Genomic DNA, 119,493 nt, shown 5'->3' on the forward strand with positions numbered 1-119,493 from the left:
GTACATCTTTACTCAGAAACAGTAAGGAGAAAAGTGACATTCTCTCAATTTTAGGGAATAAAAAGACTCTCCAGAATAGTTAGGAAAAGTTTTCCTTCCTTTTTCCTCCCTCACCCCTATATGACCTGACAGGAACTCATCAGGGCAGGAAATTCCAACAGCCTTTCAAAGAAGATGCATTAGCAGCCACCTCTGCAATTTCCTCCCTCTGGGTAGGAAGTCAGCTTACAAGAAAATTGCTGTCACCAAATAAGAAATGTTTACCTTTTTTTAACTCAGAATAGTAAATTCTGAATGCATTTTTCTTGCATTGATGGTGTTTCATAATTCAACTAGTTAATCGGGCAAAAAACAAATAATCCATCCAGAATCTGAAATAAAGGTTGGTGACACGAGAAATACATGAGACTAAGACAGGCGAGGACCACTAAGGAGAAAGCAGACCTGTGAACCTCTTCACTTACTGTCCAACAGAAGCCTCAGCACAAAGTGAAGTCTCAGAGCTAGGAAAAAACATTCCTTTAACAGCCGTTAATTACCACTCCAGGTCCAGCTCCTCTCACCAGAATGCACTGAACTATTCCATATCAGGAGAGCTATCTCACTGTCTGTATTAGCTGCTAGACAGAAAAAACTCACTGATGTGATCACAACAGAAAAATAACTCTTTTCTTCCTTCCTTTTCAAGGCAAGTAAATGAAAGACATGGGGAAGCAGCCACATCCACAACCAGGCAACAGAAGAAACATTGATCAGCTGAAGGATGAAGTAGTTTATACCCTTGAAAATGTAATTGAATACGAAAACCGCATGTAAAATGGAAAATATGTTGATGTCCTTTACCTGCTGGAAGTTGTGTTGGCTGCATTTAAAAGTAAAAAAAAATCTGAGTTTCATGCAGCAAAACATACTCTCCATACTCGCAATGCTGTCATCAGGAGGCATACTCAATTTTTACAGCTTGTAGTTGCCTAATTTCAGAAGTAGAATCACAGAATTGTTTGAGTTGGAAGGGACCTTTAAAGGCCATCTAGTCCTACTCCCCTTAAGGCAGCAGACTGCCTTATGCACGTGGCTAGAAAATAGATTCTTTGTTTTGTTTCAGCAACAGAAGATTTGAAAATTATTCAATCATTTAACAAATTCCTAATTTCTATCAACATAAAACTATGGAAATCACTCACTGCCAGAGGAAATTTTAGCTATTTTGAGTTGAACTGTAACACACTATGGCTCAACATGAACCACACAATTATTTTTAACTTGGTTGTTATTTAACATAGATGTAAACTGGCTAAAACCAAGCAGTGCTAACTACTTGCAGGAGTGTAAAAAAAAGTTCTTATTAGAAAAGAACAATTATATTCCATTAATTGGAGAGTGGATGATGAACAGATATTTCTTTAAGTGCTTTTTTAATTGCAGCTTTACTGCTGTAGGCTATATATCTGAATTCAATGGCAGGAGCATTCTGCTTGTTGCTATAAACTATTTTGATATATGATCTAGCCCCTTGGAAACTAAATTATTGTTTGTTAAATTAAAATGACTTGGTCTTTCTTTTAACAAGTTTCAGTCTCTTTAATACTAATCTTTCAACATAAGTACATTTCACATGGTGATATAGAAGAGGAAAAGGAAAAAAAAGTGACCATTAAGTGGCACTGACATAACACCTGCCTCATTTTTAGGCCCTTAACCATCTGAAGGTGAGGTTCTTGTAACTGAACATGACAAATATTAAACAGTTGTTTAAAACCACCTGGCCATTCCTTGGGGTGCTTTTAGATTGGGCAAGTGCCACTTTCTGACCCTCTCTTCAGCCCTGCTCTACCCTGTAGCAGGAGGATGGTGGAAGAAAAGGAAATGCCCTTTGTGGAGGGTATCTGAAGTGTGCACAGAGCAGCTGCTGGCGCACACCAGTGCAGGGGGGACTTTCCCAGGTCCTTCATACAGCCTGGAGATATATGCCACACCTGGAGCTCTCTGGAGGCTTTCAGAAACCCTGCAATAATGGTGCAATAATGCAGTGTCCCAGACTTAAGTAATTTATCAGAAGCATAAAATGCAGTTCTTGTATTTTATCGCTTTATCACATACCATTAACATTTTAAAAGCACAGAAAAAAAAAAAATGAAGCATCACTTTTATCCAGAAACCTGTCAGTACAAAATCCCATTCTTACCTACTCAACTACTAACTGAATAAGTTCACTCAGCATTTAGACATAACAGCTCCAAAAATGCTTTGATAAATGCCATTAAGAAAATAGCTGGTTTTCAAGTGATATAATCTAAACATGATTCAATCTAAGTGTAGTACTGTTACTGAATTGCTAAGAAACTTGATAGCTAAAGTACTGTGTTTATAGTATTTTAGGATAAAGTATTACAAATTTTCTTATAAGTAGAACAACCAAATGATATAAAACTGAAAAGCCAAAGAAAAATGTTAATGTAATAGATTGGCAGTCAGGGGCCTACATCCATAGTACAGAGCAAGTAATCTGGACTTGTACTTTCAAATATTTATTTACGTAAGAGAGACAGATTGGCAGCCATCTGCATTTTTGACAACATCCAGATGAGTCCCATTGCAGGCAACAGGAGCTGGATGCTTCAGAAAAAAATCACATTAGGCACTTTACTCATTTAGGTGCCCAAATATTTCAGTACAGTGCCTCAGTCCTCTACTTGTCAAATGAGAATAATTGCATTTGTCTAATTCATAGGGGAACTGGAAAGAACCATTAATACCGAGCTGTTCGGATATTCCAGTAATGATACATAAGTATGATGAAAGATGGACTGAGGGCAAAAAGAGTAGATGTTGTATTACCAACAATACCTTTACATCACAACTGTGAAAGTACCAAAGATAGAAAAAGAAAAGTCCAGGAAGCAAATGCAGATATATTAAGCAAATTATTCAGAACAAAAGGTTGACTATTTATTCACAGGAAATCAGAATAGAGAAAAATCCACCCTGAATAAATCCTAGGTTACTGTTCCTAGGACGCATCCTGTCCCTTTCCATAAAAACACATAGAAAATACAGTTACTTCAGTACTCTTTGTGCTGTACCAAATTTGTTGTGAATCTTTTTCATGTTTCCCCTTATCTTCCCCATGGATTCAAGCTCCTTGTCATGTTTTTTAGCACCTACAGAACCATCTCAATCTACCAGGAACCTCTCCATTCTGCTAACGTTGATGGCTGTCAGACTTCCTCCTTACTCTCACAATACTCAAAGAGTACAAAAAGTGGTAATGGACTTGAATCTGAGTATCAGGAAAATCATCCCAACTAAAGACCAATTTTATTCCAAGGGAAGCAGATATAATTCAAATTAAATTTTGACCCAAGAGCTTGTAGTACAGTTATTGGAATCTTGTGGAAGTGGGAGGGAGAATCTATTGAGAGAAGAAAAAAATGCCATCCCTTGACAAACTTAGGACTTTTGTGGTAAGAGGAGAAAAGTAGTAATAACATAATAGAAAACGTCCCGTCCAGTCAGAAGAACTGAAGGAGTTAAGAGGCCTTTTCCATTCTAGATTCTGCAACTGTATGATGAATATGTCTAAAGCTTTATCTTGCCACAGCAGATCAAATAAAGCATCTGAGAGATCAAAGTAACTTATAGACTTAATTGCCCAATACTATCTTAAGCATAAAATCAATCCAATCAGTAATTCACCAAAAAAAAATCAATTCTGCATACTCTAGGCAAAGCAGATAGACATTATTCAATAATCATTAAATAGCTGCTATGTACAATAAAAAAAAATGACCTTGAACACTATCAGATATGTTCCCATACTTACAAAGCACATCTACTGTACAGCACCAAAGCTTTCCCTCACTATGATTTCTTTTTTTTTTTTTTTCTTAAGCTGAAGTTAACGTAACATGCATTTGGTCAGGCACTGGTACAGGCTGCCTGGGGAGGTGGTTGAATCACCATCCCTGGAGGCATTCAAGAAACATTTAGATATTGTACTAAGGGACATGGTTTGGTAGGGAAATATTGGTGGCAGGTGGACAGTTGGGCTGGATGATCTTGGCAGTCTTTTCCAACCTTGGCGATTCTATGATTCTCTAAAGGCTATAATACCATTTTAAGGTGCCCCTTAAGTAGTGTTTATCATGGCTGCCAACATGGGTCATTCACTGCTGATCCTCGAGCTGCCCAGCAAAATATATCCTGCTTCCTAGCTCAGATGAGTGCAGAGCCATCATATATGCTGCAACTCCAACCAGAGCTTCTGCACTATGCCCAGAATCACAGGTCACCAAGAAACATTTACAACACTTTAATGTGAATATGAACCTGTCTCTGTGCCCTTTCCCTTGGGGATGCCTTTGCTCTCCTACTTCATACCTTTGTGGTTTACAGCTGCTCAGACGGTGCCTACCTATGGCCGTATCTGCAGTGGTAATAACACTACAAAAAGGTAAAACATCACACAGGTCCATATGCCTTCCAGAAGTAAACCATGCTCACTCCACTACCATTCTAGCCTGAATTTTCAAGATGAATCAGCACTTTACTGTCAATCCAAAATGCCTGAATGGTCATATGGATTCTGGACTGCTGAACAGTCAAACTCAAGAGCAAGAACCCTCAGTCATTCAGAGAGTGGCCTAAGGGCCAAGACGTGTAGTTCACAGAACAGTTTCGCCCTCAATCTCCCTTTGTCCATCAGAATGGCCAAGGTGAAGCAGCACACACACAGGTCATGATAGGTAAGGAAGTGTATCCACACCACCAGCTTTACACTGGAATTTCAAATTTTCCACTGAATAGCTGAAATGATTACAGTTATAACCATGTTATGCCTATATGTTTGTCTTTAATGACTTTAAAGACCTTACTAGAAACTTAAGAAACCTGACTTTGCTCCTGAAGAAAATTCTCCACTATGATAAATCAGTGTGGGAATGCTTTAGCGAAATATATAACATCTTTCCCCAAAGGTGTTTTCTCTTTACTAGCTGAATCATTCTGTTTTTCCCCTCCATTTGGTTTATTTTGGTCCTTTGATTTCTTCTAGAAACAGACAAGCAGTTGTGTTCAGCTTCCCTCCGTTCCCCCTAGCAGCATTGTGTCAAAGGCAGGAAAGCACATCACAAGTGCTATTATTACTAGAAAATTCTAGTTCCAGTTCAATGACCAAAAAAGATGAAAAATTAATTTCAGGTCATCACCTCAAACTGAGCAAGGCCTCCTGGATCAGCAGGTTTATTTCTCTAAAGCTTCTTATTTTTGCATCTTCAGCAAACTGTGTAAGTACACATATAACATTTATGTCAAGGCCATTAATAAAGATATTAAACAAATCTGAAGCATAACCCATCTGAGTTTTTTTAGACAGTGTAGTTGCTGACTGGATTTTGTCCATCAAACTGCCTCCCAGCACAGATAGAGGAACTTGCTTGGTGAGGCTGGAGGAAGGTGAGGGCTTTGAATTGATGAGAGTATACATATTGCTGCAACTTGAGCTACATACCTGTTTTGATCATTTTTCCACTGAATGCAAGCTGGAGCTACCTGCTGACTGTTGTCTGGCACTACACATCACCTAGCGTGTTTCATGTCAGCCTCTGGCTGAAAGCAGCTGGAGTAGTAGAGGAAAAATATCTAAGTGACTTGAAAGTCATTCTTTGTCAACAAACGCATTTTACTTTCAGCTTGAATTTATTCAAGAGCAATTACTCTTTTTTTCCTTGTGCAACAGTATCATTTAGGTTGAGGCCTATTCTCAGATATTTACTGTCCTAGTTTAAAGATACAAATTAATATTTCTTTAGACAAAACATAATATGCCTTCTTGCCCATTTTACTTGGATACTTCTCCCTGTCACAAAGCATTAAACTTGCTATCTTTCTGAGTTTGATCTTGTAATCACTTGAGCGCAGCACTTCACATTACTTAGACTCTACCAGAATGCCTTACCTCACTACCTCTGGGTGGCTGTTGTCTTTCTCCCTCCAGCAGCATCATACCACAGATCTACAAGCAGATCTACACATTCCTTTTTTACTTTCTCCAGCTGCTAACCAGAGGAGGCCAGTAATTCCCAAGTCATGCAACTCTCTCTGTAAGGTCTCTCAGTCCTTATTGACAATGTTTCTTAGCTTTATGTCTTCTGCAAATTGTCTATTTGTGCCAAGTTCATAAATTAATGTATTAAACAGGACTGATCCCAGAACCAATCTCCAGGAAGCTCCACTCAAAAGTTGCTATTACCTGTTGATATGTCCCCATAAACAGCTGCCCTACCACTACAACCTACTGGCTCCTGAGGTCTCCAGCGCCGCACCACGATCTGGGATTTCCAGCTGCTTTAGCTTCCAATGGCTTAGCTCACTGATGGGGTTCACTGTACACTCATAATGTTATCAGTGCCAGCTGCAATATTATTCACGTTCAATATTATTCTTTGGTTCAGTCTTCCAGTAATTCCAAACTCTCTCCATATAGGTATGAGGACATCCAAGCAAGACAGCAAAATAAAAGCCACAGCCCTTGAAAGATAAGCATCTAAACTTTAGAGCTTTGAACTAAAGAGAAATATTTGAAGAAATATATGTTTACCAGATATTCTAGACTAGAAAAAGAATATTAAAAAAACCTCAGAAATTACCTCTCATTTTTAAAGTGGACATTAACTCAGAAGTCTCTACATCACTTACATACCATAAATATTTTAACAGAAGTCTTTACATTTAAGATTCACAGAATCATAGAAAAGCTTGGGTTGGAAGGGACCTCAAGGATAATCAAGCTCCAACACCCCTGCCGCAGGCAGGGCCACCAACCTCCATATCTAATACTAGACCAGGCTGCCCAGCGCCCCATCCAACCTGGCCTTGAGCACCTCCAGGGACAGGGCATCCACAACCTCTCTGGGCAGCCTCACCGTTCTCATAGGAAAGAACTTCCCCCTGATGTCCAACCTAGATCTTCCCTCCTTCAACTTAAGACCATTTCCCCTTGTCCTGCCATTATCTACCCTTTCAAAGAATTGATTCATCTCATTCTGAATTATCTTAGTTTAGAATAAAATTAACGTTATATCCATTATACTAAACAGTTTGAATTCAGTTGAGAACAAATACTGAAATGGAAACTTTCACCTTCAAACCTAAAGCAAAAGTGGGTTTTTTTGAGCAGAAAGTTTAAGATTTATAATTGTCTTTATTATCTTCCTAATCATAGGCCTCTAATAGGATATAATGGATAACTGATTTTTCTTATTGCATCTTAAATACGTCAATATCAGAGAAATAAATGAAGCTTAGCTACTAGAAGCTACATTTCCCTATCAAAACATTGTTGAAACAGCACCCAGCCTCCACAAGCTGCCTTCACAGAATGGTAGTATTATATGCAACTAAGCAAACCAACTTGGTGTATTTAAACTTGTTAGGTCTTAGTCTCTTTGCTGATAGAGTAACAAAAGACACGGAATACAAATCAAAGAAACCTAAAGTGCCATAATTACAGTCTCTTTCCTTCCCATTTTGCATTATATAATGCTTATATCTCCAGCAGGTACATGCTAAAGATTTCATCCAAGCAGCAAGAGAAGAAAACCTTACAAGGAACACTGGGAACCCTATGCTGCATTTCACAGATACCTTGCTTGAACACAACTGAAAAATAAACATAAGCTCTGCACCTTCAAAGCTATTCTATAAGTCAAAAAAAAACCATGCTACTAATCAAGTTTCTCCACTGTTTTCAGCTAAGTAACATCATAAAAGAATATAAAATAAAAAAGCAATTTTTGTTCTGTACCTTAGAAAATCGTGAATGTTTACCCACAAGCACGGGTAATGTGCTTTCCGTCAAAGCCAGCCAGTAGATCTCTGATAAAGTTTCTGATTCAGGGAACGTGATGATATAAGCTATCTTATGCATCAACGTGCGTACATTTTAGCCATAAAGCTGGAAGCAGTAAAGGCTTTGTTAGCAAATCTGTTACTAAGAGAAAGTCTGCCTTCAGTGGACAGGTCCAGTAAGGAGGGGCAAATTGCACCATGCACAGCCCCTATACCTTTAGTCAACCTTTTTCTGCCAGTATACACAGATGGAACATTAAAGTAAAATCTTAATAATGGGACAAATCTCAATGCAACACCACTGAATTTTCAGCCACTGGTTTTATTTTTATCACTGGAAAGTGAACAGATCTGAACCAAAATCTGTGGCCATCAAGACCCTTTAGTGACTTAAGTGAAATAATGTGTTCTCCATTGAAAATTAACCTGAGCAAAGTAAGCAAATTTAGCATGCTTGTTTTACCAGTCTTAGGCTAATAGCTTTGACCCTGATCTGTCATATTTTTCATAGTACAGCATAAAAGACCGATGTTATTTTTTCCACCTTTTAGAGTGCTTCTGTATAAGTTAATCAGGGCATCCCTCTAAATTTCCAGGTAGAAATTACTTACTAGCTCACAGAGCAATTCAGTGAAGATAAGTTATTCCATATTCAATTACTCAATACAATGAAAAAAAAGTTTTAAATTTGTATTTTGACTAAGTTCTTCAATAAAATTTCAGAACGATTATTTCTTTAAAACACTGCACAGTGATACATGTTACGAGGTAGTATTACATTATAATGTTTAGCAACTCTGAATCTCCTAGTACAATTTTGTCAATGTAAAAAAACATTCTTGTTAGAAAAAAATTACTTTTTTTTTCAACCTACGTAAGAGCAAATAAAGAACATTTGCCCTTGCTGCCACCATCACCAGAGTACTTTTCAAGCTAACAGAGAATGACTCTTTATGTTAAATAATGGTAAAACATGTCACAGAGTTCTCATAAGGAAGCATGGAAAGTGAATCACATAATAGTTCATTTTTTTCTCCACTCCCTCTGATTTAAAGCCCAGCCTTTCAGGATGATTCCTGACATCATTCCTATTCATTACAGAACCCTACTTTACTTTTACAAATAGCTCACTAAATCAAAATTTCCACACTGTGAGCTGGAAATGGTCATTTACCAACATAAGCTAAGTGGATGATCTAAGCATTAATTAATCAGATAATTTATGCTAAAATATCCACATATCATTTTGAAATAAATATTAGCTTGATCACAGCTAAGACTCTCACATTGTCTGTCCCAACCAGGGAATGGCAAGACAACACACTGACATGCCAGACTTTGGATATCAAATGTTTGTCATGAGTCTCCATGGCTGTAACCAGCTCAACAGAGCTGCCATGAAAAACTCGCATTTTTATAGGTAATCATAGAATCATGAAGGTTGGAAAGACCTCAAAGGTCATCTAGTCCAACTCTAACCCATTCCACCATTCCCACTGACCATGTCCCTCAGTGCCATATCTCCATGGCTCTTGAACACCTCCAGGGATGGTGACTCCACCACTTCCCTTGGCAACCTGTGCCAATACACCAGCGCTCTAATGAGGCAGCAGTTAGCATCAGAAACTTGTTTTCAAGGTCTTTTTGAGTATGGTCTTGCTGCTGTATGTAAGGAAATGGAAGTATCATGCTCTCCTTCACAGTTTAACCATCAAAAAATATTTCTTCCTCAGCATTATTTAATGAGGGCCAGGCTCACACTGACATTTTCTCTCTCTGGGGGCATTAGTAGCTTCTTTGTTTTCTACTTGGCCATGAGTTCTTAAATTCACAGGAGCTTGTAATCTCAAGACCCCTACTTTCTATCCAGTGGATTTAAAAATTCTGACAGAATGACTGTCTCCCAGGCTATGGAAAACAAAATTTCTGTTCCCCAGGAAAACCATTAAAAAGCACAAATTTTTAATTATGGAAGATCTATGAATGCCAGAGGTGGAATTCAAGGCCAAATATCCACAGAGGGGAAGATAAAATCCAGTGAGCCTCATTCACATCTGGTTAGCAGGTGAACTCTTTGTTGAGCTCAAGAGCTCTGATGTACACCAAGAGAAGTAGATGTTGTACCGTTTCCTCAGCTTTTTTTCCACCTGCTTGCTGGATGCTATTTCTGTTCTTAGGTATGACTAAACCAGTGTACTTAAGATGAGAAAAAATTAAAAAGTAGTATATGAGGAGTACTTCCCAAAATATTGGGTGAGTCGGTAAGGATGACCATGGTTCTTTACCTTGTTAGACCAATGCACAATTCCTACTTACCACATCTTTTAAAAGTTATGCATATTTAATATCTTTGCACCCAGCCTGGTGTTCAATTTTATAAGCACGGTGTGTAGTGCATTCGGAAAACCAAGTTCCAACTACAGAAAATTATGATTTATTACTGACCTGACTTCCTTTGCAAATGAAAATGTGTTTGCCTATAAGGGGACAGAGACTTCTCCACAATTTATCTTTCGTGGTCTGTAAACAACCCTGTATGCACTCATTTCTACTGCTTCTTTTCAGGAGGAGAATAAGCATTTTGTTCAATCAAGTGTAGAAAATACCACAGGTTGGCCTTCTAGATGTTTCTATTACAGAAGAGAAAAGCACATTTAACCCATGAGCAGAGGTTACCGGAAAACCTGGTGAAATGAAATTCTTGCAGGGTCATCTCTAAAAAATTACAGCATGCTGCTGAGTTAGCAATGTAAGAGACTGGCAAGGGGGTCTTTGGAGAAGGGAGAAGAGTTACTCTTTTTTCTTTTTTTTTTTTTTTCCCCCCCTCCAGAGTTTTTAGAAAGTCCATCTTCTTTTCTTGTTTTGTGGTAAGGCTTTAGGGTTCTGTATAATGAAAGTCAACAAACTCAAGTGCTTTCAGATATCATCTATGTACTGAACCATTCTTGTTGTAAGAGGTCTGAGCAAAGCTAAGGGAGATAATTTTTTCTCTCTTGAGCCAGGGAAGTGTCTTTTTTTGGAGTTAAATTTCCCCCTAAAAATACATATATATTATATATATTCAATACATATATACAGTGTTTTTATATATATATATATAAAATACATATGCATGTATGCAAAAGAGGTACTTCTTTCCAGATTTCTTTTTGTAAATGTTTTACTTTGACTTCAGTTTATTTTTAGAAATACGCTGATCATCAATTAAATTATCAGAGGATAATAATTATTTTTCACAAAACTATTAATGAAGTAAAACATTCACTATTCCCACAGTTTCAAAGCTTCTTTCTCATATTCACAAACAAGCCAACACATTGACAGCAGTGCACTCTCGTTTTTACAGATCAGTATGTTCCAGTTACGTAGTTATGTTACAAATATTTTCCCAGATTCACAGTAGAATCAAATTCCATAGACTCTAGTGGGAAATTCAGGCAGCTAAAAACAGGTCAAATTAAGTTATCAACTATTCCATTATATTCCTGGAATTACTTTGCCACTTAAGATAAAAGAGGGCTTCAATTAACATGCATATCTATCCACGTTTTACAACATTCTCTCCTGTGACCTTGGCCATATCAGTGAACATAAAAGCAGGCTGTGGCATCCTTGGATGCCCTAGCATCCTTGGAAGCGCACATCCTGGGGATTTTCAAGGGCACAACAGTACTTTAAACATATCTCATTGGTTTTCAAGAGAGCATAAATCATATTTTGAATTTCCAAAACTCCAAGCAAATAATTGTTTTGACAACAGTGTGTCTGCAGTATGGAAAAGTCAATTAAAAAAATATATATATACACTTAAATGAGAACTGTAGAATTTCACAACTGCTAGCAATAAACATTTATACCCAACTTACTCTCCCAGAAATTCATCCTCTTCGCTTCCTTTCTATTTAAAGTGACAGACACAAGAAACCTAGAAATATTCTAGGAATAAATAGCCTGATCCACTCCTTTTATCTTTTTTTAAGTAATAAAATAAATGTTAGTAGAAAGCAGGTGAAAAGGAGCGCAGGAAGTCATGAAGGCAGCTCAGCGACAGAGCACTGAATACACCCTCACACACTGGTAACACCAGAGCAAGGTGAGGGACTCCATACACGTGCCAAGAAATGCCGCCACAGATCTTGAACACCAACACAACAAATTGCAAGAAGGACCCTCTGGGATCACCTTTCATGGGGTGCTCAATTACCTTTCAAACCTGACTGCCAGATCCAGAGGAACATTCCATGGCCCCAGTGGATGTGGAGGGGAGTAAAGCTGCAGGTTTGTATTCACATTTTTCAGCCAAAATATTTGAAGTTACTTGGTAAGGAGGCTGAACTGAAAATGGCGGGAAGGCCTTTCAGGGCGCAGACTCCCACTCTTGCTCAGCTCATCCAAGCAAGAGGAAAGATCTGGGGCTGACAGCACAGCCCCCTTTGGAGGACCACCAAGATCTCTGCATGGCCCACGCTGAGCAGTGTCATACGGTGAACACTGGGGCTCAGGGATTTTGAAGCAAAACTATTTGCGAATAAAAATAATTGTCTCAGTCCTACCACAGTGCCTAGCGAAGATGGCGCAGCCCATTTAGGCATTAGTTTTCTGCACTTTCATTCTCCTAAGCCTCTCCCAGGTAGTATGTCTTTGATCTCCTCCTGTTTCTGAGATGACTATGTGCTGACAAGAGTGTTTAGGAATGATCCTAAAGTGCTTTTAATGGATGACATGTAGAAATAAATAATGCAGATTTTTCTTGAGTGTTTCTTTAGTACCTCAGCTCCCATCTAGAGAGTGTTTTTATGAGCGCCCACCTGCATAACAGGCTGTGCTCTCTGCTGATCATTGTGCCCAAATGCCATTTGCATGTTCTTCTTCCAGTGCAATGATCTTATGTGTTTATGCCTCCGGTGTCATCACATGCTCCCAGACAAAGGATCTGTATCCAGACCGCTGGGTACAATGACTGCCAATGTTTGTAGAAAAATCACACATGCTTTGTAATTTTATGTGTAATATTATCTGAGGTTTCAATAAACTGTGCAAAACCTGGAATGGTATGGATATGGCAATAAACTATTCTGGATAATTTTTAAAGCAATCAAACAAGACTGAGTAATAACAAAACAGGGTAACTGAACAGACATCAAAGACTGGAAATTACAGCTGCGACAGATAATGCCAACAAAGTGTGCGAACTTAGTCATATATGAAATAAATTATTTATAAAAGAATTACATACACTATGATACTGAGTGAATATATGATCTTTGCTGATTATCTCTCCTTGCCAACACATTTCACATCAAAATAAATGCACATTTCCTGCTGAAAATGCTTGATGTTCTGCTGTCAGTTTGGGGGGTAAAATATTCCTTTTTAACACTTGCACGTACACTAAGGATCATGCAGTATGAGAAAGGCACAGTTAGCACATTCTGTGATGTTTGTCTGACATTTTCTACATAAAAAAGTTTTCAGTAGCTACTGATACAGTTTATCATCCCTTGAAGCTCCATAGGAGAGCAGTCTTCTAGAAATATTTTAAACCTCTCTGTCTTCATCTAGTTTTCCTTACAACATGGTCTGGGAACTCAGCCCTTAGGAGAGGTCTGGCTGGGGGCATCACAATTAAAGATTGCATGATGCATTGATGTGTCTTGGAGGGCATGGATTACAATACAAATGAGATAAAATTAAACATTTTGGTTCAGGGATGTTGAACAGTTTCATTTTATTTGGAATAAAGCACAGACAATACTTTTTATCTCTTAGTTAACTGTTCTGAAATAGTCCTTTACCTCTGATTTTCATTACACACATCTGCCACTGACAAAGCAGGAAGAGAAACTGGACTTCGGATGGGTGAGGCATGTGGGCTGACTGATGCCAAGTCAGAGAAGCAAGGGGTGTAGAGGTCTCTGCATCGCTGTCAGCGCAGCCCAAAGTGGGTATTTACACTCTCAAGGACCTCTGTGCTGCAGCCTGACCAAACTAACCAAACGCAACCCAGACATTATTAAGCCAAACATGAAAGACTGCTGCCTACTGGAGATAGGACTGGATGAGCCTCCAAGCAGAAAGTACAGGATGCTACAACAAGACAATTCAGTATACGGTGAGTATGTGGTTTTGAAAAGGCGAATCAGAGAGATATCATAATGAAGGCTGCAGAGAATTCAAGTTAGGATGTTCTACCCATCCCTTCTTGGAATACAGAAACAGCTGCCACAGCAAGGCAGATCTGCCTCCCAGCACTGCCAGTGCTGATTCATCTCAGCCAGGAACAGAAGGGCTGCATGGAACAGGCCTTGTAAAGTACTGCAACCAGCCAACCTGCCGGGAAACCTGGCACTATTCCTGAAAAGGCTCTGGGTAACATTAGTTGACAATACTGAGGTTATCTTCCCCTCTTCTGTGTAAGCAGTAGTTGTTTATAAGCTGCGTCTTCTCCTCTCCAGTGCAGCAATGCCCTTGTCAACCCAAGACGCACTCCTCCTATTCAGCCTTCCTAAATCTCACTGAGATACGCAGCAAGTGCAACCTGCTGATAATATTTGCGGTTAGAGTCTATTAAATGTCTCACAAAAACAACTTTTCAGCTAGCTAATGAACTCCCAGTTCCACCTAGATTTACAGTTTACATATGCAAAAATCCTATTTAACCATATGTTGGAGCACAGAGATTTGTATTTCCTTTCCCAGCAGATTCTGCTGCACTATCAGAGCAAAGTTAAAGAGCAAAAATGGAAATATATATATTGTTCCATTCTGTTCCTCCATGGTAGCATGAAAACAATGAAAACACCAATTTCTGCTGAGAAAAAAAAAAGTATTACTTAATTGGAGACACTAAGGTAAGTTGTATATTACACTTTTGCCAGAAGCAGCTGAAAACTGTAGCTAACTTATATGCAGGAGCAATTTATAATACACGGTAGTGCCAGGCTGTCAGCTGACCCCTGCAGAAATCCCTTATCTACACCCAGCCAGTTTGCTTAGCTTCTAGTTTCAGAGAGTGTTGTATTAATCTCAATGCATCACTGATACACAGATGCAGGGAATAACCAAGCTGCAAATGGATAATCCAGGTTAGTTATCATTAAAAAGCAGGTTCTGGTGATGCACAGTTATGAAAGGATTCCCTGTATGTATTCCTATACATAATACGTGTCTTTGGGCTTCAGCTTTGGCCACCCTGGGAGTAGGCAGCAGGTAAGAAAATGGCTTGACTGGAGCAAACTGGGAGCTCAAAGAGTCAAACCAGATCATGGAGCAACATGGGGCTCAGCAGGGAGAAGGCTCCACTGCCTCTCACCACAGGGAGTGGCCACGGGGAACAATCATCACGTCATGAAGTACACCCAGCATGGTACATCATTTACAAAATAGGTTTTCAGCCCTGCTAAATGAAGTTGTAAGTGTTTCCTCCTCAACACTCATTTACAGAGGAAAAGCAATCTGCCTGGCCCTCATAAGAATCAAGACTCCAGGTGGGAACCAAATGGTTCCTCCCACAAGCTCCAAAGGGATGGCAGGAGTTCATGGAAAATCCCTTTTTACTAATATATTCCAAACACCTGCAGGTAGCCCCTCACTCCATGCATAATTTTGATTTCTCAGTCTTCTCAAGTACACTAGGAAGCTTAGATCTCCCTCCTGAAGAAAGACTTTTAAAGGAAAACACCCTTAGTAATTTGTACATCAATTTCTTGGCATTTTCCAGCAACCCCAACAATCTCCATTTCGCCTGGCAGGTGAAATAGGGGTGTTGAGCCACAACAAGATAAAGATTATCTCGGTATCTTCAGTTGTGTTGTTCTATAATTACTTCTATGCTGTGACACATTGTTTGTATTTCAAAGCTAAGCATCCATATTCTAAGCAAAATTAAACACGTGCTTTTAAGGGTTGCACCAAGGGTATTACTTTAAGCAATTTACAGACAGTTGCAGCTCTGACTCCAGATAAGCACTTCTTTCTTTCTTGAAATGCTTAACTAAGAGGATGAGTTATATTAGTCACTTAACTCACTGCTGCTCTTTATCTGGCCCCTGCTTTTGTGTTAGATCAATACTGAACGCCGCAAGACAAAAGGAAGGTAATCAGATTGTTATTTCGCATTAGTGAACCTACATGATGATACCATTTAACTGCATTTAGGAAAACCTTTTTGTTTATATGTGTTACAGTCCTGCACAAAAATTAGTGCTGTCTCCTAGCCAGACAGTTCCCGGTGAGCATCTACAAAGCTACCTTTGAAAGACACATTGCTCCTTAAACCTTCATGAGAACGACATGACTGTGTGACATCTGTTTTCTTGCAAACACCTCCTTCTGCAGGAAGAGAACATAGCATTTAAACACATGCAGGGTCATTTTGTACACTTTGAGGTCCCAAGGTTGGCCTCCAGCTGATGAGCCAACAGGACATGGGTCTTCCATAGGCACTGCATCATATGTGCCAACCAAAGGGATATTTCAGAAACCCCAAACTGGATGCCCACGTCCCATCCTTCTTGTCTTTGATGATGATCTCTTCAGGGTCAGGGACCATTTCTTCCCTGTTTTTATGTGCATTTATATACAACAAACATCAGTGCTGCTTACACTTGAGCAGAGGGACAGGCAGGCTCAGTGAAAGTTTTGGACTGGAAGAGATAGAAGAGAAAAAGTAGCGTGCACAGACTGGCAGTATTTTTGCCTCACCATCAATCCACTTACAATCTTCATAAATCATTTCTCTCTCTGCCTCTATTTTCTTCACTGTTTAGCATGTAGATACAGGCTGTCTATTTAGGAGGGCCGTTATAAGCAGAAGCAATTACTGACTTTGGCTAAAAAACAGCAGTAACCTGAAAAACATTTATATCCCGGGCTTTCCCTCCTCACATGAAATAAATTACTAACAGCAAACTCCTCCAAAACCTCAAATTTTCATCTGGTTTCCCATAAAGACATAAATTGCCTCGGTCCAAAATGAGCCCAAACCCACTGACAATTGCCAAATTCTGGAAGGTTCACAGTGAACTAGATTTCAGGCTTTGTTATGAAACTGTTTTAAAAAAAAATAAGGCTTGAATAAGAATCCATAGAGTCTTAAATTCATTTTGTATCAGATTGAATTAAAGCATCTCAGTAATTAAAGACATGAAAGTTGTAATCACTAATGACAGCCTTCTGCAGTGCAGCATGGGAGTGGCAAAGGCACAAGCCACATCTCTTCCACAGGAGCAGGCCAGCTTGGAACAAAAACTCAGTTTGGTGACAGGGATGCTAATTCCACCACAAATTCCTCATGGAGAGGTAATGTATTATTTGCAAGTATTCCACTGTTGGGAGGATTTTTGTGCTGCGGTTTCTGTCTGCCTGCAGCTCATCCTATTTGCCTGCCTGTGCTGCTCATGCATAAGCATGATATTCCAGATATTCCAGAGCACAGCCTTGCAGTAGCTGTGGAGGCTGCAAATGCAGGCATCTTTCTAATTGGAAGCTTATTAAAGATTATGTATATGTCGTTAATCGGCTTGAGAAATGCACCTTCAGTTTTTCCTCCCTGGACAGCTGCTCAGATCTGCCCAAAAATATGTCCCTTCCAGCCATGCCTGCATTATCTACTTCTGTACAAATCCTGTTGCTGTTGAAAAATTTTGCTACTTCTGATGAAATATTCCAACTATCTGAATTTTACTGCACGTACTAATACAGAGCTAGGCATTGTAGGCAATTCCTTCTTTTCCAAAACTAACCTTCATGACTTTTCCTATTACAGAAGAGTACGCTCAGTGCACAGGTGCTCATTTCTTTTGAACTTCATTTATTTCTCAAAGAAAGCAATTCATTTCCTGTACGCTCGCCAGACAGGGACGAGGCAGGGCTGCACGAGGGGCTGGATTGTCTGAAGTGGATACATCTGAAAGGAACATCAGCATCTGCTCCTGCCATAAACTACTCAGGCCATCTTGAGAAACCGGATGAAGGAGAAGAATAGACCCAATTAGTCTAATACTGACGTTAAATCCTCATTGGAAGCTGAAAAATTGCACCATTTTCATCAGAGAAATATAAAATACTGCTTTTAGCTTTTAAAGTCTCTAGCTTCCAATGAAAAACTAACTAAAAATATCCTCAGGGCTGTCATGGGAGTGAATCTAAAGAAAACATCATTTTTATCGCCAGGAAAAACCCTCGGAGAGGCTCCCATGAGGTGACTGTATTCGTGAGCAGTGCCATAATGGTAGTGACAAGATGTTTGCAAGGCAGATTCAGAAACTTCTGACCATCCTAGACAGTGTCAGACTTTTAACTCTTCATAAAGCACGATTTTATGGTGGTATGAATTTATTTTGATTCGTGTCAAAACTATCTGTTCTGCAGATCAGGGGGCACATTAGGTGTTTTGTCACCATTTTTTAGTAAAATAATCTTTAATAGGAGTGTCTTTTCTTTGGAAGATACCTGGCAATATTAAAGATTCAGAGTGGTTTTTGACAGCAACACCTTTCTGGTAAGCCTTGTAAGCCTTCTGCTGCTCGTCACTTTAATGCTACAAACGAATAAATGAGGGGAATGGAAAAAGAAAGAGTATTTATTTGTTTACTTTTAAGATGTCTCCACCTGTCCCATGGCATTAAGTTGGAGGAACAGACTATCATGTTTGAGTTACACAACCAGCTTTGAGATTTCTTGTTCATTGTAGAGTAAAAAAAATGAAATATTTACAGCCTTTTAATCTCTAAGTCTTAAGAAAATGTAAAGTGTACAGACAACTCTTACTTTGAACTGTTATTAGAATAATCCATGCTCAGAACAAATGCTGTTTTTATCCCCTGCAATTTTCTTTGCATATCTAAATTTACATCCCATTTTATACTGCCCTTAGGTCAACAGAGAAGCATGAGTTTTTGGAGTCATGTTACTCTGAATCCTAGCTGTGAGAAGTACATGTGGGATTGCTACTGAAGCAAATGCTAGTCATTCTTCCCTGGGTTTGTATCAGCTTGATGAGGATATCAAAGGAGGCAATATCAAACCTTTCAGCTGGATCATGTGAAGCATTTTAAATGCAAGACAAATTCTCTCTCATTTGATTTCCACATATATGAATTTATGTTAACAACTTCTGCTTAAAGACCCATTTACATTTTAGACAAAAATAGAAAAGTTGCAGTTCTAAAAGCAAGATTCAATGTAAAACATACAAGAACTCTGAAACTATTTTTCATAAAAATCTATGTTGAACTCTCCTCACCCCCTTAAATATCTTTAAATCTAGATAAATCTTCATGAGATATAGTGCATACTCTTTGGACTTTATGGCCTCTGAGATGAGCTAGCCCAGCATTTTTTTTTGAATTCTGTTCGCTGGAGCAACATGCATCCTAGAACCCAGTGGAATAGTACATCCTCATACACAGTGTAAAAGCTTGGATCATTTTTTAATTATTTTTTTTTAATATATTTTTTGACACGTGCCCTGTCAGAGAAGGAAAACGTAGCACAGATGGACTCTGACTCTTTACTTGCATTAGCTATGCTGCTTTATACCCCAGCCAACAACCCAGGAAGGAAGGAAGTGAAGGAGGGAAAAGGAAGGAAAAGCATCTATTATTGACACAACAGAAAGAATTCTCAAAGCAATTTCTACTGTATGAACTCTTGAGCTGAAGGACTTTTTATTTCTGAAAATTTTTTATATAGCAACAACAAAAAGCCCAAAACAGCAAGCCACAGCTCCATGCCAGCTTTGATATGACCTCAGTTTTTCAAGCTAATATAGTCGTCTTTAAGACTGTGTTCAAGAATTTGCATTGTAGAAAGTTTAAATAACCCAAAATACCAAGAAAATGCTTGCTGTGTCTCAAAAACAGATCTGACACAGAAACTTTATTTTGCCTATGAGCTGTCAGACCTATTAGGATGTTATAATGTTAGGTCGTTGTAACGCATATATATGAAACAATCTGGCTTCAAAGTACAACACAGAAGCTTCTATTTATAAATATCTAACTGAAATATTAATACAAAAAGTAGGAAGATCTCCTTCATTTTTCCCCTAATTAATTTCTTTGGAACAAAATAGCTCATCAAAATAGCAACTACTCACTTCTCACACACACAAGAAGAATTAACATAGACATCTATTTTAGAAAGGCTTTTACAAACTTCCAGTTTAACAATACATGATATGGCATTTGAATCCAGTGGTTCCTTCCCACAGTTTGTGGCTGCACCTCCAGCCCTGCCCCATCACTACCCCAGTCTCCATGCTAGTCTTTTCCTCCTCAGAAGCCAGGAGTCCTGCAGAAGGCCGTCAGCTCTACTGCTCCCTGCCTAGATAAATACCACTTTTGGTGCCATGGTTTAGCTGCAGAAGACCTTACTTCCAGCCCTGGGAAACCTCCAGAGCAGACCTTACCCAGAGGACATTAAGACTGGCCCAGTCATTGACAGGCTACCAGTCTTAAGTGTCCAAGAGCCACCTACTTAAACGTGATTAAGGAGGAAGAAATCAGTGGGAGTTGTCTATCATCACACAAAACCATGAATTCACCCATTGTTTTGTGTTACTTTAATGTGCTTAAACATCCATATTTTATCAGCATGCTACTACAGCACACATTACAGATGTTATATATTCCTCCAGCACGTTCAGTATTCTGTAGAGAAATGACGTATCCAATAAGCCCTAGAGTCAGTCTCCAGGAAGCCATATTATCAAGTTGCCTAATAAGATCATTTGACACATGTTGATTACACTCAACAACGCCTTTCATTTCATCATGCAACTTGGATCATATCTTGCCTTCAGGGAAAGAAGTGCAAAATCTTTTTAAGTCAACACTAAATATAAAACTACATTATTAATAAACATAATTCAAACTCTTTCAGCAGAGACTTTGCCAGACAGATTTTCCAACTCTGTGGCATTTATCACTGAAAGACAAGCAAATCAATCAAATGCGGTTGGACAGGGAAGATTTTCATTCGATTTCTTGCTTACTTTTTTAATCTCTCCTTTGCTCCCCCCCACTACTATACTTTATATATAGAACTTACTCCCTCCTTATTTTTGATATTAACTCTTCAGAAGAGGTGAATGCAAATAATGCAAAACCTGGCTGCAACACTAAAAAAGAAAAGATAATATTTTGCTCAAAAAACACTGAATATTATTCAGTGGGATACTGTTTTTGAAAAATTCATTAAAGTTACCTGGGGACATAACATGAAATAATCTGATTCACACAGTCATTTGGATTGCCAAAACCATTATTGATGCAGACCAAAAATAAATTCAGATAGGAAACTAGAGGAGAAGTGGTAGTTTTAAAGCAGAATGCTTATATGCAAGTTTCACATAGTAGTAATGAAAAGCATGTAACCCCAACCCCAAAAGACATTAGTTTCCCTTCTCCAATGCATAAACACTGACCACCCACCACTGCCTACCAGAGTTCTCACCAAGACACATGAGCCAGAGGAAACCCAGCCAGGAGCAACTCTTCCTTGCAGATGCCATACCTTTGCTGCACCAGCTGCAAAGGGACTCAGCTGGTGATATTTTGAGTAATGGGAATTGAGGGAAAACGCATGAGCAGCACTATTGTACACCTTGCCTGAGAACTTAAAGCTGACCCATAGCTCACCTGAAAATTTGGCAACAAAACCTAAATTCTAGGTGAAGTTTCAGAGGCCATTCAGGTTCAGGTTTTGAGGAGGAGGGTGACATATTTTTCCCACCAAAGGTCTGTCCAGTTCGGGTAGGATTTATCTTAGAGGCAGTTGCCTCACTTAAATAGCATAAATGTATTTTAATATGGGAATGCAGAACTCATCTGTCCAGTGACTCTATTCTCTTAAAAATCAACAAGACTTTTGACACTAGCCTTAAAAACAAACAAGACGGATGTTCAAGACTGATTATATAAAAATACACAATGCTTCTTCCCTTACCATGAGGGAAGAGCCTGTTAAGTCAGACATGCATCATAAGAGGACAAAATGATTATTTACTGGCTAACACACAAAGCAGATAATTATTCTGCTAAGGAATAAAATACTCTCCATGTGGATGAGACAGCTGATGAGCCTCTGCTGACCAGGGAGCTGTCACTCAGTGGGGAAAGATGGGCTGATATGGGGCTATTCTTCATTTTGCTGAGTTTCTATCTCCTGATAGCTTTTTTCCTTAGGGTTGAAACAAACTGTTGTCAGTACCTTACCTCCTAAATATTCCATCTCAGCTGTTGTATTTCTGTTTCATTGAAATGAAATAGAAATCCTCAGTCTTGTCATCTTAGCACTAGCTCCTGTGCAGCCTTCAGCAAGACATTTATTTCTTTGCCTTGATGCCCACTGTGAAAGAGAATTAATTGCTCCTAACTGTTCATCCTGTTGGCACATGGCAAGAACTTGACTGTTTCTTAAGATATTCTTTGGAAATGTAAATCGTCACCTAAGGAAAATTCTAAATATTGCAGACTTGAGTCAGGGAATCACATGCAAGGATACTTCTGAAGAGAATGAGATTTGATTAAATAATGATTTTGGGATTAGGTCTGTTATCAACAATATAAAGCCAGTCTTTTATCCTGCTTTCTTAGCCATCAGTCTTCTCCATAACTCATAAAAAGTTAATTCATTACGTTAAAAAGTAATGAATTTAGAAGAGTTAATAACGTGATTTTAGTACTTCTTACTATCTTCATTTTCTTGGAAATTTGCAGCATATTTTCAAACAACATTCTGAGAAAACACCAAGAAACCAAAATGTAATATTTTCAGGTGAGACCCCTCACTGAAAGTAGTTACACTATTTTTTCTTTTTTGCTACCCTTTTCTTTTGAAAGTTTCATCAGCTCAGCTCATTACCATTACCTTTTGATCTACATGAGAGTCCTCAGCTGGAAGTAGGATGAAAAATACAATAGAGAAAAGTTATCAGAAAGTAAGGCATGATCCCACAAGACACACGGATTGTTCCAGCTCCTCCAGGCTGCCTCTGGGTAGCTGGGAGTGGATCTTATTGACAACCCTGCTGCCTTTGCCAGTAATTTGAATTGTCACATTTCTCTACTCTGTGAAGTAAATAAGACTTTATGACATGGCTCTACTTTAGTCACACTTTGAAGGCTCCCAGCTGTTAATGATGGCATTTAACCACTAGCTGGCAGACAACAACTTCAATGCTTCCACAATCACCTTTAGGCTTAAGAACACATATTTGACAACTCGAGGCTCAGAGGTAGAGGACAATCAGCCCCAGTCTGGAAATTTTCTTGGAAACTCAAATATCGGGGACAATAATGAAGAAAAAAAAAAGCCGGTGTGGTATGCAGTGACTCAACACCTTGCAGGACTGGCCTCACTCATAAAACATCTAGGGACTCTATTTCTCACTCCATAATGCATTAAGAGTGCTTATAATTGATTAACATTGTACAAAGTCTCAACAGTTTACTGTTACCAAACATCATCAGAAACACTTCCGTTAGAAGACTTTGATGGCAGAAGTAGCTTGTATCCATCTTGTAACGACTGCCATATGCAACACATCTCTCCATGACAGAGGGGATACTCATTACTGTTCAGCAGCAACTTCATTAGACAGGTAGCCAAGAGAATCTACACACTACACCAAAGAAACAGCCAACCAGCCTTTCCTCTTTCTTTATTTACAATTTGCATTTATCTTTCAGTGTTCCAAAATGCAACTTTTCTGAGATATTTCCTCTAAGATATTTTATTGTTTGTTTACAGTAATTTAGCTACTATACCAACCACTTAGAAGACATATTTACTCAGCTACTTCATTTGGAACATGTTTTCTTCTACGCCTATTAATCTACATTGCACTTTTTACAGCAGGATTGTAGCTATTCAATAATTTAAGCTTTGACATTATGATACTGTAAAACATTCACAGCACTACTCTGGAGAACTCTCACATTATCACATACTACTATGCGCTATACTGATAGCTATTCTACATATCATTTTAAAACTTCAAAATATAAATGCAAGTTGTGTGAATGTGATCACACAGGTAGTCATTAAAAGTAGATGTTAAAAAGAAATCAAATATTGTGCTAAATTGTAATGCTACTACTTTCACTCCATTGCTCTAAATCTTGACATTATTAAGAACTGATCTGCCAGGTTGCAGATACAAACTGTTCGTTTTATCCACAGAAACAGCATAGAAGAAATAGTAGAAAACAATGAGCACATTGCACCGCTCTCCAAAAAATAATTGAGCTGAGCAAGACCAATGCTTGAGAATCATCAGTGTTTTTAAAACACTGCAGCGTAAAAATAAAATTCTATCCAAAACCCTCCCTATCAGTTGCTGGCAATTTTCCAAAGCCTTGCAATGCATTTTTTTCTGCAGTATGAGCAGCATTCATCAAATGGGAGCATACAGCACTTTCTTTGATTACAGTTTAAAAAAGAAACATAAAAATCTTGAGACTCAAATGATTTTCTCACTCAAACTTGTTCTTGTTTTTATTTCTACGGCACATAACCCATGCCAGCTTTATTTTGAACTCAGAGTACTTAGAGGGTGACATATATACAGAAAGAAATACATTTTTATAAATCTTACTCAACCTGAGAAGTCCGCTTTTGAAAATTCCTGCAGTGAGGATTTTTTTTCTGTATCAGAATTTGACGCTAAATCATTTTAAATCATTATTGCTTTGGAGATAAAAAAAAATATATGTTTCAGGGGAAAAGGTGATAGAGTACTTGAAACTTAAAAGCTTTTTTCAAATATTCCAAATAAAAAAGACAATATGCTCTATAAAAGCATTTTTAATTACAGGAATCTTCTTAGATAGGGTGACCCAAATTCTCGATTGGCCTAGCTCTCTTGCAGCATCAGCAGAGTTACTTCAGCAAACAGTCTGATGCAGAACACTCATCCTGAACACTTCACCTGCAACTAGAGACACATTTATTTGACACAACTCCAGTCTCGTACAACAATCTGAGGTGCTCCAGGTACACAAGGCCAGGTGGAGGACCACTTCCAAAGCCATCAAACAGTGCAGAGCAGGGCCCCACTGCTCCATGCTCCGATTTGGCAGCTCTGGGCCAAATTCTTGTCCTACAGTTCTAAGATTATTACAGAAATAGAGAAACCAGTGCAGTTTGGTTATAATTAATGAGATGCATACCTTCCTCAGTATGACCACCAACCTCTAGGTGTTGAAAATCACAGCAGCACACTAATAACCAAGGGGCCTAAAAAAATAGCCATCTAAAAATGATTTTCCTCGTTTCTTAAGAGTCTTGAACAGTGCTGAGTGTCATAACAGCACACTAGCAAGGTTTTCAGAATTATAAAATATTGCCAAAGAGTTTAATATCTTAAAAAGGCATTAGCTGTTGGATGAATTTCTTCAGTAAATGTGACCTCATTTTGGATGCAGAAGTTGGGAAATATTTAGAGAGGATCAAATACTATACAAACAGAAAAACACCAGTATTTCCTTAATTATTTTATGGATTTGTTTCCACTGAGCTTTTGTTCGCCCTCTGCAAATATTTGCATAATCGAGTTTCAGGGACATTAACATTCCCAGAAAACACATTACAGCTATTGAATTTTTAAGCCGAGATTTTTCAAACTCCATACTAAGCCTATACCAAAAGAAACAGTGCTTGTGAATTTAAGCTGAGATCTTACTGAAGACAAGCATGAAGAATTCACAGCTCAAAAATTATCACAGGGAAAGACAGTCATCGGTAGCATCTATTTGGGCTTTAAAAGACAAATCCTTGGTTATACCAACCTCCAGAAGTCAGATACTTTTGTCTAAAAAAATCAGTGAGAAATATTTACTATATGGACACAGTCCTGTCATCGCCAAGTTCAAAGCAAAGAGCAAATCAAGTCTAACACCTGCATGATGAAGACAGCTCAGGTAGGAGTCAGACATATACTATGTGCCATCAGCAAGCACACCTCCTTGATCACTGGAGTGGCTCCATTCACTTTTCCTCCTCTTCTTGTTACGACTGGCTCAGTATTTTTGTAACACCTGTCATCCTTTCTATTCTTCTTCCTTCCCCTCCACCCCCAGCTCAACAGAGCAGCACAGGGACAAAGCCACAGTCTGTCCGCTCCGGTCTGACCTACCTCACGCCACAGTCATTCACTTGGAATTGTTGGAGTTGGAAGAGACCCTTAGAGGCCATCTGTTCCAACTCCCCTGCAGTGAGCAGGGACACCTGCAGCTCGATCAGGTGCTCAGAGCCCCATTCAGCCTGACACTTGCTCGCATCTCTCTAACGCAAACAATCTATGAATATTTGCAGAAAGCTTCCTCCCACCTCTAGAAGGGAAACAGTTAAATGAGAATTGGCCTAAATTCCAAGGGAAAACTCAAATGAATAGGAGCAGATTCTCTTCCTGGCTGAACACTCCCTACCATCAAAGGTAACACAGCTCATGAGTCTGCCCCAAGCCCCAGTTTTCAGCTCCACCCATGAGACATTGAGTCCTGCACCAAAAAGGTCAACTAAGTGATTATTGATGTGTGCATAAATTGCAGCAGGAAAACTTTTAATCAATCGTTGCAGTGCTGCTAAGATGCTTTTACGAGTTCAGATTAGCAGGAGTGGGGAAAAAGGATCTTTGCAAGCAGCAGAAACCAATACGTCCCAAAAGGGGATTATGCACGGCCATGTCCTTCCGTCCTCGCAGAGGAGTGAGGTTGGTACAGAGATTTGATATGCAGCTTGTCCTGCTGCTCAGCAGCACATGCTGGGTGGGACTGAGTGCATCCCTTCCCTGGTGTTGCCCGGCCCCTGCCCCTTTAGCCACAGGGAAATAAAGGAAAGTTGGGGAAAAAAGAGGCAGGGCTTGGCTCTCCCTCTCGCACACAAGGAACTATAAAAGCAATTTTTTAAAGTAATGCTCACGTCTGCAGGTCACCTCCACAACAAATATGAAGAGAAATGTTTGTGGCATTAATTCTGCACTGACAGACAGATGTGGCCTTCAAGCTGAGTATGTGTTCAGTGCTCTTAAGGGAAGAAAAAAAAAGAAGAAAAAAAGATTTCTTTGAGATATATAGCTTGATCAGCAAGTCAGGGATTCTCCTGCCTAAGCAATTGATTTTACAAAAGAAAAACGTTTATTTCAGAATATAAACCTGCTGCTCATCTCTAATGTCCAGGGAAGAACAAGCTGGGGGATAGATACTTGCCTTATATTGCTGAAACCACATGTCTTAGAGCATAAATAAGGCTAATAAACAAACAGCATTTAAACAAAGCTTCTTCATGCCTTGAGTGTGCAGGGCCCACTGAGGGGTCGGGTCACTTGCCATCATTTCCCCCAGCACAGTGGGTGGGGATGGCAGCCCTCAGCAGTGACATTTGACAGTTTTAGAGACTGCTTTCCCCTAAGCTTAACAGGCTTTGGTTGTGGAATCGCACAGCACATGGTATCGAATTCTCAAGCTACAGGAAAATAAAGTAACATAAATGCCGTCCTTCAATATAATAGCATCAATTTGTCCACGCTTAGCAAGCCATTAAGCACCTCCATGTCTACAGCTGTAAATCACAGGAGCATGCATGTTTCTGTTAACCAAATAGCTTTCATTTTCATTTCTCCACAGTCGTGTTAACATAAAAATTTGTAGAAATCTGTGTGCAGAAATGTCACTGAATTACTATATCTGGCATCATTAGCACACAAAAGTAGCTCAGCTTTCGCAAGAAGTAATGCGTTACTGTTATTATTGGAGCATTCGTTTTTATAAGCTGCATCAATTAAAACGTTACAGAATAAGTTTAAAACAATTTAATATTTTGAAAACAAAAAGAATTTGACACCTACATACTGCCACTGTCTCTCACAGTGCTAAACCACTACTGCACAGGTAGCTACATTTAGACCAAGAGTACCAAGGTAACTTTTGTATGTGGAAAAAGCTGTATGACTATGGACATCCCTTTCCCAACAAACTTATTATTGTTACAGATTCTATTACTACAAAAATCAAGGGACCCAGTCATATCTAACCCTGTGTGTATGGGTTTGGGGGCTTCTTGCCCCTGTTGCTTTACTATTCCAAAACATCATCATCTGAGATTTAAAAACTTTATTCTCATCTGTAGGCTAAAAGTCATTCGCTTGACCAATAACAATTCTACCTAGTCTTGTGGCTGATGTGGGTAAGTAAAGATTTTTTAAACATAAATTTAAACTAAGTACAACAAGGCATAGAAAGCCAACTGAGTGTGGGCAGAGCTTTGGAGCTTTCCCCAGCAAGAAGTCCAAAGGCACAGTGCTACCCCACTTCTAGGTGGTCACCTCTGACACTTCGCAATAACAGTACCTTCTCATCTTTGGCTTCTCTGTAAGCCTATGGCTTTCTGTGGGAATTTCAGTGTGACTGGACAGATCTAGCAGCGTAATCTCATCTAAAAGCCAATATCTCTAGTGTGCCTTCTTAGCTGAAGCCAAAATGCAGTACTCCAGCCTAATCTCCTTTGACTGGCTGGCTGCTTTTCCAAGTGCGATGTTTAGCTGGAGGACAACATGCAAATCTTATTGTGCTCAATTTAAGAATGAAATACTGAACAAGATAAGTGCAAAATTATCTTTACATGTTTATAGGAGAACAGTTTTGAATTAAAGAATGAGAAAGTTGAAGTTCCCTGTGATTTGGGGCTGTGATAGACGACACTTTCCTGAAATGACACCATACCTTAAGTGGCTCCTGAGAGAATCAGACTTAATGCTGTTTTTTGTAAGGTAATGATTTGTGGTAGGAAAATTATTATATGATTACAATCCATGAAAGTGCTAACCTATTATTAAATACAATTTATCGTAGCGTTCATGTGCTTTTGTGTATATTACTTTTACACTGAGTGCCTTTTCTAAATTCCCAGCATTGTCATTAAATTAGAAGTTATAAATTGCATATGTATTAGAATACCTTGGCATGCACGTGTGTGGCTGTATAATATACGCATAAAATCTAGCACAGAATCAGTATATATTCTTCAGCATATGCAAGTATCAATCAGCTTTTCTCTAATTGCTTTTAAGTCTTTACAAAAAGAGCAGGAAACTAGAAGTGGAATGTTTTGAAAGTCTATTAACCATTGGTGCACGCAAGGAGCAGCCTACAAACATAACCTGTCTGCAGGACTGCAGCTGGAAAAATACAAATAGAACACACCAGCACCTCCTCTCAACCCAAACTCAATCAAAACCAGTTAAGTGGAACAGAAGAAAAGAAATTGCAGATGATACGGATGCAGAAGAGCCCAAGATGTTTTCAGGGAACAAGACACATAGAGGCGCCTTGAGCACCTCTATCAAATTCCACCATTGGTGTCTCTTAACTGCTTGCTACATGCTTCCAAGGAGAGTCTGGGGTACAAGATAACACAAGAGCATACACCTAACACTTACAGAAATAGAAATATCTACTTCCTTTTAAAGCTGAATTTTGAGATGGCTGCTCCCAGCAGCTGGGCACAAGCTGGTACCACCTGGCACAGCGATGTTCTCGTCCATTAGTTTTAAAAGTATCGCTTTTTTATTCTTATATATTATTAAGCTGCCATCGACTTCCATCCTAACAGTATCCCTTGTGTCCTTTGTTATATATTATCCTGGATAATTCACAATCGAATGTTCACTGAGATTATCTGTTAGTGACTTGGTTTTGATGGAATGGATTTCAGACTGTTCTCATTTTGGGGGATTTATTTCCCAAATAGCTGATAGATCTGAACCATTCCCACACACGCACAAAGCCTATTTCATGCGCACCCTGTGGTCATGCAGAGATAAAGTTACTTGATATCTCAACATGAAAAGCACTACTGAGATGTTACTCTCTTTTAAATAAGTGCTTGTCAACCCAACTATCAATAGGAAAACTGCCAGTACAGCACTATTCATCAGTTACTGAGTGTTAAAACACAACTACAATAGACCCAAAATGTAAATTTCCTGATAACGTCCCCAGATGCTGTTGAATGCTGCTGCAGAATTTTTGCTTAGGGCAGATCTGCGTTTGCCTTTTATAGTTTACAGTCTAAAAGCTAATGAATAAATAAAAGTGAAAGGAAGGCAAAGAAGGGAGAGTACGAAGGGAGAGTACAAGGGTATAACATACATATTATATTACACAGTAATTATGTGCTTCTGAGATGCCAATTAGTAACTCCTGCCATGATCCAGCTCACAGCCAGATCGATAAGAGGTGGATAAAGGCAGAGAGCCATGAGCTGGTAGGGAATCTTTTACTATTAGACAATGTGGAAAACCACAGAAATATTTGCTTAACTATTTTTTGTTAAGTGCAAATCATAATCCTGACTGCGTTAAAAAGCAAGGCATAAGTATTTCTCTTCTGCCATACCCATAATTTCTGTGCAAATGTTTGATTTGAAAGTCTTTCTAAAGGCAGTGCTAAGAATTCTATCTTATTTTTGGTTATTTTTTTTCCTTTTTCCCCCCACAACAAGGCAAACTATTCTTTAACAGAGCTTTCCTCTGTGGCAAACATAAATTAATCAGTCAGTCATTTGGCCATTTGTACAATATCAATGTGCTCAGCAGCAGCGTGATGCTCCTGGAAGATGTAAACTGCTCACAGCATTGACACAGGGAACTGAGAGCATACAGAATAAAGCCAGGGGGCTTTATTCATTGCCTGGGGGGCTGCTGGGCTTTAGGCTGCAGCCATACAGGAGTGAGGTGAGTGTTCAGTGCTTCCATCCAGACCTCAGAAGTTTTTGTTACAGCTCTCAGAGTGAAGGATCATTATTCACAGTAGGGCCAGCCAGCTGGTAAGAGATGCGATCCTTTCTGAAAAGCTGCAAAAAGGCTTAGAAGTAAAAGGTGGCTTTAGGAGATTTTGCATTTTACCCCAATGGCTGGCTATCTTTGGTCTGCTTTTTTTCCTGTGTGACATCAGATTCCCTGTCAGCTCATTGCTGTGTTTCTAGAACTACTCTGGATGCAGAATAACCCATCCCCAAGGCTCTGGGATGCAGACGCAGCTCCCCTCGCTCAGCACAGATGAGGGGATGCACCCATGTCCTGGGCAAGTGCCCCAGTGCTTTTGTGGGGTGGCTCAAAAGTTCCAGCAAACACTGAGAAGCAAAGTTACATTATTCTTAACACGCTGGAGCTGAGATGCCATCAGTTTCTGTTTGGAGAGAAACATAAATCATAATAAGAAGAGGAAAAAGGTGGGCTTCCATAGATCTCATTCCAGTAGGTATGAAGTTTTTCTGTAACCTTTTTTCTCTCATTTTTATAATTTCTGGAATTAGTGCTGTTTCTTGGCAAGACACGATTCACATGCAATTTCTGTCTGTCTGGTCACTAATGACACAGTTTAGAAATAATTTCCAATGCAATGCCCTCATTACCATAGGGCAGCTCGTATCCATCATACAGATTTTCTCCCGCAAGAGCCACCTGCTTAGCATGAAAGCACTTGAAACTATTTATCAAGCGCGTTTTACACCTGACACATTGAATTAAGAGCAGAAAAATGAGATGGTTTTCTAATGGCATCAGTATTACTGTGCTGCTTGTAAAATGGACTCGTGTCTCAGAGGCTCTGATTCACGTTCTCTTGTTTTGAAGACTATTGACTTGTCCAGGTTGGGTTTATTTGGTGTTGTTGTTGTTGTTAATGGTATATTGATATTTGCTGTTGCCGTTTGTTGTTGCTTTGCCTTAGAAGTCCTGTCAAATGAATTTAATAAACATTACTGCCAGTGAAAAATCAGCATTGGCTGCAGCAAACATAGGAGAGGAATGCTGCCCAGAGCATGGCCACTCCACGTGGGTCCCCGTACTTCCAGGGACAGATCCACAGAAGATGAAGTGATTTAACATATGCTGAGCCTTTGAAGTTCATCACTTCCAGTGACCTTGCACATTTCAGTATGAAATAACTGGCTGCTTATAGTATGATGGATATGATTATGCGTTACCAAGTGGTCATTAGAGCCACAGGTCAATCCCAGTCCCTCCATGAGCCTGCAGCATCCTTTATTACCAATCATACGCTGTGAACTGCCAAGCAGCCTATATGGAAATTACAGCGCCAACAGCAGATTTACACCTCTAATCCTCTCCTGCCCCATGATTTCTGCTCCTAACTGGATAACACCCTGCCGACAGCCTGCTCAATCCAAGAACACAACAGGACCAGCATCCCAGTCCCACGCAGCCCCACAGACCTCTGGGGGAACTTTTGAGCCTTTCACATCGTTTTAAGAAAACAAAATTAAAAGCACAATTTTCTCTACGTTACATTTTTACCGCTATGAATCAATCATCAAATGCAGGGTCGCTGTGTTATCGGGCTATTTCCAGAAAGAAAAAAAAAAAGTAACAAAGCACTTATTTCTACAGCAGTGCTTTTCAGTGAATACAAATCTGTTTAGGGATTTCATTTCACGTCACGAAGAGCGGCACGGCGGCTCGGAAGCACCTTCCGATCGATGCAAGGCAGGGGTGTAGGGCACGGGGTGGGAGGCAGAGAGGAGAGAGCATCCTGCCCACCATCCCGGTGACCTCTCGGCCCGTTCTGTCCGTGCACAGCCACACCACCCCTATCAGTCCATTAAGATCCTTAAACTCCAGCCTTTCCCCCGAGCACCGCCGCTAGGAAGGCAGCAGCCCCCGGCTCCTCCGGGCAAACTTCGGGCAAGGACCGGAGATAGAGACGGAGAGACGCTGCCCCGCAGCCGCCCGGGGAGAACTTTCTCCCCGCCCGGAGCTCCCTCCCCGCCCGGCCGGGCCTTACCTTGGCGGCCCTGGAGGAGTGGCACTGCACCTGGTGGTGGGACACCGTCGCCGTCTGGTTCATGGTGCCGGGCCGCGGCTCCGCGCCCCGGGGCTGCGTCGGGCTGAGCCGGGTTGGGAGCGCCGCGAGCCGCCGCCTCGCCCGGCAGGAGCGAGCAGCCCCTGGCAGAGCCCAGCCCAGCCGCGCAGCTGCCCGGAATCGGATCGCGGCCAAAAGTTCCCGCGGAGCGCTCCCTCCGGTGCCGCCGCTCTCCCCGGGCTGACTGCGGCTCCCGGCAGCGGGACGCGAGCGTCAGCGCGCAGCGAGGTGCGGGCAGCGGCGTGACTGCCATCGCCGGCGCACATGGGATTCCGGCAGCCTGCGGGCTTTGGGAGGCACCGCAGCAGCTCCACGCTCCCCCCCAAACCACAATTATTGCAGCTCCGGTTGCGTTTCTGCTCAGCTATTTGTGGGGTTGGTTGGGGTGCAGACTGAAAGCGTTCCCCGGCGACCACCAAATGCTTCTCCACAGGTGCAGCACAGAGCTGGAACCACAGCTGGAAGACGTGGGGATGGGGGCAGGTTGTGAAACCCCCGGCTGAGAGTGAACCAGCAAGGTGTGATATGGCACACAGCACCCTGCAGGGAGGTGGAAACAAAACCACAACACAAAACGTTTGTTCAGCATTTCCAGCTGTGCTTTGGGCAGCTCATTGAGAACCTATGTAGGCATTTGTCCCAGCCAAGCACCTGCCAAGATGGCTGTGGCCATCACACCTGGAATTCTGTCCCTGCAAAGACAGACAGATGGGCAAGCTGGGAGCTTGCTGCCACCAGGGCTACAAAACCTCCAAAGGTCTGAGGGGACCCTGAGCTGCACCTGTAACCCTCATCTGACTTCAGCTGTTGGCCTGAGCTCCTTCAGGTGGGGCTCGTTGTCAGAAGATTGGAATTTCCCAGAAAGAAATCTCCCTAAAATCATCTCAGATCCAATCTCTCCAAAGTAAAGCTTCACTTTGCACACCTCAACTCAGACTCAAAGTCATCTCCAATGGAAGCCAGCTACAGAGGGAAGGAGCTCTGTGAGGATCCCCACGTGCCCAGCTCCTAGGGCAGCCACGGTCACCTCCAGGCACTGCACTGGGGCTGGCTGCCTGCCTGCAGGCTCTGTTTGCATTAACCTCCTTCACCTTATCGGATTTATTGGATTTTGAGCAATAAAAAACATATTTAGCAAGCATAACAGGGGCTGAGCAGTGCTTTCTCACCCCCCCCCCCCCGCCTCATACATAGGCAGGAGCAAAGCTTTAATGGATATAGTCTAGAGGGAAGTGTCCCTGCCCAGAGCAGGGGGGTTGGATCTTGGTGGTCTTAAAGGTCCCTTCCAGCCCAAACCATTCTATAATTTTATGGATGGGAAAAAACTTCACTGAGAAATGAGAGTTATGATTGAACCCTAAAGTCCCCTGGGTTGGTACAGAGAGGCAGGCATGGAGCACGCTGCTGTGTCTCTAAATTTCTCCATAGGCTGCCTTGTACCCAAATGTTTGTTCCAAAAGGAAAACCATGACTGCATGTTAAAGCACCAGGAGCTGAAGCAAGGAGAGGCAATGTGGAGGTGTCGAGGGCACATTTTTCTCCTTCAGCTTGAAATATATTTGTATCCAACAGTCGTAGATGGGAGCTACTCTAAGGCAGAAGACTGAACTCACACCCTGTTCAGTTGGAGCTATGGATATTTATAAGCTCCTGTGTGAACTTTGCGTAAAGTTTTTTTGCTTGATGTTATGCTTCCCAGTGGCTGACCTGCTGTGTGAGCCACAAAAGCAGTTTTGAGCTAACACGGAAATCTTTTCCTTGCTAAGGCAACAAAATAAACAGTGTGGGTAGAAAGCTGCCACAGGGAGAGAGACGAGATCAATAATTTGCTGGCATTGTTTTTAAATGAAATTCTACACATTTTAATTTATCTATTCCTAGAGAGGACAAATGTTGCTGATTAACCTCCTGCTCCTACCAGGTGTAATCTAACGATGGCATGAACCCACCCAGGCTGCTCAGGAGTTGTAACAACTCAATAAACTATCTCAGAAACACCTTGGACCAGTAGGGTGGGCTTCCATGGGATGCCAGCTGCCATCCTCCCTTGGCTGCTGCTAATCCTCCTCTGTGAGTGATCCTCTTTGGGACCAACTGCGCAGTGCCATTTGTGCTGGCAGTTAGCTGCCAAAGCAAGTCTCCATGTCAGCCCTGCAAAGAGCTTTTTAAAAAATTTCAGTGCCTTTAGGGTGCAATTAAATAACTGAGTGATTACTAGAATATGTTGGAAGCAGATACCTCTCGTACGTACTGCAGTGGAGCAGGTGGTACCTGCTGGTGTCGGAGCTGCCCTTCAGTGCTTGGGATGGACTTCCTTCCTGAAATATTTTTAAAAAAAGAGTAAAGAAACCAACACTATCAGCCAGGAAAACTGAGGAAACTCTCCAGGAAGCTTAAATGAAGAGAAAATCCATGTTCCTGCCGGGAAGCCCTGCCTGCCCCATGGTCCTGCGGTGGGACATAGTGTTCCCCAGGGCCCTGATTGCTAACCCAGCCCTGCCCTCACCCGCTGTGAGGGCTCCTCAGACAATTCCCTGGCCATGTGCTCCCCTGCCTCCTCCTTGCCAAACCTTATTTTCTTTCAGAAATATGCCAAACGCTTTCTTCATTTTTTGAGCTCCATGTCTTGAATTACAGTGTATGATTGCTGTTCTCAGAAATGTTTTTCTGTAGCTCTTTGCTTTCTTTTCTTTTCCATGCAAGTCCATAAGATTCCCTTTTACTGTGGTTCCACACACCCAGGGCCTCATTCTGTGCTCTCAGGCATTGGCAGCTATCATCGGGAGCAAACCCACCACCTAAATCACACTGCTCATGATCAGATTGCAGACTTCTCTGTTCATGCACGACAACATGTTAATATCAGCAGGGATGCTGGCACTGGATCACTGTATTACTTCAAGGTGCTGTCTTTGTCACTGTATATTTCCATTCCTTTTATCACCCCCAGACTCCCTCACGGTTCACCATCATCGAGTTCTGAGGTGTTCTGAGCATCATTCATTGCTATTTTGAACAAACCCAAGGAGAATTTACGCTGTTGCTAAAGGGCATGCTTAAAACTTACAACATCCAGTCCAATACATGGATCTGATGAAGGAACCAAGACCTCCCAGTAGATGTTCCTGGTCTGTACAAGCCAACATCCACAGAAGTGTAAGGGCAGATCTGTTATGTTTACTTTCCGTTCTTATTCACTACATTCGCTTTAACAGAAAATATTTAGACGAAATATTTGTGCCCCTTCTTAGAAAGAGAAGATAGACTCAAATGCTCTGTACCTGCACATCAATTCCATCAATTAGTTTTCTGTACCAGTGCAGGTGCATAGTGTAAAATTACAGCCAAAACATTAAAAAGTCCTCCCTCTTACAACGATAACAAGTTATTCCAACTAGATTTTGCCTGCAGACATGGGTTGTCCTGAAAACAGGCTCATCAAATCTCCGTATCACCGACTTGTACAGAATGAAGTTCAGCAAAGAATCAATCTTCTTTGATCTCACATGAAGTCTGTAGCAAACCCCAGGAGGGGTAGGTTCCATCTTACTGTTTTTGTAAAGAGTTTTCCCAATCATTTAGTCTTGTATCTGCAAGAGCTACTGCATTATAAAAAGGTGAGCCTGACAGATTTGAGAAGTAGATCTAATTTCATGCATAACTATTACTCACATCGCTAACAGGATTCAATATTTCTACCACCAGAGAGCTCCAGGCTGAGTAATGGTTTTGCACGCCTGTAGATTTGCAGGAACACAGCTCACCATCTCCCTGCCTGCAAGCACTGCAGTGTTCCCATGTTTCTTGCACAGCACTCGGGAGCTGTCATGAAACACTGGAGACATGCCAGAAGTTGTGTTAAGTGCCTTTCTGTACCAGTTTATGCTTCTTTAAGCATTAAAATCTTGCTTGCTGTGGAAAACACTGAACTTCATGCAGAACAGTTGGTCTGCATGAACATGACAGCCCTGTCCAATTCTGGTCCTATGGGGGTGTTTGTGCTCGCTGAAGATGGGTTCGCATCCAAAATCCACAGTCCAGTGGGGTTTTAGTAGGGGCTCCAGACTGGGACACCTACGTGAATGAAATGTCAAACAAGACCAAGGGTTCTGGTCTTAGTAGGATCCTGTCCCTTATCTTCAACATATGGAAAGGACCAACCAAGAGGCAACCTCAATCCCCAGCCATAGCTAAACCTCTGAAACATCATACAAATTCCCACCCTCAGACCAAGTTCAGTCTTCCAGGTTTGTATATACCTTATAAATAGCCCTGCAAAACTGTCAAGGCATTGCCAAGCTTATTACAACACAACTTGTTCTGATCCAACCTTTAGTCCCCTCAACATGGAGATGTCATCCCATGAGCCCTTCTGCACCTGAGCTGAAAGACAAGATACCACAAAATTCATCCTGAGCCATTGTGTTGGGCTGAGAAATTTTACCCCAAGCTGTTTGCATGTGGAAGAAGCATCTTAGAATCAGCTGGCAATAAATCTGGAGTGAAAAAAAAAATGGAAAGAAAGAAAGATTGCATATTTAAAGGATTTTAATTTTAATTAATAGTTTGTAGCTATGAAGACTGAAGTGGAGAAAGAAGGGGTTTTTTTGCATTAGAACCCAGAGGCTGCAGGAAAGAAGTGATGCTTTCCATATTAAACAAAAACAGAAATGCTTAATGACAACAGCAAAAAAGGAAAAGAGAAAAAGAGAGAGAGAGAGAAGCAGCAGCAAATTGGCTGCTATTGACACTTTGCTTCAACTATCTGTGTTAACAGAAGCATAAGCAAAATTTTAGAGGCATGCTATCAGTTATGGATGTAAGAAAAAGAAAATCTTTAAAGGAGTAGTACTGAAACCACAATTATTCACAGCATTATACTTCAATGCTACTAAAAAACAGCAACACTCCCCCTTCCTTCACTCAACTGTAAAACTAGGAATGCAGAAATTGATGGATTTTCTATAGACGAAAGATAATCTACAGTCAATTAAGCATTTTCCCTATAACACTGCATAGGAAAGAAACAACAAGGATTGGTCACCATCAGAAATGAAAAGATGCTTTCTCTACCCAACTGAAAATCTCTTTCCCCCACAGGACGCACATTCCTGTCTCCCCACTTTAAAGATGCTCTCGCAAGACTCTTAGGATGCTATAGAAGACCCAAGCTCACTGCCACATGTAGGAAATAGCTGATGAGTGATAAATCTTCTGGCTTATTCTTTCCTCAGAGTATTAATGTCTTGGTTGGGCACAACTTGTGTAGACGTTTCTTTGTCACAGCTGAAGACATCATTTTAATCTAAAGGGGTGGGACAGCAGAAACCCTGATGAAGGGCCTGCAGGTCTGATTTCCTATTTCCACTTCACCTACCCACCTCCAGGGCAAGAGAGAGATACCTGGCAACAGCAGCAGCCTCAAGCAAGTGGCCAGCAGATAACCTTCACATTTTAGATACAATCCTTGTCACAGGACTATGAAGATGAGTGAGGAGTTGGGGTCCAGGATTTGGTTGCTTTTACTGCTGATGCTTGCAGGCACAAAAGGGTATTTCTCAAAGAGAATCCTCTTCTTCCCTGTGCATAACATTTCATCAGGTGTGATGTCTTTTCAATAAGGAAACACTTATATTCCTTCTCTCTCTTTTCAATCACAGTCTGTCAGTCACAAGCCTCCATTGCTCAGCCATCACGATTGCTGCCATGCTGCAGCTGACAGGCTGTGGAAGTTTTGGCTGCCCCAAATGACTGTGAACATTTTTATTTCTTTTTGTTAGAATTATGGGGTGTGGCATTTCCATCTCATTGCTGTGCACCAATGTACCTTCACGTATATACATCAGTGAGTTTTAGTGATATCAAATACTGCATCCAACTACTTAGGAAATGCTACCGTGTCAATGAGACACAGTGTTGCTGCCAGTTGCTCATTCAAATATCAATTAAACATGCACAGAAATCATTTCTTTATACTTCAGGGCTTTAGTGAATCCCAGAGAGGTACTGAAACCTGTGGGACTCAAAAGGTTGGAAGGAATTCGTCAAAGAAAACAAGCAATTTGTCAAAGACTAGTCATATGTGTGGTTATATATCCTCCAGCAATTGCTCAACTTTCCAATAACCAACCACAGCAACTGCATCATCCTGACCTCTGCTTAGGTGGAATGGTAACATTTATGCCTTTTCTGGTGCTGGAGGCCTCTAATGACAGCTCCAATACCTGTAGGCAAGTGCTGTGCATTACATTCACTTATAACTTCTAAGACAAATGCAACATGGCCCTCCTGCACGCACAATAAAATACACCATCTCTAAACACATAATCCAGCCATTATTTTGATTTCAGTATATTTTTCATATCATTCTGAAAATATGTTTTTATTACAGTGCGTGGTTTGTCAAAAACTGTTCTGGCAGGTGGAAGAAAAAGAGCAGAGAAATCAGAGCTGGCTTAACCAGGTTTATAAACCTGCTGTTTCGGTCTCAAAGATAAATTACACTGCAGGAGCACGTTCACTAAACATTCATGCTCTCCTTCTTGCCCTCCTACTTATGTTCAAAGAGTAGAATAGAAAAACATAAATCAAAGTCACAGAACATATTTCTTCTCCAATTCCGAAGCTGACATATCTCTATGCTGGAATCATAACTCCCTGCAATACAAATAAAAAGCATGGCTCAGCAATCACCACTTAAAAAAATAATTACAGGCAACACAATAATTTGCTCTTATCTAAAGCCTCTCACCCCAAGGATCCCAAAGCAATTTATACACAATACAGATGGGGCTGATATGAGAACAACAATGGCAGGGGGCTGTTTGGGAATTGAGGGATGCTCTATATTGTGCAGCTCTTTGCCATCTAGAAATTTACATTAACCAATTGTCCTACCAGCAGTTGGAACCAAGGTACAGACTTCTGTCCCAGATTTTGGAATGGCCTAGGTCCATACTGAAAGGCGAGTTCTGAGTTCAATTTCAATCATTCAAGTTTGAGAAATTAAGAAAGTAGTTGATCCAGCATTGCCTGTCAGATGTCATCCCCAGCTTCACAAGGCGCTCATCCAAAGAGCTACCAGGAATAACATGTTCTTTTCGCAGGAGTCCCAGCACTGTCAATAGCACAGGGCCATAGAGGTACAAACTGATGTTTAACCACAGGTGTGAAATTGCTGTTAGTTTCCTAATCCTCAAACTGTAACCCTGAGGTGCTGCATGAAAGGCACTTTCAGGAACTGCACTAATTTGTATTTCAGAAATTAACTGGTAATCCATTTACATTTTGAAGGCAGTTCTCACATGAAATAGATATATTGGCTCTCTATATATTGCAGAAGAGGAGGTTTGCGTTTCTTTTCCTCAGCCTTTGAAGTGTATGCACACAAAACAGCGTAAGTTATTTACTTTGTAGGATCCCCAAAAGGTAAGTTTCGGGAAAACAAGATCTCTTTTTTTTTAGTATGAGCTAGAGATGCCACCAATAGCATAGCTCCCTGGGACTATTTAGTTCCAAAAAGGTCACGTTGCAAAGCCCAACGTTTGAAGATGTGGCTGCGTATGTGGGAAATTAAATCAATTCACTCCCACGCCACGCACTTCAGTCCCAAAAGCAGGAAATACACTCATTTCCCTCGCTCAGCCCTCTGTTTCTCTTCTAAAACATGTATCTGTCAGAGAAACACGGGGTTTTTAATGATGGAATGAGAACAGCACGTGCAACAGGAGCTCAGCATCCAATCTGCATGGCTGATACATCTGCAGGCAGTCTGAGCAGCCAGAGGGACTGGCCTCACTGCTGGTCATCAGGAGCATTATGGGCTTCGGAAGGAGGTAAAGCTGACCATGCCTTTTGGAGTTTGGGGGTTTTGTATGTTTTTAATGCTTATTTTGTTTAAGTAGCATCAAGGAAAAATCTTACCGCATGAGCTGCCTGCACAGCAGATTCCAGTTTCAGCCCTGGGTGGCACCCACAGCACCTCTCAGCAGGGAGGCAAAGTTTGCTATGCAAGAACCCAGAAAGAAGTGGTTGGGTGGGGTTTTTTCCCCTTTCTCACAATCCCTGGGCTGCTAGCAGCTGATCCACTAACAACACACAAGACTCGTGAATTATTCAGGAATTATTCATAATGGGATGCTGGAGGGAGTGGATCACATTGCCTCATACTCGATTTCTTTTCCTTGTTTTTCTTCTTTTTTGAGGAGGGAGTGGCAACAAAATGGATGTATTTCTTTGATCAGGTTAAGGTCCTCAGAAATTGTAAGTATTCGGTGTTACCTATTAAGAGACAGATAGCAAAGAAAAAAAAACATTAATAAATAGCAGACCTCATAACAAGACTGGACTGAGCTCAATTCTGAAACTAAAACCCAAATAGATAAGGATCTTTTTTTTTTTTTTTTCAGTTCTAATACTGCTTCAGTCTGCAGCTCACATCTTCAAGAGGTGAAAAACCATTTCACTTAGCAGCTGCTCAGAGAAGCCATGCCTATGTATATCACCTAGGAGTCTCACCCACTGCTAGTTTGTTTCATCCATCCCAATTTCTTGACACAGAGCTGCCAAGGGACTGGCCTGGGTCTGGAAATGCATTACCCAAGTGTCACTGGGAGCAAACTCTTGTCTCTCTTCCTGTCCAAAGAATCCACAGCAGAAAAGACTTCAAAACTGGGTTAGGGAAAATGAAGAAAGGCAAGGGCAAAAAATATTGGACCAAACAAGTAAGATTCTGTAGTAAATTCTAGCTAAAGGAGGCTCTTTGGTCACCAGTACTACATACAGGAGTTAATTCCACAGTTCAGTCTTGTCTTGTGTTCATATATTTATGAAAATGATTTATTACATGGAGCTGTAGCTGTGAGCAAGTGCATTAGATATCCCCGGTGGTCCTACAAATCTTTATCCATGGTTTCTCTGCTCTCTTGGCAGGCAGATATTGCAAGAAGTTGGTCTGGAAATAGCAAGGATTTTGATTATCAGCGCAACAGGTCTTGCACTGAATTTGGAATTTAATACAGAATCACTACAGAGACCTGATAACATGAGTGTGAATTTGCCATTTGCTGTTTCTAATCATCATACATTGGTCTGCACAGACTTTCTGGGAGCACTGCTATAGCAGATGACCAAATAACAAAGTCCATTTCATAAATTGACAGATTGCTTTCTTCTGATGTTTTATTTCTAGTTACAGAAACTTTCAGTCAGTGGATGGAAATGCCAGACACACTTCTGATGTGTCTTTTACACTCTCAGGATATTAAAGCATTGAAAAGGAAGGAAAAAAAGAGAGAGGTCCAAATGGCATCCTGCAGCCGAGAGGGAACTCTATTGTATTGCTTTCCTCCAAGAGAGAACATTTTTTTAAAGAAGCTGAATTCTCCCGTGCTGAGTCCTGGCAGCCTCCAAAACACCAGGAGTTCTGGGAAGGAGCAAACATCACAATGCCAACAATACCCACTGAGGTACAATCAATAATGAATTTGGAGTACATATGACTGTATGGAAAATGGTCTTCCGCAACCAAAGTCATGTTGTCTTGCCAATAAAATACAAGCTTGGCTGTGCTGTTGGAATAAAAGTCTGTATCTCACTTGATTTGTTTCCAGAGATGCTCTAACTGTGCAGGGCAGTGTGAGACTACATAACAAATTTCACGCTAAATGGATTAAAATTATAGAACTGATAGATCTTGAGCATAAATCTAAATGTAAGTGTCTGTCCTACTGCAGTGCTACTGTACAGTTTGTATTTAGAAGAAGATAAAAGTGGTCATTAATAAAAATTATAGCAACATAAAAGCTATTGATGTAGTCAGTCACATTGGGAACTCTCCAATTATGTAAATCAATCGACAGAGTAACACAGATTTTAAAAAAGCAAGATATCAAATACTTAAGATCCTTAAAAGATGGGAAATAGGATGGTCAGAGACGCTGGCTACAAAAGGGTTTGTCACAGGAAATCCCTGGTGAAATATGACTGCCACCTTTGAGAAGATGCCACAAATAGGGAACACTCAAACAACCTGAGAGGGACTTCCTTCACATTTTTTAAAGAAGCTGTTGAAAAGACTGGGAAAAGGTAAGAGGAGAGCTGCAGGAAGGAGGAGGTAGTGGGAAATGCAGCTCCTAGTGAGGTGCTCAGAAAACTTGACCTCTATAACTTCAGTACCCAGGCAGCTGGACTAAATGATCTTAATGGTCTTTTCCAACCTTAATGATTCTATGATTCTAAACGTTCAAAAGCATTACATATATACAAATAACCGGCAAGAATTGGAAACGTAAACTAGAGAGTGAGAAGAAATAGTTTTAATTGTATAAAATAACTGTAACCAACCTTTGCCAATGGCCAGGACCAGCGATTGCAGAAGGAAGAGCAGGGCTCACCAGGACAAGCATAGGAGAGCCCAGAGGGACCCTCCCTCCCTGTGTTTTCAGAACCTTCCCTACTTTTTCGGGGCCTGTAAGAATGCAAATGTCTTACAGCTCCTGCACTGCTGAGTAAACAGCTTGCCAGTTTGTTGTAAAGCATGTCCCCAAGGTAATATGCGTTCATTCCCTGTTAACTGTGTACCCGGCTTTACACAATTAATTAGGGAAGCATTCAAAGACCTAGATTTTAAACCACTTAATTAATAAGGAATGAGCATTTAATGGCTATTCCTCTCAGACTGTTTAATTTAATGAGAGAACTTGCAAGAAAAAGAAGCAAGAAAAATCGATTTAGTGTATAACAAATTGCAGCAGAAAACAGAACTGCCTGACATGAACATACGTATCCATTTGCTGTTTGAGCATCTCATAACATCCCTGTCAGAGCTGGGGCTATAACCTGTTTTTGGTGGTTGTGACACCACTCGTTATTTCCAATAACTTCCAACAATTTCCATTACTCCCAGGGATGCCACTATTCCCTCCCCACCTCCTAATAACAAAGCCCCCAAACAGGAGGATGGACAAGCACCAGCACTTGCCTCAGACCCAGCAAGGAGAACCCAGACCCCATTGAGCACTGAGCACAGGTAAAAGCCATCAGCATCCATCTCGTGATGTCACGAGAGGAGAGTGACTCTACCCAGAAGGAGATGTGACAACTGCAGCACTTACCGCAGCAGCCAGCTGAGCAACATGAATTGGTGCAGGTCACTCTTATTTGAACCATATCTTTCTATTACAAGAAAAGAAAATTGTGGAACAGCAGCATTTCAGTCTGAAATTGTAAGAGCTGTCACGTTGACATCGTTGTAAAAGCAAAATTTCTTTTTGTGTCAAGGGAAGGTCTGAACGCCAAATGATGGGAACATGCCCTTCTAAGTTGCTAAACATCATGAGTTGTTTCCTTTCCTGAGGTATCTGCCACAAACAAGAAGAGCTGCAACTGAAGACAGGATGGCTTAGCAGAGAGCAGTGAAATATTTCCAATAGTATGAGCGAAACCTAAGAAAATACCAGAGATGCTGTTGTGATCAGTTTTGTAAAGATCATGAAAGAAACTGCCCCTCTACTGAGGCATTTCAAGCCTAAGCTCTGCTTTTGAATCCAAACATACAGCGCATACAAAACAGAATGCTTTGGGCTGGGGAGAGATGTTGATTTGTCTTTTTATTTTAAGAACTGGGAATACAGCAAGTTGTAAGTATAATCATTCAAAAAAAAACATTACATTTGAAAAAAGGCCTTGTTCATTGGTCCTGGCAAGATTGAATGATTTGTGTAGGGATCGAATGAGACTCCAACATACATAACATTTGAAAATAAATATTAGCACATTGCATTGCTGTGATTTTGCCAACTATTATCATGATTCATTCCCACAGTCTAGCCACCTATTTTTGCAAGGCATTTCTTTTGCTGATACAAAGAAATTGTGTATATATATACATCAATAAAATTAATAACAGTTTTATTCCCAAATACTAGCTAATCCTACTTCCATAAGTCAGTAAATCCAATTGAGCAAGAAACTGGATCTCCACAGCTGGGTTTCTTTTCTTCAGATCACAGATATAAGGTATTTCTGGTGAATATTGCTAAATTGGGGATTGCATTTTTATAAAACTAAGGGATAACCCTTAGCCAAAAAGAAGAGGGAAGCGGAAAATAATATTGAAAGCTTTTTGGCTTTCAGTGGGCAAATCTGTACCCAAAGCCTGGGAAACTCTAAGCAGCAAGGAATAATGGTCATATTGGTCCAAAACCAGACATCCTGGCAGATACTGTGAGCTTACTATGATGCAAAAGGAACAAAATGCAAATTCCTGAAGCTACCCCAGGAAATGCTCATCCATTCAGCTGCTGCCCTGTGCCAAAGAGGAAGGATTTAGCCCTAAATATGTCTAAAAATCACATTCAAACTTTAAAATTTATGTAATCACTTGTGACTAACTTCTCATTATAGCAGAAGTTATAGTATATGCAATTATCTCCTTAGTTCAGGTTTTAAATTAATATGAGTCATTCTCCTTCCATTTAAAAGCTCATTTTCCACATGTACTATGCTTCCAACCAGCTCTGGAAGAGAAATATCAAAGGGGCTAATTCCCCTGTTTTAATTTAACGGAAGAAAACAGAGTTACATAAAGGACAGATTTGAAACATTAAACTGCATTCGAGCCCACAAGGAGGAGAGAAAGAAAGGGCAAAACTACACGCGCATAAAAAATTCAGTTCCTGTTGCTGTGCTTTAATGGTATTTGTTTGTTTTTACTGAGGGGAGGGCAGGGAAAGAGGAACATGTTCCTGCAGTACTAAACTTGCCATGGAGTAGGGGTGGTCCTCTTATCTGACCCCTACTACGCTCCAGAAGTTGCTCACAAAGTAGAGCATGACCTCGACACGATTCTCAAATCCCCTTTCCCCAAGCCCCACAACTCCCCACACCTAAATACTGCAGGGACTTTGTCGAAAGAGAAGCAAGTACCTAGGAGATGGATCAATTAATCATTCAAAGATTTCAATTGATCCTTGCCTATGGATGGTTCATGAGCTTCCCATGATGGCAAGGTGGATTTGTCTTGTCTCTGAAGACCAGGCCATGCCTGACCACACTGCAGATGCCAATCCTCAGCAAGTAGTTGCTTTAAAGATATATTATTAGCCCTGATTTTGAGTGTCTGATGATATAGACCTGTTAAAAAATGAAGTTAGCAGTGGCGAACTTGAGGAAAAACAACTGTCTTGCCTTATGCACTGTTTACTTATGCATTTTACCAAATTCATATAAACATAGAACAGCTCAGGTTGAAGGGACTTTAAAGATCATCTTGTTCACTAAATTCACTTTATGTTCTAGACTAACTTCTGTGGTATGAATTCCCCTAGATAATAATAAATTCATAAATAGGTGTATTTTGGCCTCCTTTCTGTATTTCTGTTCCCAAATTAGAAAGGCCCAAGGATTATAATAAGAACATTTCCATGTACAAATATGAAAACTTTGAATGCTCTCATATGAGCCAGGAAAATGCTTAGAGTAAACTGTGAAAAAATATTTGAGAAATGTGAGAGCAAGTTTTCTCTCTATTGGTTTGTCTCCATCTTTCTGCAGGAATGATTTGAATAAGTTAACAGAACAATTAAAGTTCATCCCTCCTTTGCAGGAAAAATAGAAATTCTCTTGCAAACGACTTGATATGGAGCTCATCCCACGCAATAACTTTTTGTTATGAGAAAAGCCACATGCATAAATGCTTATGAGCTCTATGCACACAAGTACTTGAAGTTGTATGTAATTTAGAAGACTTCTCCCTCAAAATGGCATCACTGCTCTTCCTCCAGCTAGAAGACAACAGCTGAGCAGAGAGCCCAGCGTGTGCCTGGCAACTCTGGTCCAAACACCACCTTCACAGTGAATTGAGCTTCCATTTGCCCCATGCACAGCACATCCCACTTGATTGCCAGGAACGCCAGCATCAGCTCTGCACCAGGAATGGGCAGTGTGATGTACAACTGTGCTGCTCTGTTTGAAAATACATGGTGAGAGCACACTATGTGAATGGCACCAACACATTACAAAGATGACAGAAGTAAAAAATGGTAGGAAAAGCAAACATCTACAGATGTTCCCTTTAGATCCAGATATGATCTGTAGTGGCTCCACACACCTTTTCTGTGAAATTATTTTTGTCAGTCTTAAAGTATTACTGCTAAAACGTAAGAAGTACTCCTTATCAATTTTGATGGGAGTAGATTTGAATCTCACCCAAAGATGAGCTATCTCTTAGATTTGTCATCTCAGAGATTACTCCTCTCAGATTTTCCATGCCAGTGTTGATCTCTTTGCAGTCAGGCAAGTACACTCTCCTCACAGCTAAAATTTTACTGTATCTCAGAAGACTTCATATTGTCAAGGTTTCTATCCTGAGAAACATTTACAAATTTAATGTTTAGAAAGGTAGCTAAGTAACCTGTAAATGACACTTGTGCACACACACAGAGTCATTTGCAATCCATTAACTCAGAGTTTATTGCACTGCATGCAACTAACAGCTCCGCAATTAAGTTCTAGCACAATACTATATTTTAAAAGGCCATAGAAAAGGTGGGTATAAAATGAACTGGCAGAAACAAGTCCTTTATCATTGTGTTTGCCCCTATGGGGTTGCATCTGAAAGATGGGCTCCCAAGGTCTGGGGCTGAGCCAAGCCTGTATGGCACTCAGCAATGAGCACCTGGCCCATCTCACAGCCTGGGTCTCCCCTCATCTCTAGAGAACAGAACACTGTTGATTGGCACAGGCTGCCCAGGGAGGTGGTGGAGTCACCATCCCTGGAGTTGTTCAAGAACCATGGAGATGTGGCACTGAGGGACATGGTCAGTGGATATGGTGGGGATGAGTTGATGGTTGGACTGGATGATCTTAGAGGTCTTTTCCAACCTTAATGATTCTATGATCCTACAGTTGTTTATGACACTTCCTTCTGAGTTCCCTATGGGTAACAGGGGGAATTACTGCATCCAGTTCAGGCGTCACCACTGCCAGGCAAGCACGGAGGAAGGATTTTCAGGAACATAGGTCTGGATTTAACAGCACGCATAGCACACTTTGACTGTTACTACTTTGGATCTGATCTGAAAAATAGTCCTGATCCTTTACTCACTCACTTAATGTGAACTGAGAAGAGTGTGAACCAGATGTCAGGCTAAGTAGTGCTAGCTGTTTTCTTTTAATCTTAATTATAGGCCACCTTTTCTCAATTTACTTAATTGATTTGATGCACATAACGCATCAATATAGACAGACCCACATCATTAGCAGTGAAGCTACGCTGTTGCAAAAAACTATTAGAAATAAAAGTAAGTGTGACCGTGCAAAAAGCTCTTCACTCAGCAGACACAAAGCACGTGGAAGCTAATGTGTTACCTATCACTATGTCTGAAGTTGGCAGTAGCCTCCTAAATCAAGTCCTATTTTATTCATAAGCATTATAGAGCTCTTTCAGTAATTCTGCTTTTTAAAACTAAGCAAACCACTCTGGTTTATCAGCTACCACAGATTTTGTTAGCAGCGTCTGTAACATGAACAATTCAATTCACTGCATACTGGGATGGCGTGTGCTGCTTTCTCAAACTGCACTTCAGAAAAAGATTACTCAGAATTCTCAGATTTGCATGGTGGTTGATTATCTGCTTTATCACATAAATAATCCCAAAGAGCTCTTATCTGTTGTATTCCATCCTTACACAATAACCAGAAACCTATTTCTGAAAAGCACGCAAGGAGCCAGGGGCGATGCAGGGTTTGAAGGGAAACGCACAAAGCAGGAACACTGAGAAATGAATGTAGCAGTTAATCTTTCTTTTCTGCTTGTGGTGTTTAGCACAAACACTTGAAATGTGTTTTCTATTCAATTAGTGCTTCTTTCTGCCTTTGGTATCACCTGCAGTGAGGCTAATGAAAGATAATTGCTGATGGTTTTATATCACTTTGGCTATTTTGTCACTAAGCAGATATAGCATTGATTTCTAGCATGAGTTAGTTTATTCAAACAGTTTGTGTTTATATATAAATATGTATTTATATTACATGTAAATATTACGCACATCATTATCTGTGAATTGAGGGGGAAAGAGCCTATCTCCTGTATTCCAGTCTCAAGAAATCAATTTGAACTTGTACGCCTGCGTCTTTGCAGCACACGCTTCACAAATCTGTAAGCAAACACTGCATCTTACCCTGTGGTGAGCCTGAGCAAAGGGCAGGCAGCACTCTCCTGGTTCAAGGCACTTTTTGGAGCTTAAGAGCAGGCTCGAGGTGTCCAGCAGCTTTACCAGTGCTGTGCAGTGCCGCTGCTAATACACTAAAACGCTCTTCTCAGCTATATTTACAAGACCTCTCAGGATACTGAAGTGATTGATAACATCTTGGATAGCCCTTGAGACTATTTCTCCACTATATTAATACTCTAGTCTAAGGCTTCTTTAATGGTATATTAAGCATCTTTGCAAATAATTCGAGGTCTCAATCACCCAAAAGATATAAATGCTCCCAGGTAGCATAAAGTAGGCTAGTCCATAGCCAACACAAAACTACAATGTTTTTTGGAGGCACTAGCTCTCAGTTGAAGAAAAATGATATCTATTGCTTTGTCAGAATTTTCTATTGAAAACCAAGACTGAGTGCACACACCTTAAAAACTCCTTTTTGGAGATTAGCATTTGAGGAATTTTTGGAGCTGTAAGGACTTCCAAAAACCTGCCTAATCCCTGTGCTGTCTTTCTCTATGCTTTGAGCTGGAAGCTCTAGCAGTGAACTTACTGTGCAGATTATGATCAGAAAATACTGGTGTGCATGGGCTAAAAATATAAACTCAGAAGCTAAATTCTCCTTTTTCCTATTTGTTTTTGATCCAATCGATATAGACAGTATCTGAATTCTTCCTCGGAGCATAACTGAGCTTAACTGGAACAGAACTTTTATTGCTGAAAAGTTGTCATTGACTGTCATTAATCTTTCTACTGATCCAAATAGTTTTTGATCACATTTTCCTGCAATATCTTTGTGGACTCAGGATTTGCTTCATTTAGACACGATGCATAATGTATCACTTTGATAGTCACCTGCATTCTTCCTGTATCTGCAGAACTACTAAAACCAAACCGAGTTGTGTTACTTCCTGTGGCCTATAATGATGGAAAAATACGTTTTGAACAGCAACTATCAACCTATTAAACTTCAAAGAAAGAGAGTTAAAAAAGCCTTTCAGTATCTCCAGTTTGCAGAATATATGAATAGACCTAAAATATTAAAATGTAAGAAAATCAATTATTGAACCACATTATTTATTCACTGACACTTTTCGTCAGTTAAGTTGAGCTTCTGTTTTTCAGGCTTCTTATGGTGTATTTTATCATGGTGATTCTCCTTTTTGCACCTCTCCTTCAAGTTTCACTGTTTTCTTTTAACTCTTGTATCGCACAGATAAGCTGTAGTACTAGGCTCTGTAATGAAATGAAACTGTTTTTGAAAAACTGCAAGGAGTTTCATTCATCATCTTCCTCATGTATGGGATTTTCCTCAGATTGACATTCTTCTTTTTCCTTTCCCGAAATAAATTCACTCATGTATTCATTCATTTTTCCATGCTAGTGCCTGGGAGCCGTACCAGTGTCAATGGAAGAAGGATGGATATTCTCATGGTGCCACAACCTCAAATCATGCTCTCCAACCTGTCCAAAATTGTATTCTTCTATCAGGTTTACCTTAAACTGCAGTGCTCCGTGATCTTCTAGTTAAACCTTCTTTTCAGCACTGACCCAGCACTGCCAATTCTCTCTGACGTGCCACATAACTTGAGGACATTTTGCCCATTTCAGGATGAAAGGTTTCAAAAGCATTCCCTTGATTGACATGGCCATTAACACTTCGTGGGCCACCCATACAGCTAAAAAACAAGTGAGAGATACCCAAGCTAAGATGCTCCTGGGGACAATGCTGACTGCAGCTGTACTTAAAATTGTGGCTACCCCGCATGCCTTTGCTTTCAAGGAAACCAAATCAATACCCTCCTACTAAATGCTGTCTGCTCAGCACCATATAAACATCAGGTTGTCTGTGGTGGGTGCTAGCTACCAACTTGCTGTTCCAGGGGAGAAATGGAGAGCTAAAGAAGATTAATTCCAAGCTGCTAAGCAGGACCATTTCGCCTGTATGTTTGAGATTGATTTACAAATGGTGCAGTTCAGTGAAAGGATAACTTTCCCCATTACGTGCAAGATACAAGAAAGCAAAGCATGGATATATCTATTACTTCAGAGCACCTTTTGACACCCCTCCTGACTCCCTCTACTTTAGAAATGACATCCCTATGATAACATTTTGAATATGCTCAAAAATAAGTCTGCTATTAACTCAGAAAGAATTATCAGGCTCCTCTGATTATTGTCTGTAATTCATTTATAACACTCGAAATACCAAAGAGAGACACTTCAGTGTGTGATGAAACTGAAGCAGATGCTGCTCTTGGAGTGTACAGCTGCTTACCCAGCAAACACAAAGCACAGTGTTCAGCACGCAGTTGTGGGCAGCCTGATTGGTCTGTCTGAGCAGCTCTTCTCAGACCTGCATGGAGGAGAATGAAACAGCTAGCACATTTCACAATTTACCCAGAGGTGAGGATGCATACCCCTGGCTACTGACCCATGCCCCTGCACCTCCTAAAGAGAAATTTCTAAAGGTTAAGGTATTTTTTGTTTCTTAAACCCAGAAGAGTTTTAAATGCAGATTTGTCAGAGTGGAAAAGACTGCTAAAATCATTTAGTCCAACCATTGACCCCTCAGCACCATGCCTACTAACCACGTCCCTAGTGGTCACAGTGGACCTACGTTTCTTACTTATACTTAATGAAGTGTCAGCATCCTATAGCATCTTGAGGCATTAAGTTCCATCAAGCAATTATGTGCTCTGTGAAAAGTAATGTTTCCTTTCTGTTGACAAGAAGGTCCTTGCCATGCACAGGACAGGGTGACTCTCACCTTGCCAAGACCTATAGGTGTCACCTCAGGTATGCCACGGAGCAGTCACCGCTGGAGATCAGGAGGGCAGTTGCTGCTGAGAGGAGATAATAAACAAAACCAGCATCTGCCTCTATGTATGAGACGGAAGGGGCAACAGGCATAGACAAATACTGAGAAAAATGTTCACAACATAATAAACATTCACGTCGTGAAAATGGTCCTTGCCTTTCTATTCACAGAATCTGCAGCAGAAATGGATCTGTGTTTTCTTAGGTACAAACTTGGCTCGTTACACTGGAGAGCACACAAGCAAAACACACCATGCTCAGGTCATCTCTGTTAGCAACACACATGGCCTTGGCTAAAGTGATGGTCCTCAACACTAACCCAGCACCTAAATCCCACACTAACCACAGTTCCCAGCCTGGTCTTATATCAGATTATCTGGTTCCAAGTACCACTGCAATGATTTCGCCTATTAGCTTCTGTAATCTACGGGTTATTCATAACTCCTTGAATACGTTGTTTGCAGCCTGGTCACAGAGTTCTTAGAGAAAAAGTACTTCAAGAAATTATTTGTCTTCCTTTTTTTTACGTTTAAGTTGCATACTGGCACACAATTCAACAAGGAATTGAAAGCTCCCAGGTCATTCAATAAGTAAGAGCCAGGTAGCTGCCTGTACTCCAGGCTGAGTGATCACCCAGTACTGCAGTGCATTTCAGCAGCATACTCATTTTCTCTCTTATTCTGGTTCTTATATCTGTCTTTTCACCAGAGTCTGAACACTTTCCTGTAACACATTAAGCAATATGAATATTAGATATCACCTCTGCAGTTCTCATGTTCACGTAGGGAATAGAGAAAATTACTTTAATGTTAATGATCACTTTATACCTCTTCAATTCTTAACCTGCTTCCAGCTTTTCAGGGCGGGTCCCTTTACCAGCTAGACTATTGGGCTTAGTGCTCATTCAGGTTGTGAAATGTATGGCAGTGACAATCCTTACGTTTTAAGTAAAACATTTTGTGACCTCTCTAGAGCAGTGTAGTTCAGGATGCCCAGGTTCTGCAAGGCACTAATGGCTGTTTCAAGCCAGTCGGCACCCAGAAGACAAGCTGACAGCATGGGGCTGGGGCAGCACGGTGCTCACCCAGATACCCCAGCCCAGCAGACAGGAGGGCAGCAGCAGCCAGGGCCCACCAGCCCCATTACTCTCCCCACCAATGCAGCCTCTGCTCAACATTTCTCTCCCAGCTGCCCAAGGCCTGGAGACAGTCAATTCTCTGAGCTGTCATTCCTTCTTTAGAAACCATTTTTGAAAAGCCATATCATGATGTTAAAAAAAAAAAAATCCCCTATTAGTACTTATCTTTCCACTAACATGATTTCCAGTTGTTTGTAGGCTTTGTTTAATATCATCCTTTCAATTTAAATGTTCTTATTCTGAGATAAGAAAAACAATTCACCGCCTTGCATTTCTTTTATCCATCCTAATTAGTTTTCTAATTAATTCATAACTCCAAAAGCCTTCATTTATTTCATGTTTCGATTTGACTTCCGAGCTGCCATAATCAGATTAGCAATCAAACCCATTTTGAAAATATTTCTTCTCCCAGGAAGCTGGGAAAGCTCGCACAAAACTGCCTATGTGAATCTAATAAGCTTACTGCTTCTTCTTTGTTCTCCCCGATCTAATTTTCAAGTTTGCAGACATCCCACTCCATCTGATGTGAATTTACTTGCACAAGGAGGATTCTTTCCCCCAGCAACAGCCGTGTTATTATTAGTTATTTGCATTACGGCTCTTGGAAAGGAAATGGAGCTGTAGGAAACTTAGTGCACCAAGCGTGTGGGCACAGGGCACCCAGAGCCTTGGGCTGAACCATGCCACTGCTCTGCAAGGACACTGCATATGCACCTGGAAAGAAGGCGTTCCACGATAAGGGACACAGACAACTGCAGATCAAATGAACGTGGCAGAGCAGAAGCAGATATCCATATCCTTCCCCGAAATACTCACGCCCCAATTCAAGAAAGCATCTCTCTTTGGAATAGCACTTAAATGTGCGCTTGTCCTTGAGTATATGCTCAGTCTTGCTGAAGTCTCTGAAAGATAATCATCCTCAAGAGCGCCATGAGGAAAGACAGAATGGCTGCAGTTCAATCACATGCCAAATGTGGGATGTGGAAAATGTAGCCCAAGAAGTAAAAAGTCATTGTCACGGCAGATTTATGACACAGCACTATCACACAGCATAGGAAGCAGCAATACTATGATCTCTTGTGCAACTGATATGCTCATTTTTGCCATTTTTCCACTGTAAATGGAGAAACTGTACAACACTTCCTACAGCATCTCCTCTACTATTTCTGCTGTCAAACTTTGGAGTTGTTTGGACGTTATCCCATGGTAACACTGCAACAGTTTCTTAAAAATCCCAACAAGTACTGTCTCGTGTTTGCTCTCACCTTCTGGTATTAAATGACACCACAGAGAACCAATTCAAAACCACCCAAACACACCACATTCAGGCCACAGTCACAGTGTCTGTATCGTCAAAAGAGTTTAAAATGGCAGAGCATGCTACCTTCTTTTATATGCATGAAGAGAAAGAAAGTGTGAAGAAATGACAAATAACTTCTTAGTTCACACAAACATGCAACGACAAGCAGCTGAAAGAGTCACCCACCTTCAGCACAGGTTTTGCAAATGCAAGTTTTTAAACTCTTTAGACACATCGAAGTATCAAGGTTATAAAATCCAATTAAACATCCACCATCTCACCTCCAGAATGCCCTACAGCATCTGGCCAAGGTTAATGCCATAATAAAAACGTGGACATATACAGAAAGAGAGAAATTGAGTGGTGAGACCAGCTGTTTTACACTAAGGACAAGTTCTGCTGGATAAAAGCCATTACATGAGAGTTTTACCAAGGGTGAAAGGTTCATGCATACAGATGAAGAAAGCCTTGAAGAAGACAGCTACAAAAAAGAATTTATAATAAATATAAATAGCCATGCTTTTGTGTAACACAGAAGTCTCTTGCTTTTGGAATCTTTCAGAAGAAATCTAGGTAGCACGACATGACGATTCAGTTTAAATTAAGTTACTTGCACTAACCAACATTCATTTCTTTTTACCACAAGTAATATAGCAGTATTGTCATCGTTTCATTTTTTTTAAAGGGTGAACAACATTAGAAACCACCCTGGTTGTTTTTAATGAACACATTGAATGTGTTCATTCTCAATAAAGACCACACGCCTTGCTCGTGTCACTGCCATAGCAACTTTCAGAGAATTCACAGTATTTGCGTGTTTGTACATCAAACATTTGAATTCACACACTGTGGATTCAGGGCTGAAACTGCTACATGTGCAGCAGCGTAGGAGATTAAAAAAAACATAGACAGATTTTTCTTCTTCTAAAAACATTCTGCCATGCTCTCATGTAAAACATCACAGTAGCTGACAGTACCCAGATTACAATGTTTGTGTGGGCTTCAGGAAATAATCTCCCGTTAATTTTGAAATAACTTCTGGATGCTGCAATTGGCATAAATTTCAATGCAATTTTTTTTTTTTTTTTTTTTTTGGACAAATGAAACTCATTCAGACTTTCATCTGCTTGCAAAAGCAACCCAAGAGCATGCTCACAGCCTCCTCAGTGAGTGCAGGCGTGTTAGTGGAGCTCTGCTAAGGCACAGCACTCAGCTGCTTGCAGCAGAGCCTTACTGCTTCCCTAAGCATCTTCCATGAAGGATTTAATACTTGCCGCCATCTCCTTCTGCTGCGCATCCCTCTGCCTGACGTGTGAGATAGGATGAGTACACTTTCATTACTCTTCCTGTTTTGGCACCTCACTGACAGCCAGCTTCAGGGAAAGCACAGTCCCTCAGGATCTGACAGGAGTGAAAAAGAAAGCGGGATGTATTTGGCAAATGCAATCAGTTTCAAAGGCAATCCCGTAAACTATCTTAGGCTGGAGTATGACAGTACCTGCTGTCAGAGATGCTCGCCCCTTTACAGACACCCACAGCTCCAGCAGTACTTACCATAGCCCACTACATCCCACCTTTATCAGAAGGACAAGGAAGAACAGAACAGATCTGACAAGCACATGACTTGCCATACACCCCTGTTCTTTGTTCATAGAGGTGCCCCTTATGCTACAGGAGATAAGAACCCTTCACCAAGCACGTGGGGAATATCTATTGTTCATGCAACCAAAACATACTTGCAGGTTTCTGTTTATGTACTGCTCTGACAAAAGACTTTAAGTTACTCTTACAACCACCAAAGCCTTGTTTTCTGACACTGAGATTTTACAGCCCTCTTGCAGAGGTCAGAAATCAGCTGGTCTCACTTCAAAGTACTTAATCCCTTTCCCAGGTCCTTTCCACAGTCACCCGCATAACAAACTAAAAAGGCAAGCCTGATACTTTATTTTCATATCATGTATTTCACAGGAGATGTAGGAATGTTTTCACCTAGCTTTGTGCACTTAGGTAGAAATGCTGATGACTCCATGTAAACAGAGTATCACAGAATCATTAAGGTTGGAAAAGATCACTAAGATCATCTAGTCCAACCATCAGCCCATCCTCACCATGCCCACTATCCATGTCCCTCACATCCATAGGAAAGTCTTGTTTCTCCCAGAAGCAGCTCTGTCTCTCCACTGACTGCGCAGGGGTCCCAGTGCGATGGCTTTCCCAGCCTGAATGCCTCAAATGAAGTAAATCCAGTTCCCTTTAATGCGTCCTTAGCACTAAAATACCCTGCATTGCTACTCACTTGCCTTTGTGTTCATTCCCATCCTTCACATTGCCACAGATGTGCAGAAGGCACTGGTTCTTCCCATGCAATCTCTAAAAACTGAAATTAGCTGGGCTTCTCTTGTCTCTGACCTTTGGGAGCAGAAAGGAGAGGAGAGCATTTATTTTACGTGAACAATACAGGTTTCAAAACCACAGCGGACTGAACAAGCAAATACAAATATTACTCTCTATGTATGAAAAATGATGTCAGTAGAGAACACCAAAATACGTCTTTGAGACATTTCCTTACTGGAGGGAGAAATAAATTAAAGCACACAATAAAACTTTTACAGCAGTTAGTGGTTTCACTTTGGAAAACCTGCTAGGAACACAGTTAATGGCATAATAAATTATTCTTTTTTGTGAGAAATGATAATTTGGGGTTTTAAGGTATGACAATTTCTTGTAAATCTAATCAGCCAGCCAGCAATTCATAACTTACAACTGCTTCACCTCTTTCTGTGCAAGCGCAGCAGTGCTGTGTCATACAATCATCGCGTGCTCAGCTTTGCTTGCAGATCAGCCCAAGTCAGCTTTGAGCTTTGGATTGAGTTCAGAAGAGGAATGAGAGGTCCAAAATGACAAAGTCAGGCAGCTGGAGATGGCTTGGTAAATTTTGAAGGGTCTGGAGCATAATTATGAGGAGAGACTGAGGAACTCGGTTTGTTCAGTCTGTAGAAAAGGAGGCCCAGGGGAGACCTTACAGCTCTCTACAGCTGCCTAAAAGGAGGTTGTGGTGAGGTGGGAATCGTCCTCTGCTCCCAGGTAACAGTGATAGTGTGAGAGGAAAGGGCTTTATGTTCTGCCAGGGGTGGTTCAGATCAGATATTAGGAAAAACTCCTCTGAAAGTGTGATTAAGGATTGGAATGGGCTGCCCAGGGAGGTGGTGGAGTCACTGTTCCTGGAGATGCTCAAGAACTGTGGAGATGTGGTACTGAGGGACATGGTTATTGGGTGTGGTGGAGATGGGGTGAGGTTGGACTGGATGATCATAGAGGTCTTTTACATCCTTCGTGATTTTATGATTTTTGGCCTACTATGAAATACTGGATCACAGGGTACAAAAAGAGTTTGTGGTTGAAATAAATATTGAAATGCTGTGTGGGACAACCACAGCTCAAACAGAAGATTCAAGAGGTCCATCTGAGCTCCAGCTCCTGCTTCAGAGTTTCACTTTCAACCTGAACTCAGAGTTTTACAGGGAGAGATAAGAGCCTGAACCAGAGGTCGACAGACCACAGTGAGAAGATACAGCAGGAAAGGAGGTCACACAGTGATGAGTGAAACTTAAATATTTGTGAATGATGTGGTGTGAATTTGTGAATGGTGTGATGAGTGAAACTTAAATATTATATTTGTCCATTATAATTCTTGTTCTACATTGTTACATATCCTGAAGAAAAAATGAATGCACTACAGTGGTTTTGTTTAAGCCTCACTGGAGAGTGTGAAGTGATTTGGACTTTGTGTGATTTCATCTCTTGCTCCTCTTGTTGCCTACCAGCAAACAGAAGCCAAAAATCTCACTTTAAAATCAAGCAGCTTTCATCTCCAATCATTAATTATCACAAACTCTCCATGAAGCTGGCGAGGAGCACTGCCCTCCATTTCTCAAACAAAAAGACAAACAGCAGCACAGCAACTTTACAGAGTCAGAGAGAAAAAAGCACAGAGTCTAAAATGTGATTTAACATCTTCCCCTGCTTTTATGAACTGAGTAGCAGCAGAAAACGTGCCCTAGTTGAGTTGCATTGGGCACTAAGTCAGCAAATACTCTAAATCACTCTTCTGGAAGTCAGTAGAAGTGAACTTCACATACTTGTGACTAAGCCATTCAAAAAAAGCAAATGGTTGAAAAACTCATTGGTAGAAAATACAGCCCATGAAGCCTGTGCTCCCCAAACAGCTCTGGTCTCAGTCACCTCTCCTGAGCCAGAATAAACCTTGTCTTGAGCACTGCTGCCCTCCATGTCCTTTGCCTCCTGGTTTGTGATGAGATTACTCCTCAGGACAGTACTTCAACACCTATCCACAAGAATCATAGAATTGTTTGAGTTGGAAGGGGTCCTTGAAGGTCATCTGGTGCAACTCCTCTGCAATGAACAAGAACACCTACAATTCCATCAGGTGCACAGAGCCACAACCAGCCTGACCTTGAGTGTCTCCAGGGACAGGGTATCCATTATATCTCAGGGCAACCTGCTCCAGTGCCTCACCTCCCTTACCATAAAAAACATTTTCCTTATATCCAATCTAAATCTCTCTCTTTTAGTTTGAAATCATTTCCCTGTGTCTTATCACAACAGACCCCGCTGATGATTTTGTCCCTTTCTTTCTTATAGTTCCTTTTAGAGAACTTGTGCTACAAACTCCATACCCCTGACCACACCATTTCACATCTTACCACAACATAAATCCTGCTCCAAGCATAACGCATGTCACTTTTGTCAAAAGCCTCCAACTTCAAAGGGAAACAACAACAGAACAGAGCATCAAACAGATCCATGGTGCCTGTAAGCGTTTATATGGCTCCTAAGAGCAAGACTCTTACGGTTCATCTTCTCAGCTAGAAAAAAAGATCTGGTTTTCCCTTTTTTCTTTTTTCTGCTTTTCAGCCTTTTCCATAAAAAAAAAAAGAGCAAAATTAGATTTAAAAAAAAAATCCTACTTCAAGTGAAAGATTTGGTAGCAAAGAACGTGGTCAGCATGTAAAATTCAGGACATCTATTCCTATAAAAATAACATTTGAAAGCTTCTACTCAATTAGTGCTGCCAGTGCAAATTGTTTTCACTGGTAACGACATGATAAAATGTTAAACAGCAGGTGGGAGTTCCATTACTAAACGCCCAGGAGGAAATCAGAGGAAGGATTTTTTTTTTAATCTGCAGAGATTTAACCATTATTATAATTGAGTAACCTTCTTTAAAAAGAGAAACCAAGCTAAATTTTCCTGACCTTAATTGCTTTGCATAACTTTGTGTCATCTGTTATTGTTGTTCCTGCCCTAAGTGTCACTTGATATTCATGACAATCCATAAAGCCTATCACTCGTGATAATTGATGTCATTAATATACATTCTTTGAAGGCATTTATGTAATCATTATCCAACCATATGGGATGTGAAATCAATGATCTGAACTATGTCATTAATAATAAGTTAGATGTGAATGAGTTTTTCTAAAAATAAGCATTCTGCAAGTTATTTAATTTTTGTCATAGTAAACAAACAATAACCTCATTCTTCAGCTGAGAGAATGCATGGATGCACAAGACAGAGATTTCCTGCCTAAATACTGCCCCCAGGCATACAGAGCACCCTGACTGCTATTTCCCCTGCAAGATTTGAGCCACAGCCTACAAAGTGGGCAGATGCCAAGGTCCAATTTCTCCTCCCGTGACTGAAATCCTCCCTCAGTGACAGCTTCTTAGGAGCGATGTGGCTGAAGACAAGATCTGGTTGACAACCTCTTTACAAATGAGGTGCTGTCAAGCAGAATTCAACTTGATTTGTGCATTTGCAATGGAAACCATTTAAAATGTTTACTCACAAGCTCAGCACATTTGCTGAAAAGAAATGAAAAGATATTACCGTCTAGAAAGTTTTAATGCCATTTTATGAGAACTACTTTAAAGGATATCACTGCACTACATAAATAGTGTTCCACTGTTTAAAGTGGAATAATTATCAATAAAAAAGCATTAACACGACTGGGAAAGAAATGGCCCAGCCCACCTCCAGCTATGCAAACTGGGCACTGGCAGCACCAGGTTAGAGGAGGAGACTGTGATTGCAGTAGTGTTTCTGGAATTTCCATACATAGCTTCCTTCATCACTGTGCAGTTTTCTATTGGAGATCAAGACAGCTTTGATCAGGTTCTTTCTATTTTGTACTACATTTTTCTACTGCTGCCTGATCCCTTCTCCTTGCTTTGAAGAGGACCACGAGGACGCATCTCCCTGTTTTCAATCATCTGTTACTTGGGAAAAAAAGAGAACAAGGCAATCACACTGCAGGGGCAGCAGCAGCCAGGTTTTATTCTCATCCCTTAGAACCAGAGGAACATCTTTAAGAGGCTACAGCAGCATTTTGGCACCTGTCAACTTTGGCTTTCAGTAAAACTCATTTCCTTGCAGCCTCCTCGAATTAATGCTGGTGGCTAACACGTGCCTGTCCTGGATGACTACAAAGTTCAGTTCAGATTTCACGCAAACTGCATTCCTGGATCCCTCTTAAAGAAGATGTTGTTTTCATTCTAAATTTGATTATTTTAATTGCCAGACATAAAGATTTGCTTTCATTACCTTCACGTAAAGCATAGCGTTTTCCCCTCCTACAATCACTAAGTAACTCACATAAGAGAAAATACATTACATTGATTTTCTACCATAGGAAATACCTCAAGGAAAGGAAGGGATTGATTTTCCTCCATAGGAAACAAGACATTAATATTTTTAATCCAGCTGCTGCATTCACTTATCATCTACAGTGTGGAGAACTGTGCCATAAAAATGAAATTAGATGCAGAATAGCACAGATCACTCTTCTCTCATGTTATCTTCAAGTATTTAGTATTTTGGCAGAGCACAACATGAACCTTTAAGCGTTATCTGCACCCATCTATTTTCCAGTGGGTTCATACCTATTCATTCATCTTTCTGGAATGCTCTTTGGATATGACATATTTTGTCATGTGCCTGATTTCAGTGAGCAGACTCTGGATGGAGAATTAGCCACAAAATTTGAGTATGAGTGGAAAATCTCACCCTTTGCTACTGAAAATTACAGTCCTCTATCATATGTCAATTCCATGAAAATTTACAACTGAGGATTCAAATTCATAAGCAGCTTAAAAGATTCTATATGGGGTCTGCAGCATCCTTGACCTTAAAAACGTCTGTGCAAATTTTCACAGTGCAAGGATGATATAATATCAAATTTAAATAAAATTCTTGGTCTGAATAGAGCAGGAAAAAAAAAAGCTAGAAATAACAGCTCTAAGCACTGTGTAGTTTGTAGTTTGAATGCTACATTAGAGCTTGGGCTTACCCTTAGTGAAAATACATCAAGCACTATATTCTTCTGAGGTCCTCATCATGGACGAGCTGCTGCTGAACAGGAGCATTCCTCTATATGTCACATTTGCAGAAATGATTCCCAGCACTGCTTCCCTTTTCTGCACTGCATGCACAAGGGGGAACCAGCTTTCTGTGCTCTAAATGCCTGCAGGAGACATTGAGTGCTATGCACTATGTTCTCTGCTGTTCATGCAAGAAAATCCATGCCCCATCACAGCCCATTCCTGGGCAGATGACAGGGCCAGGGCAAAGCAGCAGGGTGAGCCTGTGTCAGCAGTGCCCCAGTAAAGGAGATTTGCTCTTGAGCATTCTGCTTCTCAAACACAACACTGGATTTCTCTTTCTCTTCAATCCCACTTCCCCAGGTAACAAACTAGATCCTCTTTGATCAGCGCTTAGAAGAGCAGGTGCCAGGCAGGTGAAATCATTTCGGATGGCATTTTCAGTATCTGTAAACAAAGTATCAGTAAAAGGTTGAATACGTTCTCTCCTCCACACTGTGGAGAGATGCAGTCATTGATCTGGACGTTAGGCTGATGCGTTATTGAAAGAAAGACTGATTATCGTTGCATCTGAAGTGGCACAAGATATCAATAAGAAACTTTCTACACTTAGCACCAATGCAGGCAGCTCCTATTTTAAGGAAAATATGTTGGCCATTAGCAAAAACTTGACTTTTCTCATTGTTACTCAGTGATTTTCTGCAATTTAAAAAGAAAAAAATGATTAGTTTTAGCTTAATAGACCTGAAATAAACACAGTGAGTGTCATAACAGACAATGGAGATTAAATGCAGCTTCTAGGGTCTTTTTTTTAAACAGCTCAACAAAACATATACACCGAATTCTTCTAATCAGCCTCTTCTAAGAGTGTACCAGGAGTGCCCATGCCTCCCTTTGGTCTCAAGTTAGCCATGAAGTTCCCTTTAACGTCACAAGAGCTGTACATGTTAAGGTGAAAAATAACCTAAAAAAGATAAACTGGCACACTCACTTTAGGTATGCATTCATCATCTTCTTTGTGCCATCTGCACAGTTGAAAGGCCCCACAAATGGTAAGACATGGAATCTTCCAGCCACTCTGCAAAGGCAACCAAAAGCTGGTGCTCATCTGCTGCATGCAGTAGGCAGTCTGTGTATCAGTGGCTTCCGCTCCCAGTGACATAGGTACCAGTGTGGGCCCTGTGAAGTTTTGCCTCCCTCGCAGCCTCGCTCATTTCCCAAACTTTATTTTCTACCTAGCTCAGACAGAATTCTATTCATTTGCCTTTCTAACATTTTTCTTAAAGGATTTGACTGCCTTTTTATTTTTTACCAAAGCTCGAATAGGTTCCTTGACAGGCTTTAATAACAGTTACTGAAGTGAAGTGAAGTCAAGAACGTCCTGTAAGACCTCCGTGCTCATTTGACGTTCATTATACACTAAAGAGCAAATGAATCCACAAAAGGCATTCACAGATGCACTGTTAGCCATGCTGGTAAAATATTCCAGACTCATCATCCTGGGAGATTTCAGCACTTACATTGGCGAGATCTCACATGAAAGAAAATAACTACTTTGAAAATAAGAAATCCTCATTTCCCAAAGACTTCAGAAGTCACTGAGGCCATGCAAACACACTAGACAAAGATATTTCAAGTCTCACAACCAGCCAGTCTCAAACACTTTGCCCTCTTGCCAAGTTCCAGTGTCCAGAGGCATCAAGCCAGAGCCATGGCATGTGACAGACCACTGAACATCACGGCTTATCCCCTGCCCGTGCTGCTGAGCTGAATAGCTCAGTTTCCAGGGAATGGGCTGATTTCTTTAACCCACTTCTAATTTTGAAGATACCTTCCTACAAGCAATGAAGGAAAACTGTACTTGTGCCACACTTGCTTGGGTTATGGAGTCCTATTCGATACCTCTACAGAAAGCAAGGTTGGCAATACCTGAGCTCCTCTGTCCGCAAGGCATGGCTGATGCACAATTCAGCTACACAAGGGGCCGCAAAAGATCAAGCCACCCATAGAGAGCAAATGATTACAGCTGAATCCACACCAGGAGGGAGTTCACACTGAGGGGTTGGAGAGAGAAATGTTTGCAGGCGTAGCTCAATCCTTCTAGGGGCTGATGGTGCCTGCCCACCACGGTCACACAGACCAGTACAGCCAAGGAACACACTCCCATTCCCATCAGACAACAGCAACAATGAATAGAGTTTCTATAGCCCCTTGCAGAGTAGAAGCTTTCAGTCTATCAAAGAGCATCTTAGCACCAATCTGCGTGCCTTTGTTAGATGAGTTAGAGCCTGTACAACAATGTACCTGGATGTGGAGCCATCAATATCTAAAAGTACCATAGAGGACACAGCCACATGGACTGGTAGGAGCCATCCTGGATGTCCTACATTCTCCTGTAGCTGCCCAGAGAATGTCCTGGCCACAGTGATGTCCCCATCGTAATCCCCCAGTTTTCAACGGCTTCAGGTTTAAGGCACAGGTTTAAGCTGTTTCTCAGGTGAGATGGCACCTTGAGCCACAAGGGCTGTCCATGCAGAGGGTAGCACTTCCTTGCTGACTTGTGCAGAACATTTGAATGTGTCCCCCACGCAAAAGCTAGAGGGAAAGAACAAGCCTTTGGTCATCCTTGCAGTGTGTGCATTCTAAGACACATTGGGAAACACTTAGGGATTATAGCACAGGAACATGTTCCTGTGCAAAACCTAACAAAACAATAAGCTGTTTAAAAGTGAAATGTCACTGCATATTTGAGAGCAGTTCATAGTAAAATTGTCACAAGCTGCTGCCAGTTTGATTATATTAAGCTGTTAGCCTGGCAAATGTCACTCTTATTAGCTTGTTTTCCACATGTGGCATCTTGTTACACTACACATTGACTGAACATCCAGGAAAGCAGTGATTATCTGCAGTTATTCATTCTGGCACGAAGATCCCCAGATGAGAATATGCAGCCACTGCTCACTTACAAATAAATACAAACTCAAACACCTTAGAGCTATTAAGGAGACAGACAAAGTTTGCTTATTCTGCCCCAGGTACTTACATCTCATCTTTCTTCTCCAGAAATAACATTACTACACTCTGCAGTTCAGAAGAGGTTGTAAATCAGAGTGCACGGAATGGGATATAGTTGCCATTTTCTATTGCCAACCACTTATAGATTTCCAATAAACAGGTCTCATTCATTGTGAAAATTAGATAATTGAAACTATCTGTTCGCTTCAAGGCAGTGGTCTCAGAGGTGATGCTTGTGTGTAGCACAACAAGTAGGGGACAGAAGCTGTAACTCACAATACCATCCTCTGCTACTCATTTGGTTTGTCAGTAAGAAGAGTGTTTTATGAGATACCAGAGATGGTTGGTCAGCTTCTTTCACTTGCTATTCTGCCTGAAGAACACCCTTTTATCCCCTATTACTATTTCTATCTCAGTAGAGATATTGAACAATGATAAGAGAATGGAATCCTGTCAAAAGCAGCAGTTCCTAATGATTCTGCTATCTCTTCCATGTTGAAGATTGCTAACTATACATTATTATGCAGGAGTAAATACATTAGTATATTTGCTAGCATAACGAATACTGCCTAACAAATTGGTGCGCAGCCATTTCCATTGAAGAGTAACGCATCTAATAAAGGATTAATTAAATTTCTCTGCCTTTCTGATTAAAATCTTAGGGGTAAAAATTAATATTTTGTGTTAGTCTATGCAGTGAGGTAGAAGAGGCAGAGAGCTTTGTTGATACTAAACGTTTGCAGGAAGTACAGTCTAGGGAGATACATGTGTATCTCCAGTTTAAGCAGAAGAAAATAAGAGAAGCTTCACATTCATTAAATTCATCTATATAATTTATCTTCATTTAGAGCCATATTTTAACCAACTCCTCGCTCCAGCAGTAGTCCTCTTAGCCATTAATCGTTCAAAACCTGTATTCAGCTATGGCACAAGAAAAGGCATCTTTCTCTTTCAGACTGATCATGATCAGACTAGATGCTCCCTGATCGAAAACTAAAAAAAATAAGTAGGTATAGTAGCAGATAATCTGACAATTGATGGTGGTGATATTTGGATGATCTATCACAAATTTGCCAGACACAAAGCTATTGACAAGCCACTGTGCCTCACCCTCGGAGGGACTGCTGCTTGGCCCCGGGTGACGCCACTTGTAAAAGTTTCATTTACTGTCGGCGCTTGTCCCGTTAGAGAATTCTCAGTGTGGCATCAGAATAGTAAGTCCTTATTCTGTTTAACATACATCTTATATATCCTTCACTCGTAAGCAGTAAATCCACTCGCGGTTAATTAGCCTTAAGTTCTTCCCAACAACATAGATAACAAACAAAGGGTTCCTTCACTGTCCCAGATGTGGCTACATTAGCTGTGCATACTAAAGAGTATTCTGTTTACACTTTAGCCCTGTCTCCAGACTCCGGAGGCCTCATAGCGATAAGATCTACCAGAGTCTGTTGAGCTCTTTGTTGTTACATTTCCCCCCACAATTTACTACTGTTTACGTGCTAAGTCACTTTTCTATTACACGAAATAATGTGGAGGTATGAGACATTGTTTTAAACTGTGACCTGTTAACTTGAAAATGTTGATTCAAGAAGTTTTAATAAGAAACTAGCTCAGTGGAAAGGAGCACTTAATTCTCGTTCACACAGTTGGCAGAGGCATTGGATTGGATATTTACCTCTAGCATGTTTTGTATAAAGGAGAGTTTAATCCCTATGCAGAAACGTTTCTAAAAATAACCAAATTCTCTCAAACTTCTATTTCTTTATTAAGAGTTTTCTGCTTTTTACAATAGAATCAGTCTGTGCTCAGCTCCTGTGAGATAATGTGAGCTCTGCAGCAAGGACATACCCAAAGTGTGCAGAGTGATTCTTTTCTCTTCTGATGCAGAACTGTGCTGCAGATGCAGCTCTGGAAACACCATTTTCACTGTACTCAGAGACACAGAATTTCATGCAATCCATGTTAACAAGCATGACTGTGCCAAAGGAATACTCAACCCACATTATTAGTTCTTCTCGTACATGATGAGAAAACATGAGATAGTCTTAGTTTCAGCTGGGACAGAATTTTTTTCAACAGTAAGCAACCCAGAAGCATCTAGTACTTCGTCATTTTATCGTTTATAATACTTTCATGCTACATTCTGCATCATTCATTTCCAGATCAAAATGATATTTTTACTAAGAATATTTAAACTATGATGTACCTGCGGAGAAATACATGATTGCTCTGCGAGAGAACGCATCAAATATTGAAGCTGGCAAGTCCTTTAGTCATAAGCCAAGAGATTCACTGCACTTGTTAAAATTGAAATATGCAACACTGGAAAAAAAAAGTATATAATTATAATTTACAGGGACAGTATTCAGTGAGTGGTTTGATTCAAGTCATCTGCATGTGCTGCTCTCAACAACCATCCTTCTGCACGAAAACTTTGAGTTCAAACAAAACAAATGGAGAACTGGAATTCAAGTTGGTGTTTTACACCACACAATGACCATTCAAATAGAAAAATCCCCACTGATTACAATTATTTGTGGGTGTTGGTAAGGATAAGAAACTATTTTAGCTAATTTATGAAGATTAGAATAGTCCTGCCCTATGGGAAACAATTTATATAAGCATATTCTAAAATAAATTTTACATCAGGAAAGAGCTAAAATTTTGGCAGCATAGCTACACTAGCAAAGAGTAGACACAATAGTATTGATTAAAATTTGCATAATAGCTGCTTAAATAAAAATGCAGCTTTCTATATTACAGCCAATATATTAATACACTTTTCAACCACTTTCAGAAGAATAACGCATTTCTAGTTTCAAAATATTTTTTGTCCATGTAGTCTGCCAAATCAGGGGCTAAAACGTAAAATATTTTTTCCATTAGTTTTAGGTAATTGAAATGCAAAGTGCTGAGCAGTTAATCTTTCCAGGCAGGAAAAGCTGCCTGCTGTCAGATTTTTTTTTTTTTTTTTTTTTTTTTTTTGCTGCTCTTTGTAGAGTCAATAACAAGTGTCTAAACGCAGGAAATGATGTAGAGGTAGTGTTCAAAGGTAAAGATATGATAAGGTGGTGTTTGCATTCTGGATAATATGAGAAAGTCCAACATGTACGCAGGAAGATTTTTCTCCATGTCAACTAATTAGCATGTTTATTGGAAGCATTAATTATTCTGACAGGCTCGTGGACTGTTAAGTGTGTTAACTCCTCGCATGCTCCCTTCCTACATGCCTTTCCAGGCATTGTTTACATGCCAGCAATCACAGGTAGGTTTCCATATCTTATTAAAGCCAAATGAAATAGTGTTCTATTCTAGCACATGTTAGAAGTAAAAAGTAAATATGATTTGGTTTCAAATTACGCCCAAGAAAAATACAGCTTGGTGACAATGAAAAAACCCTTGACACCTTGTGTCTGAGCATGTGGTGCTATCTCAGTCTCAGAAAGATGGATTAAATTTAAGCTTACAGCTGAAAAACAAAGATCCTAATATTTACGAAGCCACCAAAGATAAGCACAGAGTTGTCCTAATTCTTCTCAATGAATGACTGCCATATAAACTGCACAGCTTTCTGATGCATCCCAAAATGCGGTTCCTATATAGATGCCCAATATAGAAAACTGTTGAATTGTTCTCAAGCTAAAGAGTGGGAATACAATAAAATCTCACCTGTAGCCTCATGTATCTGGTTCCCACTATCCTCCCACTGCAATGGGCTCCAGTTGTATCTCCAGGCACTGGTTTGGCTCCTGCTTTACGTGCAGGACTCCTGCCAAAGCCCCATAGCACAGCTGGGACTGACAAAGAAGCTTCAGAGGATTTGGGAACTGACGCTTCACCAAAAAATCTTAAGAAGATAAAGAAAAGCATTGGCAGGCTTGATCTTTCAACCTCATGTGCAACATTAAATAAGGGTTTGGTTCTGTATCAATAGAAGAAATTGATTTACAGGCAACATGGTAACTGCGAGCAACAGCAATGTTACTTGGGCAGTGTGCTCACACCAGCCTCTTCCACAGTATTGTTCCTTCTTGTGGTTAAAGCTGTGGAAACAAAAAATAATTTACACCACGTCCAAAAGCACCACTCAGAGTCACATTTTCTAGCCTGAGCCTCGCAGAGATTTTTCCCACAGAATAGAAGAAAAAAGTTATTTGTTTTCTATTTTATCTTTGTCTATTTGCTATAACACAGCTTTCGGGCAGTAACACAACTCCTGTTTGCTTTATGTACCAGCAAGATGGGGCCAAGGACAAAACACTTAGAATGCCTCATAAATGGGGACATCACATAGGCTTGTTATTTTTTTCCCAGTTCAGCTTCTCCTGGTTTCCTTTTTGTCTCAAAAATTCAGACACAAATCTAATTATCAGTATCTCAGACCATCATTAGCAAAGTAGACACAGAGTAAATTAATATTACTTCAGGGAGATCATTACTTTTACAATCCCACAAAGTTTTTTAATATACCTTTCATTAGAGCTGTACCCCCAAGCATTTTGCAAAGAAATCAAGAACACTCTTGTGAGGCTGAGTAACTTCAGAGTAAAAAGAGAGAACACAAGAATCTACATAAAAGGAAAAATGCAAAGTGAAGATGAAATCCATAGAACAGTGAAGTGGCTGTGGCTGAGCCAGTAACAGTATTTGAAGGCAGATCCAAGCTCATCTTACTGATACTGACCTGATGCAAGCTGAAATGACACAGAAGAGCATCTGTAATGAACACAAATGTCTGCAGAAAGGTATAGAGAGAGCTAGGAAAAACCAAAGCTTGTTTCATTGCTGGGGTATTTCAAGACAACCAGTGCTGCTTTAACCTTCAAATTATGAGCACAGCTGCATCATTCTTAGGGATGGACAAAGTAACAGCAAAAGAAAATTTGGGATGCTCCATGCTCATCCAGGAGACATCTCAGCAGCCAGCCTGCTCCTGCTGCTACGCAGGCAAAAACAGAAGAGCTTCTACCAAGAAACTAGACCTTACAGAGCTGTTAGCTGACCGTGCCTCCATGCTTCAGGGCAGTTACTGTCCTGGTGCAATTCAAACAGTTCTCCAGTCAGTGACTTCAGTCGTTTTCCGTAAAAATGCTACAACCCAGGGGTCAGCATTTAGTAACGATACAGTGGCACAGAATTGCACATAACTACCTTTAAAAATCCACTAAAGACTCATCTGCCTCTCTAAGCATGTCAAAATTTACCACTCTGATATTAAATATACTTTGTTTTCTCAGGCATCTTCCAACCATACTTGTGTACAAGTAACAAAATCAACTCAAAAGGCAAAAGTAGCCAAACAGACTGAGGTCAAAAAGAGAAGAGCAGAAATGAAAACGGAAAAAGGACACCTGTGGACCTGTGGAATAACCAACCAAGCACCACTGTTAGATGTCTTACTACAATGATCAAGTTAATTGATACTTACCACTAAAATACATCTTTTGGATGAGGTAACTGAAGTTGGCTATAAAGCTTTCTCTTTCCCATGGGAAGAAAGGGGAACCAAGCCAGCAGTGAAGATCACCAGCCAAAATTCTATTACCCAAAAGATTAGAAAAATTAAAGGGTAAGTTGCTTATATATATAGATATTTGCTTCATATTTAATACTGCTGAGCATCTATCTATAAGTCTCATTTAAGTCACATGGAGCTGAAGGCACTGACAGACATCGTAAATCAGGCTAGGTAAGTGGCTGGGCCAATAACCAGCTGGTTTACCAAATCAATTTTAGAAGTTAATGATGTGAAATTAAGAGTTCCCACTTGAGTGCTGCATCAAAAAAATAATGTTTAAGAAGAAAGCTCTCCAAATTCACAATGCAAACATTTACCAATCTATTTTTTTTTGTAAGCAAGCCTGTACTATCAATTCAGTATTCAAGACACAAATACCAGTAAGAATATCTATACATCAAAATTTGTCTCAGCAATCGTTTAATTTCAGCTTCGTTTTTTTTTTAAACTAAGAATATACTGAATTTCAAGGGAAAAATATATTCAAAATCCTTTGACACTGACATGTTCAGGCTTATAAACAGTACAGACGGAACAGAACACAGCATTTTTTTATTCTCATCTTCCCCAAAGATGAAAACAACATCAAAGATTTTCAGTTGTCTGAAGGGCAGTATTTCCTACTTTTTGTTCAAGTTTAGGATGTTATAATAGACTAAAGTACTAAAGAAATCGCAGCCACATGGACTTTTTAATTGGTGCAAGAGGGAGATTTTTATCATTAAGTGAGCAATACTTCCTTTTTGCGTGCAGATGGGAAGCACTTCTAAGATCAAGTCTTCAGCTAGCAAAAACTACCTTAAAAAGCAATGAGCATTAGACTGTGAATGTACGTATTCTCCAAATAGTATGATTTTACCCTCAAGATTTTCGATAAGATGCTCTTCTCAGACCAGCAATTTCCTTTCCAAAAAAAGAGATTGTTGATAATTAAATTGATGTCCTTGGATTGTGGCCTCTGTTTCCCCCAAGAGGACCACAAGGTTTTGCCACACATTTTCTTCTCCTCAAAGAAGTCAAATGGACCCAACGGACTTGAGTCATAATCTCTCCTCTTTCAGACCTTGGACTGAGGAATGCCCTGTAACCTCAGGCTGGACAGGTGGCTGATCAGCACACCTCAACGTCAGCATTCTCCTACAGGTACCAGTGGTAGCAGGATACACAAAGGAATTTATTCATCCTCAGGAAGAATTTATGTTTCTCACATGATTAATACTCCTCTCAGAACATCAGTTATGTGCTAGCCAATCTCCATGTCCCCTGCTTGGTTCTCTGCCACCAAGGAGATATGTCAACTGTAGATATCGGTGACATCAGGAGAGCTTCCCTTGGCCATCCTGATCAGAAAATGGGATTGATTCATCCCTACATAACCCAGATGCTGGTCCATACGATAGATGAAAAGTCCTGCTAAAACTACCTTCAAGTCCTGTTTTCTCAGTTTCAGCTGAGCACACAAGCAAAATTGCCTCAGAAGCAAAAGGAATGGCCATTGCATCTCTTGCTGTCAGAGGTACCCTCAGCCCACAGATGTTCGGAAGTCTGTAAAAGTCACAGCTGCCCTTCTGGTACTGCAGTGAGTAGCACAAAACCTGACATGATTGCTCCAGTCCAATAGCTAAGCAACTGCTCTCCAGCTGGCCACTGAGATATCAGGCCGTTGATATATGGTAACTTTCTGCTGGACAGTCCTATTTAAAGTGTTTGAGCACCTCTGCACCTGGACTATAATCTTTTCACATCTATGGACATCTCTCAGTGAACATGGGTTTAGGAAGAGCACCATAAACTGCTGAAATCTTCAGGCCCAATGAAGCAACAGTTTGTCTTAGCGTTTGCCAGAAAAAACATACCAGGTAACTACTTTGAGAATTGTTGCAATCTAAGGAACACTAGAGAATGATTTTAAGAGCATTCCTTAGGAACACTAAATTCATCCAATTTCTTTAATGACACAAAGGCCACTGCAAATGGTTGTGTTTTGTCACTGAATGTGCTTTAAGAAGATCTGACTACTGAGATGCCATTAAATGAAAACTACTCATGGTGAAAAGTGACTCAAATTGCCCTATTTTTTAGTACAAAGCAAAAATGTTTTTGTTCTTTCCTGTAATTTGTCATAGCGACACAAATCTATTACATGGCTTGACACTTTTTTGAAGAGTAAGTTCTGAACTCATAAGGGAAAGACAAATCCACATTTCAAGACACAAAAAGCCATGGCAGTGAAATAACACACAGATCATCAGCAGCACCCATGCAACTAAGCGAACATTTTCCCTCCTTCAACAGAATGGATTTGCATCACTTTTACCTGTGTTTCCCTTTCCCAGAGCGCTTCTCAAATGTGATAAGGAAAAAACAATGAAGCCTTAAAATTTGAAGGCAGTCATCATTTTTTTCCTCTCCATATTTTCTAGAGTTTCTCCACAAATAACTACTTTTACTGTTTTCCTCCTCCAGGCCACGTTCGCCTGCCTCACCCAAAGCAGGACGTCACTAAATGGTTCTCACAACTTATCTGTAACTTCTGGCTGAAGCAGGAAACCTCTTTAGAAGAAAACACAAACATGTAGGAGAAACAAGTGCATACAGTTTTGCTTACATACAGCTTAACACAATGGTGCCTTGATCTCAGGGGAGACCTCAGGTTATTTGCCATGCTATAAGAAGAACGTTTTCCATATGAAGTTGCCTCATCTTTTAGGACATCATGCCTTTTTCAATCACAAGGCAATTTCCCACTTGAGATTCAGATACAAGCACTTTCATGGAGTTCCATGCTTGTACAGAAGAATAGCTTTATCTTAAACACTCCACTGGTAAAAGTCACTGGATTACAGGCAGAAACTAACTGATTTGTGAAATTTTGCATACATTTCCATTAGTAGCCAGGTATTCATTGCCTCTCTGAGAGCATATATCAGGGTAATTAGGAACATTCTTTTTGATTCTTTTATATTATGTGGTGTACTTCGCCTGATTTATTCAAACACCAGTCACTATACTAGAAAGAATCTGCTAAGCCCCAGAAACAGGCTGTAGTAAGCTTTTCAAGCACCTGATATGGCAAAAAAGAACAGCTGTTTATATATTCTGGGAAGGTTTGCAAATATGGTTTAAACATGTAGTATCTGTAAGATAGCGAGAGTTTTATTTTACAGTAATAACAATGTGAAAAAATTTGCTTTATTTTGTATCATAGCAACTACTGACACCATTGCTTTTTTTCTGCATTCAGCTCACTAAATTTCAGCATCAAGCTCATTCAAAACACTTCACCACAGGCATCCCTAATGTTCCACCAGTAAATAACACATTGCATTTATAAACCTGTTTTCCGTCCCACTTGGCTGATGCTTTAGAATCTGTCAATAGACCACGGGAATCCAATTTTTGCATCTCAGCTAAATTTCATTTCCAAAAATGGCTTCAATGCTCCGAGCTTGTCTTCAATCCAGTCAAAGATATGACTGGAATTCAGAGAGGCATCCCTGTCCCAGGTAACTGCATAAGGCAGTGCTGCCAGAAGTCCCATAACTGCAGTCTGAGTTTTGCCCATCCCAAAGTAGGTGTCCCTATGCAGGACAGCCCAGCCACTTTGTGCAGCTCAGCTACAGCACCTGTAGGGTCCTTCACATTATCACAGTTTTAAAATGTACATAAAATTTGAGGAGTTAATAACAGTGCCACTGTAAAACAGGCAGGAAAAATCCAACTAATCAGTAAAAAGGTTAAACCAAAAATACTTATAGCACATACTGATTTTTGGGTTGTTTTTTGTTTTTGTCTTTTAATGTAGATTTTAAGCAAAGAGTCAGGTTTGCCACTGAGCTGTGCATTGCCGCATGGTAAGAGCCATCACAGCACAGTGTAAACCCTTCCCAGCTGGTGGGTTGAGTGCCTCCAGGCAGAGCTCACTGGGGTTCAGTAAGTTCTGAATACGAGTAGGCATTAATACCTACACCACGTTTTAGAAAAGCACTTATATCATGTAAGTTCTCTCCTCACTTTGTTTGGCAAAACATTTAAGCGTGTGTATAGGTTTCTCTGAGGCTCCAGCAGTGCTCCTGTGGTGAGCAGCACACTACCGAACTACATCACAAAAATGTACCAGAGAAAACACTGATAATAAGAATCCAATGAACTGTATTATTAATGTGAACATCCAACAAAACAAGCAGTTATTTGTTTCCACAGTTTGTACCTTCTGTAAGAGGTGGCTGAGTGTTCCTGGAAGCTTTGCCCATTTGAACTCTTTATCTTGAGGAGTCAACTCCCAAATGAGGCCCAAAATTCAGGAAGGCTTTTATTACTATTATAGCTGATTCAAAGGAAACGAAGATTCAAACTACCACAACTGTACAGATAACTGAAATAATTCTACACCATGTGGAAAAAGAAGATTCTTAAGTCTCAGAATCATAGAATCATTAAGATTGGAAATGGTCTTTAAGTCCTCCATCTAGCCCAGCCATCAACACATCACCACCTTGCCCGCTAAACCACAGATTTCTCAACACGTTCTTCCATTCCTTACTAAAGCAACCCCTCACTCTCCTGTTGCCCAGCTCGGCAGTAATCAGGGATAAAAACAGAGCAAAGATCATTTAAAAAAAAGACTTCTTCTCCACCTATGGGAAGAGACAAATCACCGTCATTTTGGGTCACAGTGAAATCTGTAAAGACTAACCAGCAAAGTCTAGATGGAAGGTGAATCTTAACTTACTATGCAAGTAAAAGACATAAATTACTTGAAAGAAGTGCTTTTTCTCATTTAGCAGTTTCAAAATTTTAAGGAATTGTATAACGCTATATGAATAGCAATAAGTTATAAGAAAAAGACATCTGTAACAAATTGCATAATTTCATCCAGAGGCAATAGTCACAGAAGGTTTCTGAGATGCATGCAGTTCAGAGGGAGTTTGTTGCACAAAGATCCCAAGAAACAGTGAAAGCAATTCCATAGAAGAATCATGTAAATAAGAAGACTCCCCAGAAATACTACCGCATGTCATTTTCTGTAATCCAATAACATTCAGCTGATTCAGCAGTTGAAATTGATTTGATAACTTGGCTAGAGACTATTGGTATGAAAAACCCAACTGATGCACATCGTTCTTGGATTACTGAAACTCTGACTTTTATGATCAGAGGAGATTAATTCGTTTGTACTTTTTCAGTTGCTTTAGAAGTACCACCAAAATTATCAGGTCAGATTTCTTTTAGAAAACTCAACATCCATTGTAAGAATGAGAAGAGACAGACAACTCTCCAGTGAACTCAAATGTAAATTGAGAAGAACTACATGTTGAAGTGATATACAGCCTCGTGTCAGAACAATACAGCATCAAGCATATAGAACAAACTTGTCTTCTTTCCTGCTCTCTTTCAGTGTGCCTTATTTATGGCAATGACAGTTCAACATCACTGTGATTTAGACGCTATTCAGAATACAGGGGTGCAAACTATCAGTTTTTTCAATAGACAGCTTTCAACAAAGTCTAACAGCAGTCTGTGCTATCTTCAATAAACACCATTGTCAGAAGAAATAAAACTTGCTTGGCTTTCAGCTGTGAACACATCCAACTCTTAAGTTCTACTGAACTGACCGCAAAAGATCTCTACAGTCCCCCGTACAAGCCTTGAAACAGTGCGGTGGGGGTCTGGCCGTCAAGACAAACCCACAGTACTACTTCAGGTAATTCATGTTTGATTTAGGAGGGCACCATGGTCCACAAATATACCAAGAGTGCTCTGTACATCTGCATCTGCCATTCTTGGACCTTCTCTTTTTTAAGGGAGACTGAAAGAAGCCAGAAGGTGTTGTGTGGAGAAATGGGACTGTATCATGTAAATAAATGATTTAAAGTTTTCTAACTCTTATGCTCTTGCCCTCCCAGGAGGCCAAATCATTTTTTAATTTGTTGAATAGTCAGTGTAGTTGTTTCTCACAACAATTTGTGTTAATCTTTCAGAACAATATAAAGGAAATCAGAGAACTAGTTTGCTTTTTCTAATAACTATTTGTTTTAGCTTCTGTGAAAGCTGCAAACATGCCATCCAAAGTCAAATACCTTTGAACTTGACAGCTACTTTCCAATAATGGCTCTAGCTGGCTTTTAAAAGAGATCAGAAGTCACCTAGCAGTTCTTTCACTGAGCTGACTTGCACTGGTTTTAATGACCTGAATTACGCTAAACAGAAAAATACCTATTTACAAATTAAACATAGTTTCCCTTATTCAAAGGGGACAAGAATTAGAAAGTGACGTCAAACAGGAACCAAGGAAAGTTAGCATGAGATCCAGTGAAACAATTCTGAGATAAAGCTGTCAGAAGAAACAGTTAATTTACACTTTGAAGGTTTTCTGTCTGCAGGAGACAAGAGTAATTTACATGGAAAGCCCACATGCTTACTTAAGATTTATTTTGAAGTTACATATATTCAACACAAAAAGGTTAGAGGAGAGTTCATTGAATTTGTAAGCTGCCAAACCCAACTCTCCTTTGCAAGATCATCTAAGAAAGTTTGCCCTAGGCACACAAAGACAAAAAGCTTTCATCAATTTCTCTTATATACAAATCTTAATGTCACCCTCTCCCCCAAATACAATTCAAACAATTATGGAAACCTCTAGCTGAGAACTGTCATTTGTGAAATACATATAGACTAGCATAACAAAAGGCTTTTTCTTTCCCATTAATAGTATGGCATGCAGTGCCATGTGTCTGATCTGCCCTTGAAGTTTAAATGAGGCCAGACACACAAGTCACTTCCAACTTCAGCTGAGCAGCCCAACCCTACCCTCAGTTACCAAACACCAAGGCAAAGAAGTCAGCGAGGAGGGTGTGCAGAGCTTGACCTTGAACTCTCATGAGCTCAGGATGATGATCTCTTACCAAAAGCTCAGTAAATCAACGTGTATCACAGGGAGTCAGAGTACATCTGCCCTAGACAAAGGGGTGGGAGAGGAGTTTAAGCCGGTTTTCTTCATGAACTCTTCATCCTGCTCCTCTGTTCTTTCATCTGCAGAATTTGTGCTGTCTATTACACAGGGCTGGTGCCAGGGGGCAGAGGAGGAGGCCTGCAAGAGCAACGCTTCAATCTGCTTCGGCTGGGATATTTATTGTCACCAGATGGTAGTCTAATGGGGGAACTGTAAAACACTGCTGAGCAAAACTTTGTGAGCGTTGATTAGCTATTGTTAGGATGACTAGAGCATTACCCAGAAAATGGCTTATTTTTCAAGAAAAAAATAGAGAGTTTTATATATATAAAATACTTACATTAGTACAGAATCTGTTTCAGTTTCAAATTAAACATATTTTAAAGATAATGCGAACATTATGATATTTAGGGAAAAAAAGATTTATCTGAAAAGCCAGAAGGTCAGAGCAGAACACGCTTCCTTCAGCTCACAGCTAACACCTCTGACTCTGTTATGATGGTAAAACTGCCATGAACAATATTGGCACTGTTCTATTCTGCTATGTTTCAGCCTGAAATAACTCCAGCCATTTATTAACTGCGTGACTGAGTCCTATTCATCAGTTAGGCAGGTGTATTGCTTGATAATGCAATAAGCTTTCCAGGACCTATGAGTTGTTTCATTTCTTTTATACCAGTAATCAGTTCCAAGAGAATAATAAAAACAAAAGGTTTGTTTCCTTTTAGTGGTAATATAGTTGTAAATTATCATCCATCATCAATAACTGTTGCCATTTAATAAAAAAAAATAAATCTTTCCTTAATCTCACATGGGACACAATAGATAAAAATAAACAATGATATTAAAGTTGGTGCCAAAATGAAGGATTGCTGCAACTGTGGGTTTGCAGTGAAGTTATTTATGCAGATAACACAGTTAGGCAGCAAATAAACTAATTTAGCTGCAATAAAATAGATAATCCAAACTTTTCTGATATATAAATAGTTGTAATAACCCTAACTTGTTCTCCTAAGATATTGCAAAGACTCAGAAAATTGATCAGAAACATAACTAAATTCAAGAAAACAACAAAATCAAGGCTGAATACCCTTAAGGAACAACCTCCATGGAAGAGATCCTCTGCCCTGTTCTGCTGAACTCAAACCACAAGGCAACTGTTAGATTTCTTCTTCTTTCTGTGAGGGAGATGTAACAACAAGGAGCTCAACAGACTCTGGTAGATCTTATCGCTATGAGGCCTCCGGAGTCTGGAGACAGGGCTAAGGTGTAAACAGAATACTCCTTTAGTATGCACAGCTAATGTGGTCACATCTGGGACAGTTAAGGAACCCTTTGTTTGTTATCTATGTTGTTGGGAAGAACTTAAGGCTAATTAACCGCGAGTGGATTTACTGCTTACGAGTGGGGGGATATATAAGATGTATGTTAAACACAATAAAGAGGACTTACTATTCTGATGCCACACTGACTGAGAATTCTCTAACGGGACAAGCGCCGACACTTTCAAGGTTTTTTTTTTTTTTTTCTTTCAGTCTATTGCTGAGCTAAATGTCAACGTGAAATAACCAGCATGGAGACTGCTATTTCACAAAGTCTACAGCTCGTGACCACTGCCAGATATGCACCATTTATAAAGACGCACAGCAGAGGAGAAGGTGCTGTCTTGAATAGTTGGAAAAAGCTCAGCAAGAGAAGTCTGAAAAGACAAGCTTTTAAACTCTGTCAGCAAGCACTATTGGATATGAACCTCTCTGCAAGAGGTAGATTGCTTGTAGGCTGCGCAACGAAGCACTGGCAGATAAACAGAGTTTCCAGGAATAACAAGGGCAACTGAAACAAACTATCATAACCAAAGCCGTGGCTGTGCCTCCCTCTGCAATCCAGTTACCTCTTTCAACTCTCAGCCTCGTCACTGACCACCCCTCAGATTCTCCCCAGCTAAGGGACCTCTGTGCATTATTTAACCACTTTTAAACATCAAGACACATGGGACACGTGCCGTGCTTTTGTAATACATCAAGGTTCTATAAATCTTTGACATTTTCTCATCACATTTTTTCAAAACGAGACAAGGCACATAATGCATACAACTGCTCTGGAGGACTTCTCGCCACAGCAGCAGCAGAGCCCTTTCCCAGATGCTCGCCCCAGGCCCCATCCTCAGAGGTGCCACAGCCCCAGCAGTAACAAAGGGAGACCAGCAGCTCCATCAATTGACAGTGCCAACGTGTATGAGCAGGTGATCACGTTTCCAAGAAAACTAACCAGCAGACAGGCTGATGGCTGCTACTCAGGGAAGGTGATAAATTATCTTTTACCTCCAAGCTGGGTAGAAATGCTCCTTCCCACCAGTACGCTGACCAGCTGGCAACTGGACCATCAGCTCTGTCCAATGGGAGAGGTGAAACCACTTCTTGTCTCGCGGAGGGCAGGATGACCCCAGAAGGCTCCTACACCTCAGCATGGTGTGGGGATGAAAAAGGCAGCACGCAGGACCAGGCAACGTTGAGGACATCGGCTGCCCCAGAGACATCATCCAGGAGCACGACCGCTGGCTGAGGTTGGGAAGACAGCATTCACAGCTTCCTGTGAATCCTGAAATTAAATGCTGGCTTCTCTAAATACAGAAATATGTTAACTGCTACAAAGATGTATTATGACCCAGCCATAAAATTTGTGATGATGCCTCTTCTTTGTTTAAGATTTAAAAATGGGAAGTATCTCCTCATTATTCCTTCTCGTGATTTATAAGCCTTATGAATCATTGGCACTCCATTAGTCTACACTGGGAAACCAATTAAAATAAGGAAATAATAATGCTATTTCATTACTTTTAATTTCCTCTCCGAGCTGACCAACTCAATGGCCAAGGGAGACACAGATGTGGAACTCTCTGGAGGAGATGATGAAGACACAAGTGCCAGAGAGGATGCTGGTGAGGACATAATGGACAGTCAAATGCAGTGTAGCACAACCGTAGACAGCAGCTGAATATCCGCTCCCTCTCATTCACAGACCAAGACAGAACATCAGAATGACTTGCCTGACTCCCTTACCTATCAGCTTTGTGTTTCATTCATCTACAACTCTAAAAATAAAGGCTTAGATATGTCAGCCTGAAATTCAAACCCCAAAGCACTCACAGAGCCAGAGGCCACATACTTGGCTACTGGTAGAGTTATACTCGACTTTCCTGCCAACTGGACCACACAAGCCATTTGTGAGAAAGGGTTCCACCAAAACAAAGAAATTTACAGAATGAATAGATATTTATTCCCTAACCATTGTCACTTTAAATGGATTAGGATTAAGGTTTGGGAAGTTACATCTCATTTTACCGGTAGAAGTATTCTTAAAAAGACTTCCATCTCTTCTAGTCTCTTCCTTTTCTCTCATTACTCCCTTTCACTTAGTCCTTCCCTGCTGTCCGTACCTCGCAGCCCGGACAAGTGGCAGCTCAGTCCCTGTGGCCTTTAGTCATCCTAAAAGCAAAGTTCTGCTGAACTCTGGTTCCCGGGGATACACCAGAGCCCGGGAAAAGCCTGGAGTCACAGAAAAGCATCTCCAAAAACTCCGGCACAGATGTTCAAAAGAAGATTTTTAGAAGAGAAAATAAAAATCTTTAGAGCAAACATGCTTAGAATGACCAAGCGTATCGTCTGGCTTCTGCAAAGAGAAAGAGGTTCCAAACTTCTCTGTTAATGGGTCTTTATAAAGAGAGCATAATGTACAAAGGCATCGACTTGTGCTAAGAAGAGGAGAAATTAACTACCAACTTCTGCTAGAACAAGAAGCTCAGCAAGGCAGCCAGGCTTTAGTATTTACTAGGCTTTAGTATTTTGGTGTGAGATGTCATACTCCACGAACTCACTTGTTAACATATCTTAAGAAAGTAATGACTTTCTTACCAAAGATGGAGAAGGGAAAGAATTTGTTAAGTAGTCTCTGAAAATGATACTACATACTTCAAAGATTAGCAGCATAAAACCTATTCCACATTAACCATAGTAATTCCTCTGCACTTTAATAGCTTAGCAAATATACTTAGGATTCTTATAATAAAGATAAAGTGATAAGGCAATTAGTTACTATCCACAAAAAGCTTTGAAACTATTCAACATATCAAAATCACACATTAGATTAGCCAGAAGAAGTGATTATCTACTGCAAATCTCAAATGATAGCTTTAGCATCATAGAGCAATGACATTATTCCCAGCTAGAAGAGAATAAAAATACAAGTTATTTTTTCATTGTGACAGTGAAAACTTTCCAGTTACAACTCACTTGTAGTTCAGTATTTTATGCACAAGTGAAGGAAGCAAGCAGCATTTAAATGACAGTTATCAGTCTTTTTTGTATATTGCAGCTGTTTGGAAAGCCATAGGGCAAAGGCATTTGTACATGAGATAAGCTCGGTCTGTAGAACAAATTAATGCTGGATTGTGAATTAAATGGCATGTCTTCGGACAGCTAATTAGCTTTGTGCTGCTCAATTAAGCTTTGAAAGGACATGTTGTGTTTCTTGATGGAAGAGAAAACATTTCCAGGCTGTTTCACATTCTCAGTGCTTTCTGTTTTGTTGGCTGAGAATTCCAAAAAGAAATAAAGAAAACTCCAGCGGCCTTCCCAAAAGGTATCAAAGACTAAACTACAAAGTACACAACAAAGTTATTTTCAATATCCCAAACATCTCTTATTTGATCTTAAATGTCTTAAGAATATAAGCTAGCTTGATATAATAGCTAAGAACTATACATCCATGTTCACAATGCTTTTTAATCTAGAAAAGTAGCAGGACCTCCTCAAGGAAAGGACACAGAAGCTTAATTATAACTTTCAATGAGTTGTTAATATTGCATCTTTTTTCAGTCAATTCAAATTTTTCCTCCTCTTTTCTTCCCTACTAGCATCATAGGCATGTGTATCAAGCAAAAACCCTCAAGGGTCATTTCAGTTCTCCATTCAGCACTATGAAAGAGACACAAGAGGTTCTGATCTTGGTTCATTAAGAATTATACTTCTCTTATTGTTATTCAAACTGACACCTCAACACAAAGTGAAGCCCTTCCAAAATCAGGTTTCTCAGAAACGTCATTTCTACCTTTTCTCTCTGCTGCTAGAGACTTAACAGCTCATTTTTCCTTCTCTTTTTTCTGCTTGCCAAGCTCAGAGCAGAAAAGCCTGGTTAAACTGGCATGGAGAGGAGGTAAAACTAATCAGTCTTCAAGGAAAGGACTCATGATTTTCAAATTTAAAACCAAAGCTATTCAGACTGAGTTTAAGTTTGGGATCTCTCCTGCAGAATGAAAGACCAGATTATCTTTCCTAGTCAAATTTACACTGCTCTGCATGGTGATCTGTTGCTGAGCTGCAAACTGCACACACAGCATGTCTATTCAGTGTGAGCCCATAACCACCAAACAGAAGAACTCTGTGATCAAACGCTGCCCTTATGCACAGCAGACTTCGCAAACCAGAAGCCTCTCCTCAGATTTCTGTATTTGGGTATTTTCTTCAGCCTGACTTGTAAAGTTAAGAACATATAATAAGTGTCATTGATTACAAAATAAACAGCTGGAAATTATGTCTTAAATCACTGAAAATCAGACGGAGTACAGAATTAGTGATGTCAGTATATACAAATGTATATTATATATATAATAATAAATAGCAGTACCTGTGGGTCAGTATAATTTTTCGCAGATACTCCAGTATAGCCAACCTTTGCAATTTAATCTATACACACCATCACAAGCTTCACAGAAACATTAAGGTTGGAAAAGACCTCTAAGATAACACAGTCCAACCATCAACCCATCCCCATCATGCCCACTAACCACATCACCCAGCACCACAGCTCCACAGTTCCTGAACACCTCCAGGAATGGTGACTCCATCACCTCCCTGGGCAGCCTGTGCCAGCGCATCACCACTCTTGCTGAGATATTTTTCCTAATATCCAACCTGACCCTTCCCTGGCACAACTTAAGGCCATCAGTTCTCATCCTACTGCTGTCACCAGGGAGAACAGGCCTACCCCCACCTCACCACAACCTCCTTTCAGGGAGTTGTAGAGACAAAGCATCACAGCTTTCTCAGATGTTATCATGAATTAGAACCTGATACTTCCCTACTAGCCCTGGAGAATAAAAATCTGAAAGAAAAAAAAAATTAATTGATTCAACTCAACTGCAAACATGCACATTTCACATCATTGTATCCTGGCAAACAAGATGGCAGAAGGTGCAGCTAGCATCAGATTCCTTTGCTGATGGGCAACCACAGTGCCACAAACAGAAAAGAAAGTTTCTCTGCATGGAAAGAGGTGTTGAAGTCTGCTATCACCTAGTGTTGGGAGCCATTCTCAAATAAATGCATGGAGATTTCCTACGACAGTGTTTTTAGTACAAAACCTAACTGATATAGAATACCTAGCACGTGTCAGTAGCCATGAAATAATTAACTTTGTAAATATCCGAAAGGAAGAAAATACACTTGTATTCACCTCTCTTCTTTCTGTCAAACACACCTCAGTGACAAGCAAAGGGATAAGGCTTTCAAAGCCAAATCAAGGCAGTAGACCTGCTATTCTAACTGCTTGCACAATGGTAATGCGTTCAAATGGCAAAACTGGCCTTGAAAATTTTGATCATTTCAGCTACTAATCAAATATTTTCAATTCTTTGCTTACTCTCATATCTGTTTTTTTATTTGTTTATTTCTGCCTGGATCCTCTCTCAACGTTCATACAACCAGACGTAATTAAGCAAACTCTGAACACACTTCAGATATGCCAGGCATCGTAAGTCTGTGTATAGCACAGAAGTGCTTCATACAGAAAGCTGTCAGAACTGAAAAGCAGTATTTGTGCAAGTTGTATTTAGCATTCCCAGAGTGAATCTGACATCACGTCAAGAGTGAAGAATCACTGAGAGCCAACCATGAAAGGAAGAGAGTTGGCTTTGTTCTGAGTCCAAGAAAACATTCAGCATCACTACTTTCCAAATTTTAGATGAATCCTGTCCCTTTACATTATTCAAAGCCCTTAATATCACAGGCTGAAATCTGGAATACTTCAAAATGCACCAGCAATAGCTCTGCAGCTGTTAAATGCTGTGCTCTATTACCCAGGCAAGTTCCCTAGTGCCGACTTCCTAACAAATTTTATGAAGACAGCATGGATGGGAACAGCAGCTCCTTGAACACTAAGACTTTGCATATACTGAAGTCCCATGAAAGGAAAACAAGACACACACAACATAAGTGTGCGGAAGAAATAAGCAGAAAACCCACAGTAACTGAAACCCAACAATGTATTTCTGAAGAAACAAAGGTTTTGAGCAGTATATTAAAAAAACACTATGCAGGATGTGTAACATGTTTTCTGGCTATTTCTCAGCCTCCAGGCATGCAACTCATTCATATGGGCAGCACACACTTCCCCGTGCCCAACAGAGCCCCAGCAATGCCCTACAATTCCCACAGCCATCCAAGCTGTGCTGCTGAGCAAAGCTGCTGCCTTCCTTTGCTGCCACCCATTGCCTTCCCAACAAAGCCCTCTTCGAGCTTGGGAAAATTCCCTCTATGGGAAGCACAGGGCTGCGGGCAGGCTGTGAGAGATATTTCAACCCTTCTCACCCACACACGAAGATTGATGTCAGCAGAAACCTAGATAAAATCTTGACTTTGTTGAATGCCAAAAGTGTTCCATATTTCTTCTTTCATTATGGAAAATGATTTTATCTTGATTTTAAGAAATAGCGTGATTGCACTCTCAATTAACTCAGTGTTCAAAGTTTTCCATTAGCACAGAACAGAATAACTGTTACCCACTGTACCATCCCGGTGCTCTTTTCAAAGACACTGATTTACAGCAGAAAAGGGATTGTGCCTCTTGCCAGTTATAAAATTGCTAAGGTAGAGCTAGGAAACAGGCACGTTAGCATTCATTTCATCTTCACCTCCTTCCATTTCCCAAGAAGGCTGCAGCAGGCACTTCAGCATAAAAGAAAGTTATTAAAAATTCCACATCCTTGAAGAAATCTTCATAACAGTGATAATAAATTCAGTTTTCAAGTTGCTTAATACAGCCTTCTTCTGACTAACATGGTTATCCTACCTTAAAGACCTTTTAAACTAATAACCTAGAAGGAATATTTCATTTGAATCTGCGCAAAATTTGAAGAATTGCTCCACAGTCTGATTTTCTGCATCTCTCAGTACCATTAGTAGTCCCTGAGCATCCATGTCTGCCATGGAAACTTACAGGAAAGAACAGAGTGATTCATAATGCAACACAAGTGATTAGGTACATAGGAACTCAGAAATATTAATAAGTTGCTGATCATATATTTAAAACAAAGTCATGCATAAGCAATGCCTTACAACTCTAATTCAAATATTACAAAAAGTAAAATGATGGAAGTTTACTCACCTAAACCACTAAGGACCAGAACATACAACAAGCGAACATCAGATTTTCCAGACTGGAGTTGCACTCGTTTCATTCTTACAGACCATTTTCAAATATAGCACTTGGTTTAAAAAAAAAAAAAGGAAAACTAAGAAGACAGACCTTACAGAAAATCATGGCATGAATTTATAATAAAAATTAGGTTTCTGGGTTTGTCCAGCCTAGTTTTGCCTCATACTTGGGTTTCACTATGCTACTTGGTAATACAGCACCCTGACATGAGATTAGCCTGCTTCATGAAGAAGCAGTTTAAAATGTATGAAAAATGGCAGCATTTTGCAGCAATGCTCCCACAGTCCCCACTCAACCCTTTTGGAGGGGGTGAACACTTCCTCTAACACACCAAGAATATTTTTGATTTTTAATTTCTGCTGGGCTTTTATTTGAGAACAAGTTTGTATATTGATTAGCAAAATAGAAAAAAAATATAGCAATATAGCTTTGAAGTTGTCCTTTTGAAGATGTTATCTTCCAGCTTCATGTATTTATCCAATGAATTTGGGAAATATTTGCAACTTCAAGTAACTGGACATAATCTTAACAAGTAAAGGTCTCTGATCTGATATTACAAAGCACCGTAGAGATTTGGATGAGCAGGTGTCCACTTGAACTCGTGTGCTATCTCTAAGAGTTACTTTTTTTGAGGAAGTTAGCAGATAAAAATTAATTTTGTATTTCTACACATGCAAAAATGAATTTCCTTCAAGTACTTATTTTTGTAAGTGACAGTTGCAACTTCATTATCTGATTAAGTACAGTGCTTGTTGTCAAATTCAGGAAGCAATATATTCTTACATTAACTGAGCATGTATGTCAATGGCTTAGGGGCTGGTTCGGCCCGGTTCCATGACAAATGGGGCAGGGGGTCCATGGACCCATGCGCCGGGAAAGGGAAAAGGGAAGAAAGGGTAGGGAGATAGGCCTGAGAGCAAAACAGCGGCAACAATATGAGGAGAAACAAACTAATTTACTAAATAAGATATCAGAATGCAAAATAACACACTATAAGACAATATAATTACAATTTAAGTTGATAAATCTAATACAATGAGAGAGACTGTCCAAAAATTAAAGTAGGCCTTACTCTAATACCGATGGACAGACAGCTGGGGAGCGAGGTGCTGCCAGGACGAGAGATGGGCAGAAAGAGAGATATCTCGTGATCTGCAAGTTTTTATCTTTCCCTCTGACCGGAAAACGGTATCAGGGTCACAAAGCCCCCTGGGAAAAGTAGTAGTCCTTCTCTTCTGAGAACCAGGTACATACACTACATGATGTTATGTATGGTGGTATGTTAGGTGGTATGATGTGGAATACCAATAACCGAAAATCATAAAACCATGACAGTGTATTTATGGACAGTTTTTGTATATGCTAGGGACACCAGCAAATATCTGGATAGCTTGAGTTCTAAAAGTTTCCAAGGGTGCTTTGATTAGTTGGGTTTTAGAGTATAACATTACAACCAAGACTTCAACACCCCAGGGAAAGAAAGGTCAAACAGATCTCATAGGCATAAGAAGAGAGCGCAAGCACTTCAGAGAATAGTCTAAATAAGATACAAACAAGTGAGAGGAGGAAGCCTTAACCCCACCTGTAAGAACTTAATCCCTTTAAGGGGCATCCTCCCAAAGCCAGAACCTGAGCCCATAAAACTGCCCCTTGGCATCATACATACAGTGCCACTTTGAGAAGCATTCACTGTTGACCTCTGCCTGCTACCATTAAAATCAATGGGAAAGCTCCCACTGACTTCACATCAAGCCCAGATGCAGCAGCAGGAAGGGGGCTTTAAGATCTACCTCATAATATGCACAGTGAGAAAGCAATTTCACTCACACCATTTGTTTGAACAAAGCATTACTATGCCTTGAGCGCACCTATTTTCCAGTGAGCTACAGTGGCTGTTAGAGCACAAGCACAGTCTGCCATCACATAATAAAGTCAACACATTAGAGTTTAATTGGATGGAGTTATTTACACAGTAATAACAGGGATTAAGACACAGAACACCACAACCCATTTTCTTAAAATCTATAACCAGCTGGTTCCACTGCAGGAGTAAAGAATACATGCCTTGTTTATTAGTTGATGTGTTTTGCCAGGTAATTTAAGAAATATTTAGGAAGAAAATCCACCATTTTCAGAGACCAAGACACTCAGGTGCTTACAGGGTAGCCCATCAGCCAAGCATCTCCTCCAACTTCTACAGAGCTGTGATCATCCTAGAAAGCAACAATCCAAAAGACAAATAAACTCCTTCAACAGAAGAAAACATGAATAGCACAGCTTTTAGCCTTTGCTCTCCTGTATTAGCCTCAGCAGAATACTCCTGAAGAACTTCTGGCCAGTTGCCTTGAGGCATCCGACTGTGATTCATGTCTCCTGGGGGACACAGCTGTCAGCCACAGGCAAGGATAAATCTGTTTGCAAACTCATTTCCCTACCCTACCTACAGCATTACAGTGTCTAAGGGAAGAAGAGGTGAGGCCAAATTTTGCTGCTCTACAGCACCTGATGCTGAGCTGTGCCAAAGGAACCAGGCAGGTGGCAGCCACCTCCAGCAGTACCAGTAGCTCTTCATCCTCTGTTGCATAGAGAAATAGGAAAATACAGCTCAACAGATAAGCACAGCTTGTGGTTGGGCCAAACTGTCATTCTCAGAGTGAGCTTTAGTATTGTCTGATATTCCTGTGTTACTGAGCTGGCCTGGTGTGGCATCAGATACATAATGTCACTGAGGCACACGGTGACAAGCTGATGACAGCCACATGCTGGTAAGAGCAAAGCTGCCCCAGCTGTGAGCAGTACCAAGCTGGAAGCAGTAATAGCATGGTGCTGATTTGCAGAAGCACAGCTTAATTCGGTAAGCTGACAGAGACAAGGGTTGTGCAGTGATGTTCTGAGAGATGCCATAATAGAAAGAAAAATAAATGCAGCTGTAAGAGATTAATTATTTCTTGCAAACTATTTGCCAATTCATTCTCGGTATTTCTTATAGTATATTTGCTGGTTTCTAAATGAAACCTTATAACCTTTTAATCACATATTACTAATCCACCCTTGCTGGCTTGATTAGCACTAATCAGGTGAAACACTGGACTAGATAAATGCACTCATGAATTCCCCTTCAATCGCAAGCACAGACTGTTGGTGCTGCTTCTGCCAGAGTCAAGCATGCAACTTGGAATCCTTGGACTGCTGTCCAGTCCCATCTTGCCAACAGACTATGGATGATTCTGGAAAACAGACTTTGAAGATGTGCAACCATTAGCATGCCTGATTCATTTCCAAATCAAACAAGTGCTTCTATGAATCCTTTGGCATAGCTCATCTGAAGGTGATAATTATGTTTCCTCCCCTCCCAGTGTTTACTGAAAAGCTTAGTTTCCAGTACAAGGGAATAATGCTTCCCAGTACAAAATAGATAGTTCAGTGTGAAGATATCTATATCCAGAGACTGTTTCTCTGCTCATCTGCTGCATTGGTCAGGACACACCAGTCAGGCTAATCCCAAAATATCTCTTCTGAAAAGCTGTGTTACAACTGTCTAGGAAACAGAATTAAGCTTAAAAAGTCTTCACTCTCAGATATTTTAACATTTCCATAAAGTGACATTGTTCAGCAGAAGAAAATACGCTCCCCAGCAAGTATCTTTCCCACCACAACACACTCCTGCAAGCATCTACAGGTAGGACACCTAGCGGGTTTCCAACATGTCCCACCCTGCCTTGAAAGATGAACTCAATTCAGAGTATTTCCATGGAATGTTTCATGTGTTGACAAAGAAATACGCCTTCCAAAAACTTCTAATAGCTTCACTCAGTGTGATTTTCTTACACAAATATGCCTTGACAGAGCTTGTTGCCATTCACCAGGACTCCACTGGAAGAATGGAAATTCATCACAGGCTGCTTCTTGTAGAAGGTTGCTGTCATGTCAAGTTCAGATTATTCTTCAGATATAATGGTATTTTTTTGCTCCCATTTCTCTCCAAGCCTTATTTTACACATTACTCGAGGATGTATAACACAATAGAATAATCTGTTCAGTTAGTTTCTTGGGGTTAACAACTCATTGGATAGACTGAGGTAAATATGGGCTTTTAGCCTTTTTAGCGTTATCAGCTTTGAAACGAATACATTTAAAATGTGGGGTTTTTTGTAATAAATGTAGTTATAAGCAATATTCAATACGCTTCTCTCTATATGGTTTACTTCCATTATCAGATTTGAACAACAGCCTGCCACCTTCACTAAAACAATTGCACCCTGCTCCGTCCCTCCCAATGTCAGGCCCTACTAAAGCTGTTTGTCAAATTCAGGGAAATGGCACAGAGGCACTGCACAGGGCTTTTACTTTTTAATAGAGATCTGGAAGCTGCTGTTGCATACATAGCCTGCCAGTATTTTAAAACCAGATATTGAATATCCAAGCTAAGGGAAATAAAATGGCTTCCTAACATGCCTAACTGACTGCTTCAATAGCAAAGTAGGACACTTTTTTCCTGCTTTGAAGTAAAATACAGAAACAGAACCATGCTTAGTATATAATGAAGTATTTGCTTCTCTCTCCACTTGTTGCCCGTGGAAATCCAAGAATTAATACTTTAACAATGATAGCAAGAATTGCAGTCAAGTTTAAGCAGAGCAGTTTCTCAAAAGAAAGATCCTTTAGGACAAAACATGGAAAGATCAAAGTCATACCCCATTCACTGCCTGTGTTTAAATCCACATTCAGAAAATCCATCCCTATTTCACAAGAAGAATCTGGAAGTTTCTGAAGCGCTTTTTTCCTCCTTAATTTGTTGAAAATAAATAAATAAATCCATCCACGCTCAGAATTAGCAATTCATTTGGGCTTCCCTGAGCTAGAGACAAAGCAATATTGCCTTCCAAACAAAATGCCTTTGGTATTAATTACTGCCTCTACCGCTTTGCACCTGAGAAGATTGCCTTTCACTGGCAGAGAGGCTCAATGAAGCCCATTAAGACCCCCAGGGTGCTGGCACTGTCACCCAACCTCTCCTCCTTCTGTTTTGCAGAATCATTGAGACTCACTGTCTGCGCACATTTGTTTTTCAAAACTTACATTTGATGCCTTCAGATAGGAATTATCCAGACCAAAGCATTGCTGTAACTTGCATTGAGGCTACAAGGTGCTTCTCTGACGTTCACCTTGGTCTGATAGTTTCATACACTCCAGGGAAGGGGCAGAAAGAAATGGGGGGACATATTAACCCAATTTCTTCCTCCAAAAAAAAAAAAAAAACAAACCTCTTCAATCACACTCTATATAAGGAATTAGAGAAAAAAATGCCCAAAATGTTTAGTTTTAAAGAAACCCATGTCCTGAGGCTGAGTAAGCCTTGAGTCCAGTTTGTGTCTTAAAATACAACAGAGCAACGGAGTAATTTGTTTTATAATTATACACAAAATATCTTGTCAAAGAACAGTGAGAGTGCCATGCTGTACAATTTGACAAAAACTCATCATTCAGCACTAGCTTTATGAGTTACCAGGGAAAAATACTCTCTGGAAGGAATAACTTAGTACCATTCATTTTTGTACTGAGTTTTCCTCGAGGAAGGGGATTTTGCTTTAGCTTCTCATATGTTTGTTGACAGAGCTTTCACTGGGGCTTACCTGCAATAATTTCACTGCCTTTAAGAGTCAGGCTGAGAGAAAACACGATTTTACCTCTTTTGAGAGAGTAGAAGCAAAGGAGCAGAATCCAAAGCTTACTTTTCACCCCTCCCCATGGCCTTACGCACAGGTAACAGCACAGTGGCTTGCTGTGCGTTGGTAGCAAAGAAATGGTCCAGGCCAACTTCTCTGTTCAGCATTAATCCCACGTTACACCCAGCAAGGCCCTGGGAGCACGCAGCAGTTGACTTGGGCTGAACAGGCACAGCTAGGCAGCCTTGAGCAGGCTGTAAATGCTTAAGGGCAATACCAAATTCCCTTTTTTCCAGCACTTAGTGAAAACAGTCTGAGCACCCACCCCCTCTTAGAAATCAGAAAGAGACAGCCTGGTTTCTCTACAGCATCCTCTTCTGCTCAAACATGTTCTTTCACGCTTGCTATTCCTCGATGCAATCCCCGCTGTTGGAACATCCGTCACTCGTCTCTGCAAAGTAAATATTCCTGTACATTTCTTTCATTATCCCTCCAAATGAAAGCACAAAAGTAAATACGAGTTAAGATTAGGCTGCACATACTCTGGTTTTGATTAAAAGTATTGTAGAGGTTGTAGTGATATCCAGCATTCCCCTCATCCTTGCTCACGTGGTTAATAGCTTTGATGAGGCACACACAGGCTGCTAGATGACCTTATCCTAGTAATAATGGAGAACAAGACGCTGCCTATTGCTGAAGGTCTAATTAAAGATATCCTCCTGGGCTTCTCGCCTGCTCACAGTTGCTGCCCAAAGACCAAGCACTACTGCAGCCAAGTCAACATGCTCCCAGCTGAGCTCACCTAAAGACTCCATCTGTCTTTGCAAGAAGAGGTGCCAACTAATAACACCAATACCTTCAGCATCCTAAAAAGTGACTATATTAAATGCATTATGAGTGATCCTGAAGAACTTGGTGGCTTGCATGTTAAGCAGTACAAGCTTGCTTCTTGCAGGTTCCCAGTGACTCAAATATACTGGTTTTATCAGACAAAGCCCCAAGTTACCCTCACAACTCTGTTTGCCATCATCAGAACTACTGGGGTTGAAGTCAAGCCCAATAGCTGAGCTTTGTCGGTATGAAAAAAAGCCAAATATTCTTCTTCAGAGTCCTTGGCCTTTGAAAATTTTGTTTACCCAGTCCCCTATGAACCAGAGGCCAATACACCTTCAAGGCACACACAGACTAAGCCTTACATCCCCGCCCTGCACAAGAACACTGCTGGGGAACTGAACAGCGTGCAGGGGAACAAATTCAGCATGCATATCTGTAGTGGATTACTTGTTACAGAGTAGAGAAGAATTGATAAAGATTTGCTATATATTGGATTTAAGATATTTCCCAAGACAGAGACAATTTACAAATAATAACCCCAAATGAATAAATTGTTGATATTTTCTGGCAAGACTAAAATAACACAGATTTTCCACCCTCAGTACATATCAAAATTCACAAAACACTATGGTTAAATGTTTGCTTCTTTGTGCTTCACCCCAACATTCTTTGGTCCCTGGTATATACTGCAGGCATCTTCAGCAGCTGCTGTTACACGGGGACATGCATTATTTATGCACTGTGCATACTCATAAAGGCAAGATCTTCGTGACGCTCAAGTCTCTGAGCACAATATGAGAGTGCTGGCTTGCACAGAGAAGCCCTAACACAAGCCCTGCAGAGGCTCTTCCCAGACCACTCTCTTGTTAACTGCAGCCCTGGGATGTGCCAGGAATGCAGCTGCTGGAAAGGTCACACACCAAGAGCAAGTGCTCTGCAATCGGGAGATGGTGGTGGCCCAGGTCATACAGCCCCAGAGCAGTGAATAATCTGGTGGTGGCAAAATGGTCAAAGCCATTTTAATCCCTCTCTCCCAACGCTGCACCTTCTGCACTTTGCCTCCTACACACCACAAAGCCCTGCCCACAGCTTGAGTAATGTGAGATAAGTGCCTCAGAATCAGAGGTGTTATAATTGCATGCATATCTCACGCAGAAGAGACACAATCCCTATCAGTCATCTAATGTAGCCAAAGGCTGACGTGAAAACTGATTCACTCACACTCACTGGGAAACACTGCATATGCTAGCAGCACATGGAGGTCCTGTGAACATTTCCACAGTGCCTGGTCCTGAGCTTAGGCCCTTTGTGCTAGATGCTGTGCAAATAGAGACCAAAACCATGCTGCCATCACATACAGCAAACACAACATATACGCAAAGGCCAGTGAGAATGAAATAATGCATTGAGTATTCCAACTAGAAGGTCTTACCATGTTTCACAAGAACACACGTCAATACAAATTACAGCATTTAGATGAGAAAACAGGACAATGTGAAGGAAATCCCTGTTCACAGCCATGCCGCAGGTTCAGTAAGTGTCTCATACACCTGACCCAGCTGGCTGCATCTGAGGGAGGGGATGGGCACCTCAGGTACCTGGAGCAGCAGGTCAGTCCAAAGCAATATCTAGAAGCAGGTGGGTCCACCTGATCATTTTCCCCAACCTCAAACTCCTGCTTACCTGGGGTGCAATAAGACTTCGACTCATTCTCAGTTTTATCAGTGAGACTGGGTAGGATTTACCCTATCACGCCAACCACCAGTGTTTCTTCATCTTCTAGATTCCTCAGACTGACACTGCTTGTGATCTGGTTTGTATGTGAGTGCACATTTTTATTGCTATAGTTTTTTGTTGTTGCTGTATTCCTTAATTAGAATTCTTAAACTTCTACTGAATTTGCTCCTTTAAAATTGTTGGCTTCCTCAGTTGCTTTTGGATAGATCTTATGGACGGAAGACAGAATGTTACCAGCTATTATGTAGTTTTCTGTAAAATTAAATGCAATACAAATTCAAAACAATGAAGAGCCCACCCATGCAGTCACAGCTTGTCTCCCATTAGCATGTAGCAATTTCACTTAAAGATTTCTGCCATCAATTTGTCTCTACCTGCTTTTACAGAAGTCATCCTTCCAGAGATCCTACAGGAACAATTAAAGATGCAAGCTGTAGCGTCTTCAGGATATGCCATTTCTCAATAGACCTCTGCTCAATTAATCAGACAAAGAGTTCAGCAATATCACCATCTGTACATTGGTGTCAAGGACATCACCCTTGTGTCAATTTTATAATCAACCCAATTTGCTAAGCTCCCAAGTTCCTCACTGCAGCCTTTAGTCTTCCTGAGATGGAATTAAAGCCCACTTGCTAATCGTGAGAGTAATGGATTTTGCTGTAATTGACAGTGACAAAAGTAAGAAATAAGCTGCCTTGGGTAAACAATGAACTAGCAAAAGCCTTAGCAGCAGCCAGCTACAATCTGCATTTCTGAAATAACAAAAGTTGTACAAATAACACTGACACTAAGTGCTAGTGAGAGATGCGCGTGATTCCCAGTGTTTCTTAAGCCACTGGCTTCCATTCCAAACTCTGCATCGGGTCCCCATACCCAGGAATTCACTCAGCTTCATAAATAGGGTTTTGCACAGAGTGCCACAAACACCTCCCTGCACCTACACCACAGCCACTCCACAGGGCCTGGATAACCACAAGCTGGCACAAGCCACACAACCTGGCCAGATGCACACCCTGGCAGGAGCAGGGCAGCTCCTCTTGGTGCTACCATGGGAAAGCGATGGGGTGAGCACAGCCTAGATGGGATAGGGCCAACTGGGCTCACTAGGGCTGCACTGCCTCTGGGTTTGTGTGGCTGAGGCCTAAAACAAGTTGCACTCAGCCCACGGTGCTTGGGCACAGCTTCACTGTGTATCCAGATATACAGCATGGATTGGTGAAACTACCAACTGCAATGTGAGTGAGAATCTGGAAACCTGTGCACCTGCTTTAAACTCAGCTGCATAACGCACTGCTATTTTATCATAACTTCAGTTATTAAGACACCTACATAAGTGTAAGGGGAGGAAAAACTATTTCTGTGAAAGTTGTATTACTCAGAGCCACGGCAATGATCGAGTGCTAATTAATGTTTCATACTTCTCAGCAACGTAAGGCAGAAACAAAAAGTTCCAAAGCAGCCAAGGCCAGCACTCACAACCAAAACTTATCTAGAAAAAAAGCTTAATAACGATTGTTTATATTTGCACCCTGCTGTCACTCCAGTGGGTGCATCCAACAGCAGATGTCCACTCTGACATCAAGCCCTACTTTTGGATTATTAAAACCATAACCAGCTCAGTGAAACATCTCAGGAAACTACAGCAATTTCAGAGCTATCAGCTCCATGGCTGTGGATCATAGATTTAAAGGGCTACCAGGAGAACACAGAGGGAATCTGTTCCTTTGAAAAGGCTGCACACTCAGACTTCACAATGCAATACTATAACCAAGAAGCAGGATGTGCCTGGTAATGAGCGTGGATACCCAGCCTAATGGTTGGCCTGGGAGCTAGGGAATGTACTTGTGCTTCCAGGCACTCTTTTCCCTCCGCAAACTTGCCATTCAGCCCTGTTCAGTGTAAAATAAGACTCCACATTTGTACTGTGGGTACCAGAAAACTTACTTGCTTTAGCTTCTCTGGGCATCCACAGGAGATGAAAGATTTCACATTCATTCTACAGAACAAATTGAATAATAATGAAATTAAACAACTTGCTAAAGGATACCTCATCACACTTTAGCAAGCAAGTGAAATTAGAAAGAACAGGTCTGGCACCCTCATAAGCCATACCACAGTTCCTAAAGACTCTGAAGATCCAGTAAAAGAATAATCCCATTACTCATAAGCAAATAAGATCTCTGGACACAATTCGGCAACCAGTGACAGAGACAGACATGACAAATCACTGATTATTTTGTTATGTCCATCTATGCATTCCTGCAAAACATCGCATGAAGAAGGCTAACTTGTACAAAGCAATATTAACATATTGATAGACATCACTAATACTCCCAGTACTACTGGTCCATTTAGTGTCAAATTTCTGAATCTTACACATTTAAGAGGTTCTCTGTAATAAATGTAGGAAACTTTTCTAGGCTTGCTTTTTCCACCAATGGACGCTGTTCGCACCCCTGACACTGCAGAGTGCTTGTGCTCACTTCACAACACTTAGCACATACCATCGTTGAGCCAATGACTCACAAGCTGCTCTTACTCATGTTGTAGGTACAATACAAATTCTGAGAACCCGCTGTCGAACAGCATTATAAAAATCCTTTAGAGCTAAGTTCTTTAAACATTTATGGCTAACTGCTATGCAAGTCAATTGCACTGTTTATATTACCAAATGTCATATCTAATTCCCTGTTATGAACCCTTGAAATAAAATTATGTGATAATTACACAATCTGTTTGAAACCTGACAAATATATCCCCAGTACAAGTGATTTATGAAGATAATGTCTTGCTATTGCATAATGGTACTTCTTAATGGAAGCAGTAAAGCTGTTTCCTCTGCTCCGATAACCACAGTGATTTCTTACACAACTACTGATTAAGCAATAGATAATGTGGGCATTTCAGAAACCATACATGCTGCAGATTTGTTCCAGATTGTTCAAAAGTTATGGCCTATCTATCTAACTGGCCCGTTAGCAAGGTACGAGCTTCATTTGGGCTGTTTCACTCGCTCCTACCCAATTTAGTGCCGCTGCGAGAGATTTATGTTTGTGGTAATCCGCAGTTTGGTCTCTTTTCTCAAGAACTGCTGTTAGTCAGAAAATTAATGACTTGGCAGCTATGGTGTGAGACGTTAGTATGCCTGCCCTGGTTTCCTGCAGGGACTTCAGACCAGTAACTGGTGAGGATACAACCCCCACACCTGAGAAAGTCTGTAAGGCATTTTGCTGGTCATTAGCTAACTCTGATGAGCACATCCCACTGCTCAGAGGTCACAGCTAACGACAGCAATTATGGCACAGGCAGCAAAATGCACCACAGTGGCATCTTCTGCGATCCCTCTCTTTGGTTTTGAACCATGCACTCTCCCTCCCACCAACTCTGCCCTTTCAAAGGGAATAAGAAAATACATAGAAAGGCACTGCTACCCAACTCCTTGGGACTGACCTGTTCCTCAGCAGTACACCTCTTTCCCTAAGTACTTGGAGTACCACAACTCAGTTCTTTTGATGGCCAAAAGAGCATGTGTTGTTCTGCAACAGACCCCTGTCCTGAGCAGCACTCACCCATGCCCTTTGCACAGTACTAAGATATAATCTCCTTATTCCACTCTTCATTCGGCCAGTTCCATTCATTCCCCTTACCATTTCATTTCCCCATCTGGGATGCTAACAGGAGTACTGAGATTGTGGCACCAAGCAGCAATACCTGTTGGTATGCATTCACTCTATGTCAAAGAGTCTCTGAAGTACAGCTGGCCCTTAGGAGTTAGACACGTCCAGGCTAACACCCCTGAAAAGAAATATTTGTCTTTTTGGTTTGTTTTTTTTTTTTTTTTCCTAAGTACTGTTACTTACAGAAGTGGTAAATCTGTTAGCAAACTCCTGAACAAAGCTTCAATCTGTCTTCAAGTAAAAATTTCACATGCAAGACCTCAACATCTGCTACCACAAGAGAGAAAGCAAGACTTCAGTAAAGGTAAGGTGCAGAATAAACAGCTTGCACAAACCAGAATAAAATTATATATTATAAGCCAGAATAAAATGCTGTAAGGTTGCTCAAGAGTGATACAATACACTTTTTCCAGCTTAAAAACAGCCCTACCAACCTCCTATTACCATATGAGAAGATAAGCCTCTTCTCAATTGCTTCAGCCTCATAATTTATATGTATGGTAGAAGATCAAATTAACTGTTTCTGGGTTCAAATCTAATACTGGTAAGGTGCTAACAATTTAAATGAGACCCTCAGCTTCCTACACATTAATGCAGAGAGTTCAGTAATTGCTTTTGCTTTGTTCATTCTGCCAATCCATGTTTCATAACGCTGACTCCATTAATGAGCAGATAAACACGATGGCTCTGCTGATGATTTCTCCCTGTGCTACCTATGAAATGTCATTTGGAATGTCCTGAGCTCACTAAAAGAGCACTGAAAACATGTTCACTCACAGCACTTTGTTTTATTCCCAGTTGCTATGTGCAGCAGAAAAATGTATTTGTATATGGCTGGGTACAAAAAAGGTATGCAGAAGCGACTGATGCATATTTTCAAACATGAAGTGAAAAATCTCACTATTACAATTTACATTTCATGAACATAAATATTCTTTGAGAGTACCACTGCAAAAATTAGAGCCTAAAGAGGAACTCTAACCTGCTCAGTTCCTGCTTTTCCATTGATAGTAGACCAGGAGAGAATAAATGAACATTTACTATTCGGAGCCAACATTAAATGGACTTCGTAAAAGGAAGTGACTTAAGATGGAGCTTTCAGAAGCACAAAAGTCATATTTGCTTACGAGTGACAGGACAAATAAGCAGACATTCACTTCTGTGTCTGGAAAATTGCTTACAATAGAGAAAAAAATAAAGAAAATGACTGGTACGGGGAAAAGCGTTCTGTTCTCATATTTCTGACATCTTTTCAATCTGCCTCAGTTGAATCATTTTTCCCTGTTAGCAATATTGCTGTTACAGATAGAGATTTTTCTAGCAGCGATTTGTTCACCTTTCCTATAGATACACCAATGGGGTTGTCCAGTTCTTTCAGTCTCAATTTACCATACAAAAGTCACACAACTAATAGTTGATGTAAAGGAGATAAGTGCTTTAGCACCTTTTGAAATACATTAGTAAAGCTGATATTTGCAAAGCATATTTGATTAGTCGCAGAATTTAGAATTTCATCTTTGGAAGAAATGGGGATGCAACAGAAAAAATTAAGCCTTACAGATTATGGGTACACTTGAGCTGACCTGGTGAGAAGTAATTACAGAGAGATCAGCACCCAGGAATTCCCCACTGAAATGAGAAGCAAGCTGGTAGAGAACTCAGACACAGATTCTCAGAGGTCTCAGTAGCAAATCCTCCCCTTAAGAGTTCCGTGTTTTTTGTTGTTTTTCTTTTAAACATACTGAAGTTCATTTTGAAGCAGATGGTTGGATTGAAATTTTTTGTTACAAGCATTTATTTTGAACTGCATCTAACTCTTCCCTAAGCGTGGCTCATTTGAAATCAAGACTGGAAAAACACAGTTTTTCCCTGAACTTTGTTCTGACTCAATAATTTAGGTTGAAGTCTTCCTAAAGAAAGTGTCTCATGATACCCTAAAGAACTGGTAGTCAGACAATTATAAGAAACAGAAAGTGTGGCCCTAAGGATAAACCCATACAACAAAGAGATGTTACTTTCGTTGCCAGTAAGGCCAAGGGAAGGACTGGTCTTCAGATCAGCAAAGTACTGTCCTCATGAATATCTCAAACTTAGAGCTGGGGGTAAACATTTTACTCCATATTTTATAGCTATTGACCTCGATCAGTGTCCAAAAAGAGAATTTTTTTTTTACTTGTGTGCTTTTTTCTTGACTTTTTTTTTTAATTATGTAAGAATTCTGGGAGGTTATTTTGGAAAAATCCCCGTCCACTAGAATTTGAAATTCATCCATTTCTCAACTAGTGATTTTTTTTTCTTTGATAGATGAGTGAATTTAAACAGAAGAAAAATGTACCCAATAACAAAGTCATTATGTTTGTCCTGATTAATAGGGCACAAGTACTCAAATTTAGGTCCACTAGAAAATTAATGAGAAGATGGTTCATACCTGGGTTTCTTCAAGGAAATAGCAAACAGTTTTTTTAAATATTATAATTACGAATGTGTGACTTTTCTCTCTGCCCTTTCTGTGGCTTCTCCAGCTCTACCATTCCGGAATAAGAAGTTGACACTGACAAGGCTGAGAAATGCACTATAATTATTAGTGCTGTTCCCTATTCCCAGTAACACCCCAAAGAAAACCTCAACTCATTGAAGAAGAAGAAAAAAAAAATAAATAAAGCAACAACGAGCTTTTCACTTTCAGTAGGATTTCATTGAGTCTTTGGGCTGAAGCATGAAATTTAGCGACACAGTTCATTCCTGTATTGACCAATATAGTCTGAGAGCAACTTGACTGAAAGCATTTCACCTTGCCAATACAGGACAAGAACAGTAAAACAACAATGTGAAGCAATGAGTAGCTTTATGGTAAAGCTAAGAATCATCAAAATTAGCATTTAAAGTATTTTTAAAACAAAATTTTAGGTCAATACACCCTGTATATCGCACCATTATCCAATTATTATATGATGATTGTGATAGCTGTCACTGACACAGCTAAACTTCCACGCTTATTTCTAACTACAAACTCAATATCTGCCACAGAAATGCTCTGGCTTTCTGTTAAAATGTTTCTACTCTGTATGCTAGCAGAGATGACATTTTAAAAGGTATGTTTCATTGGGTAAGGCACTTCAGGAGGGAGGACTCGGAAATTCTTCAGCTTCAGCATATCACAAATTCCAGCTCAAACCAGGCTGTAAACCATGGCAAACGTGAGTATAGCAATCTAAGTGTAGTGAAACTTCCAGATGGGCCTTAACAAGGAAAGATGAGAAAAAAGTGTTTTGGTAGTTTTAAACTTCACAGACACTTATTTTTAGATGAGAACTCCTTTTTACTTCTGTATCAGGTACAGATGGCTGAGTAGAACATCAACACAAATGTAAAGAGGTAATGTATACAGCTCTAAAAGGCTTTTTTCCAGCGGAGACCTCATGTCTAATGGGAAGGATAACTGAGATGGATGTAAACTCCTGGAAGTGGAAAAGAACCACATCAAAACCTAGCAGAAATTTCCCTCTCACCTACTAAGAGAGTGCTACCTGCTTGTCTGTGCTGGTTGCCCTTTTTAGTGAACATAATGCAGCAAACACCAGAGCAGGTACAAGGCACGTGGGTAAAACACACATTCAGAAGCCAAACTGCCCCATTTTGGTGGTGTGGTGTCATTGTGACTTTTCACCTCCTAAACCCACACCCCCGAACTCAGGCATATACCAGCTCATCTACCCCAGACACAACATATTTAATGGCAGCTCTGAGTCAAGCTGAGATCCATTCTCCATCTATGAAACCCAAAGCAGTGACAGATTCATTTTTCCAATATTCTCCACATCACAGAACACAACACGCTCCTCTGTGTTTCACATTATCCCTCCACGTCTGAAGGATGACCGACTTCATGTAGAGGTTCACAGAGCATTCAAAAAATATTTTGATGAAAGGTTTATTTGACTTTTGATGAATATTTTCCCTCCAGCCATTCCCTCTCTCCAGCTGCAGTTCAGCTAAGGCTGCATTTGGTCTAAGTTGTTATTTATTGCTCCACAGTAGCTCACTTAGCAAGAGGAGAGTTACTACTGACAGACACCCAACGCAGTCTCATCCTGGGCTGTTAGACATGCATAAACCATTGCAAGGATAACACAGAAGACTGTGCAGGTAGGGTCCTATTGCATGGCAGAGGGTCTTATTTCATTTCCAAACATGAAATAAATGAGAACCAATAATCATGCACACCTCCTCACATGAAAGCAGTTTGTGGCTAAGAGAATGGTTTAGAAGGCCTGAAAAGCACATTTCTGCTCCAACCATACTGAGATTTAAAATCTGCTTTCAGGAAAAATTACTATGTACAAAGCATCATGAATCCAGCCACATGAACAGATCAACCATAGTCATAAGACAAGGTTCTCTCATACTGCAATAAGCAGTAGAGTCATCAAAAAAGTGGTGTCAGCATGGTTAAGATTGGCTAAAATTCCCTAAGGGGCTTTTATGAAGCATCAACTTTCCTCATTTCTAACAAACCTGGAAAATCACACCCTCAGGAGCACTGGCTGTTAAAAAGTTAGGTTTCAAGTCTTCTGCTATCTTCTTTAGAATCACGGAGTAGAAACAAAGAATCGTTAAGGTAAGTAAAGACCTCTAAGGTCACCAAGTCCAACCACGAGCCTACCTCCACCATGCCCACTGACCATATCCCTCAGTGCCACATCTCCACAGTTCTTGAACACCTCCAGGGATGGTGACTCCCCCACCTCCCCTGGGTAGCCTTTATAGCACCAAATGTCTCATAGAGATACTGTGGACAGCAGCACTAGCAATGAGTTTATCAGGAGAGCTGACACTGCGTTCAGCACAACTGTAATTGCAATTGGGCCCCTACCAGAAGCAATTCCAAGTAACCACTTAAGAACAATATTTTTCTCTCCCTCCCTATCTATTTTGAAGAAACTCGGAGAAAGCCCCTTCAGGTGACTCAGCACTCCTTGCTTCAGCCACCATCCCAACTGAGAACACAACCTGTATGTGTACGGACACCCATGCACAATAGGGAGTACTGCAGCCATTGCCCATATCCCTGCTGGATGAGCAGGATCCTCTTGACCTCTGCTGTGGTGCTTGGTGGATAATCTCAGACAACAAAAAACAAGAGCAGAAGTGATTTACCACAGCAATCTAGTGCTATCCCATTAGCACCCCACCATCCTGGGACTGATGCACTACCAGGGGAACGCTAACAGCTTCTCCAGCCAGGAGCTGCAGACTATAGGTATACAGGCCAACATTTTCAATAAAATCACAAGGTAAAAGCATTTACAGTTACGTTTATCAGTCTCTGAAAGCACGAAGAGGAAATTTCAGAAGCTTTTCTCTCCTAAACTGCTTTTGGATGAATACATCATTTTCTTCTAAAGAAGAGGAGTCTTAGAGGAAAAAAAGCACTTTTGCTATCACACCCCAGCTAGCACACATTTGTCTGTTGATGTAGAGTCAGGAGGGAATTCTGATATGGGTGACTCACTCACCGTGTTTGTGATTGAAAGGCAATCCCAGGCTCTTAAGGCTCAGAGAAGTTGCCAGAGACCTTCAAGCTACGAGCACGAGCACGTCCTTAAATCCTACGGTGCTCACAAGCAGGTAGAGGTCAAGTGCTTGCTGAACTGTGTAACAGCATTCAAATGATAGCAGACCTTGAGCACATCTAATCATTTGAGGATAACAAAAAAATTCTGACACCTTAAACTTAGAAGTCTTTGATTGCCATCAGCCAGTGACATTGTAATTTACGGCTTGCACAGCTAGGTTGACCCACTCTGAAACATGATTCTATGATTATCCATGTCCATGTTTGTTTTGGTATAACTGCTTATTTACTGCCCCGCTGCATAAGATCACAACTTTAGCCAAAGCAAATGCTTGAGAAAAACTCAAGTTTCTTCATCAGCAATTACAAGAACACTTAGAGAAGCAAAACATTTAGGAAAGAATAAAGTCACCCAATAAAAGAAAACAAAAGTCTAAGCTAGAAGATTGCTATCAGTTATATCTCCTATTTGAATTGCAGCCTGTATGCTTTTTCCAGCTTTACAAAATGAATTGGTGCCAAAGCCTTTGCAAAACTGTGACCACACCACAGAAATTCAGACCACACAAAAAAATAATAATAATAATGTTTTCCTGGTAAATTGCTTTGCCAATGTTTTTGTTTTTTAAACAAATGCTTAAAAGTTCTTTAGAGACAAAAAAAAAAAAATCAATGTCTACTCTAATGAGTTTCAGTACAGCTATCCCAATGCCAAGAAGTAATTGCAGATTATTAGATTTGCTATTTTACTGGAAACACCCACACTGATGATAAATTCTCATGCTACTCTGTCTGGATGCTCAACCATATCCAACATTAGAAAAAATGATGAGTTTAATTAGACCAGCTGTGACATCATGCCAGCTACTTGCACTCAGTGGTTCTACCTTCACCCCTTTGCACTCCCAAAACACATACACACATACCTTTATCTCTCTGTTCCATTTTTCTCCTCTTCCCTCAGAGAACACCTTTCCAGACCTGACCCCCCTCTACTGCCACCCTTCCTAGAACTGACCTCATGCTCCAAGCAAGCTGATAAACACAATTCCCCCCACCAATCCCTTCACCTCCCTCAACCAACCCCTATGCTGCTGAAGGTTAAATGGCCCAGCTGGGGGGACCCATCTTCCAGCAGGTGTTAGAGGGCAGCAATCTGGAATAACTGAGAGCCCCGAGCCAGCCACAGGTGCAGGTGTAGCACTGTTTAGGATTATTGGCCCTTGTACCTGTCCAATGGCTTGGTATCCCTTGTGTACATGGCTGCGCATCAGGCAGGCCGAGCCTTGCCCCCTGTCAGCCCCCCCAGCAGCTTTCTAGGGAATTTAATGCTGTTAAATAATGCATTGTTGATATTAGAGGCAAGAAACAACTTCTGCTATAAACTGGTCAAATTTAATCAGAACCATTCATCAGAAGGCAGCAACGGCCATGCAGGCTGAAATGTTTGTCTGTTTGACAGTAGAACTCCTACTCAATGAAGTTACATTTTTGCTTAAAGAATAACAACGGTTTTTGGTCCTCAATTGCTTTTCTTTTCGTTTCTAGAGTTTGTTTTCTGCAGAATTTTACAGTGAAGGTGATTTCCACAATGCAAACCTTATGCAAGCACGTTCATCAGCTTTCAAGGGTTCACAGTTCCACTGCAGAACATCCGTTCCCCCTTGAGGGTGAATAAGAAAAAAGTTGTTAAACTGCTGCTAAGGAGGGACCATGCAGACTCAAGAATGCTGAGAAATAGAGCAGAAAAGATAGAGGAAGAAAATCAGAAGTTCCCTTTTAAGCCTCGTTAGCACCTTCCTATTCACTGTTCTTTTTTTTTTTAAATTCATTATTTCAACTACACAGAAAACCATTTCACAGATCATTTTTCTAAGTATTTATGTTTTTCCTATGGCCCAACCCAGCTTCTGTAAACAGAAGAGCCCTTCAAATCTTGTGCTATTTCTCAACAGTGAGCCCAAAGCAGATTCTGCCACAGACCGCGGGGCAGCACCAGAGCAAGCCACATCCATGGAGTTAATGAACTCAAGTAGTGAAGCTCTGAAAGGAACGAATATCCCCAAATTAATGAAATTTTTCATTTCATTAGGAAGCAAATATTCTTTCTTTTTATTCTATATCACTGAAACCATAAAGATGGTCCCTGCGGAGGGAGACGACTCGCCTGAAAAACTGATTTCATCTTTATCCATTATCTTTCTAAAGCAGCATCTTAGTGCCTGCGCTGTGAGTGTTCTCTAGAGAGCCAACGGGATTCCTTAATGGACTCTGTGCCAGGCTGGGGGAACAGAGACGGCTCCAGTGCTTATTGCCACACATAGCTTCACATAATGTTATAAATGTAGCACTGGAGCCATGGAAAAATAGAAGTTGTCAGTTATTGCCCTGCATGTGGGAATCTCTTTTTCAGTGCATATGGATGGGTTTCCTACACAGAGACAACTCTGGTGCAAATGTCTGTATGTCTACATAACACTGGGAGGAAGGAGAGGGGTGAGAGGGGCCTCATGTCTGAGTACGAAAACCTGCAGTTCCAGCCTCGCCCACCAGAATAATTAAGCATCACTCTTTTACCTATTAAGTCCGGTATTTTTTGGTTAACTAAAGACATCCACTCTGGGCTCAAGACAATGGGTTGCAATTCAGAAGTATTGAGAGGCTGTGAATCAGCGGCTTCCCCTGGTAATCTGCTTCAGCGATTCATCATCCTCACTGCTGAAAACTCTGCAGGGTTTCTCATTTGAATTTATTTGGCTTCAGCTTTCATTTGTTTTATACCATTTCTCCCTAAGCCACCTAACTCCGTAGCAGCCATTCCTTTTTCCCTGTGGGCTTACACGGTGGTCACGTTACCTCTGCATCTCCTTTTTGATAATCTAAACAGTTTAAACTCATTAAGGCCTCCACTTGCAGGCAGAGCTCATGTGAGCCACTTGGTGTATGTATGGTATTTACACTCCTCTGCGTCTCTTGAGGTGCTTCCTCTGCATGCAGCATGATAAATAAAACAAACAAGGCATGTAACACAGATATTTTGCTGATGTTTCGCCGGTGCAATCCAAGATCCCACTGCCATACAACAATACCTCTTTGCTAACAAGGAGATCAGCATCAGTGCAGCTGAGACCAACCTCATCCATTTAACATTTTACAGATTTTTTTTAACCGCTACAGGTGCCATACTTTTTCATTACAATACTGCTACAAGTGCCCTATCTGTTTTTTCTTTCCAGTACTGTTAGCATGTCCATTTTGGTAACGGCTTCAAATTGCACCAGGGGAGGTTCAGGTTGGATATTAGGAAAAATTTATTTTCCGAAAGAGTGGTGAGGCACTGGCACAGGCTGCCCAGGGAGGTGGGGGAGTCACTGTCCCTGGAGGTGTCTAAGAAACATGGAGATGTGGCACTGAGGGACACAGTCAGTGGGCATGGCGGGGGTGGGTCAGTGCTTGGACTGGGTGACCTTAGTGATCTCTTCCAGCCTTAATGATTCTATGATTCTATGTTTCATTCAAGATAAATAGGTCAAAGAGAACTGCTTGACTCATCTTAATAGCTTAGCTGATGTTGCACTTTGCAATACAAGAGGGACGTAGGAAGAAGAAGGGTGAGGGGATGGCCCTGGATGCAAACCTGACCTTCTGGACTCAGATATTTCCACATCCACACATTGCCAGGGCTGTGGATGCCATCCTGATGGAGTTTACATTCGTAATTCAATGGCATTTTCATCATCTCTGGAGAAATGAAGGAAAATGGGGTTATAACAAAAGATTTGTTTGTATTTTCAGTGCACCTCCTGAGATCCCACCAGCATTCACCCTTAATCTCGCCTCAAGTCAGGAGCAAGTAATGCATTTTATCTTCTACGCTTTATGGGATCCACACCTACAGAATTGGAAACCAGAGCCAAAATAAATAACAAAAATAAAACAAGTGCCAAAAAGACATTGTTTCGCATCTGAGCAGAAGGCAGCTTCTGCAAATGGAAGCGTCGGGCAGAGCCTGACGGGCTTCCTGCGGGAAATAGGAGGACAGCATCTTTCCATCACTGAAACCAGCTGGGAAACAGCCTCTCTCGGAAGCTCTCTGCAGCTCCTTGTTTCTCACGTTCTCTGAAGTTCAGGCAGCTGTTTCTCAGGGACTGGCTGTAGCTTGTGACTTGGCAAAGAGGGGACGTGCAGACAGGAACAGCGGCTGTTGCTGGCCACGTGCCCTCCGTGGTGTTGGGTCAGCACTGAGCAAAGCACGGGTTAATATTTTGGAGTTTATAACTAAAGATGATGGAAGAGCTGCAGGAGGGCAGACTAAAGGCTTTAAGAGGGCTTTTGTCAGAGCAAGCTAGATATCAGAGAAACTATCACCAAATGAGATGGGTTTTGACCAGTTTGGAAACTTCTGAAGCTCTTTCTGGTTTTATTTTTTTTTCCCCAGACAAGGCCTTTTCTTCTGTCTGGTACTTACTGGAACTGATTTTTAATTCAAATGACTCCACCTCCAGGTCATCCTGTCAGCTCGAGAGGAGCAGCCATTCCGTTTCAGCCTTCTCGAGCTTGGAATGTATTTTTCATTTTGCAGCTACAGAAATCAGCTCTTTTTGCTCCCAGAAGAGCAATGTTTACAAGAAATGCACATCCCGAGCCGCAGAAGAGCAGAAAGCAGCACTAAGCGACCGCCTGGCAGGAAGCCTGGTCACAGCCCCATCAGCACCCCGTGCTTCGGGGCAGCGTGCGGGAGTTCAGAGAGCTCCCTGGGATGGGGAAAGAGGCTGCTGGGCTTTGCAGTGTTGTGCCAAGCAGCAAAATGTGGGACCTGGTTCCAGAGACCCGTTAGCTTTAGCTGCAGTGACTCAAAATATGGTTCTATATCCCTAAAACCTTTTGCTTGCTGCTCCCAAACTGTGTTGGGTTCACCCCCTCATGTGGGTTCCTGGGGTCTCTCAGGGCTCTGTGCTTTCCAATACCCAGCATAGTAGAAATAGGGCAATTAGCATTTCGCACCACGCCACGTTTTTTTTCCCATTAGCCATGAATCATTTAAGCACGAATAGCAAAGGTCATGTATGTTTTCAAAGAATTTTAATTTACCTGTATCTTACCAGAAAAATAAAATCAAAACCACATTGCTCCGCATTACAGCCACCTGAGGACCTCAGCCTGAGCACAGAAGTGCCACGTGTCACCCCTGGAACGGCAGTACCAAGGAGCCAAATGCAAAACCCCTGGTGCTTCAAATGGGACTTTCGTGGGCTCCAGCCATTTTCAGCCATGATACACGCTTGATGTGTTTGGGCAGGTAGTTTAGGTTTTTGTTTCTTTTTGATCCACTCACGTTCAGATTGTCCACCAATTTTTTATGCTGAACGGCTCAACTCGGAGTTTCTGCCTTTTTTATTTTGTGAATGTGGCCAGAGCTCTGCCCATCCCAGCGCTGCAGGATTTCTCCCACCTATTTCCTATTTGTTCTTCTGCCTCTGTGTGTTCGGGTCACCATTTACATTTTGGAAATTGCTTTAGATGCAAATAATCCCACTCAGGGCTCCTCACACAGGAATTTCCAAGTTACTAGAAAATCCCTCATCACTGCAGGCAGAGCTGAGCCTGTGCTGATTCACATCATTGGCTTTAGGGAGCTTGGTATTCTCATTTTCTTCTCTTATTAAGTGACATTTTTTTCCATTTTACAAAGCATAAAATGGTTATTGTTTCAAGTGCTTAGCGTGATTGTCCTGTATCCTCTTTATGTTCTTATCCTTTTTCTTCCAGCTAGAATGCCAGCCAGTACACAGCCCCTTTAATTCAATGAATGGATCTTAAGTATAGATCACCTGAACAATTCTTCTCACAGAACAGGCTGGGATGTAAAGAAATACAAGTGAGCACAAAGTACTGGACTTAAAGTAGAGCTTCAGACACAAAAACAAGTTACCTTCGTGGAAGATCCACATGGAGCAACTAGGCTGCAGGATTTCCATCCATGCGTTTAGCTGGAGTCAAACAGGAGGATAATTGTTCTGGTTCTGTCTGCAGGAAGGAAGGACGAGCAAAGCCCATCTCTCCGCCACTTCTGGTGTGCACAGACCTGCTGGGGCATGGCTGCTTCTTCTCTTGTGTTCACATTGTGCTGCCCACGAGACCACGTTCTTTCTCTCTACCCACACGATTTTCTCCCCAGCTGCCCTGTCCAGATCCATTCGCAAGGACTGAAGCGCAGCAAAGCAAAGGCCCCAGGGTAGCGCAGACATACCACTCGCTTTACCAAAAAAGCACATTTTGTACTTCAGCATCATTCAAGAGCCATGCTGGGAGACAAATTAGAGATCCAACTGATGGTTTGCCTGTCAGCATTCCCAGGCAAGACCTTGCAGCTGGGCCAATTAAGGCCCAGCTTCATTACTGCTGACAGATTGCTTCTTCCAGCATTTCAGCAAGGTCCTTGCTGCCAAGTGACATTTCTGAACACTGTCTTCTGAGCTGAGGTGTGCTGCTGATCCGAGGCACCCGGTGAGACGTGGGCACAATCCCTTCAAAGCCGCAGCCCTCCTGTTCTCTGAGATGCCACGGGCAGCTCGCTCCATTCTAAAGGAAAGCAGCATGAACTGTAATGTCCTATGTATTTTATTGCTATTAATTATTGACATATTATTTAAATCGGTTCCTGAACTTATCCTGTCTCTTTCAGTTTTAGTAGCTGGAGTCATTTTTGATATTTAAGAAAAAGTGCATGTTGAATTGGTGGGTTTTTTTCCTAGTTATTTAAACTCCAGATGAATTTTACTGTTAACATTCCTACATCCCTTTGCTTCACAGAGATAAATGGCACACGTCCTGTCAGCTCTTCCCTACTGCTATAAATTTCGTGCAGCTTCTTTGTAACGTGGACCAGCTCGCTGCTGCGTGGATGCAGAGGTAAGAGGGAATGGTACATCTGAGCAAGAGCCAAATGCTTACACTGATCACCAGCACTGCCCTTGGACAGCATAGAGCCAGGAAAGGGTCAAATAGGGAAAATGGGACTTACTAATGAGACTTACTAATGAGATATTCACGATCTTCCTTCAGCAAAAATTTCTCTTTATGCTTCTCTTTGAAGATTACCTTTTCAAATAAGCGAGCAAGACCAATGCAATTACTTAGAGAAACACCTGGAGGTGGAATGGGGGTTACTAAAGATGTCACCACAGAACACTCCACTGTGGTTTCTACCTGCCCCAGGGCAGCCCACCCCACAGACAGCGGTGTTGGACGTCCCTTCCTGGGGGTCTCATGACATTGTTTCAGCTGTCTGCAGATAGGGGATCGCAGGGACAACTTCTCCATGCTGTGGAGAGGATTAGATGGAAAATTCAGGTCTGCTTTCCTTATAAGTCTGCATAATATCATTTCTTTATCTGCAGGGAGACTTTTTTGCAGACTTCCAGCATCGAAGGGGAGCTTATAAGCAGGAGTGGCCCAACTTTTTATATGGGCAGAAAGCGATAGAACAAGAGGCAATGGCTTCAAACTAGAAGAGGGGAGATTTAGATTAGATGTTAGGAGGAAATTCCTTGCTCAGAAAGTGGCGAGGCCCTGGCGCTTCTGCCCAGAGAGCTGTGGGTGCTCCATCCCTGGAGGTGCTCAAGGCCACAGATGGGGCCCTGGGCAGCCTGAGCTGGTGAGTGGCAACCCCACCACTTGTTAGAACTAGAAGATCTTTAAAATCCCTTCCAGCCTAAGCGATTCTCTGATTCTATGATCTCATTCTGTCAGCTTCAGCATCTCTATTCATTGTCACTGCAGTCCAAGATATCCTTGCTTTAAATCTTCGCCTGCTGCTCTTCTCTATGGTGTCTACACCTGCCTACATGTTATTGTCTTTTTAGGTTTGCTAGACAGGATTTCAACAGGCCTCATACTCCTACGCATCTCTCTCATACTGTCCTATCATTTTATTTCATATCATTTATTTTATATTTCCAGGCACTTGTAATTTCTGTTAGTTCCATTGTTCTGCGTTACTCCGTACCTCCTGACTCGACTGATTCCATTTCACCTTGTGCTTTCCCAGATCTTAAGTTTATCAGCATCTGTAGCGATAAGCAGGACTAACGCAATGGAAACAGCGTTACAAAAGGTGGAAGGAAAATACAGCACTCACCCGGATCGGAAGATTTGGGGCTCGCAGGAAAAGGCTCTCACCAAGGAGGGATCTCCAGGCAGAGATCCTTCCTCAGGGGCAGTCAGCCCTTAAATGAGGCCTAAGAGGGGTGGAGCCAGGCTCCACCCCTTCTGGTTGCACAGGTGAATTGCCTTCACCTGTGCTCCCAGGGCTGACTGGGTCTTTCCTCCAGGTGCTCAATCAGTGGTTCAGGCCATGACTCAGCAGTTCCCATACAGCATCACAATTTATTTTTATGACAATGTTTTGGTGTTGATATGCTGCATAATTCTTGCTGCCAGTAAGCACAACTGGGGTTGGGTGACCACGTACCTTTGAGAACTTGGACCCCAATTTCCACTGGTTTTAATGGGAAAGCAGCAGCTCAGGGCTGATGTGCTAGTTTGGAGGCGGCAATACCAGACTGGGCAGTAGAAATCTGCAGTACCTTGAGTGAGGAAAAGGGTGAAAAGAGCAAACATTTCGAGCTTATTACAACAGTAGCAATATCACGATCAGTACGTGTTGCCTTATTCCAGAGTTATAGCCAGGATCTGTGAACACCCCAGGGCTCATCATGCCATCCTGAAGACACTATATTTGCATGTATTTCACATTCTGCAAATAAAAAATGGAAGCGCCAGAGAAACACTCTAGAGCACTGTGTTATTAAGCGGTTACCAGCGGATCTTGTGCTTTTTGGTCATTAGTCTTGTACGAGCTGTCCCTGTAGATGTAATACATCGACGAGCTGTAGAAATTGTAGCTCTGGTGCCAGGCTGGAAACCAAAGCAAAATTAAAAAAAGGAAAGGAAATAAGTTATCTTTAAGTCTTGGCATCTTAAGATAAAATCCTGCCTGGAGGCAGTGGCAGGAGGAGTGATGGCTGAGCTCCGCTCCCTGCAGCGAGCAGCTGCACTGACAGCCACAGACACAGCCCTGCGCACCAAGGGACGCTGATGGCCCATGAAATTTGGGGCTGTATACCTGATGCATTTCATTGCCCATCTTTCACTGCAGAGCAGTGAGTTGCAGGGAGTCGTGGCCCATATAGGACAGGGTTAGCAGTTGGCCAATACAAACAAAGACCTGAGGTTCAGGCGACCTGTGCTCATGTATCAGCTGCTCTGAGGATTAAGGAAACCACCTGCCAAATTTCACCTAAAATATACTGCCCAATGTTTGCGGTACACAAGCAATTTAATAAAAAATATATTAATTATTCCCACCTCCTTTGTAAAGAAAGATGGCAAAGGTAACTCTACAGTTATTCCTTTTGGTTTTTCTTCTATCTGTTCTGGCAAGTGCAAAGGGACCTCTGTTCCCTGCTGTAACCTCTTTAGGTTGCCTTGCAGGGAGGCACAGTCCTGCTGCATTACTTACCAGCAGGACAGTACTCATCTTGTTTGAGGCAGGAAGGGTCTCTGTCCTTCCGGGCAGCCCTTACCAGAGCCAGCTCCAGCCCTCATAGCTCACTGGGTGAGTCAGATCGCTGCTGTGCTCCTGAAGGACTGCGTTCAGAGCAGTGTCATTGTGGACTAGCTCACCCTTCAGTGTAGCTCTGTGTCTTCCAAGTGATTTCAGGTCATTTTCTACGTGCTTTTGGCACTAGCTGGCATTTCTGTGTCCTGCTGCATCATGTTCCATGAGGATGTGTTCTCCCCCCTCCTTTTCCTGCTGACCCTGCCCCACCCTTATCAGGATATTTTGATTTCACTTCTGGGCATCACACAGGTTCACATCAACTGGATAGCTCAACATACATGGTATGACGAACCACCACAGCCAGGTCCCTTGCCTTTTAGCCTCTGGAATATGTCTCCTCTTTCAGTGGAATGCACAGCATTACCAAGCAATGACCTCTTAGAGACAAGTAAATTTATGGTTCTCCTGTCCCCGCAAGGGCAAAAGCAAAAATTTAATTTGCTCTCCAAACACGTACCTCTTCCCACTCCATTATGTCAGTGCTTGCCCACTGCTGGGGCAAAAGAGAAAAGCAATTCCACAGCCCCAAGGAAGCATGCGTCCCCACACACACTGCTCCCACTCCAGCACTGGGTCCGACTGCATATGAACCATCCTACTGCACCTCCGCTGCCTTACTGCTGGGGAAGAAGCACCATCCCTCAGAAATGGCTGGCTTGCGCTTCGTGATTATGATTCTGTTTCCCATGTGAGAGCTGAGCTGCACTCCCAGCTCCACATTCTTTATTTGCGGGTTATTTTTACTTAACTGCGCTATTGATCCCGAGATGGAAAGGAAGCCCGGCAGCTCCAGCCCTGTCCCCCAAGGTACGAAAGCCCCATTAGATTTATCAAATTCTCCAGGATACAGAGAAGCTGTGCAGCCCATCTGGCAAGAAGGCTTTACATTCTACCCCCTCTCCCATGAGTTGTGCTTCCAGTTGAATTCATTATTTCTCTTATTTAGACTCGAGATTCCCCTTCTAACTCAACTGCATGAGAAATACAGACAATTAATAGGTGCAGGACACTTCACTGCTTAAGAAAAGGGTTTGCAGGCTGAGCCACGCCAACACTGCCTCCTCTCCCCAGCTCCAAAGAGAAAGTAGCAGGGTGAGGCAGCCCTGGTTTCATTGTCTCTAATTTAATGCAGTAACATTGGTTGAAGCATTAGCTGGTACCAAAGGGACCGCTTAGGACCAGCATTACTTAACACACTCCCTCACATGTGGCAAGGGGAATTAGTGGCAGATTAATGACATTTGCAGGAGAGACTGATCCAGAGGCTAAGTCCAGAGAGGATTATGAAGTTAGATGGGTATCAACTAAATGAGACTGCAAAAAGACCAATTTGTGTATACAGGAAACACAAGCTGAAGTGTAGGATTTTTACTCAGAAAGAAAGCAAAGCTGAAAGAGCAATAATGAAAGAGGTGCAAGAAGAATGGGCAGTAAATGAAGTGAGGTCACCGAGTGGAGCCCCTCATCTCTGGCAGCCTCACACTTCCCTGGCGGTAAATTCAAACCATTCCCATGTACCTTGTTGTGTAGTTTTGGGGTGACTTCAGCATGAGCAATGCTTACAGAAATGCCATCTTTTAGACAGCTCCTGGTTTTTGCCCATAGCAAGACAACATACTTTTCTTTGTAAGAAATAGTGACTTTCCTCACCATTAAATGGCTGTTTTTTCTTACATTCCCTACCTGCAAAAACCATTGGATTTAGCCTTTTTTTTAAAGCTACCTCTAGCAGCAATACTGTTAGCAGTAATGAAAATGGGGCCTTAAAAGAACCTTTATAGCTCTGATTTCCCCCATTTCTGCCCTTAGAGCACCAAAGCCTTTTGCTTGCTTGATTTTTAAAGGCAGTATTTTCCAGGACTGCTCCTGGTGTATTTAAAGGTGTTTCAGAGGCAGCGTCCCCTTTGCCCAAGCACACTGACCCCAGAGGGAGTGAGCAGGGATGCTGCCCTTGGCACAGTGCTCTCCTGGCTCCCCAGGAGAGAAACACTCTCCAATGCATCTCTGCAAGCAGAACTGCTTTGCAAATTCTCAGGTATAATCCTGCACGGCCTTTACAGAGCCTTTCCACCGTGGCGTTAATTTTCACCAGTCTCCCAGGCGGGCACTTTAAGGGAGATTTCACTCAGCACTGCAGCCAAATACCCTGCAGGCTTTTTTTTTTTTTTCCCCTCCTCTCTTTCAATAGCCATTTCCATGCATCCTTTTAACCAAATCTTTGGTAGCTGCAAGCAGCAGGATCGATGAACACAGGAGCTCCCCTCCTTGGTCTGTGAGTGGGTGCGCTTTGAGCTTCACCCTTACACTGCTCCCTTCCCCTGCTGGGTATCCAGCAGGTAATAATTCCTGCTTAATTAGGCAGCTACATCAGTTGCTTATTAGCTATATTAGATACCTGAGAACAGAAGGCGTCTGACAGTTATTCCAGAGCTACCCTGGGATGTGCTTCAGATCACTTGTATTTGTCAGCCCTCAGTCAGGAAGCCACCACCTGAAATAGGTTCATTATAGGCTCCTACCCTACACATTGATCTTTTTGGATTAGGGCAGCACAAGCTGAGAGCTGAATTACACCCAGCTGTCTGCAGGTTTGGTTTAAGAGGAAATTGTACTAGAAGCTCAGGTGAGCCACAGCAAGTGATGGGAATGACTTCACAAATAAAAGAGCTGGTACAAGACAGGAGCAGAAGGAGGCTGCATCAGTAGACATCTTACAGACATAGAGGTAAAATTAATATTTCTGAGTGTTGTGCAGTTCCTTGACCAATTATTGTGCAATTTAAACTTCCATCTCCTCTTATTTTCCAGCCACTGGCTCCAAGAGCAGTTGCATCTCTCACTGGCAGCTGCAGCCCCAGTACCATTTTCTCACACAGCTATCCCTGCTGGAATACCTGGATGTGCTGTTGGATACAGGACGCGGGTGTGAGATGTGCTAACACCTGCACCTGTGGCTGCTCTCAGAGCAGAGGGGGAGTCAGGCTCAGGGAGCAGGCCAGGAAGGTGATCCAGGACCACAGACACCATCCTGACCAAAACATCATGGATATGGTTCTTCTGGTGGAAAAAAATTAAAAAAATAGAAAACCTGCACATCCTACTTTGTACAAACCAACACTAAGGCAAAAGTGTGTGCATCAGCTGTGACATCCCTGAAGTAAGCATCACCACGTTAGGGCAGTATTATCATTGCCTACGCTTTGTGGATGACACAAAGCACGAACAGCATCTGGCTTCAGCAGGACTGTCAGAACTGTCCCACCTCCACCCCACCGGACACAGCCCTGGGTGTGAGCGTCAGATCCTGCACAGCCTAGCAGCACCCACAGCACCCCCAGGCCATGGCCACGGTACAGGGAGAGGGCAGGTTAACTCGGAGGTGAATTGCTATGGGAATCCAGCTTCACAGACCATTCCTGCCGTCGTTTCACACACCACAAACACCATCTCCCCATACATTAAATCCACCCAACACAGCAGTCTGTCCCGGAGCACCTCATGCGCAGGCCACAACCCCTCCCTGAAGTTTGTCAGCTCCCTGCTCCAGACGCTTGTTCCCTGGCTGCGCTGACACCGGATTTCTTGTAGGAAGATGCCATCCCGTGGCTGAATGCGAAACCCTCACTGCTTCCCCTCAGAGCTCCGTTCAGCCAAAGCCACCTCAGGCCATCAATAATGGGCAGACATGCACTCAGCACTGCCCTGTGATAAGGCCGGCACCCACCACTCACCAGCAGCCCGCACAGACCCCAATTGCAATAGCGTGACCCTCGCTGCTTGGAGTTCTGGCTTCCTCCTGGATTCACATGGATGCCCCATACACGCCATCTGTCGCCCTTCCTTGGGACAGCTGTTATTGCTTCCTGCTGCCCCCGAGGCCTGGTAGAAGATTATAGTGCTCCTAGAACCTTTCTGGGCATAAACACCATGGCTGCTGGTCACTGAGACCAGCACAAGTTGAAGAATAGCAGAGGGCTCCTGAACTTACCTCGGGTTTTCCTCACCAGACACATTTCACGTGATCCCTGTGGCTGTCCACAAGGCCCATCACCTCACCAACACAGCTGCTCGAGCTTGGATCCGGCATTACGGGCACAGAACATTGATGTAAACCAGTTCCCGAGCTATCCTCAACATAGAAGTCTGTAACTGAGTACTACACCTGAGTATTTAACTACTGATATCTCTCCATTCAATCCAAGTCATTCATAAGAGCTACTCATACATTTCTAGATCCCTGATGCACAAGAAGGCAGCAACGCCCCCATGCATTTTCTGACATCATCTCTACAGCATAAAAAGAATACAAAACACATTCTGAAAGACTCCCACATGTCATTTTATGGCAAGTTCAACATTATTTACAGATACAGCTACAAGAAACTGTGCTGTGTAAGCCCCAATGAAGTGACACCAAGGCCACGCAGCTCCTCTTTGCAGCAGGAGACCTCTACCAGGATCCAGAGTTTGGCGCAGGAGGAGCCCAAAGCCATTCAGTCCTGTGCTGCTCCAGTGCTTTTTATTCACTGCTGGCAGCAGAAACAACCTGGCCTTACATCTCCACGTACCAAACCCCTGATTAAAAACTCGCAAACCTGCACTTCCCTCTCTGAAAGTACAGCTGGAAGGCAAAATCCACCCATTTTACACTTCACATCGATTCCTGTTCTCAGCCTGACAGCTTCCAGGCTCAAATGTCAACTCCTTCCTCTGTCAAAGAGCTCACGTATGAACCGGCTTGATTCCTTGGCGTGACAGCTGCTTTTCAGTCCAGTTATTATTGAATCAGAGACAGAATCCAGCCCTCGAGAGCTCCCTGCTGCTGAAAAGAAGGCACTTCCAAAATCTCAACCCAGACATGCCTGAACTTGCCAGGCTGTGGGTCACCATCCCTCTCTGGCACAGCCTGCTCTCTCCTATTCCCCATCCCCCCCCCAGCTAGAACCCAGCTACCAAAACACATTATGTGAGAACTGCCTCCACCTCCTTCCTACCCAGCACAGCCAGGTTCTGCACACTTGGATGCCTTTGCTCTAACCCAGACAGCTGCCTGCAGACCAGCCCCACCACCAGCCACCCCCTTTGCTGCATGCAATGACTGCAAGAAGACAGCCCTGAAGGGCAGCCAGAGCTGCACCGAGCCGTGGGCATCCCTACTCCCTGCTTCATCCAATCTGGAGCTCCCCGAGTGCCCAGCTGTGCCCTGCCACCTGCAGGGAGCAGCCAGCACTGCTGCCAGCAGAACCCACAGCTGACCTCGGCGTGGTTTTGCTCTCTTCCCCTCCACCATAAACTCTAAGTCAAGCTGCCAGCACATCTTCCTGGTGCACTGCAGGTCCTAAGGTGAAATCAAACTCCTCCTTTTCACGGGTTTCTCCCATTTATTTAAATAGTTAATCAGAGGCTGTGCATTGCTTCCAACCCACTCACCATTCACGACTCAACAGCCTGCAAAGTACACGTACAAAGCCAAATTTGCTGGAGTCTCATTGTGCTGCCTTCCAGGGCCACCCCAATCCCCCTGTGACCCATTCCTTTAACGCCTGCCCCAGTTTCCACCCCTCGGGCTCCTCATGCATCACCTTCTTCTTGATGGTGCCTCCTCACTGACCGTCCTGGCTCCTCCAAGTTGGAGCAGCGGGTGCCTTTAAATGTAACAGCAAAACAAAGCACAGCTTTCTGGATCTTGTATATGTGAACTGAGGCTTAAGTACAAATACAGCCAAAGCTATCCACTGCCCAATATTGCTGTGCCTGTACATTAGCCATGCTGAAGCATGGTGGGGAATACATCCGCGACTAAGCCAGGACTACACAGCACTCCTAGAAAAGATGGAGGGAGCTTCCACTGCAGTGAAAATGTACCCTGGCTATGAACTACACTGTATTTACTTTACTTCTTAAAGAGCAGGAAAATAAAGTTTATGTATTGAAAACGAAAATACATGTAGCACTCTTTAGCCATTTCCTTCGAACGCCACGAGGTACCCACCCCTTCAACTCTGGAGAGAGAAGGCCACACAACAAACCAGGTGCTGTGTTTGTCAGTCGTATCATTTTCCAGAAGTTCGACCACAAAAATACAGGGCACCAAGAGCACCAGACCTGGGGGAGCTACCAGAGGAAATAGTCCCCCTTCCTGCCAGGTAAGAGTCCTCTGAAATACAGGTAATCTACGCGTGCAACTATGTAGCATGAATGATTCTTCACAGTGAATTTTCAAGACCTAATTTCAGTGGAAAAATAGCTGCATTATCTTCAGGACACTGGAATTCCAGTCATTAAAGCACGATACAGTTGCAGAACCAGAGGATCATTGGGAAAAAAAAAAACTTATATTAATCTCTTTATTTTACATATATTTGCCTACAGGCCTTACCACATGAATTAGTCAGCAGTTATGACTCCAGAAGCCATTATTTGAAAACTGTCAATGCTATGCATACAAGAACTGTGTCGCTGATCAGGAGAGGTTACTAACAGCTTTGTAATACAATTATTTAGCTTTGTTCTTTGTACCAAGGTTCTATTCAAATCTAGCATGTGATTTTTTCTAATATTTACCGTAAAAAGAGCTTTCCACGTTCACCCTTGTTTTGGAGTCTCATTTATCATGCTTTGACGTAAATGAAAGCTCTGTTAAAAAAAAAAATCTTGAGAAATCTTTTCAGTTCAGGAGAAGAAACCAAGAGATCTCCCTCTTGTGGTCTTCTGTGTAAACAATCTTAACTATATTTGTGAGCGTCTGAAGTAGATTTTTCTATCCAATATTAACAGAAATTGCAAGTAATTTCAC

General features: G+C 41.3%; 1 protein-coding gene and 2 long non-coding RNA genes across 6 annotated transcripts in view; all 3 read right to left on the bottom strand.

Moving 5' to 3' along the window:
* The window catches only part of DPP10 (dipeptidyl peptidase like 10), a 426,751-nt gene extending 393,721 nt beyond the window's left edge, over positions 1 to 33,030 (bottom strand). The window contains exon 1 of the mRNA XM_021398541.1: positions 32,658 to 33,030. Coding sequence (XP_021254216.1) covers positions 32,658 to 32,720 — 63 coding nt within the window. The 5' untranslated portion in view covers positions 32,721 to 33,030. The remainder of the gene's footprint in view (positions 1 to 32,657) is intronic.
* Positions 55,357 to 104,129, bottom strand: LOC110400643. Of its 4 annotated transcripts, none has more exons than XR_002439986.1 (4): positions 103,999 to 104,129; positions 70,052 to 70,161; positions 56,501 to 56,613; positions 55,357 to 55,605 (listed from the first exon to the last, which is right to left on the bottom strand). It is a non-coding gene; the product is annotated as an uncharacterized LOC110400643 (long non-coding RNA). The 4 variants fall into 4 exon arrangements; XR_002439987.1 differs by lacking the exon at positions 103,999 to 104,129 and adding an exon at positions 103,014 to 103,334; XR_002439988.1 differs by lacking the exon at positions 103,999 to 104,129 and adding an exon at positions 85,533 to 85,623.
* On the bottom strand, positions 108,138 to 111,256 carry LOC110399819. The gene is made up of 2 exons (XR_002439424.1): positions 111,213 to 111,256; positions 108,138 to 109,654 (listed from the first exon to the last, which is right to left on the bottom strand). It is a non-coding gene; the product is annotated as an uncharacterized LOC110399819 (long non-coding RNA).

Source organism: Numida meleagris, chromosome 5, assembly GCF_002078875.1.
Source record: "Numida meleagris isolate 19003 breed g44 Domestic line chromosome 5, NumMel1.0, whole genome shotgun sequence".
NCBI lineage: Eukaryota > Metazoa > Chordata > Aves > Galliformes > Numididae > Numida > Numida meleagris.